Source organism: Oncorhynchus keta, chromosome 10, assembly GCF_023373465.1.
Source record: "Oncorhynchus keta strain PuntledgeMale-10-30-2019 chromosome 10, Oket_V2, whole genome shotgun sequence".
Classification (NCBI taxonomy): domain Eukaryota; kingdom Metazoa; phylum Chordata; class Actinopteri; order Salmoniformes; family Salmonidae; genus Oncorhynchus; species Oncorhynchus keta.
The window spans coordinates 4,225,118-4,369,296 of record NC_068430.1 but is presented as its reverse complement, the minus strand read 5'-3'; the positions used below and the strand labels follow the sequence as shown (position 1 = coordinate 4,369,296).

The following is a 144,179-nucleotide window of genomic DNA, read 5'->3' as shown; positions in this document are numbered from 1 at the left end:
CTTACTGACTTCCTGCGATGCTGCTCTACTTGAGCATCTGCCTCTTAATGACTTCCTGCGATGCTCTACTTGAGCATCTGCCTCTGAATGACTTCCTGCGATGCTGCTCTACATGAGCATCTGCCTCTTACTGACTTCCTGTGATGCTGCTCTACTTGAGCATCTGCCACTGAATGACTTCCTGCGATGCTCTACTTGAGCATCTGCCTCTTACTGACTCCCTGCGATGCTGCTCTACATGAGCATCTGCCTCTTACTGACTTCCTGTGATGCTGCTCTACTTGAGCATCTGCCTCTGAATGACTTCCTGCAAAGCTCTACTTGACCATCTGCCTCTTACTGACTTCCTGCGATGCTGCTCTTACTTGAGCATCTGCCTCTTACTGACTTCCTGCGATGCTGCTCTTACTTGAGCATCTGCCTCTGAATGACTTCCTGTGATGCTGCTCTACTTTAGAAGGGTGTGTAAAGACTAGAGAGTAGGCAGAAAGAAACAGATGTTTCTGATGACCCCCTATAGGATGACAACAAAGCCAGCATCTGAAAAAATCACCACATAAAACTCACGCAATGGCTTTAAATCTAGCCTGGGGTATTGTCTATTGGGCTAAAGGGAGCTCTCAACATTATACTGTCTTCTTGACACTCTCGTTGAATTAATTGTCGTCAACGGATCTAAACCAGAACCACTGTTTTCAGAGGAGAAGAAGTCAGACTCTCGCAGTGCATGTGATGTTACCAATAATTGAATGGTACTGTATGTAGCTCAAGTGCTTTAACCGGGGAGGACATTGAATGACCTCTCTCTAGTTCGCTGAATGACCTCTCTCTAGTTCGCTGAATGACCTCTCTCTAGTTCGCTGAATGACCTCTCTCTAGTTCGCTGAATGACCTCTCTCTAGTTCGCTGAATGACCTCTCTCAGAGAGGTTACATGGTGGCTTAAAATGACCCCCTATTCCCTATATAGTGCACTGCCTTTGACCAAAGTTGTATGGACCCTAATCGATAGTTAAGCACTATACAGAGAACAGAATGCAATTGAGGATGCAGGCAGATAGATATCAGATAGATATCAGATAGATATCATATAGATATCATATAGACATCAGATAGATATCAGACAGACATCAGACAGATATCAGATAGATATCAGACAGATATCAGATAGATATCAGACAGATATCAGATAGATATCAGACAGATATCAGATATCAGATAGATATCAGATACAGATATCAGATAGATATCATATAGACATAGATAGATATCAGACAGATATCAGATAGATAGATATCAGACAGATATCAGACAGATATCAGATAGATATCAGACAGATATCAAGATATCAGCGGCTTGAAAGTGGCGTGTCTGTTTGTGGTGACAGATATGATCCTTGACAGGGATCAACCTATTGGACGGAATGGATCTCATGATCACCCACACCTACGCACACAGTGGACACACACATCACACAACCACACACACACACACACACATGATCACACACACACACACACACACACACACACATCACACAACACACACACACACCGTGGTTCTCAATCACTCTAACAGTAACTAGTGGTAGAGATGTCACCAACCTTATTGAACACAGTGCTGATTCCTCTAACAGTAATGGGGTGGTTCTCAGATGATCACTCAACCTTATTGAACACAGTGCTGATTCTCTGATCAGTCAACCTAGTTGAGATGTAACCAGGCCTTATTGAACACAGTGCTGATTCCTCAACCAGTAACTAGTGGTAGAGATGTCACCAGACCTTATTGAACACAGTGCTGATTCCTCTAACAGTAACTAGTGGTAGAGATGTAACCAGACCTTATTGAACACAGTGCTGATTCCTCTAACAGTAACTAGTGGTAGAGATGATAACCAGGCCTTATTGAACACAGTGCTGATCCCTCTGAACAGTAACTAGTGGTAGAGATGGATCTCAGGCCTTATTGAACACAGTGCTGATTCCTCTAACAGTAACTAGTGGTAGAGATGTGGATCTCAAGGCCTTATTGAACACAGTGCTGATTCCTCTAACAGTAACAAGTGGTAGAGATGTAACCAGGCCTTATTGAACACAGTGCTGATTCTCTGATCACTCAACTAGTGGTAGAGCTGATCACCAGGCCTTATTGAACACAGTGCTGATTCCTCTAACAGTAACTAGTGGTTAGAGATGTAACCAGACCTATTGAACACAGTGATCTGATTCCTCTAACAGTAATGTAGTGGTAGAGATGTAACCAGGCCTTATTGAACACAGTGGTGGTTCCTCTAACAGTAACTAGTGGTAGAGATGTAACCAGACCTTATTGAACACAGTGCTGATTCCTCTAACAGCAACTAGTGGTAGAGATGTAACCAGACCTTATTGAACACAGTGCTGATTCCTCTAACAGTAACAAGTGGTAGAGACACAACACAGACCTTATTGAACACAGTGCTGATTCCTCTAACAGTATCTAGTGGTAGAGCTGTATCGAAGCCTTATTGAACACAGTGCTGATTCCTCTAACAGTAACTAGTGGTAGAGCTGTAACCAGGCCTTATTGAACACAGTGCTGATTCCTCTAACAGTAACTAGTGGTAGAGCTGTAACCAGACCTTATTGAACACAGTGCTGATTCCTCTAACAGTAACTAGTGGTAGAGATGTAACCAGACCTTATTGAACACAGTGCTGATTCCTCTAACAGTAACTAGTGGTAGAGCTGTAACCAGACCTTATTGAACACAGTGCTGATTCCTCTAACAGTAACTAGTGGTAGAGATGTAACCAGACCTTATTGAACACAGTGCTGATTCCTCTAACAGTAACTAGTGGTAGAGATGTAACCAGACCTTATTGAACACAGTGCTGATTCCTCTAACAGTAACTAGTGGTAGAGCTGTGAGCGTTACAGGACACTGCATTAGCCCAAGTCATTATAGAGTGGCACCATTTATAAACATGAGGATATTGTTTGTGGAAATGGACCCCCCCCCCCTGTCGGTTTTGATATCTGTTCATTGTGATCAATGCACAACAGACAACAAACAGTTTAACGCAATTTTCTAAATATTCATTTTTGTTTTCTTCATGAGTGCATACAACGTTGTGTAAAACTCTCATTATGTCTGAAAATGCTGAATTACCCACAATCCTCTAAAAACAGAGCCATGTGGCACTAATAAGTATTCATAACATGCATAAAAGTAATAATGCTTCATCAGCACAACAGATAAATCAACTGTTTTTTTTACTCAATATCAATGCGTCTGTCTACTACTTTATAATTTTAAGTAAAGACCTCAAATGTAATATAATAGAGCAAGAACAACTTATTTAGTAAATGTTAGATTGACTTTAAAAAAAATATATAAAATAATCACAACTTGTAAAAACTCAATATCTTTCGAATGAGCAGAACAACAACTGAATAAAGTAATATGTTCTCAATAACCTAGTCTTTGTTAGCAGTACTCAAAAACATTAAGTGACAAGAAATCCAAGTGATGTCTAAGTTACTACCAATTTCTCCGATGTATCTACTGACCATTGCAGATGTTTGAGACATTACTCAATTAGTTACGCAGTTACTTTTCCCCCAGTGATCGTTGCTATAAAAGATAATGTGTTGTCTGTCAACTTATCTGGTAAAAGAAGGGTTTAATCAATAGATATAAGTAGTATTAGCAGTCTTAGTTTTGGTAGTAGTTTGGCACTACCTTTACCATTTTTCAAGTGAATATTATCGGCAGAGTTCATCATCTTGGCCATGTGAATGATCTTTGACTCTACGGATGGAAGTCCTGCTGTTAAGAAGGGATTGACTGGGCAGAGCTAGACCAAAAGGATTTACTGTAAATTACCTGTTGTTAAGAAGAGATTGACTGGGGAGAGCTAGACCAATAGGATTTATTGTAAATTACCTGTTGTTAAGAAGAGATTGACTGGGGAGAGCTAGACCAATAGGATTTATTGTAAATTACCTGTTGTTAAGCTCTCTGACAGGGATAGCGGTTTGTCAGGCAGGACCACCGGCTTGTATGTCATCAGAATCATGAACATAATCTGTCTGTCTGTCTGTCTGTCTGTCTGTCTGTCTGTCTGTCTGTCTGTCTGTCTGTCTGTCTGTCTGTCTGTCTGTCTGTCTGTCTGTCTGTGCCCTGTGGCATCCATACAGCCCATGCAGCCAGCCCATCTCTCCTAACTTTGCAATTACAAATAGCAGAGGGCTGCAGGTAATCAGCATTGATCCATCTAGTCACCAAGTCAGCCTCAATAACATGGATCCATCTTAGTCACCAAGTCAGCCTCAACAACATGGATCCATCTAGTCACCAAGTCAGCCTCAACAACATGGATCCATCTAGTCACCAAGTCAGCCTCAATAACATGGATCCATCTAGTCACCAAGTCAGCCTCAATAACAATCCATCTAGTCACCAAGATCCATCTAGTCACCAAGTCAGCCTCAATAACAAGTCAGGATCCATCTAGTCACCAAGTCAGCCTCAATAACATGGATCCATCTAGTCACCAAGTCACCAAGTCAGCCTCAATAACATGGATCCATCTTAGTCACCAAGTCAGCCTCAACAACATGGATCCATCTTAGTCACCAAGTCAGCCTCAATAACATGGATCCATCTAGTCACCAAGTCAGCCTCAACAACATGGATCCATCTAGTCACCAAGTCAGCCTCAACAACATGGATCCATCTAGTCACCAAGTCAGCCTCAATAACATGGATCCATCTAGTCACCAAGTCAGCCTCAACAACATGGATCCATCTTAGTCACCAAGTCAGCCTCAACAACATGGATCCATCTAGTCACCAAGTCAGCCTCAACAACATGGATCCATCTAGTCACCAAGTCAGCCTCAATAACATGGATCCATCTAGTCACCAAGTCAGCCTCAACAACATGGATCCATCTTAGTCACCAAGTCAGCCTCAACAACATGGATCCATCTAGTCACCAAGTCAGCCTCAACAACATGGATCCATCTAGTCACCAAGTCAGCCTCAATAACATGGATCCATCTTAGTCACCAAGTCAGCCTCAACAACATTGATCCATCTAGTCACCAAGTCAGCCTCAACAACATTGATCCATCTAGTCACCAAGTCAGCCTCAATAACAGTGATCCATCTAGTCACCAAGTCAGCCTCAACAACATGGATCCATCTAGTCACCAAGTCAGATCCATCTCAACAACATGGATCCATCTAGTCACCAAGTCAGCCTCAACAACATGGATCCATCTTAGTCACCAAGTCAGCCTCAATAACAGTGATCCATCTAGTCACCAAGTCAGCCTCAATAACATGGATCCATCTTAGTCACCAAGTCAGCCTCAACAACATTGATCCATCTAGTCACCAAGTCAGCCTCAACAACAGTGATCCATCTAGTCACCAAGTCAGCCTCAACAACATGGATCCATCTTAGTCACCAAGTCAGCCTCAACAACATTGATCCATCTAGTCACCAAGTCAGCCTCAACAACATGGATCCATCTAGTCACCAAGTCAGCCTCAACAACATGGATCCATCTAGTCACCAAGTCAGCCTCAACAACATGGATCCATCTAGTCACCAAGTCAGCCTCAACAACATTGATCCATCCATCTAGTCACCAAGTCAGCCTCAACAACATGGATCCATCTAGTCACCAAGTCAGCCTCAACAACATTGATCCATCTAGTCACCAAGTCAGCCTCAACAACATGGATCCATCTAGTCACCAAGTCAGCCTCAATAACATGGATCCATCTAGTCACCAAGTCAGCCTCAACAACATGGATCCATCTAGTCACCAAGTCAGATCCATCAACAACATGGATCCATCTAGTCACCAAGTCAGCCTCAACAACATGGATCCATCTAGTCACCAAGTCAGCCTCAACAACATGGATCCATCTAGTCCCCAAGTCAGCCTCAACAACATGGATCCATCTAGTCACCAAGTCAGCCTCAACAACATGGATCCATCTAGTCCCCAAGTCAGCCTCAACAACAGTGATCCATCTAGTCACCAAGTCAGCCTCAACAACATGGATCCATCTTAGTCACCAAGTCAGCCTCAACAACATGGATCCATCTAGTCACCAAGTCAGCCTCAACAACAGTGATCCATCTAGTCACCAAGTCAGCCTCAACAACATGGATCCATCTAGTCACCAAGTCAGCCTCAACAACATGGATCCATCTAGTCACCAAGTCAGCCTCAACAACATGGATCCATCTAGTCACCAAGTCAGCCTCAACAACATGGATCCATCTAGTCACCAAGTCAGCCTCAACAACATGGATCCATCTAGTCACCAAGTCAGCCTCAACAACATGGATCCATCTTAGTCACCAAGTCAGCCTCAATAACATGGATCCATCTAGTCACCAAGTCAGCCTCAACAACATGGATCCATCTAGTCACCAAGTCAGCCTCAACAACATGGATCCATCTAGTCACCAAGTCAGCCTCAACAACATGGATCCATCTAGTCACCAAGTCAGCCTCAATAACATGGATCCATCTAGTCACCAAGTCAGCCTCAACAACATGGATCCATCTAGTCACCAAGTCAGCCTCAATAACATGGATCCATCTAGTCACCAAGTCAGCCTCAACAACATGGATCCATCTAGTCACCAAGTCAGCCTCAATAACATGGATCCATCTTGTCACCAAGTCAGCCTCAACAACATGGATCCATCTAGTCACCAAGTCAGCCTCAATAACATGGATCCATCTAGTCACCAAGTCAGCCTCAACAACATGGATCCATCTAGTCACCAAGTCAGCCTCAACAACAGTGATCCATCTTAGTCACCAAGTCAGCCTCAACAACATGGATCCATCTAGTCACCAAGTCAGCCTCAACAACATGGATCCATCTAGTCACCAAGTCAGCCTCAATAACATGGATCCATCTAGTCACCAAGTCAGCCTCAATAACATGGATCCATCTAGTCACCAAGTCAGCCTCAATAACATGGATCCATCTAGTCCCCAAGTCAGTCAGCCTCAACAACATGGATCCATCTTAGTCACCAAGTCAGCCTCAACAACATGGATCCATCTAGTCACCAAGTCAGCCTCAACAACATGGATCCATCTAGTCACCAAGTCAGCCTCAACAACATGGATCCATCTTAGTCACCAAGTCAGCCTCAACAACATGGATCCATCTAGTCACCAAGTCAGCCTCAATAACATGGATCCATCTAGTCACCAAGTCAGCCTCAACAACATGGATCCATCTTAGTCACCAAGTCAGCCTCAACAACATGGATCCACTGGGGAGGGAGGCTGGTTCCAGGGTGAAATGCTGAAGGAGAGGGATAAAATAATTATTCTTACCTTAGTCAGCAGTCCCTGTCTGTCTCTTTACTCCCCTAGCTGTTCTCCGTTGCCACAATAATCCATCTGTGGTTTAACAAGATTAAAAATCCCTTTAAAATCTTGCTCCTTTCACAATGTGTCTATTATCGACGGGGACAGACAGGCTGAGACGTAATGGAAGTGTATTGTCATAATAATAACATAAAACCTTTTTTTTTTATCATATCAGTCTGTACTGTAGAGAGACGAGTCTCCAGGGGACATGGTGGTATTCAGTAGGACCCGCTAGGGGAACTACTGCAGACATGGGATCATCGAAGCACGAAAACCTTGCTATTTATACATCTCCCCATGAGATGATTAGACCCATGCCTTATTTCATAGTACATAATATAGGCGAGTGGTAAAGCAAGAATACATTATTTACACCGGGGCTCACAGTTCTCCAACGGTAGGCCATTTGTCACAGGAAGCACTTTGGCTTGTCAGGTTTGAATGTTGAGAAACTTTGAGTCGTACTTTACCTACCGTCTTATTTACCAGGAGAAGACCTTTCAGTTCTGGGTGCCTGCCTGTTTATTGGTCTCTCTATAATATAAAAGTGTGTTACCGTCTCTATAATATAACAGGCTGTGTGTTAGTCTCTCTATAATATAACAGACTGTGTGTTACCGTCTCTATAATATAACAGGCTGTGTGTTAGTCTCCATAATATAACATAATGTGTGTTACCGTCTCTATAATATAACAGTGTGTTACCGTCTCTATAATATAACAGGCTGTGTGTTAGTCTCTCTATAATATAACAGACTGTGTGTTACCGTCTCTATAATATAACAGGCTGTGTGTTAGTCTCCATAATATAACATAATGTGTGTTAGTCTCTCTATAATATAACAGACTGTGTGTTACCGTCTCTATAATATAACAGACTGTGTGTTAGTCTCTATAATATAACAGACTGTGTGTTAGTCTCTCTATAATATAACAGACTGTGTGTTACCGTCTCTATAATATAACAGGCTGTGTGTTAGTCTCCATAATATAACATAATGTGTGTTAGTCTCTCTATAATATAACAGACTGTGTGTTACCGTCTCTATAATATAACAGACTGTGTGTTAGTCTCTATAATATAACAGACTGTGTGTTAGTCTCTATAATATAACAGACTGTGTGTTAGTGTTGGGCATTAATGACAGTATATTGGGTGTTATATAAAGTCCACACAGTAGCTTTAATAGCTGATATGATAGCATGTGTCTTATTTCAGGTTTTTATAAGGGTACTTATAAATCAGACACCACTACCTTGAAATGAAATTGCAATTTGTGTTTGTATTTATTATGGATCCCCATTTAGCAATGACCTAGACACATTTGATGGAGATTATATTGGCCGTCTGCATTCATCCTTAAATTATTACTTAAGGTTATAATGGAAAGCTTTCTGCAAATAATACAGATTATAAAGGAAATTCAAAGTAACAATTATGCTTTGGTCTAAACTACTGTTATGATTAAATTCTGCTCGATTGTCATAATAACATTAAAAACATCCAAGCGGTCCTGCCATTCGGATTGACTCCCAGAATGATGTTTATCACCAAATCAAAGTTTACTGGTCGCGTACATGGATTTGCAGATGTTATGGCAGGTGCAGCGAAATGATTGGTGTTATCGAGCTCCAACAATGCAGTAATATCTAACAATACATAACAATACACAATACAGGAAGGTGAAAATAAAATAAAAAAAGGAAATCAAATCACAACGAGAATATGTTGCCATTTTTGGCAACATATTTCTGAAGACTTTTAATTATATTTTGTCACGTTTTTTTTTTTACATTTATTTTGAATTCATTAGCAACCGAAGATGCTAACCAAAGTGGACGTTCGTTATTTTCACGTTTTGACCCAGTCGGGTTAATTCTATTCATTTGACGTTGCTATGCTAAGTAAATCATTGGCATGTACAGTAAGTAGCTAGTTAGCAGAGATCCAATGATGATGCGAGACAAGAATAACTATTTAATAAATATCATAGGCTTCACTGTGCTGGTTAATGAATTAATGGAATTTACGGTGTCCACTGTGAATTATTAGTTTCACATTCATTCTTGATTGGACAACAGGAGACAGCAGAGACAGCAGAGACAGCACGCCCCCTTATCAACTTAGACAGGGGTCGCAGTGGAGAGGGTCAAAAGCTTCAGGTTTCTCTGCGTGCACATCACTGAGGACCTGAAACTGTCCATCCACACAGACAGCGTGGTGAAAAAGGCACAATTGAAAAATGGTACATTATTGCTTAGGTTATAGAGGTTTATACAACCAACCAACTGTTGCAAACCAAATAGTAGCATTGGCAATTAACGTGTATTTGCTTTATTCCCAAGGGAGATTACATTTCTGAATTTCCTGCCCCGGCTGTGGGACAGTGTAATTATGAGATTGTGCCTTTTTCACCGCGCTGTCTGTGTGGATGGACCATTTCAGGTCCTCAGTGATGTGCACGCAGAGAAACTTGAAGCTTTTGACCCTCTCCACTGCGATCCCTGTCCAAGTGGATAAGGGGGCGTGCTGTCTCTGCTGTCTCCTGTTGTCCACGATCAGATCCTTCATTTTGTTGACATTGAGTGAGAGGTTATTTTCCTGTCTTGTCGTTGTTAGTAATCAGGCCTACCACTGTTGTGTCATCATCAAACTTGAGTGGGAGATGTGTGTGGGTGAACAGGGAATACAGAAGGGGGCTTCGCACGCACCCCTGTGGGGCCCCCATGTTGAGGATCAGTGTGGCGGAGGTGTTGTTGCCTACCTTCACCACTTGATGTGAAAGTGGGGTGACCCGTCAAGAAGTCGCGGACCCAGTTTCACTGGGCAGGGTTTAGATTCATGTGTCTTGAGCTTATTGATGCGTTTTGAGAGCACTATGGTGCTGAAGGCTGTAGTCGATCAATTGCATCGTCTGTGGATCTGTTGGGGCGGTATGCATGTTATTTTGGGTCTAGGGTGTCGGGTAAGGCGGAGGTGATATGATCCATAACTAGCCTCTCAAAGCACTTCATGATGACAGAAGTGAGTGCTACGGAGCGATAATAATTTAATTCAGTTACCTTCCCTTTCTTGGGTACAAGAACATTGGACATCTTGAAGCAAGTGGAGACAACAGACTGGGATAGGGAGAGATTGAATATGTACTTAAACACTCCAGCCAGCTGGTCTGCACATGCTCTGAGGACGTGGCTTGGGATGCCGTCTGGGCCTGCAGACTTGTGAAAAGTTTTCCTCAGATTGGTTTCCAGTTTTCCCAAAGTCCAGTTTAGTTCCTTGAGAGCTGTCACTGTGTAAGGCTGGCGGGGGGGTATACACGGAAGGGACGATGACCGAAAGAAATGCGGTTGACAATTGATGGTGATGTTTTCCAGATCGGGAGATCTGTGTGTGTGTGTGTGTGTGTGTGTGTGTGTGTGTGTGTGTGTGTGTGTGTGTGTGTGCGTGCGTGCGTGCGTGCGTGCGTGTGTGCGTGCGTGCGTGCGTGTGTGTGCATGCGTGCGTTTCATCAGAAGGCAGGGGGGGCCAGCAGTGATCACAACAGTGATTCAAATTAGTGATGAATCCAAACCCCCTTAACTTATTATTGTATTAGATAAGCAGCCCGGGCTTGTAAGATCAAGTTGAGATAATGACAGTATTTCTTTCCCTCAAAGTCTCTTGATGTTACATCAACACCATAGCGGTGAAAATGAATGTGCCTTAGGCAATGTTTTCAAACCTGTCTTGGTTTATTCATCTGTACTATGTGTTATCCCATCACATATTCCAGCCAGGTCATACCGGATCGACTTCAGTATTCAACGTTTGTTCACGTATACAGGACTTTGGGAGATACCTTCAATTACCGTCCACTAAGGGCTATATGAGTTCCTATTACCCTCTTGTAGACTGTCGGCTTGATAGAGAGTTGTGAATGGGGGTAGAGGAAAGGTCTTGAACAGCTCCGGCTTTAAGAATCACAGGTGCATTCCCAGTGCTAGGCTACCGTTTTAATTTGATCTGTTCAACTCTATCCCAAACCTTAACCTTTACCTTAACCTTTACCTTTACCTTAACCTTTACTTTAACCTTTACTTTAAAAACCAGTTGGATTTAGGGGGCGCTATTTACATTTTTGGATGAAAAACGTTCCCGTTTTAAACAAGATATTTTGTCATGAAAAGATGCTCGACTATGCATATAATTGACAGCTTTGGAAAGAAGACACTCTGACGTTTCCAAAACTGCAAAGATATTGTCTGTGAGTGCCACAGAACTGATGTTACAGGCGAAACCCAGATAAAAATCCAACCAGGAAGTGCTGCATTGTTTGAAACCGCCTCATGCCAATGACTCCTTATATGGCTGTGAATGAGCTACGAATGAGCTTACGTTTTCCACGTTTTCCCCAAGGTGTCTACAGCATTGTGACTTCCTTTTAGGCATTTCCCTTGACGAATGGCTGTAAGGGACCATATATGGCATGTGGACACATGGTGTCTCCCGCAGAAAACCTTAGTAAAATACTGAGATAGCCATTATTCCAATCGCTTCTTATGAGAAACCAACTGCCTCGACGGATATATTATGGAATATATTTGTTAAAAACACCTTGAGGATGGATCCTAAACAACGTCTGCCGTGTTTCTGTCGATATTATGTAGCTGATTTTGAAAAAAGTTTGCCGTTATAGTTGTAGCATTTTTCGGTCGATTTCTCAGCCAAGCATGGTGAGGAAACGGGAGCTTTTTCGCCTACAAAAATAATATTTTTGGAAAAAAGGAACATTTGCTATCTAACTGGGATTCTCCTGAGTGAAAGCATCTGAAGTTCTTCAAAGGTAAATTATTTAATTTGGTTGCTTTTCTTATTTTCGTGAAAATGTTGCCTGCTGCCAGCAGAGCCTAGCATAGCATTATGCCATGATAAACTTACACAAATGCTTGTCTAGCGTTGGTTGTAACGCATATTTTGAAAATCTGAGATGACAGTGTTGTTAACAAAAGGCTAAGCTTGTGTTTGAATATATTTATTTAATTTCATTTGTGATTTTCATGAATAGGAAAAGTTTCTAGGGGTATTTATGTCCGCTGCGTTATGCTAATGCATTTGAGGCTATGATGACGCTCCCGGATACGGGTTTGCTCGTCGCAACTGGTTAACCTTTACTTTAACCTTTACCTTGACCTTGACCCTTACCTTGACCTTTATCTTAACCCTTACCTTAACCCTTACCTTAACCTTTACCTTAACCTTTACCTAAACCTTAACCCTTACCTTAACCTTAACCTTAACATTAACCTTTACCTTAACCCTTACCTTAACCCTTACCTTAACCTTTACCTTAACCTTAACCCTTACCTTAACCCTTACCTTAACCCTTACCTTAACCTTAACCTTTACCGTAACCCTTACCTTAACCCTTACAGTACCTTGACCCTTACCTTAACCTTTACCTTAACCATTTACCTTAACCCTTACTTTAACCTTTACCTTAACCCTTACATTAACCCTTAAAGTACCTTGACCCTTACCTTAACCCTTACCTTAACCTTTACCTTAACCTTAACCCTTACCTTAACCCTTACCTTAACCCTTACCTTAACCTTAACCTTTACCTCAATCCTTACCTTAACCCTTACAGTACCTTGACCCTTACCTTAACCTTTACCTTAACCCTTTACCTTAACCCTTACTTTAACCTTTACCTTAACCCTTACATTAACCCTTAAAGTACCTTGACCCTTACCTTAACCTTTACCTTAACCGTTACCTTAACCCTTAACCTTAACCTTAACCCTTACCTTAACCCTTACCTTAACCCTTACAGTACCTTGACCCTTACCTTAACCTTAACCCTTACAGTACCTTGACCTTGACCCTTACCTTAACCGTAAACCTTAACCCTTACCTTAACCTTTACCTTAACCCTTACCTTGACCTTTACCTTAACCCTAACCTTAACCTTTACCTTAACCCTTACCTTAACCCTTACCTTAACCTTTACCTTAACCCTTACCTTAACCTTGACCCTTACCTTAACCCTTACCTTAACCATTACCTTAACCCTAACCTTAACCTGTACCTTAACCCTTACCTTAACCCTTAACCTTAACCCTTACCTTAACCCTTACCTTAACCTTTACCTTAACCCTAACCTTAACCGTTACCTTAACCCTTACCTTGACCCTAACCTTAACCTTTACCTTAACCCTTACCTTAACCCTTACCTTAACCTTTACCTTAACCCTTACCTTAACCGTAACTCTTACATTAACCCTTACCTTAACCTTAACCCTTACCTTAACGGTTACCTTAACCCTTACCTTAACCCTTAACCTTAACCCTTACCTTAACCCTTAACCTTAACCCTTACCTTAACCCTTACCTTAACCTTAACCTTAACCCTTACCTTAACCCTTACCTTAACCTTAAACCTAACATTAACTCTTACCTTAACCTTTACCTTAACCCTTACCTTAACCTTAACCCTTACCTTAACCCTTACCGTAACCCTTAACCTTAACCCTTACCTTAACCCTTACCTTAACCCTTAACCTTAACCCTTACCTTAACCCTTAACCTTAACCCTTACCTTAACCCTTGCCTTAACCATTCTGAATTAACGCCTAAAATGAATCATAATTTGTTTCTGTTTTAACTCTGTCCAAAACCTTAACCAATACCTCATCCAGTTGGAATGAATATCTATGTTTAACAGTCTACTTTTGATGTTTATCCTGCCCCCGGACAAACGTTGAACGCTGAAGTGAGCCTGTGAGATCTTGTTGCAAATTCAGAGCATCAAAGGCATTTTCATTAAGAAATACATTTGCCATTAAAGCAAATACCTCACAGTAAACACTCTTATCCAGGACGACCTACAGGAGTCATTAGGGTTAAGTGCCTTGTTCAAGGACACAGCTTTGGGGATTTTGAACCAGTAACCCTTTCACTTACTGGCCCAATAGTCTTAACTGCTAGGTTACCTGCCACCTTCAAACTACACTGTTAGAACCATTTTGGAACCCTTTTTTTCTATGTGAAGGGAAAGGGTTCTAAACAAGAACAATTTTGATCTGAAGAATTAGTTTTGGAAGAAATGGTTCTTTGATGATTGTTTTGGAAGGCAAGAATGGTTCTACATAGAAGCCATGTATCGTATTTCTCAGCACGCTCTATTGAAGAATGATTTTTCAGAATTCTTCATTTTAAAATCTGTATTTTTTTTGCATGTACATTGATTGTTTGAATAATTTTGTGCTACACAACGATAAATAATGTACATTATTTCTAAACGAATACGTTAGTAGTTGGACTTATTGCTTCCGTTCCCGGGATGGATGTCTAGTTTATGTGATTGAGGTAGAGTCTCAGAATTCATTCTTCCCCACCATGGCAGTCATTCTGAATGCAGGTTGCGGGTGATAAAATATATATATATATATATTTTTTTAAATTACACTAATATCCTAACTCTCTAGATTCCGATAGGAATTACACGTCATAATGTGACTTGCAGGCCTGATGTGGCCTGTAAACCAGGAGTTTCCTAACACCCCTGTGTCAGGATATAACTAGGTCCTCAAAGATAGGCCTTATGATATATGGTATGTCATTATTGTTATAATTTTAAAGGCTAAAAAGGCTGGTGGAACCGTTCATGGTTCTCGGGTTCCTCTACGGGTTTTACTAAGCATTTGTTTTTCTTCTAACAATGTACCTGAACCTCTCCACCTGTTTTGGAGAAAAACAGATCACTTCATGAAAGAATGTGAGATCAATAAGATGAGATCCCTTTGTGTGTGTGTGTGTGTGTGTGTGTGTGTGTGTGTGCGTGTGTGTGTGTGTGTGTGTGCGCGTGTGTGTGTGTGTGTGTGTGTGTGTGTGTGTGTGTGTGTGTGTGTGTGTGTGTGTGTGTGTGTGTGTGTGTGTGTGCGTGCGTCTTCATGTTCCTTGGGTCTGTACCTTGCCAATGTCAACCTTTCCCTCTCCCTGGTCGTGGTCAGTAGACAGCCCCAGGTAGCTGGGTCAGACACCTGTGTTGTGAGATTACAAACTAATACGGCCTAAAGCACTGACTCTGGAGATAGATAGGAGTCCTTTGTAAAAAAAAATAAAAAAATTACAAGACAAAGTATCAATGACATGACTTTGCACGTTTTCTCCCCACAAAGAGATACTTTAGTGACCTGTCCTGATTCCCAGAGACCTATGGGGGGGGGGGCAGGGAAAGAGGTGGGGAGGTGGAGATAGAGAGGCACCTACTGTGACAGTAATGGGGTTTTCCCCTAACTTTCCTAAAGCCCCTAGGCCCTAAGGGACTGTTATTAAGGTAGGGTGGGGCTTGTGGCCGCCTGGCTTTAGACACCTCATCTGAAATTCTTCGACAGGGAGGTACACTCCCTTGGGGACTTTATTGGCTGTGGAATTACATCAAAGTTCACAGTCTGCATGGTGCCTCCTGCGCTACACATCACCTCTGCCTGCCTCAGTCTCTATCTAGTGCTACAAGTCTTGTTCCTGGTAAGTCTCTACTGTGCTGAGGAACTGAAAGGTATTTCACACCAGCAGATTATTCCTGGAAAATCTCCACTGTGCTGTTTCAAACTAGCAGATTGGGTTACTGAAGCGGCATATGATTAAACCTGAAGGTGAGACGGATTAAATGAAGGTGAGACTGATTTAACATGAAGGTGAGACTGATTAAACATGAAGGTGAGACTGATTAAACATGAAGGTGAGACTGATTTAACATGAAGGTGAGACTGATTAAACATGAAGGTGAGACTGATTAAACATGAAGGTGAGACTGATTTAACATGAAGGTGAGACTGATTAAACATGAAGGTGAGACTGATTTAACATGAAGGTGAGACTGATTTAACATGAAGGTGAGACTGATTAAACATGAAGGTGAGACTGATTAAATGAAGGTGAGACTGATTAAATGAAGGTGAGACTGATTAAATGAAGGTGAGACTGATTAAATGAAGGTGAGACTGATTTAACATGAAGGTGAGACTGATTAAACATGAAGGTGAGACTGATTAAATGAAGGTGAGACTGATTAAATGAAGGTGAGACTGATTAAACATGAAGGTGAGACTGATTTAACATGAAGGTGAGACTGATTTAACATGAAGGTGAGACTGATTAAATGAAGGTGAGACTGATTAAATGAAGGTGAGACTGATTTAACATGAAGGTGAGACTGATTTAACATGAAGGTGAGACTGATTTAACATGAAGGTGAGACTGATTAAACATGAAGGTGAGACTGATTTAACATGAAGGTGAGACTGATTTAACATGAAGGTGAGACTGATTTAACATGAAGGTGAGACTGATTAAACATGAAGGTGAGACTGATTTAACATGAAGGTGAGACTGATTTAACATGAAGGTGAGACTGATTTAACATGAAGGTGAGACTGATTAAACATGAAGGTGAGACTGATTAAATGAAGGTGAGACTGATTAAATGAAGGTGAGACTGATTAAATGAAGGTGAGACTGATTAAATGAAGGTGAGACTGATTAAACATGAAGGTGAGACTGATTTAACATGAAGGTGAGACTGATTTAACATGAAGGTGAGACTGATTAAACATGAAGGTGAGACTGATTAAACATGAAGGTGAGACTGATTTAACATGAAGGTGAGACTGATTAAACATGAAGGTGAGACTGATTAAATGAAGGTGAGACTGATTAAATGAAGGTGAGACTGATTAAATGAAGGTGAGACTGATTTAACATGAAGGTGAGACTGATTAAATGAAGGTGAGACTGATTAAATGAAGGTGAGACTGATTAAATGAAGGTGAGACTGATTAAATGAAGGTGAGACTGATTTAACATGAAGGTGAGACTGATTAAACATGAAGGTGAGACTGATTAAATGAAGGTGAGACTGATTAAATGAAGGTGAGACTGATTAAACATGAAGGTGAGACTGATTTAACATGAAGGTGAGACTGATTTAACATGAAGGTGAGACTGATTAAATGAAGGTGAGACTGATTAAACATGAAGGTGAGACTGATTTAACATGAAGGTGAGACTGATTTAACATGAAGGTGAGACTGATTAAACATGAAGGTGAGACTGATTAAACATGAAGGTGAGACTGATTAAACATGAAGGTGAGACTGATTTAACATGAAGGTGAGACTGATTAAACATGAAGGTGAGACTGATTTAACATGAAGATGAGACTGATTTAACATGAAGGTGAGACTGATTTAACATGAAGGTGAGACTGATTTAACATGAAGGTGAGACTGATTAAACATGAAGGTGAGACTGATTTAACATGAAGGTGAGACTGATTAAACATGAAGATGAGACTGATTAAACATGAAGGTGAGACTGATTAAATGAAGGTGAGACTGATTAAATGAAGGTGAGACTGATTTAACATGAAGGTGAGACTGATTAAACATGAAGATGAGACTGATTAAATGAAGGTGAGACTGATTAAATGAAGGTGAGACTGATTTAACATGAAGGTGAGACTGATTAAACATGAAGGTGAGACTGATTTAACATGAAGGTGAGACTGATTAAACATGAAGATGAGACTGATTAAATGAAGGTGAGACTGATTAAATGAAGGTGAGACTGATTTAACATGAAGGTGAGACTGATTAAACATGAAGATGAGACTGATTAAATGAAGGTGAGACTGATTAAATGAAGGTGAGACTGATTTAACATGAAGGTGAGACTGATTAAACATGAAGGTGAGACTGATTAAACATGAAGGTGAGACTGATTTAACATGAAGGTGAGACTGATTAAACATGAAGGTGAGACTGATTTAACATGAAGGTGAGACTGATTAAACATGAAGGTGAGACTGATTAAACATGAAGGTGAGACTGATTTAACATGAAGGTGAGACTGATTAAACATGAAGGTGAGACTGATTAAATGAAGGTGAGACTGATTAAATGAAGGTGAGACTGATTTAACATGAAGGTGAGACTGATTAAATGAAGGTGAGACTGATTAAATGAAGGTGAGACTGATTTAACATGAAGGTGAGACTGATTAAATGAAGGTGAGACTGATTAAATGAAGGTGAGACTGATTTAACATGAAGGTGAGACTGATTAAACATGAAGGTGAGACTGATTAAATGAAGGTGAGACTGATTAAATGAAGGTGAGACTGATTAAACATGAAGGTGAGACTGATTTAACATGAAGGTGAGACTGATTTAACATGAAGGTGAGACTGATTAAATGAAGGTGAGACTGATTAAATGAAGGTGAGACTGATTTAACATGAAGGTGAGACTGATTAAACATGAAGGTGAGACTGATTTAACATGAAGGTGAGACTGATTTAACATGAAGGTGAGACTGATTAAATGAAGGTGAGACTGATTAAACATGAAGGTGAGACTGATTTAACATGAAGGTGAGACTGATTTAACATGAAGGTGAGACTGATTTAACATGAAGGTGAGACTGATTAAACATGAAGGTGAGACTGATTTAACATGAAGGTGAGACTGATTAAACATGAAGGTGAGACTGATTAAATGAAGGTGAGACTGATTAAATGAAGGTGAGACTGATTAAATGAAGGTGAGACTGATTAAATGAAGGTGAGACTGATTAAACATGAAGGTGAGACTGATTTAACATGAAGGTGAGACTGATTTAACATGAAGGTGAGACTGATTAAACATGAAGGTGAGACTGATTAAACATGAAGATGAGACTGATTAAACATGAAGGTGAGACTGATTAAACATGAAGGTGAGACTGATTTAACATGAAGATGAGACTGATTTAACATGAAGGTGAGACTGATTTAACATGAAGGTGAGACTGATTTAACATGAAGGTGAGACTGATTAAACATGAAGGTGAGACTGATTTAACATGAAGGTGAGACTGATTAAACATGAAGAAACTGATTAAACATGAAGGTGAGACTGATTAAATGAAGGTGAGACTGATTAAATGAAGGTGAGACTGATTTAACATGAAGGTGAGACTGATTAAACATGAAGATGAGACTGATTAAATGAAGGTGAGACTGATTAAATGAAGGTGAGACTGATTTAACATGAAGGTGAGACTGATTAAACATGAAGGTGAGACTGATTTAACATGAAGGTGAGACTGATTAAACATGAAGATGAGACTGATTAAATGAAGGTGAGACTGATTAAATGAAGGTGAGACTGATTTAACATGAAGGTGAGACTGATTAAACATGAAGATGAGACTGATTAAATGAAGGTGAGACTGATTAAATGAAGGTGAGACTGATTTAACATGAAGGTGAGACTGATTAAACATGAAGGTGAGACTGATTAAACATGAAGGTGAGACTGATTTAACATGAAGGTGAGACTGATTAAACATGAAGGTGAGACTGATTAAACATGAAGGTGAGACTGATTAAACATGAAGGTGAGACTGATTAAACATGAAGGTGAGACTGATTAAACATGAAGGTGAGACTGATTAAACATGAAGGTGAGACTGATTAAATGAAGGTGAGACTGATTAAATGAAGGTGAGACTGATTTAACATGAAGGTGAGACTGATTAACCATGAAGGTGAGACTGATTTAACATGAAGGTGAGACTGATTTAACATGAAGGTGAGACTGATTTAACATGAAGGTGAGACTGATTTAACATGAAGGTGAGACTGATTAACCATGAAGGTGAGACTGATTTAACATGAAGGTGAGACTGATTTAACATGAAGGTGTAATCATTTGGAAAATACCGTGGCTGTTAGGTCAAGCCAGGTATCCCTTTTGAAAAGTGAGTATTTTGACCTCATTGGGATGACCTGGTGACATAAAGATTGAATAAAAAACAAACAGAGCCCTTTGACCATTCACCGAGTCCTTCACAAGTAGAGCCTGTAACTCTGCCAATCAATCAATCAATCAAATGTATTTATGAAGCCCTTTTTTTTTTACATTGGCCGATGTCACAAAGTGCTGTACAGAAACCCAGCCATAAAAACCCCAAACAGCAAGCAATGCAGATGTAGAAGCACTCTAGAACTCTAGAACATGTTACAAATCTCAAAGCACGTGTTAAATACTGTGTAATGTCATTTTACACCATGAGAATCACACTTAGATAGGCAGAGTCTCTTCCTGTAAAGTTGATCTGTAGAGAATGAAGGGTTCGGGTAATTATTGAAAGGTAATCCTGGCGTTAATGCCCGTGGTAATCTAAGAAAGCTCAGCACCTCTGCGGAGAGGTGTGGATACAAGTTCACGGTAATTATTACTGTGGAACTAAAAGCTGTGATCTAGCTGAAATGTGTCAGAAAAGGGAAAGTAAGACCATATACATAGAATACATGGAAAGGGCTTGGAACCTCTAATCCTGGATTCTATTCTAATAGAATACATAGAAAGGGCTTGGAACCTCTAGTCCTGGATTCTATTCTAATAGAATACATAGAAAGGGCTTGGAACCTCTAGTCCTGGATTCTATTCTAATAGAATACATGGAAAGGGCTTGGAACCTCTAGTCCTGGATTATATTCTAATAGAATACATGGAAAGGGCTTGGAACCTCTAATCCTGGATTCTATTCTAATAGAATACATAGAAAGGGCTTGGAACCTCTAGTCCTGGATTCTATTCTAATAGAATACATGGAAAGGGCTTGGAACCTCTAGTCCTGGATTATATTCTAATAGAATACATGGAAAGGGCTTGGAACCTCTAATCCTGGATTCTATTCTAATAGAATACATAGAAAGGGCTTGGAACCTCTAATCCTGGATTCTATTCTAATAGAATACATGGAAAGGGCTTGGAACCTCTAGTCCTGGATTCTATTCTAATAGAATACATAGAAAGGGCCTGGAACCTCTAATCGTGGATTATATTCTAATAGAATACATAGAAAGGGCTTGGAACCTCTAATCCTGGATTCTATTCTAATAGAATACATGGAAAGGGCTTGGAACCTCTAGTCCTGGATTCTATTATAATAGAATACATAGAAAGGGCTTGGAACCTCTAATCGTGGATTCTATTCTAATAGAATACATAGAAAGGGCTTGGAACCTCTAATCCTGGATTCTCTTCTAATAGAATACATAGAAAGGGCTTGGAACCTCTAGTCCTGGATTCTATTCTAATAGAATACATAGAAAGGGCTTGGAACCTCTAATCCTGGATTATATTCTAATAGAATACATAGAAAGGGTTTAGAACCTCTAATCCTGGATTCTATTCTAATAGAATACATGGAAAGGGCTTGGAACCTCTAATCCTGGATTATATTCTAATAGAATACATAGAAAGGGCTTGGAACCTCTAATCCTGGATTCTATTCTAATAGAATACATAGAAAGGGGTTGGAACCTCTAATCCTGGATTCTATTCTAATAGAATACATAGAAAGGGCTTGGAACCTCTAATCCTGGATTCTATTCTAATGGAATACATAGAAAGGGCTTGGAAACTCTAATCCTGGATTCTATTCTAATAGAATACATAGAAAGGGCGTGGAACCTCTAATCCTGGATTCTATTCTAATAGAATACATGGAAAGGGCTTGGAACCTCTAGTCCTGGATTCTATTCTAATAGAATACATAGAAAGGGCTTGGAACCTCTAATCCTGGATTCTATTCTAATAGAATACATAGAAAGGGCTTGGAACCTCTAATCCTGGATTATATTCTAATAGAATACATGGAAAGGGTTTGGAACCTCTAGTCCTGGATTATATTCTAATAGAATACATGGAAATGGCTTGGAACCTCTAATCCTGGATTCTATTCTAATAGAATACATGGAAAGGGCTTGGAACCTCTAGTCCTGGATTCTATTCTAATAGAATACATGGAAAGGGCTTGGAACCTCTAATCGTGGATTCTATTCTAATAGAATACATAGAAAGGGCTTGGAACCTCTAATCCTGGATTCTATTCTAATAGAAAACATAGAAAGGGCTTGGAACCTCTAATCCTGGATTCTATTCTAATAGAATACATAGAATGGGCTTGGAACCTCTAATCCTGGATTTTATTCTAATAGAATACATAGAAAGGGCTTGGAACCTCTAATCCTGGATTATATTCTAATAGAATACATGGAAAGGGCTTGGAACCTCTAGTCCTGGATTCTATTCTAATAGAATACATGGAAAGGGCTTGGAACCTCTAGTCCTGGATTCTATTCTAATAGAATACATGGAAAGGGTTTGGAACCTCTAATCCTGGATTCTATTCTAATAGAATACATGGAAAGGGCTTGGAACCTCTAGTCCTGGATTCTATTCTAATAGAATACATGGAAAGGGCTTGGAACCTCTAATCCTTGATTCTATTCTAATAGAATACATAGAAAGGGCTTGGAACCTCTAATCCTGGATTCTATTCTAATAGAAAACATAGAAAGGGCTTGGAACCTCTAATCCTGGATTCTATTCTAATAGAATACATAGAAAGGGCTTGGAACCTCTAATCCTGGATTCGATTCTAATAGAATACATAGAAAGGGCTTGGAACCTCTAATCCTGGATTATATTCTAATAGAATACATAGAAAGGGCTTGGAACCTCTAATCGTGGATTCTATTCTAATAGAGTACATAGAAAGGGCTTGGAACCTCTAATCCTGGATTATATTCTAATAGAATACATAGAAAGGGCTTGGAACCTCTAATCCTGGATTATATTCTAATAGAATACATAGAAAGGGCTTGGAACCTCTAATCCTGGATTCTATTCTAATAGAATACATAGAAAGGGCGTGGAACCTCTAATCCTGGATTCTATTCTAATAGAATACATAGAAAGGGCTTGGAACCTCTAATCCTGGATTCTATTCTAATAGAATACATAGAAAGGGCTTGGAACCTCTAATCCTGGATTCTATGCTAATAGAATACATAGAAAGGGCTTGGAACCTCTAATCCTGGATTCTATTCTAATAGAATACATAGAAAGGGCTTGGAACCTCTAATCGTGGATTCTATTCTAATAGAATACATAGAAAAGGCTTGGAACCTCTAATCCTGGATTCTATGCTAATAGAGTACATAGAAAGGGCTTGGAACCTCTAATCCTGGATTCTATTCTAATAGAATACATAGAAAGGGCTTGGAACCTCTAATCGTGGATTCTATTCTAATAGAATACATAGAAAAGGCTTGGAACCTCTAATCCTGGATTCTATTCTAATAGAATACATAGAAAGGGCTTGGAACCTCTAATCCTGGATTCTATTCTAATAGAATACATAGAAAGGGCTTGGAACCTCTAATCGTGGATTCTATTCTAATAGAATACATTGAAAGGGCTTGGAACCTCTAATCCTGGATTCTATTCTAATAGAATACATAGAAAGGGCTTGGAACCTCTAATCCTGGATTCTATTCTAATAGAATACATAGAAAGGGCTTGGAACCTCTAGTCCTGGATTATATTCTAATAGAATACATAGAAAGGGCTTGGAACCTCTAATCCTGGATTCTATTCTAATAGAATACATAGAAAGGGCTTGGAACCTCTAATCCTGGATTCTATTCTAATAGAATACATAGAAAGGGCTTGGAACCTCTAATCCTGGATTCTATTCTAATAGAATACATAGAAAGGGCTTGGAACCTCTAATCCTGGATTATATTCTAATAGAATACATAGAAAGGGCTTGGAACCTCTAATCCTGGATTCTATTCTAATAGAATACATAGAAAGGGCTTGGAACCTTTAATCCTGGATTCTATTCTAATAGAATACATAGAAAGGGCTTGGAACCTCTAATCCTGGATTATATTCTAATAGAATACATAGAAAGGGCTTGGAACCTCTAATCCTGGATTCTATTCTAATAGAATACATAGAAAGGGCTTGGAACCTTTAATCCTGGATTCTATTCTAATAGAATACATAGAAAGGGCTTGGAACCTCTAATCCTGGATTCTATTCTAATAGAATACATAGAAAGGGCTTGGAACCTCTAATCCTGGATTCTATTCTAATAGAATACATAGAAAGGGCTTGGAACCTCTAATCCTGGATTCTATTCTAATAGAATACATAGAAAGGGCTTGGAACCTCTAATCCTGGATTCTATTCTAATAGAATACATAGAAAGGGCTTGGAACCTCTAATCCTGGATTCTATTCTAATAGAATACATAGAAAGGGCTTGGAACCTCTAATCCTGGATTCTATTCTAATAGAATACATAGAAAGGGCTTGGAACCTCTAATCCTGGATTCTATTCTAATAGAATACATAGAAAGGGCTTGGAACCTCTAATCCTGGATTCTATTCTAATAGAATACATAGAAAGGGCTTGGAACCTCTAATCCTGGATTCTATTCTAATAGAATACATAGAAAGGGCTTGAAACCTCCAATCCTGGATTCTATTCTAATGAGCAAGACAAGATGTAGTGGTGTCATCATGACAAACATGCCATGTGCATATTGCTTAAACAATCTATGTAAAATACACCTGCAAGGAGGACACATTTTCAACAAAGATTTGATTTGTATGTATGAATATTTAGGTTGTCTATAACCAAGCTTGATCAGATACAGAATAAGGGTGATGAGAATTAAATTTGCTGAACAAAACACTGAACATTCAACTGAACATTTACTCAGGTTGCCCTATTGAATTGCCCTTGAGGAATCAATATGAATCAGTCTGTAATGTGAATCATATAGTATACCCCGTCTGTGACCGCTAAGACAAGCCTGTATGCCGACTGGAAAAGATTAGAAATTAGGCTTCCACATCACAACCCCGCAGGACTGAGAGATCAGGGCTAATATGTAGTATACAGTGTATGGTTGTGGGTCATGTCAGGTGAAGTTAAAATGCCAAACACCAAGTTGGTGGAAACGCTGTGATCTTATCACTCAGGCTGTATTTAAAAGACCATGTGTAGAAGCCGCAAAATAATTCCTCTGTCTTCCTCAAACAGACACCGCTGAAGTCCTTTTCCAATGGATATTGATGATCCATGAACAACAAAAAAAAAAGGTTGATATTCAACATTTACAGTATACATCCTTTGAACCCGCAAGAATAATCTGGCACGTCAACAGGAAGTGACGACGATGAGAGGGCTTCTACATTATCTCCCATAACCTGCTGACGCTGTCATCCGTCAGCTCCATGCATATTGATGATCCATTAGCCACTGTGACCACCATAGACCATGTGACCACCATAGACCATGTGACCACCATAGACCATGTGACCACCAGAGACCATTCTGCTCTCTCTATGTTCTTCCCCTTTCTCTTTCCCCCTCTCTCCTCTCCATCTATCTCAGCCATCTCTCTGTGCTCTCCACCCCCTCACCCTCCCCCCCAGTCTCTTTGCTCTCCCTCTCTTCCTGCTCCTGCTCTCTCTCCCTGATTCCCCAGCTCTCTCCCTGCTCCCCCTTCTCCCTGCTCATGCTGCCAGTCCCTTTCTCTCGTCTCTTATCCCCTCCAACCTCTCTCTCTCCAACCCCCTCTCTCTCCACCCCCCCTCTCTTTCTCTCTCTCTCTCTCTCTCCACCCCCCCTCTCTTCTCTCTCCACCCCCCCTTTCTCTCTCCACCCCCCCCTCTCTCTCTCTCTCTCCACACCCCTCTCTCTCTCCACCCCCTCTCTCTCCCTCTCTCTCTCTCTCTCCACCCCCCTCTCTCTCTCTCTCTCTCTCCTCTCTATATCTCTCTCTCCACCCCCCTCTCTCTCTCTCCACCCCCCCTCTCTCTCTCTCCACCCCTCCCTCCCTCTCTCTCTCTCTCTCCCCCCCCCGCTCTCTCTCTCTCTCTCTCTGCTCCCAGTTCCCCTCCTCCTTTCAGTGTTTTGTGTCCCATTTTATGAGGTTGAGATGCAATATTAATAAGGGAGGCAGCATATTTACTGAGATGTCCTGGGGAGGCTATTTAACTGACTGGGTCAATGGTGCTTCGAAGTAGAAAACACACACCCTCACTCAGATTTTGACCATGTAAATATCTGTCTGATACATTATAATTAGCACCAGAACACTCTCAAACACATTAAGCAATGTCTGGGGTGATAATGTGGCTATAATATGCTACTGCAAGACAAATTATCCTATGAGGTTCATGTTCATTTATACAAGTACCTATAGCTGTTGGTCAATGTATGTACCTCGGTTTGGCTTTGAGTATACAATGATGTTCTCCATCAAAATTGCCAATTCATAACTTGACATACTACGAAAAGCTTTCATCCAGGAAGTCCTCATTATATTATCTCTTCCAATACAGCGCTATTAACCATATTTTCCTATAATGAGAATGACAGAATCATCACTTTATGTGTGACAATACATTCTCTTGAGGCGAAACAGATTTCATGTATCCCAAACACCACCATACACCCTCTATAGTTTGACCAGAGCCCTATGGGTCCCAGGTCCCTATGGGCCTTATAAACCCTATGTCACGCCTTGGTCATTGTATTTTGTGTTTTCGTTATATTTTTGGTCAGGCCAGGGTGTGACATGGGTTTATGTTGTTGTATTTTGTATTGGGTTTTTTGTATTATTGGGATTGCGGCTGAGTAGGGGTGTTGTATGGGCTTGGCTGCCTGAGGCGGTTCTCAATCAGAGTCAGGTGATTCTCGTTGTCTCTGATTGGGAACCGTATTTAGGTAGCCTGGTTTCGCTTTGTATTTCGTGGGTGATTGTTCCTGTCTCTGTGTAGTTTCACCAGATAGGCTGTAATAGGTTTCACGTTCCGTTTGTTGTTTTCGTATTTCTATAGTTATTTCATGTATCGCTTTTTTCCTTCATTAAAGACATGAGTAACCACCACGCTGCATTTCGGGTCCGACTCTCTTTCTACAAACGAAGAACGACGTTACACCCTATGGGTCCCTATGGGTCCCAGTCCCCTATGGGCCTTATAAACCCTGGTTCTGGTCCAAAGTAAAGAACCATATAGAGATCAGGGTGTCGTTTGGGACTCAGTCATTGTTCACTAATACCTGCATCTTAAAAAGACAAAAAAAACCTAAATAATAGGATTTGAAGCCTGGCAAACTGTAATGTTCTCTGGAATAATAATATGTTGTGGTGAATAAGAAATGTGATTGGATCAGAGTCATGGTGAATAAGAAATGTGATTGGATCAGAGTCATGGTGAATAAGAAATGTGATTGGATCAGAGTCATGGTGAATAAGAAATGTGATTGGATCAGAGTCATGGTTAATAAGAAATGTGATTGGATCAGAGTCATGGTGAATAAGAAATGTGATTGGATCAGAGTCATGGTGAATAAGAAATGTGATTGGATCAGAGTCATGGTGAATAAGAAATATGATTGGATCAGAGTCATGGTGAATAAGAAATATGATTGGATTAGAGTCATGGTGAATAAGAAATGTGATTGGATCAGAGTCATGGTGAATAAGAAATGTGATTGGATCAGAGTCATGGTGAATAAGAAATGTGATTGGATCAGAGTCATGGTGAGTAAGAAATGTGATTGGGTCAGAGTCATGGTGAATAAGAAATGTGATTGGGTCAGAGTCATGGTGAATAAGAAATGTGATTGGATCAGAGTCATGGTGAATAAGAAATGTGATTGGATCAGAGTCATGGTGAATAAGAAATATGATTGGATCAGAGTCATGGTGAATAAGAAATGTGATTGGATCAGAGTCATGGTGAATAAGAAATGTGATTGGATCAGTGTCATGGTGAATAAGAAATGTGATTGGGTCAGAATTATGGTGAATAAAAACTTTTATTAGGTTCGAAATATGGTGAAAAATAACTGTTATTGGGTCAGAATTATGGCAGCTAGTGGTGAATAAATCCTACTTTAGGCCTAGTCCTTTGTCATATTTGTTATATGCCATCTGGGGGCGGTTAAGAGCATTGAGTATTGAAGCGTCACTGGTTCAAATCCCTGAGCTGACTAGGTGACCAATCGGTTGATTTCCTGGTCACTTGTTATTAGACACTTTCAGATGGATCGTTCACAGTGTCACAGTGAGACCTGCATTCTTTACATGTTGCTTTCTCTTTCAGGTTATCTTATTATCTGTCATTATTACATTCTGTACGTACATGACTCTCTCCGAGACAGTGCCTTTGATGTGAATTAACATTGAGCATAACCTCAGAAACGATCCAGCCTACACCTGAGATAATATACAGACAATTGTCCCTGATGGTATATGACAAATGCGGTGGCCTTTGTTAAAACTAAACAGGAAGTGCTCTGCAGTCTACACACATGACATTATAATGTGATCTAGCTCACGTTGTGATTGAGTACATTAGTATAATATAGCAGAAACAGTGGCCTATGTTAAACTACAGGCGGGCAATCCCCTGTACTGTAGGATATGATTTACATTATCAGGCAGTCTAGTACAGAGAAAATGACAAATTATTCCTTACAGGGCCTGAATAATGCGGCGGTTTAATAGAAGCCCCCGGGGCCCAAGACCGTAGGGGGCCCAAGACCGTAGGGGCCCCAAGCCCGTAGAGGGCCCAGGCAGAGAAACATTGAAATGTATATATAGATATAAAAATTATTTTACAGCAACCACCAATCACACGAGCCCAATCTCAATGCTGCCCGATCTGCTAATCATCAGATGGGGGGAGGAGAGGAGGTAGGTGGCCCACATGGGTAACTGGGGGGCCCTTTCTTGGTTGGGTAACTGATTCAGGGCCGGCCCTAACTTTTTGGGGGGGCCCTTAAACACTTTAGTCTCTCCCCTCTTGACTGCAGAGACAAAGTTAATTTCCTGCAAGTCTATACGTTTTGCCATGTGGCGGAGAGTAATATTTGCAGTTTTAAAGCTAATTACTTGCGGTTAATCCGGCACAGATTCCAGAGTGCATTGCATAATTTTGAATCACATACCATGTTCTTAGCTCCAGACACTCTTTCAAGAATTCCCATCAAACACCAGAGACGATTCAGGGCACGTTCATCTGCTCAGGCATTGCTGACACCTGCCAAATCTAACAATGCCAGGACTTGTATTTTACATATCCGTTAACCACATCATATGTTATGGCAATCTGTCAATCGATAACACAGTCGATGGCATTGCACGCAATCATTGGTTGAGCAGGGGAACGCGACCTCAATCAAATTATTTTTGATTGTCTTGTCCTCACATGAGCCAATCAATTTCCACAGACTGACTGCACAGTAACAACACAGACTAGCTAGCGAGAAATAAATTACATCACTAAAACAAATAGCCAGCAGATCACACTCCTAAAATAAGTATTTTTTACTTCTTAAACCAAAATATGTCTCATCTCAACAACATGGGCTGTCAGCTGTATGGTGAATAAGAAATGTGATTGGATCAGAGTCATGGTGAATAAGAAATGTGATTGGATCAGAGTCATGGTGAATAAGAAATGTGATTGGATCAGAGTCATGGTGAATAAGAAATGTGATTGGATCAGAGTCATGGTGAATAAGAAATGTGATTGGATCAGAGTCATGGTGAATAAGAAATGTGATTGGATCAGAGTCATGGTGAATAAGAAATGTCATTGGGTCAGAGTCATGGTGAATAAAAAGTTTTATTACGTTCGAATTATGGTGAAAAATAACTGTTATTGGGTCAGAATTATGGCTGCTAGTGGTCAATAAATCCTACTTTAGGCCTACTCCTTTGTCATATTTGTTATATGCCATCTGGGGGCGGTTAAGAGCATTGAGTATTGAAGCGTCACTGGTTCAAATCCCTGAGCTGACTAGGTGACCAATCTGTTGATGTGCCTTTGAGCAAGGCACTTAACCCTAATTGCTCCTGTAAATTGCTCTGTACAAGAGTGTCCGTAAAATGTAAATCTGTATTTACATGAAAAGTTTTTGCTCATATATCTGTGGACTGTACAATAATATGTACTGTACAACAAACATTTTACATTAAAAAACGTATTCAGGATTCGTGAACTGTCCCTGCGCATTAGCTAACATAGGCTAATGCAATTAGCATGAGGTTGTAAGTAACAAGAACATTTCCCAGGACATAGACATATCTGATATGGGCAGAAAGCTTAAATTCTTGTTAATCTAACTGCACTTTCCAATTTACAGTAGCTACTACAGTGAAATAATACCATGCTGTTGTTTGAGGAGAGTGCAGTTTTTAACATGAAAAGTTATTAATAAACAAATTAGGCACATTTGGGCAGCCTTGATACACATTTTTTTAACAGAAATGCAATGGTTCATTGGATCAGATAAACTTTGCACATACACTGCTGCCATCTAGTGGCCAATGTGTAAATTGCACCTGGGCTGGAATAATACATTATGGACTTTCTCTTGCATTGCAAAGATGATGGTACAAAACAAATAACAAAAAATGGTTGGTTTTCTCTTTCTATTATCTTTTACCAGATCTAATGCATTATTTTCTCCTACAAGCCTTTCAAATTTCCGTAAACTTCAAAGTGTTTCCTTTCAAATGGTACCAAGCAAATGCATATCCTTGCTTCAGGGCCTGAACTACAGGCATTTAGATTTGGGTATGTCATTTTCGGCGAAAATTGAAAAAAAGGGGGCTGATCCTGAAGAGGTTTTTTTTTTAACAACTTAACAATAGTCATTTCGCAGTTCATTTGGGTTCTTAATAGTGCCAACTGTTGTCAAAAGGGTTTGGTAAATACATTTGATTGATTCAATGGTTGACTGATCGATTTGATTATTAATTATTAATAATCACATGTAATTGAATGGAATCTTTGGTTTCCATTCTATTATATTCTACTGTATTCTATTCTATTCAATCCTGCTCTAGGCTAATCATGTTCATGTGTTTGAGTCACTGTGGTAACGGTCTGAAATACTATGCATATTTCTCAATGATTATTTTCCACTAGGCTGCTGCTTAAATGTCAGACTATTTTAGAGAACGGTGGAAATAAAGGTGGAGAGACAATTTGAGGCGGAGTAAATCTAGACGCTACCTCCCTCCCACACAGGCCAGTGGAGTGGAGGAGAATTCATTCCTAAAGGGCTGGCTCTGGCTCCTCGGACACAGCTCAAAGACGTAGCTAGGAGACATTTGTGTGCGTCTCAGGGAAAGAGAGAGAGTGAGAGAGAGAGAGAGAGAGAGAGAGAGAGAGAGAGAGAGAGAGAGAGAGAGAGAGAGAGAGAGAGAGACGGAGAGAGAGAGAGAGAGAGAGAGAGAGAGATAGAACTCGAGGGAGGGATAGAGCTGGCTAAATGACTGTAGACCTCTCTAGCTGATCCGGGAGGTGGTTTTGCTACTTAGCCCGTCATGTGATTGGCTTGTAATCCTTCGGTTTTTCTTATTATTTTTTGTTGTTGTTTAACTTGATTTTCAGAAGCAGTCTACCTACCAGCGCAGAGAAGGCAAGTAAGAATAGGACTTGTAATCAAATACCGGTGCGTTTTTTTAGTAGGGTAGGCTGGGCGCTTCTGCAGGGTGGTGGACCCGAACACAAGCTTCCTGTGGAGACTCACTACCATCTAGCAGAGACGACAGCGGGAACACCTTTAATACTTGTTTGGAAACGTCCAGAGAAGGAGTTCTCTCTCTTCACCTGGGTCGTTGCCGCTGGTTCTTCTTTTCAGTCCTTCTACAAAGAAGAGGATTTCAAGGAATATAATATATGCCACAGATTAAAAGGTCAGTTTCCGATATATAATAAAGGCTTCATATTTAAAAAAAAAAAAAAAAACATAAAAAATCAATCTCTGCTCCTGTCTTCTTCTATGTGGCGTTGATGTTTCTTGGCTCTACTGATCTAGTCTGCCGGCTCTGTCAGTGAAAGTGTTTGAGAATTAGGGAGAACACGCGAGGAGAAGGAGAGAGAGAGAGAGATCATTCTTATTCTCCCTTCTGTGGATACAAACAGGAGAGGAACGGGCAAGTCAACATGCCATTCCGTTTGAGCATTTACACACTTAGCCAGGCAAACTAACGTGAATTCGGTGAATGCAAATCGGGTAAGTGTACATACGGATAGCTAATTGGTGCATTGTTATTAAGCTACAGAACGGCACAAAACTTGCCCAAGCCAAAGCCAGATATCTGTCTGTAGCTATCTAGCATTGGCCGAGGTGGGTCCTCCGCGGTAGATCGCTATTAAAACCTTGTCTTCTTGCCTGCTGCTATTTCAGACCTCACTGTGTTGCCCTTCGCAGCTGCCGGTGTTAGTCACGTCGCTGCTGGCCCGTTTCATGGCTCTCAAACTGGCCTAAAAACAGGTGCATATGTGCAAGGATATATGTGGTGCCTGTACGAGATGGTATGCGCTAACGTACTGTATGTAGTTAGCTAATAACACTTGCTTTTTTTGGGACTATTTATTTAACCTGATTATCGTGGGTTTCTATGCTGTTACTATAGTTATATCGGTATCCCGCTGAATTACTAGGACTGTACGGTGAGATTTGCAAAGGTGAAGTTATGGCTAGCGATTTAACTTTTTGTTATTTCAGCATTATTGCAATTCTACTTTTCATGGCCTGCCTTGGAAATGTTGGTTACCCTTAGCCTACTATACAGTCTAATAGTTTACTAGATCTCATTACATTAACCATACGTTATATCATGTTAGGTTAGATTAGCTGAGTAGACTCATTAATACTTTTCCCACCTTCTTCATTGAAAATATAGATGTAGTTTATATGAATAAATCCTACTAGTTGATCTTATTCTGCCCAATGTTATTGCACTATAGCCACCGATTTGCTCAAAACATTTATTTGGTGTCTAGATCCACTTCCACATTAAGGCAGGCTAGTGGAGCCAGTAGCTATTTATTTAATGTAGGTTACAGCTATTTGTTTGCACACATGGGCTTTTCTTGCGTTGTGAGAGAACAGTTTGGGGTAACGTTGAATCAAAATATGAGTCCGGATGCGTTAGATTCTGTGCATCACCGCACTGTAACATTTTTTTTACTGCAATCTTACAATGTAACGCAGTTATCTCGATACAGCTACTGTTTGATTCACATCAAAATGCCACACGGTTTGGTTCAATAATAAAAGTGTGTTATAATTGTTTTTACCGGGGGACGTGTTTTTAATATTTGACTCACGTCTCCCTTCTCCATGGAGACGTTTGAAACCTTCCAGCTGGGGGGGGGGGTGGTATCTCTAATCTCTGTATGGCCCGAACGCGGAAAAAGCTTTCTCTCTGTGTGAGGACAGACCACCATATGGCAGGGAAACATTTATGAAGGCTACTTTCATTCTTTAGAAAACCCTTTTGGTTTTTCAATATGTTTGTGTGGTTCTTTAAAAACAAACATGTTTTCTTGATAACATCACACTTGTTTTTTTTTTTTTAATCTTTCGAGGTATTTGTGTGTGAGTCTCTCTGGTATTTTTACGTGACCTATCTGAGTGTTTTTTTCCCTGAGGTACACTAAAACACTTAGGAATATAAATAGATTTTTTTTTTTTAAATTACCCAAATAGACCATTGCATGTTTGTTTATTGTTCTGATTCACTGGGAGGTGTTGGTCCAAAATGATTCATAACGTATTTAGTCATAGATACTTGAAACCTTGGCGGTTTGCCTGTTAGGAGTGGCACTGCATTCTGAAGCATAAGCTGTTTCTAATGAAGCATTTAGAACCTGGGTGGTTCCAGTTCCGAATGCTGATTTGACTGACAGCTGTGGTATACGAGACCATATACCATGGGTATGACAAAACATGTTGTTTTTATTGCTCCAATTACTTTAGTAACCAGTTTATAATAGCATTAAGGCACCTCAGGGGTTTAAAATAAGGCCTGAGGGGGTGTGGCCAATATACCACAGCTAAGGGCTGTTCTTACCCACAGCGCATTGTGGAGTACCTGGATACAGCCCTTAGCTGTTGTATACTTGTTCATATACCACAAACCCCCAAGGTGCCTTATTGCTAATGGTTACCAATGCAATTAGTGCAGTAAAAAAGTGATTCCAATTGTATACGGTCTGATATTTTTACCTTTATTTAACTATGCAAGTCAGTTAAGAACAAACTTGTATTTTCAATGACGGCCTAGGAACAGTGGGTTAAATGCCTTGTTAAAGGTCAGAATGACAGATTTGTACTTTGTCATCTCAGGGATTTGAACTTGCAACCTTTCGGTTACTAGTCCAACGCTCTAACCACTAGGCTACCCTGCCTCCCCAATATACTGTGTCTCCGGCTGTCAGCCAATCAGCATTCAGGGCTTGAAACCCCCCCCAGTTTATAATAATGAACAACAGCAGTTACATATTGACTAGCCTTTGCCGAATCCCCAACAACCGGAAGTTCCGTGTTTTTAGGGGAAATGGAGAGAGCTTGTGACTTCTTTTGGACATTAACAACGTGACACCATAGATTATCCATTATATTAATTCAAGTAAATATCTTTTAAAAAATGGAACCCAGCTGGGAAGAGGCAAGATCAGGTGGGACCATTCTAGCCAATGAGAGGGCAAATACATGTGTGAACAACAGGTACAATGGCTTCCATTAGTTACTACAGTCACAAAGTCAAAATTGGCTATGTATTGTAAAAAAATCATGAAAACAAAACATTTTACTTTTTGTTTTTAATGGTTAGGGGTTAGGCGTAAGGTTAGCGTTGTGGTTAAGATTAGGGTTAGTTAAAAAATGTTTCCTTTTTCTTCTCCTTATCGTCAAGATAAAATAAGAATATGTTCTTAACTGACTTGCCTGGTTAAATAAAGGTAAAAAAAAAAAAGACCAGTATGTAGGGGATCTATTTTCAGGTGTTTATTTTACGTTTACTACGCTATAGATTATATAATGAGAGACGAGACGTTTATACAATTATGTCCTCTTGTCCTATTTTCAGATGTTTAAATGGTTTTATTTATTTATTGGTTTGTGGCTCTCCACTTTCTGTGTTTTTTTTTTTTTTTTTACATCTGGAAACAAGATAAGGTATTTAGTGTGATTTGGTTTGGCCATTCATTTATATACCTTCACTATTTGATGAAACAACATTGATGTAGTGCCTCAGACCTGCTCTGTAATTAAATAATCAATGGGAAGTGCTTTTAGTAGTGACTTGCAATGCATTCTGGACACTGAAAACAGTGCACATGTCCCAAACGACACCCCTATTCTCTTTACAACACATAGGGGGCTCTGGTCAAACGTAGTGCTTTATGTAGGAGGGAATAGACTGCCGTTCGGACCACAATACATGTCTCACTTGCAAACAGCACACAGATTAGTAGTATCACCTCTCCATGACCCTAATACATCCTGTATAGTAGTATCACCTCTCCATGACCCTAGTACATCCTGTATAGTAGTATCACCTCTCCATGACCCTAGTACATCCTGTATAGTAGTATCACCTCTCCATGGTGATACATCCTGTAATATAGTAGTACCACCTCTCCATGACCCTAATACATCCTGTATAGTAGTATCACCTCTCCAGGTGATACATCATCTAGTAATATAGTAGTACCACCTCTCCATGACCCTAATACATCCTGTATAGTAGTATCACCTCTCCATGACCCTAATACATCCTGTATAGTAGTATCACCTCTCCATGACCCTAGTACATCATGTAGTAATATAGTAGTACTACCTCTCCATGACCCTAATACATCATGTAGTAATATAGTAGTACTACCTCTCCATGACCCTAATACATCATGTAGTAATATAGTAGTACTACCTCTCCATGACCCTAATACATCATGTAGTAATATAGTAGTACCACCTCTCCATGACCCTAGTACATCATGTAGGATGTCAGCCTGGACCTTCCTGTGAGCGGTAGCAGCTGTCGTCTTGTTTGTCTTCAAGTGAGAAGTAGCAGCTGTTGTCTTGTTTTATCTTTCTGTGAGCGATAGCAGCTGTTGTCTTGTTTATATGTCTGTGAGCGGTAGCAGCTGTTGTCTTGTTTATATTTCTGTGAGCGGTAGTAGCTGTTGTCTTGTTTATATTTCTGTGAGCGGTAGCAGCTGTTGTCTTGTTTTATCTTTCTGTGAGCGGTAGCAGCTGTTGTGCTTGTTTATATTTCTGTGAGATGTAGCAGCTGTTTGCTTGTTTATATGTCTTGTTTTATCTTGTTTATTTCTGTGAGCGGTAGCAGCTGTTTCTTGTTTATATTTCTGTGAGCGGTAGCAGCTGTTGTCTTGTTTATATTTCTGTGAGCGGTAGCAGCTGTTTGCTTGTTTATATTTCTGTGAGATGTAGCAGCTGTTGTCTTGTTTTATCTTTCTGTGAGAGGTAGCAGCTGTTGTCTTGTTTTATCTTTCTGTGAGTTGTCTTGGTAGCAGCTGTTGTCTTGTTTTATCTTTCTGTGAGAGGTAGCAGCTGTTGTCTTGTTTTATCTTTCTGTGAGAGATGTAGCAGCTGTTGTCTTGTTTTATCATTCTGTGAGAGGTAGCAGCTGTTGTCTTGTTTTATCTTTCTGGTCTTGAGAGGTAGCAGCTGTTGTCTTGTTTTATCTTTCTGTGAGATGTAGCAGCTGTTGTCTTGTCTTGTTTTATCTTGTTTTTCTGTGAGAGGTAGCAGCTGTTGTCTTGTTTATATTTCTGTGAGCGGTAGCAGCTGTTGTCTTGTTTTATCTTTCTGTGAGCGGTAGCAGCTGTTGTCTTGTTTATATTTCTGTGAGATGTAGCAGCTGTTGTCTTGTTTTATCATTCTGTGAGCGGTAGCAGCTGTTGTCTTGTTTTATCTTTCTGTGAGCGGTAGCAGCGGTCTTCTTAGGCAGCACCACTTTCTCCATGCGTCCCAAATATCACCCTATTCCCTATATAGTGCACTACTTTTGACCAGGGTCCCAGTCTAAAGTAGTGCACTATATACGATATAGGGTGCTATTTGGTTCACTGCCTTCGTCTGCTGAAGTACACACAGGGCTGTGTAATAGTCCACACTTCAGCTGCAGCAGCCGTCTGGAGCCTAACCTACATGTTCCTGCTCTGTTGCCTGTAAATAACCTGCGGTGGGTTGTCTTAAATGGTATGGGGAAAGGTTTAGGAGCGAGTCATGCATGCCCCTTTAATGATCAGTCTGCAGTGTTTCAGTGAAGCAATAGAAAACAACAAAGCTACTGGATCCAGAAGGAAAAGAAGGGAGATTCGGACATTTCAGTAGGAAAGTGAAGCAAGTAGCAACAAATGTAGCTCCACCTGTAATAATGTGGAAGTACTTGCATCCCCTTTCCCTCACTCTTTTCAGAACATAAAGTTGTACAACTTTCGTAATAGTTTGAAAAGGTACCGTAGCTGTATTCTTCCAACTAAAGGGGTTGCTTGAGGGTCATTTTGTTGGGTGAAAAAAATATATATATTCTGCCCGAACCCTTTTATATAATTACATAATAGTGGGTTCTTATATTTGTCTGATTTCGCACATGCACACGTGTGTATTAATACGTGTGAATTGGACATGTTTTGTTTGGTTGGTTGGTTGTTTCATGCACTACCTCTCCCTGAGACACCCTCGGAGAGAGGGGTGACTGCCAAGGGCTGCCATTATCAATGACAACCCTTGGGCAATTAGGGTTAGGTCTAAGTGCCTTTCTCTAGTGCATATCGACAGATTCTCGGTTACTGGTCTAACGCTCTAACCGCTAGGCTACCTGCCGCCTTGATGCTTCTAGGTAAAACATGTTGTATTGATTTAAAAGGAGGATTCATACTGGAGTTCTGTAGGTAATAGGACTCGTTCTGTAGGTTAGGATAGGACTCATTCTGTAGGTAATAGGACTCGTTCTGTAGGTTAGGATAGGACTCATTCTGTAGGTAATAGGACTCGTTCTGTAGGTTAGGATAGGACTAGTTCTGTAGGTAATAGGACTCGTTCTGTAGGTTATGATAGGACTAGTTCTGTAGATAATAGGACTCGTTCTGTAGGTAATAGGACTCGTTCTGTAGGTAATAGGACTCGTTCTGTAGGTTAGGATAGGACTCGTTCTGTAGGTAATAGGACTCGTTCTGTAGGTAATAGGACTCGTTCTGTAGATAATAGGACTCGTTCTGTAGGTAATATGACTCATTCTGTAGGTAATAGGACTCGTTCTGTAGGTAATAGGACTCATTCTGTAGGTAATAGGACTCGTTCTGTAGGTTATGATAGGACACGTTCTGTAGGTAATAGGACTCGTTCTGTAGGTTAGGATAGGACTCGTTCTGTAGGTTAGGATAGGACTAGTTCTGTAGGTAATAGGACTCATTCTGTAGGTTAGGATAGGACTCGTTCTGTAGGTAATAGGACTCATTCTGTAGGTAATAGGACTCATTCTGTAGGTAATAGGACTCGTTCTGTAGGTTAGGATAGGACTAGTTCTGTAGGTAATAGGACTCGTTCTGTAGGTAATAGGACTCGTTCTGTAGGTAATAGAACTCGTTCTGTAGGTAATAGGACTCGTTCTGTAGGTTAGGATAGGACTCGTTCTGTAGGTAATAGGTCTCATTCTGTAGGTAATAGGACTCGTTCTGTAGGTTAGGATAGGACTAGTTCTGTAGGTAATAGGACTCGTTCTGTAGGTTATGATAGGACTAGTTCTATAGATAATAGGACTCGTTCTGTAGGTAATAGGACTCGTTCTGTAGGTTAGGATAGGACTCGTTCTGTAGGTAATAGGACTCGTTCTGTAGGTAATAGGACTCGTTCTGTAGATAATAGGACTCGTTCTGTAGGTAATAGGACTCGGTCTGTAAGTAATAGGACTCGTTCTGTAGGTTAGGATAGGACTAGTTCTGTAGGTAATAGGACTCATTCTGTAGGTAATAGGACTCGTTCTGTAGGTTATGATAGGACACGTTCTGTAGGTAATAGGACTCGTTCTGTAGGTTAGGATAGGACTCGTTCTGTAGGTTAGGATAGGACTAGTTCTGTAGGTAATAGGACTCATTCTGTAGGTTAGGATAGGACTCGTTCTGTAGGTAATAGGACTCATTCTGTAGGTAATAGGACTCATTCTGTAGGTAATAGGACTCGTTCTGTAGGTTAGGATAGGACTCGTTCTGTAGGTAATAGGATTCGTTCTGTAGGTTATGATAGGACTAGTTCTGTAGATAATAGGACTCGTTCTGTAGGTAATAGGACTCGTTCTGTAGGTAATAGGACTCGTTCTGTAGGTAATAGGACTTTTCAAATGGTGCACAGACAGACTTGTTTGTAGGGCCGGGACGATACCAGTATTGGGAAACTCGTTAGTATCGTAGCAAGGAAACAAAACACGCAGCGAACGTGACTTCTTTAGGACAACAGTCGGGTGGGATTTGCCAGGGACCTCACGATTCTATATGTATTGCGATTCGATACTGTGATTTCATTGCGATTCGATGTTCCGAACATACACGTATTGCTAAGCATATGTCTGCTGCAGAGGGACGAGAGAGAGAGAGAGAGAGAGACATGAGAAAATGATCAATCGTGGAAATAAAATGGCTGTAAACGAATTATCTCCCTATTTTAAAAAGGAAAACGGAGAACAAGCTATGAAGGAAAAACGCTGGAGTTTTGTTTCAGACACATCCATCCAACTATCACAAAAATAATATTGCGATATTGTCAAAACGATACGATACGATATATCGTCAAAAATATCCTGATATGTAACCATATACACCCCCGAGTCAAAGAAAAACAGCCCTAATGTTGGAAACAGACATCATTATTTTGTCAGCCAGAGTCGCGTGTGTTTCTTTTCCAATTTACAGACAATATTTGACATCATACAGCAGGTTTCTAAAGGAAGAAGTAGCTTCATATTTTTCATTTTAGGGAAACAATAATGTGATGCTTCTATTGTCCCTACTGGTTTGTTTTCCAAGGCCTGATGTAAACATGTTGTTGTTTACTTTGTACTGTAGGCTAAACAGTTTATGACCAAGGCATTTTATAGATTTAAAAAAAATTTAATCTGTCTCTGCTAATCAATATTCCTTCAAAACATTTTTACATTTTTTTTAAAAATACCTTATTAACTTAGGTTTATTCAATACCTTTTTCAAAATGATTAGTGGACAGTGTGCTTTTTTTTTATAGGCAGACTAGGCACAAAGGCGGGACCGATATTGGCTGAAACAGCAATAGTTTGCATTTGCTCTGGTATTCCAAACAGTGTGTTCATTGTAGCCGTAAAAGTAGGCTGAGGCCTACTCAACCATAGTTGAGACATCAATCTGACAGAAGGCTTTTTCTTTGTCTCCCACTTAACAAAAATGTGGATAAAGCATTTTCAGACATCTACAATTGTTCTCTTTTAAAAAAAATGATTCATCCTTCTTCTTTTATAGAATAACAAAAGCTACACAACTCTGAAAGGTCTATTGAAGCATGCAGTCAACACTCAAAGCCAACATTTTGACGTTAACAATTAGCCTAGCTAACTAGCTAACTAGGCTAAACTTCCATACGGTATCTATAAGAAGTGGCTAGTTGTTAAAGCAGACATGTGCTCGATCTGTGTTATTCTCGTCTATCGTCTATTGTCGTTGTGTCTATGTGTAACGTCCTGATTGTGTGTTTAGGAGTCATTACAACCATATTATCCTATATTATCTGATCTCATAATTCTCTCTATGGATAATCCGCCATAACTGATATTCTTTAACTGAGAGCAGCTTTTAGCATGAGCCTCTGTCAACGGTGACAAGCTCAACAGGAGTCGTGTAGTGAGATGTTTAATTCCACAGCACTGCACACAGTCAATGCATAGAGGTGCTTTTTGATGTCTCTGAATGGCCCTGTTTGTTGAAGTGGAGGAGTGTGTGTGTGTGTGTGTGTGTGTGGTGAACTAGGTGTCAGGAGGGGGTGTTAGGAGGAGGGGTGTCACGAGGGGGGGTCAGGTGGAGGGGGTGTCAGGAGGGGGGTGTCAGGAGGAGGGGGTGTTAGGAGGAGGGGGTGTCACGAGGGGGAGGGTCAGGTGGAGGGGGTGTCAGGAGGGGGGTGTCAGGAGGAGGGGGTGTTAGGAGGAGGGAGTGTCACGAGGGGGTGTCAGGTGGAGGGGGTGTCAGGAGGAGGGGCGTGTCAGGAGGAAGAGGTTTGTCAGGAGGGGGGTGTCAGGAGTGGGTATCATGTGGGGTGTCAGGAGTGGGTATCATGTGGGGTGTCAGGAGTGGGTATCATGTGGGGTGTCAGGAGTGGGTATCATGTGGGGTGTCAGGAGTGGGTATCATGTGGGGTGTCAGGAGTGGGTATCATGTGGGGTGTCAGGAGTGGGTATCATGTGGGGTGTCAGGAATGGGTATCATGTGGGGTGTCAGGAGTGGATATCATGTGGGGTGTCAGGAGTGGGTATCATGTGGGGTGTCAGGAGTGGATATCATGTGGGGTGTCAGGAGTGGGTATCATGTGGGGTGTCAGGAGTGGATATCATGTGGGGTGTCAGGAGTGGGTATCATGTGGGGTGTCAGGAGTGGATATCATGTGGGGTGTCAGGGTGGGTAGTTGTGTGATTCTGGGCCTCATCTTATCCAAATATATCCTTATTCCAAGATATCCTTATCCCAATATATCCTTATTCCAAGATATCCTTATCCCAAGATATCCTTATCACAAGATATCCTTATCACAAGATATCCTTATCACAAGATATCCTTTTCCCAATATATCCTTATCGCAAGATATCCTTATCACAAGATATCCTTATCCCAAGATATCCTTATCCCAAGATATCATTATCCCAAGATATCCTTATGCCAAGATATCATTATCCCACGATATCCTTATCCCAAGATATCCTTATCCCAATATATCATTATCCCAAGATATCATTATGCCAAGATATCATTATCCCAAGATATCCTTATCCCAAGATATCCTTATCCCAAGATATCATTATCCCACAATATCCTTATCCCAAGATATCATTATCCCAAGATATCCTTATCCCAAGATATCATTATCCCAAGATATCCTTATGCCAAGATATCATTATCCCAAGATATCCTTATGCCAAGATATCATTATCCCACAATATCCTTATCCCAAGATATCATTATCCCAAGATATCCTTATCCCAAGATATCATTATCCCAAGATATCCTTATGCCAAGATATCATTATCCCAAGATATCCTTATCCCAAGATATCATTATCCCACGATATCCTTATGCCAAGATATCCTTATCCCAAGATATCCTTATCCCAAGATATCCTTATCCCAAGATATCCTTATGCCAAGATATCATTATCCCAAGATATCATTATCCCAAGATATCCTTATGCCAAGATATCCTTATCCCAATATATCCTTATGCCAAGATATCATTATCCCAAGATATCCTTATCCCAAGATATCCTTATGCCAAGATATCATTATGCCAAGATATCATTATCCCAAGATATCCGTATCCCAAGATATCCTTATGCCAAGATATCATTATCCCACGATATCATTATCCCAAGATATCCTTATCCCAAGATATCCTTATCCCAAGATATCATTATCCCAAGATATCCTTATCACATTCAACATGTTCTAACGTCACTCAGCTGTGCGTAAAGTACATTTTTATTAGTTGACTATTTTTTTTCTTCTCTTGCGGCTACTTCCCCGAAACACACCAAGCCCCGCCCCCCTGTCACTCAAACAGATCAGCCCCTCCTCTTTTCTCTTAGTCACTTTTAGTTTGCATGCTGTTCTGTTAGGTCATGCAGTCAAACCCCGATTTTGGTCCAAACAAGGAACAAAGCTGCTTTCATCTTTTTGCTTTTTAATAGGCACGTTCCGCACTGCACCTTAGCCCAGGGCTTAAGCGAGTGTGATCACACTTGTACATTGTAAAGTGGGATAGCACCAACCGGTGCTAGCAGGCCGTGCCCTGGAGCAGGGTTAGCCCTAAAAAAACCACGGTGCCAAAATAGCCGGTGTGAAATGGAGGTCGAAAACAACACCGAGAATGTGTTCAATCACAAAAGCAGCACTTTCACTGAATTGACATATGCTAGTGATGGCTATAATACGTTTTGTGCATTATGCTAGTGATGGCTATAATACGTTTTGTGCATTATGCTGGTGATGGCTATAATACGTTTTGTGCATTATGCTAGTGATGGCTATAATACGTTTTGTGCATTATGCTGGTGATGGCTATAATACGTTTTGTGCATTATGCTGGTGATGGCTATAATACGTTTTGTGCATTATGCTAGTGATGGCTATAATACGTTTTGTGCATTATGCTGGTGATGGCTATAATACGTTTTGTGCATTATGCTAGTGATGGCTATAATACGTTTTGTGCATTATGCTGGTGATGGCTATAATACGTTTTGTGCATTATGCTAGTGATGGCTATAATACGTTTTGTGCATTATGCTGGTGATGGCTATAATACGTTTTGTGCATTATGCTGGTGATGGCTATAATACGTTTTGTGCATTATGCTAGTGATGGCTATAATACGTTTTGTGCATTATGCTAGTGATGGCTATAATACGTTTTGTGCATTATGCTGGTGATGGCTATAATACGTTTTGTGCATTATGCTGGTGATGGCTATAATACGTTTTGTGCATTATGCTAGTGATGGCTATAATACGTTTTGTGCATTATGCTGGTGATGGCTATAATACGTTTTGTGCATTATGCTGGTGATGGCTATAATACGTTTTGTGCATTATGCTAGTGATGGCTATAATACGTTTTGTGCATTATGCTAGTGATGGCTATAATACGTTTTGTGCATTATGCTGGTGATGGCTATAATACGTTTTGTGCATTATGCTGGTGATGGCTATAATACGTTTTGTGCATTATGCTAGTGATGGCTATAATACGTTTTGTGCATTATGCTGGTGATGGCTATAATACGTTTTGTGCATTATGCTGGTGATGGCTATAATACGTTTTGTGCATTATGCTAGTGATGGCTATAATACGTTTTGTGCATTATGCTGGTGATGGCTATAATACGTTTTGTGCATTATGCTGGTGATGGCTATAATACGTTTTGTGCATTATGCTAGTGATGGCTATAATACGTTTTGTGCATTATGCTGGTGATGGCTATAATACGTTTTGTGCATTATGCTAGTGATGGCTATAATACGTTTTGTGCATTATGCTGGTGATGGCTATAATACGTTTTGTGCATTATGCTGGTGATGGCTATAATACGTTTTGTGCATTACGTTTGATAAGTCAATTTATATCATCTAATCCTTCCATTTTGAGGACAGAAACCAAAATATTTTAATTTGTGCGAAAACATTGGTTGCTATGACTTACAAAAGTGGTTGCTATGCAGGCTGGCTAAGGTCTTCTCACTTTAAAAAACTGAAGCTTCAAACTCTACAGCTGGAAGGGCAGAAAACGCTCCATTTCCCTCTGTTTTCATAGCTTTTCTATTGACATTTAATTTGATATATCCATGATAATAATACCGTTGACAGCATTCTCTGTACAGGGACTTTCTGATGTCGGACAGGTAGACAGCAAGGTTTATACAAACCGTCACTGTTGGAAATAGATTGGCCAGAAACAGAGGACGTCACGTCTTAATAAATACCTCATTGTTTAGAACATTGGTCATGTATGTGTATGTGAGATAACATGTCGGGTGTTTTGTTTGTCCGTTTATTCTAGGGCTTCGGAATACCAGTGTGAATACTTAGCCCAGGGCTCAAGCTTAGCCCAGGGTTAACAAATGCTTGTGTGAACACATGCTAAGCTAGCCCAGGGCCAGTCTAGCCTGGGGGATGAGATAGCCTGGGGACAGCTTAGCCCAGGGCCAGTCTAGCCTGGGGGATGAGATAGCCTGGGGACAGCTCAGCCCAGGGTTAACAAATGCTTGTGTGAACACATGCTAAGCTAGCCCAGGGCCAGTCTAGCCTGGGGGAGAAGATAGCCTGGGGACAGCTTAGCCCAGGGCCAGTCTAGCCTGGGGGAGAAGATAGCCTGGGGACAGCTTAGCCCAGGGCCAGTCTAGCCTGGGGGAGAAGATAGCCTGGGGACAGCTTTGCCCAGGGCCAGTCTAGCCTGGGGAGAAGATAGCCTGGGGACAGCTTTGCCCAGGGCCAGTCTAGCCTGGGGGAGAAGATAGCCTGGGGACAGCTTTGCCCAGGGCCAGTCTAGCCTGGGGGAGAAGATAGCCTGGGGACAGCTTTGCCCAGGGCCAGTCTAGCCTGGGGGAGAAGATAGCCTGGGGACAGCTTTGCCCAGGGCCAGTCTAGCCTGGGGGAGAAGATAGCCTGGGGACAGCTTTGCCCAGGGCCAGTCTTGCCTGGGGACAGCTTAGCCCAGGGCCAGTCTAGCCTGGGGGAGAAGATAGCCTGGGGACAAAGCTTTTCCCAGGGCCTGTCTAGCCTGGGGAGAAGATAGCCTGGGGACAGCTTAGCCCAGGGCCAGTCTAGCCTGGGGGAGAAGATAGCCTGGGGACAGCTTAGCCCAGGGCCAGTCTAGCCTGGGGGAGAAGATAGCCTGGGGACAGCTTAGCCCAGGGCCAGTCTAGCCTGGGGGAGAAGATAGCCTGGGGACAGCTTAGCCCAGGGCCAGTCTAGCCTGGGGGAGAAGATAGCCTGGGGACAGCTTAGCCCAGGGCCAGTCTAGCCTGGGGGAGAAGATAGCCTGGGGACAGCTTTGCCCAGGGCCAGTCTAGCCTGGGGGAGAAGATAGCCTGGGGACAGCTTAGCCCAGGGCCAGTCTAGCCTGGGGGAGAAGATAGCCTGGGGACAGCTTACCCCGGGGCCAGTCTAGCCTGGGGGAGAAGATAGCCTGGGGACAGCTTACCCCAGGGCCAGTCTAGCCTGGGGGAGAAGATAGCCTGGGGACAGCTTTGCCCAGGGCCAGTCTAGCCTGGGGGAGAAGATAGCCTGGGGACAGCTTTGCCCAGGGCCAGTCTAGCCTGGGGGAGAAGATAGCCTGGGGACAGCTTAGCCCAGGGCCAGTCTAGCCTGGGGGAGAAGATAGCCTGGGGACAGCTTACCCCAGGGCCAGTCTAGCCTGGGGGAGAAGATAGCCTGGGGACAGCTTAGCCCAGGGCCAGTCTAGCCTGGTGCTAAGCACAATGCTCTGTGAAAAGGCCTAATGTCTTCGATTTCAACAGTTCACCCTGGTGTTTTGATGTGTTGCAAATCAAATGCAATATTTTATAAAAAAGAAAAAAAAGAATGGCCCATATCATGTAACCTTATTCTGGATGGACAATAAAGTTATATTCTTATTGTGTAACCTTATTCCGGATGGACAATAAAGTTATATTCTTATCGTGTAACCTTATTCCGGATGGACAATAAAGTTATATTCTTATCGTGTAACCTTATTCCGGATGGACAATAAAGTTATATTCTTATCGTGTAACCCTATCCTGGATGGACAATAAAGTTATATTCTTATCGTGTAACTCTATCCTGGATGGACAATAAAGTTATATTCTATTATTGGGACCCTTGGTAGGTTGAGTAGTATAGACCAGCCATGCTTATTCTCTGTTCTCTGATAGGGGCTAAGCAATATCCTCCTCCACCTGGCAGACATGAGCCTCTGCTTCTATCCCAAATGGCTCTGTAGAGTGAAATAGAGTCCGGTTTGGTAAGTTGCCTCGTCAATAGAGATGGAGCAGCAGAGGACAGGGCTATGTGCTACTTCTCACAGTTAAACAGCTCTGCTTTCACACTGACCTGTGTCTCTTTACACTTAAAACGAGGAACAATGTCCTCTATTTGAGAGTTTTACTTTACTCAGTCATTCGTTGTCCCCCCCAACATACACATAGGTTACGCACGCGTGGACAGACACACACATACACACAGTCCTCTATTGGTTCAAACAAACTCACACATTGACACAGCTTAAGTGAAGGCTTTCGTCCAGACACACCAGACACAGAGAAAGACCCAGCATGCATCAGTTTAAAAGAGCTAGTGATGATTCGGGTGTTAAAGAGAGTCTGTGGTGCGACGTTAACAAGGCGACATTCCACCTTAACTCCACATTTAGTGGATTGGAGACCCTAACAGTTTTTTATTTTGTCTCTTCAGGACCAGAAAGAAAGTTTTTTTTTTTTGTGTGTCTCAGTTATGTTGTTACGTTAGGTTAGTGAAGGTCAGATAGAACCGGGCCCTGTGTTTACTGTGAAAGCCTCCTCACAGAACACAGATGACAACACGCATTCCTTCAATCAAAACATCAGTAGTCACAATGCTGCCTGAGATGACTCACCGAACTGCACCGCGGCAGCATTAGGTTGAGGCCTTTCTTGCTTACGTTGGAGAGACAGAGTGACGTTCAAAGGATTGAAATGTCTAGATTGATTTTCACCTGGAAGGAAGGTGGTGTAATGTTTAAATCTTAGAAAGAGACTATCCCTGTATTGCTGACTCACAACCATTTACTGGGGAGGGGGGGGGGGGTGGTCTTCCTACTGATTTGACTAGCCTGTGTTGGTGGGCATTGCCAGGGCTGGGTGTGTAAACCAGGACTGGGGGTGGGTGTTTAAACCAGGGCTGGGGGTGGGTGTGTAAACCAGGGCTGGGTGTGTAAACCAGGGCTGGGGGTGGGTGTGTAAACCAGGGCTGGGTGTGGGTGTGTTTAAACCAGGACTGGGGGTGGGTGTGTAAACCAGGACTGGGGGTGGGTGTGTAAACCAGGGCTGGGGGTGTAAACCAGGGCTGGGGGTGTAAACCAGGGCTGGGGGTGGGTGTGTAAACCAGGGCTGGGGGTGTGAACCAAGGCTGGGTGTGTAAACCAGGGCTGGGGGTGTAAACCAGGGCTGGGGTTTTGTGTGTAAACCAGGGCTGGGGGTGGGTGTGTAAACCAGGGCTGGGTGTGTAAACCAGGGCTGGAGGTGTAAACCAGGGCTGGGTGTGTAAACCAGGGCTGGGGGTGGGTGTGTAAACCAGGGCTGGGGGCTGGGGGTGTGTAAACCAGGGCTGGGGGTGTAAACCAGGGCTGGGGTGGGTGTGTAAACCAGGGTTTGGGGTGTAAACCAGGGCTGGGGGTGTAAACCAGGGCTGGGGTGGGTGTGTAAACCAGGGCTGGGGGGGTGTGGGTGGGGTGTAAACCAGGGCTGGGTGGTGTAAACCAGGGCTGGAGGTGTAAACCATGGCTGGGGGTGGGTGTGTAAACCAGGGCTGGGGGTGGGTGTGTAAACCAGGGCTGGGGGTGTAAACCAGGGCTGGGGTGGGTGTGTAAACCAGGGTTTGGGGTGTAAACCAGGGCTGGGTGTGTAAACCAGGGCTGGGTGTGGGTGTGTAAACCAGGGCTGGGTGTGGGTGTGTAAACCAGGGCTGGGGGTGGAAACCAGGGCTGGGGGTGGGTGTGTAAACCAGGGCTGGGTGTGGGTGTGTAAACCAGGGCTGGCTGTGTAAACCAGGGCTGGCTGCCAGGCAGAGTTGACCCTGACTCTGGCAACTGAAGCAGCACATCCGATGTGCGACGACAGAGACCTTGTTTGATTAGTGGCGATAGGACATCAGCACCTCAGCTATTATGATGGCTAAGACCGTGGCCACTCTAGTGACACATCACACATCATGTCTGCTTCCCAGATGTACCACATCTACAGACACAGAGGTTCTCTCTTCAACCCTGCCCTTACAAGAAGCATTGTTACAGTAGGCCTAATAGCAGTGTAGTCTAAAGCAGCTAAAAGCTATGGTGCTTAGTCTAGCTACATTAGATTTAGTTTTTAGAATGGATTGTTTTCTCTCGTAGTGTTTGTGTCTGTTACTGAACATACATTATTGTTTCAAATGATCTAACTACTAGGTTACACAGAGAGAGATCTAACTACTAGGTTACACAGAGATCTAAGCTACTCGGTTACACAGAGATCTAACTATTAGGTTACACAGAGATCTAAGCTACTAGGTTACACAGAGATCTAACTACTAGGTTACACAGAGATCTAAGCTACTAGGTTACACAGAGATCTAACTACTAGGTTACACAGAGATCTAAGCTACTAGGTTACACAGAGATCTAAGCTACTAGATTACACAGAGATCTAAGATACTAGATTACACAGAGATCTAAGCTACTAGATTACACAGAGATCTAAGCTACTAGGTTACACAGAGATCTAAATACTATGTTACACAGATATCTAACTACCAGGTTACACAGAGATCTAACTACTAGGTTACACAGAAATCGACCTACTAGGCTACACAGAGATCTAACTACTAAGTTACACAGAGATCTAACTACAAGGTTACACAGAGATCTAACCTATTAGGTTACACAGAGATCTAACTACTAGGTTACACAGAGATCTAACTACTGGGCTACACAGAGATCTAACTACTGGGCTACACAGAGATCTAACTACTAGGCTACACAGAGATCGACCTACTAGGTTACACAGAGATCGACCTACTAGGTTACACAGAGATCTAGGCTACTAGGTTACACAGATATCTAACTACCGGGTTACACAGAGATCTAACTACTAGGTTACACAGAGATCGACCTACTAGGCTACACAGAGATCTAACTACTAAGTTACACAGAGATCTAACTACAAGGTTACACAGAGATCTAACCTATTAGGTTACACAGAGATCTAACTACTGGGCTACACAGAGATCTAACTACTGGGCTACACAGAGATCTAACTACTAGGCTACACAGAGATCGACCTTCTAGGTTACACAGAGATCTAACTAATAGGTTACACAGAGATCTAACTACTAGGTTACACAGAGATCTAAGCTACTAGGTTACACAGAGATCTAACCTATTAGGTTACACAGAGATCTAACTACTAGGTTACACAGAGATCTAAGCTACTAGGTTACACAGGGATCTAACTACTAGGTTACACAGAGATCTAACTACTAGGCTACACAGAGATCGACCTACGAGGTTACACAGAGATCTAACTACTAGGTTACACAGAGATCTAACTACTAGGTTACACAGAGATCTAACTACTAGGTTACACAGAGATCTAAGCTACTAGGTTACACAGAGATCTAACTACTAGGCTACACAGAGATTGACCTACTAGGTTACACAGAGATCTAACTACTAGGTTACACAGATATCTAACTACTAGGTTACACAGAGATCTAACGTATTAGGTTACACAGAGATCTAACTACTAGGTTACACAGAGATCTAACTACTGGGCTACACAGAGATCTAACTACTAGGCTACACAGAGATCGACCTACTAGGTTACACAGAGATCTAACTACTAGGCTACACAGAGATCTAACTACTAGGTTACACAGAGATCTAAATACTAGGCTACACAGAGATCTAACTACTAGGTTACACATAGATCGACCTACTAGGTTACACAGAGATCTAACCTGCTAGGTTACACAGATATCTAACTACTAGGCTACACATAGATCTAACTACAAGGTTACACATATATCTAACTACAAGGTTACACAGAGATCTAACTACTAGGTTGCAAAGAGATCTAACTACTAGGCTACACAGAGATCTAACTACTAGGTTACACATAGATCGACCTACTAGGTTACACAGAGATCTAACCTGCTAGGTTACACAGAGATCTAACTACTAGGCTACACATAGATCTAACTACAAGGTTACACAGAGATCTAACTACTAGGTTGCAAAGAGATCTAACTACTAGGTTACACAGAGATCTAACTACTAGGTTACACAGAGATCTCACTACTAAGTTACACAGAGATCAACCTACTAGGTTGCACAGAGATCTAACTACTAAGTTACACAGAGATCTAACTACTAGGTTACACAGATATCTACTAGGTTACACAGAGATTTAACCTACTAGGTTACACAGAGATCTAACTACTAGGTTACACAGAGATCTAACCTACTAGGTTACACATAGATCTAACTTCAAGGTTACACAGAGATCTAACTACTAGGTTGCAAAGAGATCTAACTACTAGGTTACACAGAGATCTAACTACTAGGTTACACAGAGATCTCACTACTAAGTTACACAGAGATCTAACTACTAGGTTACACAGATATCTACTAGGTTACACAGAGATTTAACCTACTAGGTTACACAGAGATCTAACTACTAGGTTACACAGAGATCGAACTACTAAGTTACACAGAGATCAACCTACTAGGTTACACAGAGATCGACCTACTAGGTTGCACAGAGATCTAACTACTAAGTTACACAGAGATCAACCTACTAGGTTACACAGAGATCAACCTACTAGGTTGCAAAGAGATCTCACTACTAAGTTAAACAGAGATCAACCTACTAGGTTGCACAGAGATCTAACTACTAAGTTACACAGAGATCAACCTACTAGGTTACACAGAGATCGACCTACTAGGTTGCAAAGAGATCTCACTACTAAGTTACACAGAGATCAACCTACTAAGTTACACAGAGATCAACCTACTAGGTTACACAGAGATCGACCTACTAGGTTGCAAAGAGATCTCACTACTAAGTTACACAGAGATCAACCTACTAGGTTACACAGAGATCGACCTACTAGGTTACACAGAGATCTAACTACTAGGTTCATATCAGTATAATAGTTTCAGATATCACGTAACACTTTGATGCCTAACATCAAGGACACAGTTCACCACCCAGCCTATAATGTGTATCCTACACCTTCTATACCATGTTTCTGTGTTCTCAGAGGGGTACCAGATAGCATTCCAGGTGGACTCTTTGGCAGTTTAGAAATGTTAAGTTTGTTCTCTTCAGCTCGCCCCAAAGCATTCCATTTCACACACACACACACACACACACACACACACACACACACACACACACACACACACACACACACACACACACACACACACACACACACACACACACACACACACACACACACACACACACACACACACACACACACACACACACACACACACACACACACACATTTCCTGCTAGCTAGGGCAGGTTGTGGCCTCTCTCCCAGTTCAAACATACCAGGTGTGTTTTCTACATTAAAAGGCCTTCTGCTGTAGTTCCTCTTGTGATGTTTTCTGAGGTGAAGCCTAACGTATTTTCTGAAGTGAAAGCCTAACGTATTTTCTGAAGTGAAAGCCTAACGTATTTTCTGAAGTGAAAGCCTAACGTATTTTCTGAAGTGAAAGCCTAACGTATTTTCTGAAGTGAAAGCCTAACGTATTTTCTGAAGTGAAAGCCTAACGTATTTTCTGAAGTGAAAGCCTAACGTATTTTCTGAAGAAGCCTAACGTGTTTTTGTCATAGCTACTTTTGGAAGCACTAGCAGACAGCACTCACAGAAATGTGTGTTCTCCTTCTCCAAAACCTTGGGCAATTTTACAGCCTTTTAGAGAACAAAAATACAACAAGTAAAATGTTAAAATAAATATGATTGTGTTTTTTTCAAAGGGAATAGTTTGTTTGCAAAAACACAGTTTAGAGAGTAGAGAGAGAGAGAGAGAGAGAGAGAGAGAGAGAGAGAGAAAGGCAATTTTACAGAGTTAAAATAAATATGATTGTGTTTTTTTCAAAGGGAATAGACAGTTTTAGAGAGAGAGAGAGAGAGAGAGAGAGAGAGAGAGAGAGAGAGAGAGTTTGAGAGAGAGAGAGAGAGAGAGAGAGAGAGAGAGAGAGAGAGAGAGAGAGAGAGAGACTTTTAAAGTTGCAGTAATCCACCCATCCATCTGTAGTCTCTGTTGCGTTGCCCCCGGGCCTCTTCACTCCTCCATGGCATGTCTAAAACCTCCCCACTGTATCTGTCTGTAGGCCAGTACACACTAAACAAAGCAGCTGTTTCAATGGAGTTAGTCTTGTAGACCGCCTCCCACCACAACTCAATGAGAGAGGGGGGAAGACTATCTTTCCCTGGTTATTTTAAAGCTCAATTCTATTGTCATCCCATTGCTTTAAAGGGGACATGGCAAACTGTTTTCTCTGCTCCTGCAGATTAGCACACATAAACACACACTCATACATCACACACACACTCATACATCACACACACACTCATACATCTCACACACACTCATACATCTCACACACACTCATACATCTCACACACACACAGAGATTTCCATCATTGTCTTGAATGCAACAACTGCAGTCCTACTGCAATATTCTGTAACTCCCCCGCTCCTAACTCCCTCGCTCCTATCTCCCTCGCTCCTATCTCCCTCGCTCCAATCTTCCTCGCTCCTATCTCCCTCGCTCCTAACTCCCCTGCTCCTATCTCCCTCGCTCCTAACTCCCCTGCTCCTATCTCCCTCGCTCCTATCTCCCTCGCTCCTATCTTCCTCGCTCCTAACTCCCCCGCTCCTATCTCCCTCGCTCCTAACTCCCCTGCTCCTATCTCCCTCGCTCCTAACTCCCCCGCTCCTATCTCCCTCACTCCTATCTCCCCCATTCCTATCTCCCAACTCCCCTGCTCCTAACTCCTCGCTCTTAACTCCCTCGCTCTTAACTCCCTCGCTCCTAACTCCCTCGCTTCTAACTCCCTCGCTCCTATCTCCCTCGCTCCTAACTCCTCGCTCCTATCTCCCCTGCTCCTAAGTCCTCGCTCCTCGATGATCCTAACTCCTCGATGATCCTAACTCCTCGCTCCTAACTCCCTCGCTCCTAACTCCCCCGTTCCTAACTCCCCCGCTCCTAACTCCCCCGCTCCTAACTCCCCCGTTCCTAACTCCCCCGTTCCTAACTCCCCCGTTCCTATCTCCCTCGCTCCTATCTCCCTCGCTCCTAACTCCCCGCTCCTAACTCCCCCGCTCCTAACTCCCCCGCTCCTAACTCCCCCGCTCCTATCTCCCTCGCTCCTAACTCCCCCGCTCCTAACTCCCCCGCTCCTATCTCCCTCGCTCCTATCTCCCTCGCTCCTATCTCCCTCGCTCCTAACTCCCCCGCTCCTAACTCCCCCGCTCCTAACTCCCTCGCTCCTATCTCCCTCGCTCCTATCTCCCTCGCTCCTAGCTCCCTCGCTCCTAACTCCTCGCTCCTATCTCCCTCGCTCCTAGCTCCCTCGCTCCTAACTCCCTCGCTCCTATCTCCCTCGCTCCTAACTCCTAACTCCTCGCTCCTAACTGGTCAGATAACACCGCTATTGCATCTTGCTTTAAAAAAGTCATAAACATTAACCTTAATTTAGATTTGTGGATCTTAAATTATCTTAAAGATGGAAACCCATTAGCGAGTTGCTCCAGATTTGAGGTGATCAGGGTTTAGCAGGGTTTGTCAGTGTTCTAGATGTGAGGTTAACTTGGGTTTAGCAGGGTTTAGCAGGGTGTATCAGTGTTCTAGTGAGGTTAACTAGGGTTTATCAGGGTGTATCAGTGTTCTAGTGAGATTAACTGGGGTTTAGCAGGGTGTATCAGTGTTCTAGTGAGGCTAACTAGGGTTTAGCAGGGTGTATCAGTGGTCTAGTGAGGTTAACTAGGGTTTAGCAGGGTGTCAGTGTTCTAGATGTGAGGTTAACTAGGGTTTAGCAGGGTGTATCAGTGTTCTAGTGAGGTTAACTAGGGTTTAGCAGGGTGTATCAGTGTTCTAATGAGGTTAACTAGGGTTTAGCAGGGTGTATCAGTGTTCTAATGAGGTTAACTAGGGTTTAGTAGGGTGTGTCAGTGTTCTAGTGAGGTTAACTAGGGTTTAGCAGGGTGTATCAGTGGTCTAGTGAGGTTAACTAGGGTTTAGCAGGGTGTATCAGTGTTCTAGATGTGAGGTTATCTAGGGTTTAGCAGGGTGTATCAGTGTTCTAATGAGGTTAACTGGGGTTTAGCAGGGTGTATCAGTGTTCTAATGAGGTTAACTAGGGTTTAGTAGGGTGTGTCAGTGGTCTCGTGAGGTTAACTAGGGTTTATCAGGGTGTATCAGTGTTCTAATGAGATTAACTGGGGTTTAGCAGGGTGTATCAGTGTTCTAATGAGGTTAACTAGGGTTTAGCAGGGTGTATCAGTGTTCTAGTGAGGTTAACTAGGGTTTAGCAGGGTGTATCAGTGTTCTAATGAGGTTAACTAGGGTTTAGCATGGTGTATCAGTGTTCTAGATGTGAGGTTATCTAGGGTTTAGCAGGGTGTATCAGTGTTCTAGTGAGGTTAACTAGGGTTTAGCAGGGTGTATCGGTGTTCTAGATGTGAGGTTAACTAGTGTTTAGCAGGGTTTAGCAGGGTGTATCAGTGTTCTAGTGAGGTTAACTAGGGTTTAGCAGGGTGTATCAGTGTTCTAGATGTGAGGTTATCTAGGGTTTAGCAGGGTTTAGCAGGGTGTATCAGTGTTCTAGTGAGGTTAACTAGGGTTTAGCAGGGTGTATCAGTGTTCTAGATGTGAGGTTAACTGGGGTTTAGCAGGGTTTAGCAGGGTGTATCAGTGTTCTAGATGTAAGGTTAACTATGGTTTAGCAGGGTGTATCAGTGTTCTAGTGAGGTTAACTAGGGTTTAGCAGGGTGTATCAGTGTTCTAGATGTGAGGTTAACTGGGGTTTAGCAGGGTTTAGCAGGGTGTATCAGTGTTCTAGTGAGGTTAATTAGGGTTTAGCAGGGTGTATCAGTGTTCTAGTGAGGTTAACTAGGGTTTAGCAGGGTGTTTCAGTGTTCTAGGTGCAATTCTTGGTGGGAGGCTGTGTCTACTGTGACTGAAGAGGGGTACGAAGATGCCAGTTGTCGAACAACTGTCCCCTACAAACCGTGTGTGTGTGTGTCCATTCCTTCACCAACTGCCCTGTCTGCCAAGCTGTCTGTCTGTCTCAGCTGCCTTCCTGCCTGCCTGCCTGCCTGTCTGCCTGTCTGTCTGTCTGTCTGTCTGTCTGTCTGTCTGTCTGTCTGTCTGACTTTCTATGAAATCTGTTTGATTTTTTTTACCTGATTCAGTTTTTTTTCTCTTCAGGATTCTGTTTTGTCAGGTTTTCACTGATAAAATCACAAGTTTATAACATGAAAAAAACACACAATAGGATTAAATCACATCAGGAGACCACGTCAGGGAAAAATAGAGAAATGTTACATTTTTGGGGTTTCGTTACCCTTTTCATTCCACTGTGCACCACAAGTCTTTTCTGTGTCCTGAGGTGGAAAAGGTTTTTTGTCATGCCCTCCTCACAACTTTCTGGGTGACTTTGGTCCAGGGGCATGAAACTCTACTACAGCCCCGTCGAGGTTAATGGGGTCCTGTTCGGACCAGCCTTTTTAGTCTACGATCAGCTCCTTTTGTCTTGCTCACGTTGAGGTTAATGGGGTCCTGTTCGGACCAGCCTTTTTCCTGTAGTCTACGATCAGCTCCTTTTGTTTTGCTCACGTTGAGGTTAATTGCAGTCCTGTTCGGGCCAGCCTTTTTCCTGTAGTCTACGATCAGCTCCTTTTGTTTTGCTCACGTTGAGGTTAATGGGGTCCTGTTCGGGCCAGCCTTTTTCCTGTAGTCTACGATCAGCTCCTTTTGTCTTGTTCACGTTGAGGTTAATGGGGTCCTGTTCGGGCCAGCCTTTTTAGTCTACGATCAGCTCCTTTTGTCTTGCTCACGTTGAGGTTAATGGGGTCCTGTTCGGGCCAGCCTTTTTCCTGTAGTCTACGATCAGCTCCTTTTGTTTTGCTCACGTTGAGGTTAATGGGGTCCTGTTCGGGCCAGCCTTTTTCCTGTAGTCTACGATCAGCTCCTTTTGTTTTGCTCACGTTGAGGTTAATGGGGTCCTGTTCGGGCCAGCCTTTTTCCTGTAGTCTACGATCAGCTCCTTTTGTCTTGTTCACGTTGAGGTTAATGGGGTCCTGTTCGGGCCAGCCTTTTCCTGTAGTCTACGATCAGCTCCTTTTGTTTTGCTCACGTTGAGGTTAATGGGGTCCTGTTCGGGCCAGCCTTTTTCCTGTAGTCTACGATCAGCTCCTTTTGTCTTGCTCACGTTGAGGTTAATGGGGTCCTGTTCGGGCCAGCCTTTTTCCTGTAGTCTACGATCAGCTCCTTTTGTCTTGCTCACGTTGAGGTTAGAGGTTGTTGGCCTGGCACCGCACCGCCCGGCCAGGTCTCTGACCTCCTCCCTGTAGGCTGTCTCATCGTTGTCTGTGATCAGGCCTAACGCTGTTGTGTCATCAGCAAACTTGGAGGGGCACCCCTGAGGGGTCACCCTTGTGGAGGATCAGCATGGCATTTTGTGTTGTTGCTTTGTTCATTCTTCACTCTATCTCCGAGATGTGTGTTTTCCGATATCATCGTTTCATTAGGGCTGATTACCACATCATTTGCACTGCCATCGCAGCCTAGCTCTAGATCGTCTGAACAAAGTTGAGGAAGGTAGATCCTCTTTCTTTGTAGTGTAAGGAGCTGGATTTTGTTTTGGCTAACACATTCACACACGCACATCTCCGTGCTTGTGTTTGTGTGTGTTTGTGTCATCGTCATGGCAGCAGCAGCAGTCGAGGTTGACTAATTTGTTGGAACAGGACCTGTATTCACAAAGCGTCTCGGACTAGGAGTAGGATTTCTGATGTAGGATCAGTTTTACCCTGTTAGCGTAATCCTTTTAAATCATAATGAATAAGGAGACCTGATCCTGTATCAGTTCTCCTACTCTGAGACACTTCTTTGTGAATTTGGCGTGTGTGTGTGTGTGTGTGTGTGTGTGTGTGTGTGTGTGTGTGTGTGTGTGTGTGTGTGTGTGTGTGTGTGTGTGTGTGTGTGTGTGTGTGTGTGTGTGTGTGTGTGTGTGTGTGTGTGTGAGCAATGGCAGCAGCAAATAAGGTTTCCTTCCAGAAACTAGGGTACCGGTGAGGATTTCCAACACTGGACAACTTGTTACCTCTGTTGAATCATTTATAATAATCTGCATTAAGTTATAAGTGGGGGGGTCATAGCTATATTCAATCAAATTCACAAGTTGATTTAAAACGTGTGTTTAAAGAAACATAGTGGCCCACGGTCAGTTTGCTGAAGATTACTGGGGTAGATTACTGGACTAGGAGCACTGGACTAGGAACACTGGGGTAGATTACTAGACTAGGAGCACTGGGGGTGGATTACTGGACTAGGAGCACTGGACTAGGAACACTGGGGTAGATTACTGGACTAGGAGCACTGGGGTAGATTACTGGACTAGGAGCACTGGGGTAGATTACTGGACTAGGAACACTGGACTAGGAGCACTGGGATAGATTACTGGACTAGGAGCACTGGGGTAGATTACTGGACTAGGAGCACTGGGGTAGATTACTGGACTAGGAGCACTGGGGTAGATTACTGGACTAGGAGCACTGGGGTAGATTACTGGACGAGGAGCACTGGGGTAGATTTACTGGACTAGGAGCACTGGGGTAGATTACTGGACCAGGAGCACTGGGGTAGAATACTGGACTAGGAGCACTAGGGGCACTGGGGTAGATTACTAGACTAGGAGCACTGGGGTAGATTACTGGACTAGGAGCACTGGGGTAGATTACTGGACTAGGAACACTGTGGTAGATTACTGGACTAGGAGCACTGGACTAGGAACACTGGGGTAGATTACTGGACTAGGAACGCTGGGGTAGATTACTGGACTAGGAACACTGTGGTAGATTACTGGACTAGGAACACTGGACTAGGAGCACTGGGGTAGATTACTGGACTAGGAGCACTGGGGTAGATTACTGGACTAGGAGCACTGGACTACTGTAGATTACTGGACTAGGAACACTGGGGTAGATTACTGGACTAGGAGCACTGGGGTAGATTACTGGACTAGGAGAACTGGGGATATTCACTAAACTGTTTAGCTAAAACTAAATCTGTGATACAATTTCGAACAGGAAGGTAGGCCAGTTTCTTGAATAATACAGACAGCAATAAAGTAGACTAGGATATTATCTCATAAAAGATGATACTCCAGCAAGTAACAGACATGAAAACCTTTATTCCACTCACTCCTCATGACTGCTGCTATGACTACAGACTGAGATACATGTGTCCTGTGTTTCATCAGTGTGATATTCTACCAAGGCATTATTACACTCCATTCTCCTCTCTGATCTCCGTTTCTCCATTGAGGCTATATGAGTTGTGGTGTGTGTGGGGTGTGTGTGGGGTGTGTGTGTGGGGTGTGTGTGTGTGTGTGTGTGGTGTGTGTGTGTGGTGGTGTGTGTGTGTGTGGGTGTGTGTGTGGTGTGTGTGGGTGTGTGTGTGTGTGTGTGGTGTGTGTGTGCGTGTGTGTGTGTGTGTGTGTTGTGTGTGTGTGTGTGTGTGTGTGGGGTGTGTGTGTGTGTGTGTGTGTGTGTGTGTGTGTGTGTGTGTGTGTGCGTGTGTGTGTGTGTGTGTGTGTGTGTGTGTGTGTGTGTGTGTGTGTGCGTGTGTCTAAAGAGGCTGTATGGTTACCCAGAAGGCTGAGAACATGGTGATTACACACAATGACTGCCACTGATGCTGCACTGCTTATGGGCCGTTTATAAATAATGAGGCCAGTGTGTGACATTGGTATAACCATATATGGTTATGTGGGTCTTTCTATACATAATGCGATGAACAGTTCCACATGTGTACTTAGGAGACTATATGTAAATTGGCCCATACACCACCATAAGCCTGGGACTATACACTGAGTGGACAAAACATTAGGAACACCTGCTCTTTCCATGACCTAGACTGACCAGGTGAATCCAGGAGATCAGTTATGATCCCTTAGTGATGATGTCATCTGTTAAATTCACCTCAATCCGTTTGGATAAAAGGGTAAGGAGACAGATTAAAGAAGGATTTTTAGGCCTTGAGATAATTAAGAAACGGTTTGTGTATGTACTAATACTGCTCTCAGATTTTTCTTCACCTCCTTCGTGTTTAAATTAAGGCTTGCGTACAGAACATTCGGAAAGTATTCAGACCCCTCGTCTTTGTCCACATTTTTGTTATGTTACAGCCTTATTCTAAAATTGATTACATAGTCCCCCCCCTCATCAATCTACACACAATCCCCATAACGACAAAGTAAAAAACAGGTTTTTAGAAATGTTTGCAAATGTATTTAAAAAAACACAAAAAAAACACTGAAATATCACATTTAACATAAGTATTCAGACCCTTTACTCAGTGCTTGTAAGTCGCTCTGGATAAGAGTGTCTGCTAAATGACTTAAATGTAAGTGTTTTGTTGAGGCAGTTTCGGCAGCGAATACTGCCTCGTGTCCTATGCTCTGCTCCTAGATGTTTGTTTGTTATTGTTTCACTCTCTGAAAGTATCCGTGTTTAAGATCTGCATAGCCTGTGTCTTCCTATGTCTCTGCTCCTCTGCCTTCATCATACTGTATATCAATGGCCAAAACCACCAGGCTTAATGTATAAGAAATCAGACATGTACCTGGGCCTACTAGGACTTTGGCCGATGCTAGATTCCATGCAAAAATGTTTTAGGCAAGTCAGTTAAGAAGAAATTCTTATTTTCAATGACGGCCTAGGAACAGTGGGTTAACTGGCCTAGGAACAGTGGGTTAACTGGTCTAGGAACAGTGGGTTAACTGGCCTAGGAACAGTGGGTTAACTGGTCTAGGAACAGTGGGTTAACTGGTCTAGGAACAGTGGGTTAACTGGCCTAGGAACAGTGGGTTAACTGGCCTAGGAACAGTGGGTTAACTGGTCTAGGAACAGTGGGTTAACTGGTCTAGGAACAGTGGGTTAACTGGTCTAGGAACAGTGGGTTAACTGGTCTAGGAACAGTGGGTTAACTGGTCTAGGAACAGTCAGTTAACTGCCTTGTTCAGGGGAACAGTGGGTTAACTGGTTAGGAACAGTGGGTTAACTGGTCTAGGAACAGTGGGTTAACTGGTCTAGGAACAGTGGGTTAACTGGTCTAGGAACAGTCAGTTAACTGGTCTAGGAACAGTGGGTTAACTGGTCTAGGAACAGTCAGTTAACTGCCTTGTTCAGGAGCAGAACGACAGCTTGGGGATTTGATTTTGCAACCTTCCGGCTGCTAGTCCAACGCTCTAACCACTAGGCTACCCTGCTGCCCCTCCACTCTAACCACTAGGCTACCCTGCTGCCCCTCCACTCTAACCACTAGGCTACCCTGCTGCCCCTTCACTCTAACCACTAGGCTACCCTGCTGCCCCTCCACTCTAACCACTAGGCTACCCTGCTGCCCCTCCACTCTAACCACTAGGCTACCCTGCTGCCCCTCCACTCTAACCACTAGGCTACCCTGCTGCCCCTCCACTCTAACCACTAGGCTAGCCCCTCCACTCTAACCACTAGGCTACCCTGCCCCTCCACTCTAACCACTAGGCTACCCTGCTGCCCCTCCACTCTAACCACTAGGCTACCCTGCTGCCCCTCCACTCTAACCACTAGGCTACCCTGCCGCCCCTCCACTCTAACCACTAGGCTACCTTGCTGCCCCTCCACTCTAACCACTAGGCTACCCTGCTGCCCCTCCACTCTAACCACTAGGCTACCCTGCCGCCCGTCCACTCTAACCACTAGGCTACCCTGTCACCTCTACACTCTAACCACTAGGCTACCCTACCACCTCTACACTCTAACCACTAGGCTACCCTGCTGCCCCTCCACTCTAACCACTAGGCTACCCTGCTGCCCCTCCACTCTAACCACTAGGCTACCCTGCTGCCCCTCCACTCTAACCACTAGGCTACCCTGCTGCCCCTCCACTCTAACCACTAGGCTACCCTGCTGCCCCTCCACTCTAACCACTAGGCTACCCTGCCACCTCTACACTCTAACCACTAGGCTACCCTGCTGCCCCTCCACTCTAACCACTAGGCTACCCTGCTGCCCCTCCACTCTAACCACTAGGCTACCCTGCTGCCCCTCCACTCTAACCACTAGGCTACCCTGCTGCCCCTCCACTCTAACCACTAGGCTACCCTGCTGCCCCTCCACTCTAACCACTAGGCTACCCTGCTGCCCCTCCACTCTAACCACTAGGCTACCCTACCACCTCTACACTCTAACCACTAGGCTACCCTGCTGCCCCTCCACTCTAACCACTAGGCTACCCTGCTGCCCCTCCACTCTAACCACTAGGCTACCCTGCTGCCCCTCCACTCTAACCACTAGGCTACCCTGCTGCCCCTCCACTCTAACCACTAGGCTACCCTGCTGCCCCTCCACTCTAACCACTAGGCTACCCTGCTGCCCCTCCACTCTAACCACTAGGCTACCCTGCTGCCCCTCCACTCTAACCACTAGGCTACCCTGCTGCCCCTCCACTCTAACCACTAGGCTACCCTGCCGCCCCTCCACTCTAACCACTAGGCTACCCTGCTGCCCCTCCACTCTAACCACTAGGCTACCCTGCTGCCCCTCCACTCTAACCACTAGGCTACCCTGCTGCCCCTCCACTCTAACCACTAGGCTACCCTGCTGCCCCTCCACTCTAACCACTAGGCTACCCTGCTGCCCCTCCACTCTAACCACTAGGCTACCCTGCTGCCCCAGGAAACCTTTGATCTAAGCCAAATTAGAACATATGTTTTGATTGTTGACAACTGCTTCCCATACGGAGGAAAGATACAGTTATAGTCGGAAGTTTATATAAACCTTTAGCCAAATACATTACAACTCAGTTTTTCCCAATTCCTGATTAATCCTCGTACAAATTCCCTGTTTTAGGTCAGTTAGGACCACCACTTTATTTTAAGAATGTGAAAGGTCAGAATAATGGTAGAGAGAATGATTTATTTCAGCTTTTATTTCTTTCATCACATTCTCAGTGGGTCTAGTTTACATACACTCAATTAGTATTTGGTAGAATTGCCTTTAAACTGTTTAACTTGGGTCAAATGTTTCGGGTAGCCTTCCACAAGCTTCCCACAATGAGTTGGGTGAATTTTGGCCCAAAAATTAGTTTTAATGACTCCAACATAAGTGTATGTAAACTTCCGACCTCATGTTTATATTTTAAATAGTTTTTTAAATGGGTTTTCTAAGATACATGATACTGTATATGTTAAATGCTTCTAAAAATGTATTTAATATCTTTCAAAATACTTTCTAGAATCTATTTATCGATATATTTGGTAAATATATATAAACATGTATTTGGAAATATTTTGTAAGATATATTTCAACATGCATGTAATGTATTTGTTTGAAATATATTTTTTAATTCAAATTTGTGATGCTACTTTTGATACTGGAGCTGGACGCCGTACTTACAATTCTAGTTATGAATATGTGGTTTCACCTGACCAGTAGTTTAGCAGGTAGAATAAGGGACTATGGGACATTTAGGGACATGAGGGTATGAAGTTCCAGCCTGTTGCAGACACACTTTTTTGAAAATGGTTTAATGTGAAACAACACTATCTGCACTACTGTTCTAATAATTATTTTAATTTAGTTTCGTAATAGCTTCTGTCTTAAAGGGATCGATTTACCGTACAGTCTACGGAAACATTGTCTTTAGCTTTTGTATCCCAACCCCTCATCACACGAGCACCATATAGAGGGATGACCAGCAGTTTCAAGAAGATTCTCTTGTTCCTATAGTTTTGTTGGCTCTATAGTTCCGTGTTTTCTACAATTCCATAGTTCTACAGTTCCGTAGTTCCATAGTTCTACAGTTCCACCACCAACCGTGGTTATTTATTGTCTTTGTGTTCTATAGTTCTACAGTTCCACCACCTACCGTGGTTATTTATTGTCTTTGTGTTCTATAGTTCTACAGTTCCACCACCTACCGTGGTTATTTATTGTCTTTGTGTTCTATAGTTCTACAGTTCCACCACCTACCGTGGTTATTTATTGTCTTTGTGTTCTATAGTTCTACAGTTCCACCACCAACCGTGGTTATTTATTGTCTTTGTGTTCTATAGTTCTACAGTTCCACCACCTACCGTGGTTATTTATTGTCTTTGTGTTCTATAGTTCTACAGTTCCACCACCTACCGTGGTTATTTATTGTCTTTGTGTTCTATAGTTCTACAGTTCCACCACCTACCGTGGTTATTTATTGTCTTTGTGTTCTATAGTTCTACAGTTCCACCACCTACCTTGGTTATTTATTGTCTTTGTGTTCTATAGTTCTACAGTTCCACCACCTACCTTGGTTATTTATTGTCTTTGTGTTCTATAGTTCTACAGTTCCACCACCAACCTTGGTTATTTATTGTCTTTGTGTTCTATAGTTCTACAGTTCCACCACCAACCTTGGTTATTTATTGTCTTTGTGTTCTATAGTTCTACAGTTCCACCACCTACCGTGGTTATTTATTGTCTTTGTGTTCTATAGTTCTACAGTTCCACCACCTACCTTGGTTATTTATTGTCTTTGTGTTCTATAGTTCTACAGTTCCGCCACCAACCGTGGTTATTTATTGTCTTTGCGTTCTATAGTTCTACAGTTCCGCCACCAACCGTGGTTATTTATTGTCTTTGTGTTCTATAGTTCTACAGTTCCACCACCTACCGTGGTTATTTATTGTCTTTGTGTTCTATAGTTCTACAGTTCCACCACCTACCTTGGTTATTTATTGTCTTTGTGTTCTATAGTTCTACAGTTCCACCACCTACCTTGGTTATTTATTGTCTTTGTGTTCTATAGTTCTACAGTTCCACCACCTACCTTGGTTATTTATTGTCTTTGTGTTCTATAGTTCTACAGTTCCACCACCAACCTTGGTTATTTATTGTCTTTGTGTTCTATAGTTCTACAGTTCCACCACCTACCGTGGTTATTTATTGTCTTTGTGTTCTATAGTTCTACAGTTCCACCACCTACCGTGGTTATTTATTGTCTTTGTGTTCTATAGTTCTACAGTTCCACCACCTACCGTGGTTATTTATTGTCTTTGTGTTCTATAGTTCTACAGTTCCACCACCTACCGTGGTTATTTATTGTCTTTGTGTTCTATAGTTCTACAGTTCCACCACCTACCTTGGTTATTTATTGTCTTTGTGTTCTATAGTTCTACAGTTCCACCACCTACCGTGGTTATTTATTGTCTTTGTGTTCTATAGTTCTACAGTTCCACCACCTACCGTGGTTATTTATTGTCTTTGTGTTCTATAGTTCTACAGTTCCACCACCTACCTTGGTTATTTATTGTCTTTGTGTTCTATAGTTCTACAGTTCCACCACCTACCGTGGTTATTTATTGTCTTTGTGTTCTATAGTTCTACAGTTCCACCACCTACCGTGGTTATTTATTGTCTTTGTGTTCTATAGTTCTACAGTTCCACCACCTACCGTGGTTATTTATTGTCTTTGTGTTCTATAGTTCTACAGTTCCACCACCTATCTTGGTTATTTATTGTCTTTGTGTTCTATAGTTTACAGTTCCACCACCTACCGTGGTTATTTATTGTCTTTGGTTCTATAGTTCTACAGTTCCACCACCTACCTTGGTTATTTATTGTCTTTGTGTTCTATAGTTCTACAGTTCCACCACCAACCTTGGTTATTTATTGTCTTTGTGTTCTATAGTTCTACAGTTCCACCACCTACCGTGGTTATTTATTGTCTTTGTGTTCTATAGTTCTACAGTTCCACCACCTACCGTGGTTATTTATTGTCTTTGTGTTCTATAGTTCTACAGTTCCACCACCTACCGTGGTTATTTATTGTCTTTGTGTTCTATAGTTCTACAGTTCCACCACCAACCGTGGTTATTTATTGTCTTTGTGTTCTATAGTTCTACAGTTCCGCCACCAACCGTGGTTATTTATTGTCTTTGTGTTCTATAGTTCTACAGTTCCACCACCTACCGTGGTTATTTATTGTCTTTGTGTTCTATAGTTCTACAGTTCCACCACCTACCTTGGTTATTTATTGTCTTTGTGTTCTATAGTTCTACAGTTCCACCACCTACCGTGGTTATTTATTGTCTTTGTGTTCTATAGTTCTACAGTTCCACCACCTACCTTGGTTATTTATTGTCTTTGTGTTCTATAGTTCTACAGTTCCACCACCTACCGTGGTTATTTATTGTCTTTGTGTTCTATAGTTCTACAGTTCCACCACCTACCGTGGTTATTTATTGTCTTTGTGTTCTATAGTTCTACAGTTCCACCACCTACCTTGGTTATTTATTGTCTTTGTGTTCTATAGTTCTACAGTTCCACCACCAACCGTGGTTATTTATTGTCTTTGTGTTCTATAGTTCTACAGTTCCACCACCTACCGTGGTTATTTATTGTCTTTGTGTTCTATAGTTCTACAGTTCCACCACCAACCGTGGTTATTTATTGTCTTTGTGTTCTATAGTTCTACAGTTCCACCACCTACCGTGGTTATTTATTATCTTTGTGTTCTATAGTTCTACAGCTCCACCACCTACCTTGGTTATTTATTGTCTTTGTGTTCTATAGTTCTACAGTTCCACCACCTACCGTGGTTATTTATTGTCTTTGTGTTCTATAGTTCTACAGTTCCACCACCTACCTTGGTTATTTATTGTCTTTGTGTTCTATAGTTCTACAGTTCCACCAACAACCTTGGTTATTTATTGTCTTTGTGTTCTATAGTTCTACAGTTCCACCACCTACCTTGGTTATGTATTGTCTTTGTGTTCTATAGTTCTACAGTTCCACCACCAACCGTGGTTATTTATTGTCTTTGTGTTCTACAGTTCCACCACCAACCTTGGTTATTTATTGTCTTTGTGTTCTATAGTTCTACAGTTCCACCACCTACCTTGGTTATTTATTGTCTTTGTGTTCTATAGTTCTACAGTTCCACCACCTACCTTGGTTATTTATTGTCTTTGTGTTCTATAGTTCTACAGTTCCGCCACCAACCGTGGTTATTTATTGTCTTTGTGTTCTATAGTTCTACAGTTCCACCACCTACCGTGGTTATTTATTGTCTTTGTGTTCTATAGTTCTACAGTTCCACCACCTACCTTGGTTATTTATTGTCTTTGTGTTCTATAGTTCTACAGTTCCACCACCAACCGTGGTTATTTATTGTCTTTGTGTTCTATAGTTCTACAGTTCCACCACCTACCGTGGTTATTTATTGTCTTTGTGTTCTACAGTTCCACCACCTACCTTGGTTATTTATTGTCTTTGTGTTCTACAGTTCCACCACCTACCTTGGTTATTTATTGTCTTTGTGTTCTATAGTTCTACAGTTCCACCACCTACCGTGGTTATTTATTGTCTTTGTGTTCTACAGTTCCACCACCAACCGTGGTTATTTATTGTCTTTGTGTTCTACAGTTCCACCACCTACCGTGGTTATTTATTGTCTTTGTGTTCTATAGTTCTACAGTTCCACCACCTACCTTGGTTATTTATTGTCTTTGTGTTCTATAGTTCTACAGTTCCACCACCTACCTTGGTTATTTATTGTCTTTGTGTTCTATAGTTCTACAGTTCCACCACCTACCGTGGTTATTTATTGTCTTTGTGTTCTATAGTTCTACAGTTCCACCACCTACCTTGGTTATTTATTGTCTTTGTGTTCCAAGAAACGCCGCCTGGTCCATCCTCTCCCATTTCTTCCTTCATAATTCACAGACTCATTGGAGTGTTGCTAAGAATAGCTTGTTATTACGTTTCTTGGCATGGAGATACACACAACATTATGGTGCACACATATGGTGGAAGAACGCTCTCCTCCTACACCCTCCTACAGTATGTTCAATTGAACTAGGAGGATGCTCTCCTCCTACTGCCTCCTACAGTAGGTTCAGTTGAACTAAGAGGATGCTCTCCTCCTACAGCCTCCTACAGTATGTTCAATTGAACTAGGAGGATGCTCTCCTCCTACTGCCTCCTACAGTAGGTTCAATTGAACTAGGAGGATGCTCTCCTCCTACTGCCTCCTACAGTAGGTTCAGTTGAACTAAGAGGATGCTCTCCTCCTACAGCCTCCTACAGTATGTTCAATTGAACTAGGAGGATGCTCTCCTCCTACTGCCTCCTACAGTAGGTTCAGTTGAACTAAGAGGATGCTCTCCTCCTACACCCTCCTACAGTATGTTCAATTGAACTAGGAGGATGCTCTCCTCCTACTGCCTCCTACAGTAGGTTCAGTTGAACTAAGAGGATGCTCTCCTCCTACAGCCTCCTACAGTATGTTCAATTGAACTAGGAGGATGCTCTCCTCCTACACCCTCCTACAGTATGTTCAGTTGAACTAGGAGGATGCTCTCCTCCTACAGCCTCCTACAGTATGTTCAGTTGAACTAAGAGGATGCTCTCCTCCTACTGCCTCCTACAGTAGGTTCAGTTGAACTAGGAGGATGCTCTCCTCCTACTGCCTCCTACAGTATGTTCAGTTGAACTAAGAGGATGCTCTCCTCCTACAGTATGTTCAGTTGAACTAAGAGGATGCTCTCCTACTGCCTCCTACAGTATGTTCAGTTGAACTAAGAGGATGCTCTCCTCCTACTGCCTCCTACAGTAGGTTCAGTTGAACTAAGAGGATGCTCTCCTCCTACAGTATGTTCAGTTGAACTAGGAGGATGCTCTCCTCCTACAGCCTCCTACAGTATGTTCAGTTGAACTAGGAGGATGCTCTCCTCCTACAGCCTCCTACAGTATGTTCAGTTGAACTAGGAGGATGCTCTCCTCCTACAGCCTCCTACAGTATGTTCAGTTGAACTAGGAGGATGCTCTCCTCCTACTGCCTCCTACAGTAGGTTCAGTTGAACTAAGAGGATGCTCTCCTCCTACTGCCTCCTACAGTAGGTTCAGTTGAACTAGGAGGATGCTCTCCTCCTACTGCCTCCTACAGTATGTTCAGTTGAACTAAGAGGATGCTCTCCTCCTACAGTATGTTCAGTTGAACTAAGAGGATGCTCTCCTCCTACAGTAGGTTCAGTTGAACTAGGAGGATGCTCTCCTCCTACAGCCTCCTACAGTAGGTTCAGTTGAACTAAGAGGATGCTCTCCTCCTACAGTATGTTCAGTTGAACTAGGAGGATGCTCTCCTCCTACTGCCTCCTATAGTAGGTTCAGTTGAACTAGGAGGATGCTCTCCTCCTACTGCCTCCTACAGTAGGTTCAGTTGAACTAAGAGGATGCTCTCCTCCTACAGCCTCCTACAGTATGTTCAGTTGAACTAAGAGGATGCTCTCCTCCTACAGTAGGTTCAATTGAACTAGGAGGATGCTCTCCTCCTACAGCCTCCTACAGTATGTTCAGTTGAACTAAGAGGATGCTCTCCTCCTACAGTATGTTCAGTTGAACTAGGAGGATGCTCTCCTCCTACAGCCTCCTACAGTATGTTCAGTTGAACTAAGAGGATGCTCTCCTCCTACAGTATGTTCAGTTGAACTAAGAGGATGCTCTCCTCCTACTGCCTCCTACAGTATGTTCAGTTGAACTAAGAGGATGCTCTCCTCCTACAGTATGTTCAGTTGAACTAGGAGGATGCTCTCCTCCTACAGCCTCCTACAGTATGTTCAGTTGAACTAAGAGGATGCTCTCCTCCTACAGCCTCCTACAGTATGTTCAGTTGAACTAAGAGGATGCTCTCCTCCTACTGCCTCCTACAGTAGGTTCAGTTGAACTAAGAGGATGCTCTCCTCCTACTGCCTCCTACAGTAGGTTCAGTTGAACTAGGAGGATGCTCTCCTCCTACTGCCTCCTACAGTATGTTCAGTTGAACTAAGAGGATGCTCTCCTCCTACAGTATGTTCAGTTGAACTAGGAGGATGCTCTCCTCCTACAGCCTCCTACAGTAGGTTCAGTTGAACTAAGAGGATGCTCTCCTCCTACAGTATGTTCAGTTGAACTAGGAGGATGCTCTCCTCCTACAGCCTCCTATAGTAGGTTCAATTTTATTGTTTAAATATTTGTTTAATACTTCTTTATTTTACGTTTATTTAACTAGGCAAATTCTTATTTACAATGACTGCCTACCCCGGCCAGACCCGGACGAAGGTGGGCCAATTCCATGCCGCACTGTGGTACTCCCAATCACAGCCTGGATTCGAACCAGAGACGGCAGTGCCATAGACCGCTGCGCCACTCGGGAGCCCAATTTTGAACCAGAAGGTTGATTTGGCCCGTCTTCTTCTTCCTAGAACTATTCCGTTGACCTGTAGAGTTAAACGACTTATTTAATCTGGAACCAGATGAAATGTAGTCCTTGTTCTGGACTAAATAGAGATTCTCTACGAAACAGGATATTTAGGCCAGTAATCAGAACCTAAATGTAAGCTAATCTTCCTTTTTGAAGAGATGTTCTGAGTGTCTGTGTGGCACCATTCCTCCCTGGCCTTGTCGCCTGTCTGCTTAGCTCTCCCTCTTCTCAACGTTCTCTCTATGTTGTCCTGTTATAGGAATGCCTCCCTCTCTTCTCACCCTGCCTGCCTACTGCCATTAATAGAACAGGTATCAGCTGTGTCTCTGGTTCTATTGGGAGACGTTGAAAGGGCATGTGGTGTGTTGATTGGGTGCGGCTCTGACAGGTCAGGAAGACCTCATCCCATTGGCTAGTGTAGGAATTCCACCAGTCAGTGAGTCTAGTCGGATATACTTCAGTCGGCTGACGGGTTAGCCTAATTACACTGGGTATGCAGTCTCCTAGCGGACGGGGCTTGCCAAAATAGGCCTGTGTTGTCATCTCCTCTCATCTGTCTGACCGTCTACAGCCGTGTTTCCCAAACTTTTTTTGTCCCGTACCCCCTTCAAACATTCAACCTCCAGCTGTACCCCCTCTAGCACCAGGGTCAGCTGTCCCCCCTCTGGCACCAGGGTCAGCTGTACCCCCTCTAGCACCAGGGTCAGCTGTCCCCCCTCTAGCACCAGGGTCAGCTGTACCCCCTCTAGCACCAGGGTCAGCTGTCCCCCTCTGGCACCAGGGTCAGCTGTCCCCCTCTGGCACCAGGGTCAGCTGTACCCCCTAGCACCAGGGTCAGCTGTACCCCTCTAGCACCAGGGTCAGCTGTCCCCCTCTAGCACCAGGGTCAGCTGTCCCCCTCTAGCACCAGGGTCAGCTGTCCCCCTCTAGCACCAGGGTCAGCTGTCCCCCTCTGGCACCAGGGTCAGCTGTCCCCCCTCTAGCACCAGGGTCAGCTGTACCCCCTCTAGCACCAGGGTCAGTACCCCCTCTCACCAGGGTCAGCTGTCCCCCTCTGGCACCAGGGTCAGCTGTCCCCCTCTAGCACCAGGGTCAGCTGTCCCCCCTCTGGCACCAGGGTCAGCTGTCCCCCCCTCTAGCACCAGGGTCAGCTGTCCCCCTCTAGCACCAGGGTCAGCTGTCCCCCTCTAGCACCAGGGTCAGCTGTACCCCCTCTGGCACCAGGGTCAGCTGTCCCCCTCTGGCACCAGGGTCAGCTGTCCCCCTCTGGCACCAGGGTCAGCTGTCCCCCTCTAGCACCAGGGTCAGCTGTCCCCTCTAGCACCAGGGTCAGCTGTACCCCTCTGGCACCAGGGTCAGCTGTCCCCCTCTGGCACCAGGGTCAGCTGTCCCCCTCTAGCACCAGGGTCAGCTGTCCCCCTCTGGCACCAGGGTCAGCTGTCCCCCTCTAGCACCAGGGTCAGCTGTACCCCCTCTAGCACCAGGGTCAGCTGTACCCCTCTAGCACCAGGGTCAGCTGTACCCCCTCTGGCACCAGGGTCAGCTGTCCCCCTCTGGCACCAGGGTCAGCTGTCCCCCTCTGGCACCAGGGTCAGCTGTCCCCCTCTAGCACCAGGGTCAGCTGTACCCCCTCTAGCACCAGGGTCAGCTGTCCCCCTCTGGCACCAGGGTCAGCTGTCCCCCCCTCTGGCACCAGGGTCAGCTGTCCCCCTCTAGCACCAGGGTCAGCTGTCCCCCTCTGGCACCAGGGTCAGCTGTCCCCCTCTGGCACCAGGGTCAGCTGTACCCCCTCTAGCACCAGGGTCAGCTGTCCCCCTCTGGCACCAGGGTCAGCTGTCCCCCTCTAGCACCAGGGTCAGCTGTCCCCCCTCTAGCACCAGGGTCAGCTGTCCCCCCTCTAGCACCAGGGTCAGCTGTCCCCCCTCTGGCACCAGGGTCAGCTGTCCCCCCTCTGGCACCAGGGTCAGCTGTCCCCCCTCTGGCACCAGGGTCAGCTGTCCCCCCTCTAGCACCAGGGTCAGCTGTCCCCCCTCTAGCACCAGGGTCAGCTGTACCCCCTCTGGCACCAGGGTCAGCTGTCCCCCCTCTGGCACCAGGGTCAGCTGTCCCCCCTCTAGCACCAGGGTCAGCTGTCCCCCCTCTGGCACCAGGGTCAGCTGTCCCCCCTCTAGCACCAGGGTCAGCTGTACCCCCTCTAGCACCAGGGTCAGCTGTACCCCCTCTAGCACCAGGGTCAGCTGTACCCCCTCTGGCACCAGGGTCAGCTGTCCCCCCTCTGGCACCAGGGTCAGCTGTCCCCCCTCTGGCACCAGGGTCAGCTGTCCCCCCTCTAGCACCAGGGTCAGCTGTCCCCCCTCTAGCACCAGGGTCAGCTGTACCCCCTCTAGCACCAGGGTCAGCTGTCCCCCCTCTAGCACCAGGGTCAGCTGTCCCCCCTCTAGCACCAGGGTCAGCTGTACCCCCTCTAGCACCAGGGTCAGCTGTACCCCCTCTAGCACCAGGGTCAGCTGTACCCCTCTAGCACCAGGGTCAGCTGTCCCCCCTCTAGCACCAGGGTCAGCTGTCCCCCCTCTAGCACCAGGGTCAGCTGTCCCCCCTCTAGCACCAGGGTCAGCTGTACCCCCTCTAGCACCAGGGTCAGCTGTACCCCTCTAGCACCAGGGTCAGCTGTACCCCCTCTAGCACCAGGGTCAGCTGTACCCCTCTGGCACCAGGGTCAGCTGTCCCCTCTGGCACCAGGGTCAGCTGTCCCCTCTGGCACCAGGGTCAGCTGTCCCCCTCTAGCACCAGGGTCAGCTGTACCCCTCTAGCACCAGGGTCAGCTGTACCCCCTCTGGCACCAGGGTCAGCTGTCCCCCTCTGGCACCAGGGTCAGCTGTCCCCCTCTAGCACCAGGGTCAGCTGTCCCCCTCTGGCACCAGGGTCAGCTGTCCCCCTCTGGCACCAGGGTCAGCTGTACCCCCTCTAGCACCAGGGTCAGCTGTCCCCCTCTGGCACCAGGGTCAGCTGTCCCCCTCTAGCACCAGGGTCAGCTGTCCCCCTCTAGCACCAGGGTCATCTGTACCCCTCTAGCACCAGGGTCAGCTGTACCCCCTCTGGCACCAGGGTCAGCTGTCCCCCTCTGGCACCAGGGTCAGCTGTCCCCCTCTGGCACAGGGTCAGCTGTCCCCCTCTAGCACCAGGGTCAGCTGTCCCCCTCTAGCACCAGGGTCAGCTGTACCCCCTCTGGCACCAGGGTCAGCTGTCCCCCTCTGGCACCAGGGTCAGCTGTCCCCCCTCAGGGTCAGCTGTCCCCCTCTGGCACCAGGGTCAGCTGTCCCCCTCTAGCACCAGGGTCAGCTGTCCCCCTCTAGCACCAGGGTCAGCTGTACCCCCTCTAGCACCAGGGTCAGCTGTACCCCTCTGGCACCAGGGTCAGCTGTCCCCTCTGGCACCAGGGTCAGCTGTCCCCCTCTGGCACCAGGGTCAGCTGTCCCCTCTAGCACCAGGGTCAGCTGTCCCCCTCTAGCACCAGGGTCAGCTGTACCCCCTCTAGCACCAGGGTCAGCTGTCCCCCTCTGGCACCAGGGTCAGCTGTACCCCCTCTAGCACCAGGGTCAGCTGTCCCCCTCTAGCACCAGGGTCAGCTGTACCCCTCTAGCACCAGGGTCAGCTGTACCCCCCTCTAGCACCAGGGTCAGCTGTACCCCCTTAGCACCAGGGTCAGCTGTACCCCTCTAGCACCAGGGTCAGCTGTACCCCTCTAGCACCAGGGTCAGCTGTACCCCCTCTAGCACCAGGGTCAGCTGTCCCCCCTCTAGCACCAGGGTCAGCTGTCCCCCCTCTAGCACCAGGGTCAGCTGTCCCCCCTCTAGCACCAGGGTCAGCTGTCCCCCCTCTAGCACCAGGGTCAGCTGTCCCCCCTCTAGCACCAGGGTCAGCTGTCCCCCCTCTAGCACCAGGGTCAGCTGTACCCCCTCTAGCACCAGGGTCAGCTGTCCCCCCTCTAGCACCAGGGTCAGCTGTACCCCTCTAGCACCAGGGTCAGCTGTACCCCCTCTGGCACCAGGGTCAGCTGTCCCCCCCTCTAGCACCAGGGTCAGCTGTCCCCCCTCAAGCACCAGGGTCAGCTGTACCCCCTCTAGCACCAGGGTCAGCTGTCCCCCCTCTAGCACCAGGGTCAGCTGTCCCCCCTCTAGCACCAGGGTCAGCTGTACCCCCTCTAGCACCAGGGTCAGCTGTACCCCCTCTAGCACCAGGGTCAGCTGTCCCCCCTCTAGCACCAGGGTCAGCTGTCCCCCCTCTAGCACCAGGGTCAGCTGTACCCCCTCTAGCACCAGGGTCAGCTGTCCCCCCTCTAGCACCAGGGTCAGCTGTCCCCCCTCTAGCACCAGGGTCAGCTGTCCCCCCTCTAGCACCAGGGTCAGCTGTCCCCCCTCTAGCACCAGGGTCAGCTGTCCCCCCTCTGGCACCAGGGTCAGCTGTACCCCCTCTAGCACCAGGGTCAGCTGTACCCCCTCTAGCACCAGGGTCAGCTGTCCCCCCTCTAGCACCAGGGTCAGCTGTCCCCCCTCTAGCACCAGGGTCAGCTGTCCCCCCTCTGGCACCAGGGTCAGCTGTACCCCCTCTAGCACCAGGGTCAGCTGTCCCCCCTCTAGCACCAGGGTCAGCTGTACCCCCTCTAGCACCAGGGTCAGCTGTCCCCCCTCTGGCACCAGGGTCAGCTGTACCCCCTCTAGCACCAGGGTCAGCTGTCCCCCCTCTAGCACCAGGGTCAGCTGTCCCCCCTCTGGCACCAGGGTCAGCTGTCCCCCCTCTAGCACCAGGGTCAGCTGTACCCCCTCTAGCACCAGGGTCAGCTGTACCCCCTCTAGCACCAGGGTCAGCTGTCCCCCCTCTAGCACCAGGGTCAGCTGTCCCCCCTCTAGCACCAGGGTCAGCTGTCCCCCCTCTAGCACCAGGGTCAGCTGTCCCCCCTCTAGCACCAGGGTCAGCTGTCCCCCCTCTAGCACCAGGGTCAGCTGTCCCCCCTCTAGCACCAGGGTCAGCTGTACCCACTCTAGCACCAGGGTCAGCTGTCCCCCTCTAGCACCAGGGTCAGCTGTCCCCCTCTAGCACCAGGGTCAGCTGTACCCCCTCTAGCACCAGGGTCAGCTGTCCCCCTCTAGCACCAGGGTCAGCTGTCCCCCTCTAGCACCAGGGTCAGCTGTCCCCCTCTAGCACCAGGGTCAGCTTAATGCACCAGGGTCAGCTGTCCCCCTCTAGCACCAGGGTCAGCTGTACCCCCTCTAGCACCAGGGTCAGCTGTACCCCCTCTAGCACCAGGGTCAGCTGTCCCCCCTCTAGCACCAGGGTCAGCGTACTCTCATATGTTGTTTTTTTCCATCATTGTAAGGCTGCTACTGACTTGCCGAGTTGAATAAAGGTTTTTAAAAAATGACTAAGATACTATAGACCAGGTATTTGTACCTTGTCAGAGTTGTACCTTGTCAGCTTTAGGATTTGACCTTGCAACCTCTCGGTTACTAGTCCAACGCTCTAACCACTAGGCTACCCTGCCGCCCCAACATCCTGGGTCTACTACCAGCCTGATATCCATAGAAACAGACTCTAGGCTATTTAGACAGTCTTGTTCAGTTTAATGATAGAGATGGCTGGAGGTGGAGTCTGATGATGTCATGTTAGGTTTAATGATAGAGATGGCTGGAGGTGGAGTCTGATGATGTCTTGTTCAGTTTAATGATAGAGATGGCTGGAGGTGGAGTCTGATGATGTCATGTTAGGTTTAATGATAGAGATGGCTGGAGGTGGAGTCTGATGATGTCATGTTAGGTTTAATGATAGAGATGGCTGGAGGTGGAGTCTGATGATGTCATGTTAGGTTTAATGATAGAGATGGCTGGAGGTGGAGTCTGATGATGTCATGTTAGGTTTAATGATAGAGATGGCTGGAGGTGGAGTCTGATGATGTCATGTTAGGTTTAATGATAGAGATGGCTGGAGGTGGAGTCTGATGATGTCATGTTAGGTTTAATGATAGAGATGGCTGGAGGTGGAGTCTGATGATGTCATGTTAGGTTTAATGATAGAGATGGCTGGAGGTGGAGTCTGATGATGTCATGTTAGGTTTAATGATAGAGATGGCTGGAGGTGGAGTCTGATGATGTCATGTTAGGTTTAATGATAGAGATGGCTGGAGGTGGAGTCTGATGATGTCATGTTAGGTTTAATGATAGAGATGGCTGGAGGTGGAGTCTGATGATGTCATGTTAGGTTTAATGATAGAGATGGCTGGAGGTGGAGTCTGATGATGTCATGTTAGGTTTAATGATAGAGATGGCTGGAGGTGGAGTCTGATGATGTCATGTTAGGTTTAATGATAGAGATGGCTGGAGGTGGAGTCTGATGATGTCATGTTTCTAATGTATTATCTCAAGTGGCTTCAAGCTTCCCCCAGATATCACACTATCCACAGTGACAGTTAGCCTCGTGTTGTGGTTAAGTAGCCTAGACAACAACAAAAAACAGGAATAAGCTGAATTATGTCTGGACATAGCTGGGTGGACTGCTCCACAGAATGGGACGTGGATTTAATCTAAAATATAAGACCGCTTTTGACGCCCGAAAACATCAGACAAACTTTGTTTTTAGGGTGACCTGTCCCTTTTTTTAAGGGTTCTGTTTTTCACTACTCTGCGTTCCATCTTTCGGGCAGCAACAGCTTGGCTGTCCTTTTTCACTGGTTTTACACTCATTCATTCAAGCAGTAAAGTTAGGCGTTTAATCTAGGGATAGATGAGACGTGGTTTGAAGTAGCCTGAGAAAATGAATTACTGTACAGTCTCTATCATCGACTCCACCAAAGTGTTTTTTTTTTTAAAGCAGGATAGTTATTCTAAAGCATTAGGGCTAAAAGCAGGCCGAGGCCTAAATTAGTTTGTCACATTTTGCCTCAGTCGTCCCCGTTCCATGTCCCCCGTGTGAATGGGTTGTTTTTTTAATTCAGAGACGTTCATCTCCGCCTGCTTACAAGCACCATTAGGCTACCGTCCAAAAAAACACAAATTATGGCATCATCATTAGATGACACTGAGTTCAGCGGGTAATTATGTTTATTTATACTGATGGAACAGGATAAAACACCGGGGGGGGGATTGTCACCTATACAGTATGTGTACCTCCAGTAAGAACATGTTGTCTGTCAGACAGGACAGGAATGCTTTGTTTATAAAGCTAAGCTACATCCTGGGATTTGAAAAACAGATAAAACAAAACAAAATGGGGACCACTTGTTTTCTTGAGCAGCTGAAGGATGAGCCTCTGGGAACAGCGGTGTAGTGTGTTACTGATGATAGGCTTTGTTACTTCGGTCCCAGCTCTCTGCAGGTCATTCACCAGGTCCCCCCGTGTGGTTCTGGGATTTTTTTTGCTCACCGTTCTTGTGATCATTTTGACCCCACGGGGTGAGATCTTGCGTGGAGCCCCAGATCGAGGGAGATTATCAGTGGTCTTGTATGTCTTCCATTTCCTAATAATTGCTCCCACAGTTGATTTCTTCAAACCAAGCTGCTTACCTATTGCAGATTCAGTCTTCCCAGTCTGGTGCAGGTCTACAATTTTGTTTCTGGTGTCCTTTGACAGCTCTTTGTTCTTGGCCATAGTGGTGTTTGGAGTGTGACTGTTTGAGGTTGTGGACAGGTGTCTTTTATACTGATAACAAGTTCAAACAGGTGCCATTAATACAGGTAACAAGTGGAGGACAGAGGAGCCTCTTAAAGAAGAAGTTACAGGTCTGTGAGAGCCAGAAATCTTGCTTGTTTGTAGGTGACCAAATACTTATTTTCCACCATAATTTGCAAATTAATTCATTAAAAATCCTACAATGTGATTTTGGGATTTTTTTCCCTCATTTTGTCTGTCATAGTTGAAGTGTATCTATGATGAAAATTACAGGCCTCTCTCATCTTTTCAAGTGGGAGAACTTGCACAATTGGTGGCTGACTAAATACTTTTTTGCCCTACTGTATATATTTATTCAGTATCAAATCTAATTTTATTGGTCTCAGCATACACATATTTTGCAGATGTTATCGCAGGTGTAGCAAAATGCTTATGTTCTTATGGTGCTCAGTAATACGTACAATTACAAAATAATACACACAGATCAAACACATTCTAGTCACAGTACACAGGGAGAACACATTACAATAACATAACATTATGATGCTGTGTTTCCATTTTTCAAAGTAGAATACATTTCTCCCAGTGTATAAATACCTTGAGCATGACATGAGTTATTCTGGAAGTGTTGATGGTCTAGTCTGGAAATTAGAATCTAGAATCTAGAATCTAGAAATAAGAATTATCTGTGGAATCTCTGTATAGAGCAGGAACCCAGGAATAGGAACCCAGGAATAGGAACCCAGGAATAGGAACCCAGGAATAGGAACCCAGGAATAGGAACCCAGGAATAGGAACCCAGGAATAGGAACCCAGGAAGTTCCCTGATGGACTAATGGGTATCTAAATAAACGAAACTCAAGCAGGATGACCTTTCAGTCACGGGTCATAGGCATGATGACAATGCATTACAATCCAGGCCAGGCAAACCAAATGCCCCTGCATAGACCTGCACTAGAACAGATCAACAGAACTCTGTATGTACAGCGCCTTCAGAAAGTATTCACACCCCTTGACTTTTTATACATTTTGTTGTGTTACAAAGTGGGAATATAATGGATTTAATTGTAATTTTCTGTTAACAATCTACACAAAATAATCTGTCAGTGGAAGAAAGATGTTACGTATTTTTGGAATTAAATCTTGATTAGATAAGTATTCAACGCTCTGAGTCAAAACATGTTAGAATCACCTTGGGCAATGATTACAACACTGAGACTTTCTGGGTAAGTCTCTAAGGACATGTCCCACACTTAAAAACTTCAAATCAAATGTATTTATAAAGCCCTTCTTACATCAGCTGATATCTCAAAGTGCTGTACAGAAACCCAGCCTAAAACCCCAAACAGCAAGCAATGCAGGTGTAGAAGCGAATTTTTCCTCATTCTGGACCAATCAGGCACAGGGATGTGCGGATTTCTCCTCATTCTGGACCAATCAGGCACAGGGATGTGCAGATTTCTCCTCATTCTGGACCAATCAGGCACAGGGATGTGCAGATTTCTCCTCATTCTGGACCAATCAGGCACAGGGATGTGCAGATTTCTCCTCATTCTGGACCAATCAGGCACAGGGATGTGCAGATTTCTCCTCATTCTGGACCAATCAGGCACAGGGATGTGCAGATTTCTCCTCATTCTGGAACAATCAGGCACAGGGATGTGCAGATTTCTCCTCATTCTGGACCAATCAGGCACAGGGATGTGCAGATTTCTCCTCATTCTGGACCAATCAGGCACAGGGATGTGCAGATTTCTCCTCATTCTGGACCAATCAGGCACAGGGATGTGCAGATTTCTCCTCATTCTGGACCAATCAGGCACAGGGATGTGCAGATTTCTCCTCATTCTGGACCAATCAGGCACAGGGATGTGCAGATTTCTCCTCATTCTGGACCAATCAGGCACAGGGATGTGCAGATTTCTCCTCATTCTGGACCAATCAGGCACAGGGATGTGCAGATTTCTCCTCATTCTGGAACAATCAGGCACAGGGATGTGCAGATTTCTCCTCATTCTGGACCAATCAGGCACAGGGATGTGCAGATTTCTCCTCATTCTGGACCAATCAGGCACAGGGATGTGCAGATTTCTCCTCATTCTGGACCAATCAGGCACAGGGATGTGCAGATTTCTCCTCATTCTGGACCAATCAGGCACAGGGATGTGCAGATTTCTCCTCATTCTGGACCAATCAGGCACAGGGATGTGCAGATTTCTCCTCATTCTGGACCAATCAGGCACAGGGATGTGCAGATTTCTCCTCATTCTGGACCAATCAGGCACAGGGATGTGCAGATTTCTCCTCATTCTGGACCAATCAGGCACAGGGATGTGCAGATTTCTCCTCATTCTGGACCAATCAGGCACAGGGATGTGCAGATTTCTCCTCATTCTGGAACAATCAGGCACAGGGATGTGCAGATTTCTCCTCATTCTGGACCAATCAGGCACAGGGATGTGCAGATTTCTCCTCATTCTGGACCAATCAGGCACAGGGATGTGCAGATTTCTCCTCATTCTGGACCAATCAGGCACAGGGATGTGCAGATTTCTCCTCATTCTGGACCAATCAGGCACAGGGATGTGCAGATTTCTCCTCATTCTGGACCAATCAGGCACAGGGATGTGCAGATTTCTCCTCATTCTGGAACAATCAGGCACAGGGATGTGCAGATTTCTCCTCATTCTGGACCAATCAGGCACAGGGATGTGCAGATTTCTCCTCATTCTGGACCAATCAGGCACAGGGATGTGCAGATTTCTCCTCATTCTGGACCAATCAGGCACAGGGATGTGCAGATTTCTCCTCATTCTGGACCAATCAGGCACAGAGAAAGAGCATACAGTGGGAAACGCCATCAGCACACTTGTTTTGGGCCCTGTGAGAGGTACTTTTTTCATTGTCACGTTGGAGGAAATACATTCTTAGCGTGTGAAGAATATGTTTGCTGGCATCATAAATTCTAATATTTTAGAAGAAGAAAACAAATGCACGAAACAGGCAGCAGCTACTCTTCCTGGGGTTTATTATGGATCCCCATTAGTTCCTGTCAAGGCAGCAGCTACTATTCCTGGGGTTTATTATGGATCTCCATTAGTTCCTGTCAAGGCAGCAGCTACTATTCTTGGGGTTTATTATGGATCCCCATTAGTTCCTGCCAAGGCAGCAGCTACTCTTCATCGGGTTTATTATGGATCCCCATTAGTTCCTGTCAAGGCAGCAGCTACTCTTCCTGGGGTTTATTATGGATCCCCATTAGTTCCTGCCAAGGCAGCAGCTACTCTTCCTGGGGTCCAGCAAAATTAAGGCAATTATACAGTTTTAAAACTTTACAATACTTTCATTACAGAATTCACAACTTCTATGTGTGCAGGCCACTCCTCCACATCTACAATACAAAACCCATGTGAACGTGTGTGTATGTATGTGTGTGTGTGTGTGTGTGTGTGTGTGTGTGTGTGTGTGTGTGTGTGTGTGTGTGTGTGTGTGTGTGTGTGTGTGTGTGTGTGTGTGTGTGTGTGTGTGTGTGTGTGTGTGTGTGTGTGTCTTCACAGTCCACGCTGTTCCATAAGGTGTATTTTTATCTGTTTTTTAAAATCTGATTCTACTGCTGCATCAGTTGCCTGATGTGGAATAGAGTTCCATGTAGTCATGGCTCTATGCAGTACTGTGCACCTCCCATAGTTCTGTTCTGGACTTGGGGATTGTGAAGAGACCTCTGCTGGCATGTCTTGTTGGGTATGTATGGGTGTCTGAGCTGTGTGCTAGTAGTTTAAACAGACCTCTGCTGGCATGTCTTGTGGGGTATACATGGGTGTCCAAGCTGTGTGCTAGTAGTTTAAACAGACCTCTGGTGGCATGTCTTGTGGGGTATACATGGGTGTCCAAGCTGTGTGCTAGTAGTTTAAGAATAGAATGTGTCGTTAGAACATTCAGAGTGGCTAGAATGTGCCGTTAGAACATTCAGAGTGGCTTGAATGTGTCGTTAGAACATTCAGAGTGGCTAGAATGTGTCGTTAGAACATTCAGAGTGGCTAGAATGTGTCGTCCAAGCTAGAACATTCAGAGTGGCTAGAATGTGTCGTTAGAACATTCAGAGTGGCTAGAATGTGTCGTTAGAACATTCAGTGTGGCTAGAATGTGTCGTTAGAATATTCAGAGTGGCTAGAATGTGTCGTTAGAACATTCAGAGTGGCTAGAATGTGTCGTTAGAACATTCAGAGTGGCTAGAATGTGTCGTTAGAACATTCAGAGTGGCTAGAATGTGTCGTTAGAACATTCAGAGTGGCTAGAATGTGTCGTTAGAACATTCAGAGTGGCTAGAATGTGTCGTTAGAACATTCAGTGTGGCTAGAATGTGTCGTTAGAATATTCAGAGTGGCTAGAATGTGTCGTTAGAACATTCAGAGTGGCTAGAATGTGTCGTTAGAACATTCAGAGTGGCTAGAATGTGTCGTTAGAACATTCAGAGTGGCTAGAATGTGTCGTTAGAACATTCAGAGTGGCTAGAATGTGTCGTTAGAACATTCAGAGTGGCTAGAATGTGTCGTTAGAACATTCAGAGTGGCTAGAATGTGTCGTTAGAACATTCAGAGTGGCTAGAATGTGTCGTTAGAACATTCAGTGTGGCTAGAATGTGTCGTTAGAATATTCAGAGTGGCTAGAATGTGTCGTTAGAACATTCAGAGTGGCTAGAATGTGTCGTTAGAACATTCAGAGTGGCTAGAATGTGTCGTTAGAACATTCAGAGTGGCTAGAATGTGTTGTTAGAACATTCAGAGTGGCTAGAATGTGTTGTTAGAACATTCAGAGTGGCTAGAATGTGTCGTTAGAACATTCAGAGTGGCTAGAATGTGTTGTTAGAACATTCAGAGTGGCTAGAATGTGTTGTTAGAACATTCAGAGTGGCTAGAATGTGTCGTTGGAACATTCTGGAGTGGACATGAGTCATTTTAGTCATTCTAAAGCCTGTCTGTCCCTTCTATTCTAAAGCCACAGTTAGTCCCCCGGCCTCATTCCACGCTGGACAAAGGTGTTACCATGGCGCCTCCAGGAACTGCCTGCCACCCCTCCATGTTATGTTCAGACTGGGAACTACCTGTCACCCCTCCATGTTGTGACTTGGTTCAGACTGGGAACTGTCTGTCACCCCTCCATGTTGTGACTTGGTTCAGACTGGGAACTGTCTGTCACCCCTCCATGTTGTGACTTGGTTCAGACTGGGAACTGTCTGTCACCCCTCCATGTTGTGACTTGGTTCAGACTGGGAACTGTCTGTCACCCCTCCATGTTGTGACTTGGTTCAGACTGGGAACTGTCTGTCACCCCTCCATGTTGTGACTTGGTTCAGACTGGGAACTGTCTGTCACCTCTCCATGTTGTGTCCAGTCCACTCCTCACCTCTCCATATTGTGACCAGTCCACTCCTCACCTCTCCATGTTGTGTCCAGTCCACTCCTCACCTCTCCATATTGTGACCAGTCCACTCCTCACCTCTCCATGTTGTGTCCAGTCCACTCCTCACCTCTCCATGTTGTGACCAGTCCACTCCTCCCCTCTCCATGTTGTGACCAGTCCACTCCTCACCTCTCCATGTTGTGTCCAGTCCACTCCTCACCTCTCCATGTTGTGTCCAGTCCACTCCTCACCTCTCCATGTTGTGTCCAGTCCACTCCTCACCTCTCCATGTTGTGTCCAGTCCACTCCTCACCTCTCCATGTTGTGACCAGTCCACTCCTCACCTCTCCATGTTGTGACCAGTCCACTCCTCACCTCTCCATGTTGTGACCAGTCCACTCCTCACCTCTCCATGTTGTGTCCAGTCCACTCCTCACCTCTCCATGTTGTGTCCAGTCCACTCCTCACCTCTCCATGTTGTGTCCAGTCCACTCCTCACCTCTCCATGTTGTGACCAGTCCACTCCTCACCTCTCCATGTTGTGTCCAGTCCACTCCTCACCTCTCCATGTTGTGACCAGTCCACTCCTCACCTCTCCATGTTGTGTCCAGTCCACTCCTCACCTCTCCATGTTGTGACCAGTCCACTCCTCACCTCTCCATGTTGTGACCAGTCCACTCCTCACCTCTCCATGTTGTGACCAGTCCACTCCTCACCTCTCCATGTTGTGTCCAGTCCACTCCTCACCTCTCCATGTTGTGTCCAGTCCACTCCTCACCTCTCCATGTTGTGACCAGTCCACTCCTCACCTCTCCATGTTGTGACCAGTCCACTCCTCACCTCTCCATGTTGTGTCCAGTCCACTCCTCACCTCTCCATGTTGTGTCCAGTCCACTCCTCACCTCTCCATGTTGTGACCAGTCCACTCCTCACCTCTCCATGTTGTGTCCAGTCCACTCCTCACCTCTCCATGTTGTGACCAGTCCACTCCTCACCCCTCCATGCTGTGACCAGTCCACTCCTCACCCCTCCATGTTGTGTCCAGTCCACTCCTCACCTCTCCATGTTGTGACCAGTCCACTCCTCACCTCTCCATGTTGTGTCCAGTCCACTCCTCACCTCTCCATGTTGTGTCCAGTCCACTCCTCACCTCTCCATGTTGTGTCCAGTCCACTCCTCACCTCTCCATGTTGTGACCAGTCCACTCCTCACCCTCCATGCTGTGACCAGTCCACTCCTCACCTCTCCATGTTGTGACCAGTCCACTCCTCACCTCTCCATGTTGTGTCCAGTCCACTCCTCACCTCTCCATGTTGTGACCAGTCCACTCCTCACCTCTCCATGTTGTGACCAGTCCACTCCTCACCTCTCCATGTTGTGTCCAGTCCACTCCTCACCTCTCCATGTTGTGACCAGTCCACTCCTCACCTCTCCATGTTGTGTCCAGTCCACTCCTCACCTCTCCATGTTGTGTCCAGTCCACTCCTCACCTCTCCATGTTGTGTCCAGTCCACTCCTCACCTCTCCATGTTGTGTCCAGTCCACTCCTCACCCCTCCATGTTGTGACCAGTCCACTCCTCACCTCTCCATGCTGTGACCAGTCCACTCCTCACCTCTCCATGTTGTGACTTGGTTCAGACCAGTCCACTCCTCACCTCTCCATGCTGTGACCAGTCCACTCCTCACCTCTCCATGTTGTGACCAGTCCACTCCTCACCTCTCCATGTTGTGTCCAGTCCACTCCTCACCTCTCCATGTTGTGACCAGTCCACTCCTCACCTCTCCATGTTGTGACCAGTCCACTCCTCACCTCTCCATGTTGTGTCCAGTCCACTCCTCACCTCTCCATGTTGTGACCAGTCCACTCCTCACCTCTCCATGTTGTGTCCAGTCCACTCCTCACCTCTCCATGTTGTGTCCAGTCCACTCCTCACCCCTCCATGTTGTGACCAGTCCACTCCTCACCTCTCCATGTTGTGTCCAGTCCACTCCTCACCTCTCCATGTTGTGTCCAGTCCACTCCTCACCTCTCCATGTTGTGTCCAGTCCACTCCTCACCTCTCCATGTTGTGTCCAGTCCACTCCTCACCTCTCCATATTGTGACTTGGTTCAGACCAGTCCACTCCTCACCTCTCCATATTGTGACTTGGTTCAGACCAGTCCATTCCTCACCTCTCCATGTTGTGTCCAGTCCACTCCTCACCTCTCCATGTTGTGTGGTTCAGACCAGTCCACTCCTCACCTCTCCATTTTGTGTCCAGTCCACCCTCACCTCTCCATATTGTGACTTGGTTCAGACCAGTCCACTCCTCACCTCTCCATGTTGTGTCCAGTCCACTCCTCACCTCTCCATATTGTGACTTGGTTCAGACCAGTCCACTCCTCACCTCTCCATGTTGTGTCCAGTCCACTCCTCACCTCTCCATGTTGTGTCCAGTCCTCCTCACCTCTCCATGCTGTGTCCAGTCCACTCCTCACCTCTCCATGTTGTGACTTGGTTCAGACCAGTCCACTCCTCACCTCTCCATGTTGTGTCCAGTCTCCTACCCCTCTCCATATTGTGACTTGGTTCAGACCAGTCCACTCCTCAGGCCACTCTCCATGTTGTGTCCAGTCCACTCCTCACCTCTCCATGTTGTGTCCAGTCCACTCCTCACCTCTCCATGTTGTGTCCAGTCCACTCCTCACCTCTCCATATTGTGACTTGGTTCAGACCAGTCCACTCCTCACCTCTCCATATTGTGACTTGGTTCAGACCAGTCCACTCCTCACCTCTCCCACTCACCTTTCATTCCCCCTCCCAGGCATCTACATACACACACCAGTCCTAGCCACCCACCTCTATTTAAATCTTAATCTCTGAGCTTTGGGCAGTGGACTGTATCAGCCATCAGAACTGGCCTCTCTCTCTGTCAGTCTGTCTCTGTGTCTCTGGGTCTCGGTCTGTCTCGGTGTCTGGCTGTCTCGGTGTCTGGCTGTCTCGGTGTCTGGCTGTCTCGGTGTCTGGCTGTCTCGGTGTCTGGCTGTCTCGGTGTCTGGCTGTCTCGGTGTCTGGCTGTCTCGGTGTCTGTCTGTCTCGGTGTCTGTCTGTCTCTGTGTCTGTCTGTCTCGGTGTCTGTCTGTCTGTCTGTCTGTCTGTCTGTCAGGCCACTCTGTCTGTCTGTCTGTCTGTCTGTCTGTCTGTCTGTCTCAGTGTCTGTCTGTCTCGGTGTCTGTCTGTCTGTCGGTCTCGGTGTCTGTCTGTCTCGGCCACTCTGCCAGGGGTCTGTCTGTCTGTCTGGGTCTCTGTCTGTCTGTCTGTCTCAGTGTCTGTCTGTCTCAGTGTCTGTCTGCCAGTCCGGTGTCTGTCTGTCTGTCTGTCTGTCTGTCTGTCTGTCTGTCTGTCTGTCTGTCTGTCTGTCTGTCTGTCTGTCTGTCTATCTGTCTCTCTCTGTCTCTCGGTCTCTCTCTGTCTCTCTCTCTGTCTCTCGGTCTCTCTCTGTCTCTCTCTCGGTCTCTCGTCTCGGTCTGTCTCTCGGTCTCTCTCCTTCACAAAGGCCCAGTGAGTCAGTGTGGATGGTACTGCCAGAGCCCAGGTCTGTGTGCCTGTAGACCCCCTCTGATCTTACCTCCCTTTTGATGAGACATCTCTCAGGAAGCCAAAGTCCATTCCATTCCACGGCCCAGAGCTCACTGCCAGCTCAGGTTCAGGCTCCGGCTCTGTGTGCGTACCAATCGGCACCCTATTTTTATATCACATCCAAAGCCCTTTGGACCCTGATCAAAACTAGTGCACTACATAGAGAATAGGGTTGCATTTGGGACGCACTGCGGACTCCGAATCAGTTTTGGGGGGGGGGGGTTATCGTCGATGCCTGTCTGACGGTCTGCCGGTTTACACTACCCGGTCTCAGGTCTCTCCTTGTACCGAGGTGACAGGTGAAGGGTTGGTTGATCAAGAGTGGAATGCAGCTATGTGAAAACGGACGTTTTACCCTCTGAATAGCCCCCTTCACTTCTCAGAGTGCTGAAAGGAGCTCTTTATCAATCTGCTAGACTACCAGAGAGGAGACTTGAATCCCTAAATGGCACCCTACGTAGTGCACTATATAGGGACTAGGGTGCCATTTGGGAAGCAGATGTGAAATTCTTTAATACTGCCAGGCCACTCTGCCAGGCCAGTCCATCAAGCCACTCTGCCAGGCCACTCTGCCAGGCCAGTCCATCAAGCCACTCTGCCAGGCCAGTCCACCAGGCCACTCTGCCAGGCCACTCTGCCAGGCCACTATGCCAGGCCACTCTGCCAGGCCACTCTGCCAGGCCACTCCGCCAGGCCAGTCCATCAGGCCACTCTGCCAGGCCAGTCCATCAGGCCACTCTGCCAGGCCAGTCCATCAGGCCACTCTGCCAGGCCAGTCCATCAGGGCACTCTGCCAGGCCAGTCCATCAGGCCACTCTGCCAGGCCAGTCCATCAGGCCACTCTGCCAGGCCAGTCCATCAGGCCACTCTGCCAGGCCACTCTGCCAGGCCACTCCTGCCAGGCCACTCTGCCAGGCCACTCTGCCAGGCCACTCTGCCAGGCCACTCCGCCAGGCCACTCTGCCAGGCCACTCTGCCAGGCCAGTCCATCAGGCCACTCTGCCAGGCCAGTCCATCAGGCCACTCTGCCAGGCCAGTCCATCAGGGCCAGGCTCTGCCAGGCCAGTCCATCAGGGGCACTCTGCCAGGCCAGTCCATCAGGCCACTCTGCCAGGCCAGTCCATCAGGCCACTCTGCCAGGCCAGTCCATCAGGCCACTCTGCCAGGCCAGTCTGCCAGGCCAGTCCATCAGGCCACTCTGCCAGGCCACTCTGCCAGGCCACTCTGCCAGGCCACTCCGCCAGGCCACTCCGCCAGGCCACTCTGCCAGGCCACTGCCAGGCCACTCCGCCAGGCCACTCCGCCAGGCCACTCTGCCAGGCCACTCTGCCAGGCCACTCAGGCCGCCAGGCCAGTCCTGCCAGGCCACTCTGCCAGGCCAGTCCATCAGGCCACTCTGCCAGGCCAGTCCATGCCAGGCCACTCTGCCAGGCCAGTCCATCAGGCCACTCTGCCAGGCCAGTCCATCAGGCCACTCTGCCAGGCCAGTCCATCAGGCCACTCTGCCAGGCCAGTCCATCAAGCCACTCTGCCAGGCCAGTCCATCAGGCCACTCTGCCAGGCCAGTCCATCAGGCCACTCTGCCAGGCCACTCTGCCAGGCCAGTCCATCAGGCCACTCTGCCAGGCCAGTCCATCAGGCCACTCTGCCAGGCCAGTCCATCAGGCCACTCTGCCAGGCCAGTCCATCAAGCCACTCTGCCAGGCCAGTCCATCAGGCCACTCTGCCAGGCCACTCTGCCAGGCCAGTCCATCAGGCCACTCTGCCAGGCCAGTCCATCAGGCCACTCTGCCAGGCCACTCTGCCAGGCCAGTCCATCAGGCCACTCTGCCAGGCCAGTCCATCAGGCCACTCTGCCAGGCCAGTCCATCAGGCCACTCTGCCAGGCCAGTCCATCAGGCCACTCTGCCAGGCCAGTCCATCAGGCCACTCTCTACTCCATCAGGCCACTCTCTACTCCATCAGGCCACTCTCTGGTGCATCAGGCCACTCCCTAGGCCTCCATCAGGCCACTCTACTCCATCAGGCCACTCTGCTACTCCATCAGGCCACTCTGCCTAGGCCAGTCCATCAGGCCACTCTGCCCCTACTCCATCAGGCCACTCTCTACTCCATCAGGCCACTCCCTACTCCATCAGGCCACTCCCTAGGCCAGTCCATCAGGCCACCCCACTCCATCAAGCCACTCTGCCAGGCCCATCAGGCCACTCTCTGTTCCATCAGGCCACTCTCTACTCCATCAGGCCACTCTCTACTCCATCAGGCCACTCTCTACTCCATCAGGCCACTCTCTACTCCATCAGGCCACTCCCTACTCCATCAGGCCACTCTCTACTCCATCAGGCCACTCTGCCAGGCCAGTCCATCAGGCCACTCTCTACTCCATCAGGCCACTCTCTACTCCATCAGGCCACTCCCTACTCCATCAGGCCACTCCCTGGTGCATCAGGCCACTCCCTGGTGCATCAGGCCACTCCCTACTCCATCAGGCCACTCCCTACTCCATCAGGCCACTCCCTACTCCATCAGGCCACTCTCTACTCCATCAGGCCACTCTCTACTCCATCAGGCCACTCTCTACTCCATCAGGCCACTCCCTACTCCATTAGGCCACTCCCTGGTGCATCAGGCCACTCCCTACTCCATCAGGCCACTCCCTGGTGCATCAGGCCACTCCCTACTCCATCAGGCCACTCCCTGGTGCATCAGGCCACTCCCTGGTGCATCAGGCCACTCTCCCTGGTGCATCATTTTCAGCGAGGGTCCCTTTTTGCATTCTGTTGATTTAATTCAGAACTTGGCTATGTGCAGTAAATGACAGGACCAAGCAGAGCTTAGGAAAGAAACAACATGGTGTTCTGGTGGATTTAGGAACCCTTGACTTGTTGTTTAGGCTGAGTTACATTCTCCTCTCTTCTGGGGAATAATCAACACAGAGCGTTGGACTAGTAACCGGAAGGTTGCAAGTTCAAACCCCCGAGCTGTTCTGCCCCTGAACAGGCAGTTAACCCACTGTTCCTAGGCCGTCATTGAAAATAAGAATTTGTTCTTAACTGACTTGCCTGGTTAAATAAAGGTCAAAAAATATGACTAGGTGTCTCTCGCTCACCTTTCTCCTCTTCTCTTGTTTCTCCCACTTCTGCCTTGCCCTTTCCCAATGCTCGTTTGTGTTCCCAATGCTCTCTCTCCTTTCTTCTCCTTCTCACCTCTCTCGCATTCCAAATCTCTCCCACCTCTCTCTCTCTCACCTTCCAAATCTCTCCCACCTCTCTCTCTCCTTCCAAATCTCTCCCACCTCTCTCTCTCCTTCCAAATCTCTCCTAACCTCTCGCTCTCCTTCCAAATCTCTCAGAACCTCTCGCTCTCCTTCCAAATCTCTCCCACCTCTCTCTCTCGCTCGCCTTCCAAATCTCTCCCACCTCTCTCTCTCTCGCCTTCCAAATCTCTCCTAACTTCTCTCTCTCTCACATTCCAAATCTCTCCTAACCTCTCTCGCTCTCCTTCCAATTCTCCCACCTCTCTCTCCCTTTCCTTCCAATTCTCCCACCTCTCTCTCGCTCTCCTTCCAATTCTCCCACCTCTCTCTCCCTCTCCTTCCAACTCTCTCACACGTGTTCTTCACTCTCCCACCTCTCTGGTTGGTTCAGTTGTTTCCCTGAGTTCCCAGTAGAGAGGGGCTGAGCCCTCCAGGGAAATGAGCTGTGTGTTGTATAGATATGTGGAGCTGCCCCACCTACTCTAGACACACACACACACACACACACACACCCACACACACACACACACACACACACACACACACACACACACACACCATTTTAGGCAGCTTCTCCTCTCTGTTGCTCCATCCCTTTCTCTTTCTCTCCCCCCTCCCCCTCATGAAAGACATGTATGAATAACAGCCCTGAGTTGAGCTCACCAGCCAGGCCGATACAATGGAAAAGTCATGCATTCATCTCAGCACTTCCAAGAAAAGCTTCAGTTGAGCTGGCCTGGTATTGTAAGGTGACCCCTGTTTCACCATGTTTCACTAGTCAATGGGAGGGAGGCAGGGTCTTTCTGCCTTTAGAGGGGAAGACAAGGCTGTTCTGGCTGTAATGACTTGGGGAATTCACAGAGCGAGACACAGAGGCAAGGGGGAACAATGGGAACAATAGAGAGAGACAGAAAGGGGGAAGATGGAGAGACACAGAAAGGGGGAAGATGGAGAGACAGAGACACAGAGGCAAAGAGGGGGAACGATGGAGAGACAGAGACACAGAGGAGAGGGGGGAGATGGAGAGACAGAGACACAGAGGCAAAGAAAGGGGGAAGATGGAGAGACAGAGAGGCAAAGAGGGGGGAGATGGAGAGACAGAGACACAGAGGCAAAGAAGAGAGAGAGAGAGAGAGAGAGAGACAGAGAGAGAGAGACACAGAGGCAAAGAGGGGGAAACGATGGAGAGACAGAGACACAGAAGGGGGAGATGGAGAGCGTGGGAGAGAGGAAGAGACAGACAGCGAATGAGAGACAGAGGGAGACAGAAGCTCTGTTTATATCTTCCGTTAACATGCACCCCCCCTCCTATCCTCCTTGAGTTGAAAGTTGTTTCTTTCAGTTTGAATGTTAGTCTGATTATGTTGCCATAGCTACACACCTGGGTTTATGTTGCTATAGCTACACACCTGGGTTTATGTTGCTATAGCTACACGCCTGGGATTATGTTGCTATAGCTACACACCTGGGATTATGTTGCTATAGCTACACTCCGGAGATTATGTTGCTATAGCTACACACCTGGGATTATGTTGCTATAGCTACACACATTGGATTATGTTGCTATAGCTACATAACGATAGGAAGCATGCACATTGTTGCCTGGAATGTAATTGACAATGGGATTTGTGTAGACTACAGATAATTAACTCTTAAGGTGATAGAGAGAGAATGAACTCCCGAGGTGTTTAAAGTTGAGGTTAAATATTGAGCCTGTCTAGCAGTTTTAAAACTCCTCCTGGTATTTAAAGAATGTCTTAATGAATCCCTGTTTCTACTCTTTCTACAGGTCTCAAATGCTCGGTTAACAATGGGATCTACGAACCACTGAAGAGCCTCTGACAAAGGAACAAGGGAAACAAGAGGAGAGGAGAGGAGAAAAGGAGAGAGAGAAATCAAAGGAGAGGGGACTCTGAGAGAGAGAGAGAGAGAGAGAGAGAGAGAGAGAGAGAGAGAGAGAGAGAGAGAGAGAGAGAGAGAGAGAGAGAGAGAGAGAGAGAGAGAGAGAGAGAGAGAGAGAGAGAGAGAGAGAGAGAGAGAGAGAGAGAGAGAGAGAGAGAGAGAGAGAGAGAGAGAGAGAGAGAGAGAGAAGGAGCTCCTTTAGCTCCTATTGAAAAGAAAAGCGGAGGTTGGGTAGGATCAGCTTTGTGTCTGTCGGTGTGTGGTTGGGTTGCATGCTGTCCTCTCCAGGGGACATCCTCCTTTGTGTGAGAGATAGTTAACAAAAGACAAAGAATGCCCAATAAACAGAGAGGAGAGTGTCGAGCGGCGGAGGAGGCTAGAGCGTGGATGCCTGGTCTGGGGAGCTTAGCTGTGGGTTGCAGGTCTAGTGTGTTGCTGCTACTGGCTCTCATGGTATCTCTGGCTCAAGGGGCCTGGCCACTGGATCAATCCCAGGGACAGGTGGAGGTGCTGGGGGACATGATGGTGGACGGACCCGGGGAGCTGGAGGCCTCCATGCACTCCTCCATACTGTCAGACTTCCAGGCGGTGGAGGCTTTGAATCCGGTGGCGGATGCAGTTCAGCATTCTGCAGTAGGAGCAAGGGGAGTGTCAGGATTCCCTGACTCGTCTGCTGTGGTTGGCCGGGTGTTTCAGATGAAGGTTCCGGTGAAGACGGACCATACCAGGAACATGGTGAAGGTGAGAACCCAAATCAATCATTACTGAGGCCCCGAGGTGTGTGTGTGTGTGTGTGTGTGTGTGTGTGTGTGTGTGTGTGTGTGTGTGTGTGTGTGTGTGTGTGTGTGTGTGTGTGTGTGTGTGTTTCAGGGTTTCCAGACAATGTGACTGATTTTCATTTAACGTCCATTTAAGAAATGTACCGGTCCCATATGTCCACCACGTTACACAGAATGACACAAATCACATTTACATTATGGTGGTGCATCATCATAGAACAAGTGTTAATGAACCAGCCAATAAAACATCATATTCAAATATTTGCCAAAATGCAATTAGCAGGAAAACACCATTCTACACAGCACACCTGGGGAAAAACACCATTCTAAACAGCACACCTGGGGAAAACACCATTCTAAACAGCACACCTGGGGAAAAACACCATTCTAAACAGCACACCTGGGGAAAACACCATTCTAAACAGCACACCTGGGGAAAACACCATTCTAAACAGCACACCTGGGGAAAACACCATTCTAAACAGCACACCTGGGGAAAACACCATTCTAAACAGCACACCTGGGAAACACCATTCTAAACACCTGGGGAAAAACACCATTCTAAACAGCACACCTGGGGAAACACCATTCCAAACAGCACCACCTGGGGAAAACACCATTCTAAACAGCACACCTGGGGAAAACACCATTCTAAACAGCACACCTGGGGAAAACACCATTCTACACAGCACACCTGGGGAAAAACACCATTCTAAACAGCACACCTGGGGAAACACCATTCTAAACAGCACACCTGGGGAAAACACCATTCTAAACAGCACACCTGGGGAAAACACCATTCTAAACAGCACACCTGGGGAAAACACCATTCTAAACAGCACACCTGGGGAAAACACCATTCTAAACAGCACACCTGGGGAAAACACCATTCTAAACAGCACACCTGGGGAAAACACCATTCTACACAGCACACCTGGGGAAAACACCATTCTAAACAGCACACCTGGGGAAACACCATTCTAAACAGCACACCTGGGGAAAACACCATTCTAAACAGCACACCTGGGGAAAAACACCATTCTACACACCATTCTAAACAGCACACCTGGGGGAAAACACCATTCTAAACAGGAAACACCATTCTAAACAGCACACCTGGGGAAAACACCATTCTAAACAGGGGAAAACACCATTCTAAACAGCACACCTGGGGGAAAACACCATTCTACACAGCACACCTGGGGAAAACACCATTCTAAACAGCACACCTGGGGGAAACACAATTCTACACAGCACACCTGGGGGAAACACCATTCTAAACAGCACACCTGATAGCAGTTTGATATACAGTATGTGGCAGAGATGAACATCTCTGTTCGATGCTTAGAAAGAGGAGGAAACTAAAGATGCAATAACTAGGATAGGTTTTTAATGTTACTGGGATTGTCACTTTGGCTTCAGGACAACGAAAGACCGTTGATATGAAAACCAATAGAATAGGAGAGAGATGACATAGTGGTGGATCCAATAGAACAGGAGACAGAAGAACAGAAGTGGCATAGTGGTGGGTCTAATAGAACAGGAGAGAGATGACATAGTGGTGGATCCAATAGAACAGGAGAGAGATGACATAGTGGTGGGTCTAATAGAACAGGAGAGAGATGACATAGTGGTGGGTCTAATAGAACAGGAGAGAGATGACATAGTGGTGGATCCAATAGAACAGGAGAGAGATGACATAGTGGTGGGTCTAATAGAACAGGAGAGAGATGACATAGTGGTGGGTCTAATAGAACAGGAGAGAGATGACATAGTGGTGGATCCAATAGAACAGGAGAGAGATGACATAGTGGTGGGTCTAATAGAACAGGAGAGAGATGACATAGTGGTGGGTCTAATAGAACAGGAGAGAGATGACATAGTGGTGGGTCTAATAGAACAGGAGAGAGATGACATAGTGGTGGATCCAATAGAACAGGAGAGAGATGACATAGTGGTGGGTCTAATAGAACAGGAGAGAGATGACATAGTGGTGGGTCTAATAGAACAGGAGAGAGATGACATAGTGGTGGGTCCTATAGAACAGGAGAGAGATGACATAGTGGTGGGTCTAATAGAACAGGAGAGAGATGACATAGTGGTGGGTCCTATAGAACAGGAGAGAGATGACATAGTGGTGGGTCTAATAGAACAGGAGAGAGATGACATAGTGGTGGGTCTAATAGAACAGGAGAGAGATGACATAGTGGTGGGTCTAATAGAACAGGAGAGAGATGACATAGTGGTGGGTCTAATAGAACAGGAGAGAGATGACATAGTGGTGGGTCTAATAGAACAGGAGAGAGATGACATAGTGGTGGGTCTAATAGAACAGGAGAGAGATGACATAGTGGTGGGTCTAATAGAACAGGAGAGAGATGACATAGTGGTGGATCCAATAGAACAGGAGAGAGATGACATAGTGGTGGGTCTAATAGAACAGGAGAGAGATGACATAGTGGTGGGTCTAATAGAACAGGAGAGAGATGACATAGTGGTGGGTCTAATAGAACAGGAGAGAGATGACATAGTGGTGGATCCAACAGAACAGGAAAGAGATGACATAGTGGTGGGTCTAATAGAATAGGAGAGAGATGACATAGTGGTGGGTCTAATAGAACAGGAGAGAGATGACATAGTGGTGGGTCTAATAGAACAGGAGAGAGATGACATAGTGGTGGATCCAATAGAACAGGAGAGAGATGACATAGTGGTGGATCTAATAGAACAGGAGAGAGATGACATAGTGGTGGATCCAATAGAACAGGAGAGAGATGACATAGTGGTGGATCTAATAGAACAGGAGAGAGATGACATAGTGGTGGATCCAATAGAACAGGAGAGAGATGACATAGTGGTGGATCCAATAGAACAGGAGAGAGATGACATAGTGGTGGATCCAGTAGAACAGGAGAGAGATGACATAGTGGTGGATCCAATAGAACAGGAGAGAGATGACATAGTGGTGGGTCTAATAGAACAGGAGAGAGATGACATAGTGGTGGATCCAATAGAACAGGAGAGAGATGACATAGTGGTGGATCTAATAGAACAGGAGAGAGATGACATAGTGGTGGATCCAATAGAACAGGAGAGAGATGACATAGTGGTGGATCCAATAGAACAGGAGAGAGATGACATAGTGGTGGATCCAATAGAACAGGAGAGAGATGACATAGTGGTGGATCCAATAGAACAGGAGACAGAAGAACAGAAGTGGCATAGTGGTGGGTCTAATAGAACAGGAGAGAGATGACATAGTGGTGGATCCAATAGAACAGGAGAGAGATGACATAGTGGTGGGTCTAATAGAACAGGAGAGAGATGACATAGTGGTGGGTCTAATAGAACAGGAGAGAGATGACATAGTGGTGGGTCTAATAGAACAGGAGAGAGATGACATAGTGGTGGGTCCAATAGAACAGGAGAGAGATGACATAGTGGTGGGTCTAATAGAACAGGAGAGAGATGACATAGTGGTGGGTCTAATAGAACAGGAGACAGATGACATAGTGGTGGTCTAATAGAACAGGAGACAGATGACATAGTGGTGGGTCCATTCGGGAAGTAAATGGAAATTATAACTCCCGTCTATACAGACATATATCATCTCATTCCAAATCCTTCACCAGAAAGCATGACTTAGCCACAGAGGAATCAAGGATCATTAGCTTCTTAAAAAAAATCAAAAAAATGTGATTGTTTAAAATCACAAGCTTTTAGGCCTATGCCTATTTGGGAAGCCCACAGTTATCGGCCTAGTTGATTATTAAGTCACGCTGTCAGAGAAAAGCATCTAAAATGCTGTTTGTGTGAAAAATAATTTATCTGTAATACAATTTAAAAGTGTTGAGACAAGAAAAAGGGGAGGAGGTGTGTGTGGTGAAGATGTGTGCAAGTCTCTCTCCAGGATGTCTCCGCTGTCTCTGCTTCGCCTTCTTCACAACGCTGTCTGTGTGGGTGGACCAATTCAGTTTGTCCGGGATGTGTACGCCGAAGAACTTAACTTACTACCCTCACCACTACTGTCCCTTTGATGTGGATAGGGGGGTGTTCCCTCTGCTGTTTCCTGAAGTCTACAATCACCTCCTTTGTTTTGTTGACGTTGAGTGTGAGGTTATTTTCCTGACACCACCCTCCGAGGGCCGTCACCTCCTCCCTGTAGGCTGTCTCGTCGTTGTTGGTAATCAGGCCTACCACTGTAGTGTCTAACAGTACACCTACCACTGTAGTGTCTAACAGTACACCTACCACTGTAGTGTCTAACAGTACACCTACCGCTGTACTGTCTAACAGTACACCTACCACTGTAGTGTCTAACAGTACACCTACCGCTGTACTGTCTAACAGTACACCTACCACTGTAGTGTCTAACAGTACACCTACCGCTGTACTGTCTAACAGTACACCTACCACACCAGTACACCACCACTGTAGTGTCTAACAGTACACCTACCACTGTAGTGTCTAACAGTACACCTACCACTGTAGTGTCTAACAGTACACCTACCGCTGTACTGTCTAACAGTACACCTACCACTGTAGTGTCTAACAGTACACCTACCGCTGTACTGTCTAACAGTACACCTACCACTGTAGTGTCTAACAGTACACCTACCACTGTAGTGTCTAACAGTACACCTACCACTGTACTGTCTAACAGTACACCTACCACTGTAGTGTCTAACAGTACACCTACCACTGTAGTGTCTAACAGTACACCTACCACTGTAGTGTCTAACAGTACACTTCAAGTGACCCTCGTTCAAGATGGCCGTGCTTCTTCATTACACAAAGGAAAAACCTCAACCAGTTTCTAAAGACTGGTGACATCCAGTGGAAGAGATAGGAACTGCAAGAAGGTCCCTTAGAAATCTGGATTCCCAATGAAAGCCCATTGAAAAGAGAGTGAAAAAACAAGTCAGAATGGTTTGTCCTCTGGGTTTCGCCTGCTAATAAGTTCTGTTATACTCACAGACATTATTCAAACAGTTTTAGTTACGTCAGAGTGTTTTCTATCCAAATCGACTAATACTATACATATTTTATCTTCTGGGGATGAGTAGCAGGCAGTTGAATTTGGGCACGCTTTTCATCCGGACCGGAAAATACTGCCCCCCCCCCCCGTCACCAAGAAGTTAAACAAATCAAAAATGTATTTTATATTTGAGACTCTTCAAAGTCGCCTTGTTGACAGCTTTTGACTGGTACTGTAATTCTACAGCATATTGACAATGTCACATGTGAAAAACATTCCTGTACTATGACTAGCTTAGAGACCGTGGCTAGATTGTAGTTAGTTATCTGTCCATGTCTTTTCACGAGGGCCCCAGACTCCCCACAGACGCTGGTCTGTGATTGATTGTGAAACATGCTAAATGTTTCAGCACTTATTCCCATGATAACAATCTGTCTTCCAGTCTTCGGGTGTAGTCATATATTCACGGGATCTTTTCTGCCCTGTCAAACACATGTTAAAAAGTCCCTGGTACAATACACCAAACCATGAGTACTTTTGCATATTGGGAATATGGACCCTGACAGCTGGGTTAAAGAATGCTAACGCCAAGCCCTATCGCCAAGCCCCATTGCCAAGCCCCATCACCAAGCCCTATCGCCAAGCCCTATTGCCAAGCCCTATCGCCAAGCCCTATCGCCAAGCCCTATCGCCAAGCCCCATCGCCAAGCCCCATCGCCAAGCCCCATCGCCAAGCCCCATCGCCAAGCCCCATCGCCAAGCCCTATCGCCAAGCCCTATCGCCAAGCCCTATCGCCAAGCCCTATCGCCAAGCCCCATCGCCAAGCCCTATCGCCAAGCCCTATCGCCATGCCCCATCGCCAAGCCCCATCGCCAAGCCCCATCGCCAAGCCCCATCGCCAAGCCCTATCGCCAAGCCCTATCGCCAAGCCCCATCGCCAAGCCCCATCGCCAAGCCCTATCGCCATGCCCCATCGCCAAGCCCTATCGCCAAGCCCTATCGCCAAGCCCCATCGCCAAGCCCTATCGCCATGCCCCATCGCCATGCCCCATCGCCAAGCCCTATCGCCATGCCCCATCGCCACGCCCTATCGCCATGCCCCATCGCCAAGCCCCATCGCCAAACCCTATCGCCATGTTCTAAAGAGTAGAGCCTGCTTTTTTTACACACACGTACACAATAAAGGACAAGCACACACACACTCGCGCACGCACACACACATACACACACACTAAATCTGATGGGCACGCACCCATATACACACACACACACACACACACTCGCGCACGCACACACACATACACACACACTAAATCTGATGGGCACGCACCCATATACACACACACACACACACACACAGACACTAAATCTGATGGGCACACACCCATATACACAGGTAGCCAAAGCTCAAGGCTGTAGAGCAAAGCGATCGTCAATGTTCGACTACCATGAGACCAATAATAACATCTTAAGGTTTTATGGTGTAAAATCAGAGATGCATGAGAGAGAGAGAGAGTTGTATTATGCATTATGGTATGCATTATGTATTATGAATGTGGTATTCGTATGTATAATGGATAACAATTCACACAGTTGCTGTAATGGCCTTGGACACACAAGGGATAAGCTCACAGCCATCTGGTGGGGCCTAGTTATTCACAATTATTGGTGTAATTACTTTGGCTTCACACTCCCACTCGCCTCTCTTTCATTCTCTGACAATTAACGGGGCCAGACTTGCGAACATGTTTCAAGGTTAAGTTTAAGCATCAGCCAATTAAAATTGTTAAGTACTGTCACACGGTAGTAAGCTACATTGTGTCCCATCAGATAACCTGGCACACGTTAGCCCTATGCTCGCCTCACCAGGTGGCAGTGATTTATTTCCTGTAACAAATTCCTCATCAGCCTATCAAAGATCTTAAACATTTTCCTCCACGAACCAATGGCATTTCTTAAAATAGGTCAACTCGGCCACCAAAGGGATACATGTGAACCTTGAATTCTCAAGCTAGGAAACACAGGCTGGAAGAAGAAGAAGAAGCCTCTATATGATTCCAAGACCATGCAGGCGTGGCTACTCGCAGGCGTGGCTACTCGCAGGAAAAACTGTGTTTCTAAAATCTCTTTTTAACTCCTTTTAATACCGAAAGATGCAGAAGGAAAATTAAATGTCCAGATACTTGTCAATATGTTACAGTGAAATCAGCTCGTCAAAAATTGAGACATACATACCGTTCAAACGTTTGGGGTCACTTCAAAAATTGTTACTTAGATATTTTTTAAAGAAAAGCAAAAAAAAAAAAAAAAAAGGTCCATTAAAATAACATGAAATTGATCAGAAATACAGTGTAGAGATTGTTAATGTTGTAAATGACTATTGGAGCTGGAAACAGCTGATTATTCATGGAATATCTACATAGACGTACGGAGGTCCATTATCAGCAACCATCACTCCTGTGTTCCAATGGCACGTTGTGTTAGCTACTCCAAGTTTATAATTTTAAAAGGCCAACTGATCATTAGAAAACCCTTTTGCTATTATGTTAGCACATCTGAAAACTGTTGTTCTGATTAAAGAAGCAATAAAACTGTCTTTCTTTAGACCAGTAGAGTATCTGGAGCGGCATTGTTTGTGGGTTCGATTAAAGGCTCAAAATGGCCAGAAACAAAGACCTTTCTTCTGAAACTCATCAGTCTATTCTTGTTCTGAGAAATGAAGGCTATTCCATGCGAGAAATTGCCAAGAAACTGAAGATCTCGTACACTGCTGTGTACTACTCCATGAGGGCAGCTTCATTAAAAACACCAGTCTCAACGTCAACAGTGAAGAGGCGACTCCAGGATGCTGGCCTTCTAGGCAGAGTTCCTCTGTCCAGTCTCAACGTCAACAGTGAAGAGGTGACTCCAGGATGCTGGCCTTCTAGACAGAGTTCCTCTGTCCAGTCTCAACGTCAACAGTGAAGAGGTGACTCCAGGATGCTGGCCTTCTAGGCAGAGTTCCTCTGTCCATTCTCAACGTCAACAGTGAAGAGGTGACTCCAGGATGCTGGCCTTCTAGGCAGAGTTCCTCTGTCCATTCTCAACGTCAACAGTGAAGAGGTGACTCCAGGATGCTGGCCTTCTAGGCAGAGTTCCTCTGTCCATTCTCAACGTCAACAGTGAAGAGGTGACTCCAGGATGCTGGCCTTCTAGGCAGAGTTCCTCTGTCCAGTCTCAACGTCAACAGTGAAGAGGCGACTCCAGGATGCTGGCCTTCTAGGCAGAGTTCCTCTGTCCATTCTCAACGTCAACAGTGAAGAGGCAACTCCAGGATGCTGGCCTTCTAGGCAGAGTTCCTCTGTCCATTCTCAACGTCAACAGTGAAGAGGTGACTCCAGGATGCTGGCCTTCTAGGCAGAGTTCCTCTGTCCATTCTCAACGTCAACAGTGAAGAGGTGACTCCAGGATGCTGGCCTTCTAGGTAGAGTTCCTCTGTCCATTCTCAACGTCAACAGCGAAGTGGAGACTCCTGGATGCTGGCCTTCTAGGCAGAGTTCCTCTGTCCATTCTCAACGTCAACAGTGAAGAGGAGACTCCTGGATGCTGGCCTTCTAGGCAGAGTTCCTCTGTCCAGTCTCAACGTCAACAGTGAAGAGGTGACTCCAGGATGCTGGCCTTCTAGACAGAGTTCCTCTGTCCAGTCTCAACGTCAACAGTGAAGAGGTGACTCCAGGATGCTGGCCTTCTAGGCAGAGTTCCTCTGTCCAGTCTCAACGTCAACAGTGAAGAGGTGACTCTGGGATGCTGGCCTTCTAGACAGAGTTCCTCTGTCCAGTCTCAACGTCAACAGTGAAGAGGTGACTCCAGGATGCTGGCCTTCTAGGCAGAGTTCCTCTGTCCATTCTCAACGTCAACAGTGAAGAGGTGACTCCAGGATGCTGGCCTTCTAGGCAGAGTTCCTCTGTCCAGTCTCAACGTCAACAGTGAAGAGGTGACTCCAGGATAGTGGCTTTCTAGGCAGAGTTCCTCTGTCCAGTCTCAACGTCAACAGTGAAGAGGTGACTCCAGGATGCTGGCCTTCTAGACAGAGTTCCTCTGTCCAGTCTCAACGTCAACAGTGAAGAGGTGACTCCAGGATGCTGGCCTTCTAGGCAGAGTTCCTCTGTCCATTCTCAACGTCAACAGTGAAGAGGTGACTCCAGGATGCTGGCCTTCTAGGCAGAGTTCCTCTGTCCAGTCTCAACGTCAACAGTGAAGAGGTGACTCCAGGATGCTGGCCTTCTAGGCAGAGTTCCTCTGTCCATTCTCAACGTCAACAGTGAAGAGGCAACTCCAGGATGCTGGCCTTCTAGGCAGAGTTCCTCTGTCCATTCTCAACGTCAACAGTGAAGAGGTGACTCCAGGATGCTGGCCTTCTAGGCAGAGTTCCTCTGTCCATTCTCAACGTCAACAGTGAAGAGGTGACTCAGGATAGTGGCTTTCTAGGCAGTTCCTCTGTCCATTCTCAACGTCAACAGTGAAGAGGTGACTCCAGGATGCTGGCCTTCTAGGCAGAGTTCCTCTGTCCATTCTCAACGTCAACAGTGAAGAGGCAACTCCAGGATGCTGGCCTTCTAGGCAGAGTTCCTCTGTCCATTCTCAATGTCAACAGTGAAGAGGTGACTCCAGGATGCTGGCCTTCTAGGCAGAGTTCCTCTGTCAAGTCTCAACGTCAACAGCGAAGAGGTGACTCCAGGATGCTGGCCTTCTAGGCAGAGATGCAAAGAAAAAGCCAAAATCTCAAACTGGCCAATAAACAGAAAAGATAAAGATGGGCAAAAGAACACAGACAGGGGACAGAGGAACTCTGCCTAGAAGGCCAGCATCCTGGAGTCACCTCTTCACTGTTGACGTTGAGACTGGTGTTCTGGTACTTTTTAATGAAGCTGCCAGTTGAGGACTTATGAGGTGTCTGTTTCTCAAACTAGACACACTAATGTACTTGTCCTCTTGCTCAGTTGTGCACCGGGGCCTCCTACTCCTCTTTCTATTCTGGTTAGAACCAGTTTGCGCTGTTCTGTGAAGGGAGAAGTACACAGCGTTGTACGAGATCTTCAGTTCCTTGGCAATTTCTGACATGGAATAGCCTTAATTTCTCGGAACAAGAATAGACTCACAAGTTTCAGAAGAAAGGTATTTGTTTCTGTCCATTTTGAGCCTGTAATCGAACCCACAAATGATGATGCTTCAGATACTCAACTAGTCTAAAGGAGGCCAGTTTTATTGCTTCTTTAATCAGTACAACCATTTTCAGCTGTGCTAACATAATTGCAAAAAGGTTTTCTAATGATCAATTAGCCTTTTAAAATTATAAACTTGGATTAGCTAACAAAATGTGCCATTGCAACACAGGAGTGATGGTTGCTGATAATGGGCCTCTATACGCCTATGTAGATATTCCATAAAGAAATCAGCCGTTTCCTGCTACAATAGTCATGTACAACATTAACCATGTCTACACTGTGTTTCTAATAAATTTTATGTTATTTTATTGGCAAAAGAATTTTGCTTTTCTTTCAAAAACACAGACATTTCTAAATGACCCAAAACTTTTGAACAGTAGTGTATATTCCTGTCGCCTAGACTTCCCTGTCGCCTGGACTTCCCTGTCGCCCGGACTTCCCTGTCGACCGAGACTTCCCTGTCGGCCTAGACCCCCCTGTCGCCTAGACCTCCCTGTCGCCTAGACTTCCCTGTCGCCTAGACTTCCCTGTCGCCTAGACTTCCCTGGGGAAACTGCTTTGTGAGACTGCTTTTCTTTCCAGTGTATATTCTCTCTCCTCTCCACCCGTCACCAGACAGGACTCACTTTTTCTCCTCTTTCCCTCTTTCCCTCTCTTTCCCTGAAACTCCTCCCTTTCTGACACACAGAGGCTTGCGCTGAACCCAGTTAGGCTTGGCGGCGTGGCAGGAAAACTTGTATTAGTAGGATGGATGACCAGATAAATATGGGTGAAATATGTGACTCTTTATGTGTTTCTGGTCAGATATATCCAGTTCATTCAATCCAGATGTGTATCCCTCCCTGCCTGCCTGCCTGCCTCCCTCCCTCCCTCCCTGCCTCTCTGCCTCCCTCCCTGCCTCCCTCTCTATTTGTTATGTTATAATTGCGTAGCAACCAACCAGGGTTTGGAGTCCCTTCTATCTACTGCTGGTGTTATGTAGCTCATGTCCAGGTCCGGCTCCAAGCATAACAACATAAGCAGAGAGGGGGGAGTCATTTGGGGTCTCAGTTGTTGTCTCAGTCGGGGTCTCAGTTGTTGTCTCAGTCGGGGTCTCAGTTGTTGTCTCAGTCGGGGTCTGTCGTTGTCGGGGTCTCAGTCAGGGTCTCAGTTGGGGTCTCAGTCGTTGTCGGGGTCTCAGTCGGGGTCTGTCGTTGTCTCAGTTGGGGTCTCAGTCGGGTTTCAGTTGGGGTCTCAGTCGTTTTCGGGGTCTCAGTCAGGGTCTCAGTCGTTGTCGGGGTCTCAGTCGTTGTCGCGGTCTCAGTCGGGGTCTCAGTCGTTGTCTCAGTCGGGGTCTCAGTTAGGGTCTCAGTCGGGGTCTCAGTCGGGGTCTCAGTTGTTGTCTCAGTCGGGGTCTCAGTCGTTGTCTCAGTCGGGGTCTGTTGTTGTCGGGGTCTCAGTCAGGGTCTCAGTTGGGGTCTCAGTCGTTGTCGGGGTCTGTCGTTGTCTCAGTTGGGGTCTCAGTCGGGTTTCAGTTGGGGTCTCAGTCGTTTTCGGGGTCTCAGTCAGGGTCTCAGTCGTTGTCGGGGTCTCAGTCGTTGTCGCGGTCTCAGTCGGGGTCTCACTCGTTGTCTCAGTTGGGGTCTCAGTCGGGGTCTCAGTCGGGGTCTCAGTTGTTGTCTCAGTCGGGGTCTCAGTTGTTGTCTCAGTCGGGGTCTGTCGTTTTCGGGGTCTCAGTCAGGGTCTCAGTTGGGGTCTCAGTCGTTGTCGGGGTCTCAGTCAGGGTCTGTCGTTGTCTCAGTTGGGGTCTCAGTCGGGTTTCAGTTGGGGTCTCAGTCGTTTTCGGGGTCTCAGTCAGGGTCTCAGTCGTTGTCGGGGTCTCAGTCGTTGTCGCGGTCTCAGTCGGGGTCTCACTCGTTGTCTCAGTTGGGGTCTCAGTCGGGGTCTCAGTCGGGGTCTCAGTTGTTGTCTCAGTCGGGGTCTGTCGTTGTCGGGGTCTCAGTCAGGGTCTCAGTTGGGGTCTCAGTCGTTGTCGGGGTCTCAGTCGGGGTCTGTCGTTGTCTCAGTTGGGGTCTCAGTCGGGTTTCAGTTGGGGTCTCAGTCGTTTTCGGGGTCTCAGTCAGGGTCTCAGTCGTTGTCGGGGTCTCAGTCGTTGTCGCGGTCTCAGTCGGGGTCTCAGTTGGGGTCTCAGTCGGGGTCTCAGTTGTTGTCTCAGTCGGGGTCTCAGTCGTTGTCGCGGTCTCAGTCGGGGTCTCAGTCGTTGTCTCAGTTGGGGTCTCAGTCGGGGTCTCAGTCATGGAGTCAGTCGGGGTCTCAGTCGGGGTCTCAAGTGTTAGCTCAGATGTTGTCTCAGTCGGGTCTCAGTCGGGGTCTCAGGTGTTAGCTCAGCTGTTGTCTCAGTCGGGGTCTCAGTCGTTGTCGGAGTCAGTTGGGGTCTCAGTCGGGGTCTCAGTCGGGGAGTCAGTCGGGGTCTCAGGTGTTAGCTCAGCTGTTGTCTCAGTCGGGGTCTCAGTCGTTGTCTCAGTTGGGGTCTCAGTCGTTGTCGCGGTCTCAGTCGTTGTCGCGGTCTCAGTCGGGGTCTCAGTCGTTGTCTCAGTTGGGGTCTCAGTCGAGGTCTCAGTCTCAGTTGGGGTCTCAGTCGTTGTCGCAGTCTTAGTCTCAGTTGGGGTCTCAGTCAGGGTCTCAGTCGTTGTCGGGGTCTCAGTCGTTGTCGCGGTCTCAGTCGGGGTCTCAGTCGTTGTCTCAGTTGGGGTCTCAGTCGGGGTCTCAGTCGGGGTCTCAGTCGTTGTCGGGGTCTCAGTCGTTGTCGGGGTCTCAGTCGGGGTCTCAGTCGTTGTCGGGGTCTCAGTCGGGGTCTCAGTCGTTGTCTCAGTCGTTGTCTCAGTCAGGGTCTCAGTCGTTGTCTCAGTTGTTGTCTCAGTCGTTGTCGGGGTCTCAGTCGGGGTCTCAGTCGGGGTCTCAGGTGTTGTCTCAGTCGGGGTCTCAGTCGGGGTCTCAGTCGTTGTTGCGGTCTCAGTCGTTGTCGCGGTCTCAGTCGGGGTCTCAGTCGTTGTCTCAGTTGGGGTCTCAGTCGAGGTCTCAGTCTCAGTTGGGGTCTCAGTCGTTGTCGCAGTCTTAGTCTCAGTTGGGGTCAGGGTCTCAGTCGTTGTCGGGGTCTCAGTCGTTGTCGCGGTCTCAGTCGGGGCCTCAGTCGTTGTCTCAGTTGGGGTCTCAGTCGGGGTCTCAGTCGGTGAGTCAGTCGAGGTCTCAGTCGTTGTCTCAGTTGGGGTCTCAGTCTCAGTCTCAGTCTCAGTTGGGGTCTCAGTCGTTGTCGCAGTCTTAGTCTCAGTTGGGGTCAGGGTCTCAGTCGTTGTCGGGGTCTCAGTCGTTGTCGCGGTCTCAGTCGGGGTCTCAGTCGTTGTCTCAGTTGGGGTCTCAGTCGAGGTCTCAGTCTCAGTTGGGGTCTCAGTCGTTGTCGCAGTCTTAGTCTCAGTTGGGGTCTCAGTCGGGGTCTCAGTCGGGGAGTCAGTTGGGGTCTCAGTCGTTTTCGGGGACTCAGTCAGGGTCTCAGTCGTTGTCGGGGTCTCAGTCGTTGTCGCGGTCTTAGTCTAATTTGCGGTCTCAGTCGTCGCAGTCTCAGTCGGGGTCTCAGTCGTTGTCTCAGTCGGGGTCTCAGTCGTTGTCGCGGTCTCAGTCGGGGTCTCAGTCGTTGTCGCGGTCTCAGTCGGGGTCTCAGTCGTTGTCGGGGTCTCAGTCGGGGTCTCAGTCGGGGTCTCAGCTGTTGTCTCAGTCGGGGTCTCAGTCGTTATCTCAGTCGGGGTCTCAGTCGTTGTCGGGGTCTCAGTTGGGGTCTCAGTCGGGGTCTCAGTCATTGTCTCAGTCGGGGTCTCAGTCGTTGTCGCAGTAGTTGTCGGGGTCTCAGTCGGGGTCTCACTCGTTGTCTCAGTAGTTGTCGGGGTCTCAGTCTGGGTCTCAGTCGGGGTCTCAGTCAGGGTCTCAGGTGTTGTCTCAGTCAGGGTCTCAGTAGTTGTCTCAGTCGTTGTCGGGGTCTCAGTCGGGGTCTCAGTTGTTGTCTCAGTCGGGGTCTCAGTCGGGGTCTCAGTCGGGGTCTCAGTCGGGGTCTCAGGTGTTGTCTCAGTCGGGGTCTCAGTCGGGGTCTCAGTCGGGGTCTCAGGTGTTGTCTCAGGTGTTGTCTCAACTGTTGTCTCAGTCGGGGTCTCAGTCGTTGTCTCAGTCGGGGTCTCAGTCGTTGTCGGGGTCTCAGTCTGGGTCTCAGGTGTTGTCTCAGTCTGGGTCTCAGTCGTTGTCGGGGTCTCTGTAGGGGTCTCAGTCATTGTCTCAGGTATTGTCGGGGTCTCAGTCGGGGTCTCAAGTGTTGTCTGGGTCTCAGGTGTTGTCTCAGTCGGGGTCTCAGGTGTTGTTTCAGTCGTGGTCTCAGGTGTTGTCTCAGTTGGGGTCTCAGTCGAGGTCTCAGTCGTTGTCTCAGTCGAGGTCTCAGTCGTTGTCTCAGTCGAGGTCTCAGTCGTTGTCTCAGTCGGGGTCTCAGGTGTTGTCGGGGTCTCAGATGTTGTCTCAGGTGTTGTCTATGTCGGGGTCTCAGGTGTTGTCTATGGCGGTGGGGTCTCAGTTGGTGTCTCAGGTGTTGTCTCAGTCTGGGTCTCAGTCGTTGTCTCAGTTGTTGTCTCAGTCGGGGTCTCAGGTGTTATCCGGGTCTCAGGTGTTGTCTCAGGTGTTGTCTCAGTTGTTGTCTCAGTCTGGGTCTCAGTTGTTGTCTCAGTTGTTGTCTCAGTCGGGGTCTCAGTTGTTGTCTTAGTCCGCCTCTCAGTCACGTTCTCAGTTGTTGTCTCAGTCGTTGTCGGGGTCTCAGTTGTTGTCTCAGTCGTTGTCGGGGTCTCAGTCGTTGTCTCAGTCGGGGTCTCAGTTGTTGTCTCAGTCGTTGTCGGGGTCTCAGTAGTTGTCTCAGTCGTTGTCTCAGTCGTTGTCTCAGTCGGGGTCTCAGTCGGGGTCTCAGTTGTTGTCTCAGTCGGGGTCTCAGTTGTTGTCTCAGTCGTTGTCGGGGTCTCAGTAGTTGTCTCAGTCGTTGTCTCAGTCGGGGTCTCAGTTGTTGTCTCAGTCGGGGTCTCAGTTGTTGTCTCAGTCGGGGTCTCAGTTGTTGTCTCAGTCGGGGTCTCAGGTGTTGTCTCAGGTGTTGTCTCAGTTGGGGTCTCAGTCGAGGTCTCAGTCGTTGTCTCAGTCGTTGTCGGGGTCTCAGTTGTTGTCTCATTCGGGGTCTCAGTTGTTGTCTCAGTCGGGGTCTCAGTCAGGGTCTCAGTTGTTGTCTCAGTCGTTGTCGGGGTCTCAGTCGTTGTCTCAGTCGGGGTCTCAGGTGTTGTCTCAGTCGGGGTCTCAGTCATTGTCTCAGTCGGGGTCTCAGGTGTTGTCTCAGTCGGGGTCTCAGGTGTTGTCTCAGTCGGGGTCTCAGGTGTTGTCTCAGTCGTGGTCTCAGGTGTTGTCTCAGTTGGGGTCTCAGTCGAGGTCTCAGTCGTTGTCTCAGTCGGGGTCTCAGTTGTTGTCTCAGTCAGGGTCTCTATCGGGGTCTCTATCGGGGTCTCAGTCGGGGTCTCAGTCGGGGTCTCAGTTGGGGTCTCAAGTGTTGTCTCAGTCGTTGTCGGGGTCTCAGTCGGGGTCTCAGTCGGGGTCTCAGTCGTTGTCGGGGTCTCAGTCGGGGTCTCAGTCTGGGTCTCAGGTGTTGTCTCAGTCTGGGTCTCAGGTGTTGTCGGGGTCTCAGTCGTTGTCTCAGGTGTTGTCAGGGTCTCAGTCGGGGTCTCATGTGTTGTCTGGGTCTCAGATGTTGTCTCATTCGGGGTCTCAGGTGTTGTCTCAGTCGTGGTCTCAGGTGTTGTCTCAGTTGGGGTCTCAGTCGAGGTCTCAGTCGTTGTCTCAGTCGAGGTCTCAGTCGTTGTCTCAGTAGGGGTCTCGGGTGTTGTCTAAGTCGGGGTCTCAGGTGTTGTCGGGGTCTCAGATGTTGTCTCAGGTGTTGTCTCAGTCGGGGTCTCAGGTGTTGTCTAAGTCGGTGGGGTCTCAGTTGGTGTCTCAGGTGTTGTCAGGGTCTCAGTCGGGGTCTCATGTGTTGTCGGGGTCTCAGTCGGTGTCTCAGTCGGGGAGTCAGTTGGGGTCTCAGTCGTTTTCGGGGACTCAGTCAGGGTCTCAGTCGTTGTCGGGGTCTCAGTCGTTGTCGCAGTCTTAGTCTCAGTTGGGGTCTCAGTCGGGGTCTCAGTCGGGGAGTCAGTTGGGGTCTCAGTCGTTTTCGGGGACTCAGTCAGGGTCTCAGTCGTTGTCGGGGTCTCAGTCGTTGTCGCGGTCTTAGTCTAATTTGCGGTCTCAGTCGTCGCAGTCTCAGTCGGGGTCTCAGTCGTTGTCTCAGTTGGGGTCTCAGTTGGGGTCTCAGTTGTTGTCTCAGTCGGGGTCTCAGTCGTTGTCGCGGTCTCAGTCGGGGTCTCAGTCGTTGTCGCGGTCTCAGTCGGTGTCTCAGTCGTTGTCGGGGTCTCAGTCGGGGTCTCAGTCGGGGTCTCAGCTGTTGTCTCAGTCGGGGTCTCAGTCGTTATCTCAGTCGGGGTCTCAGTCGTTGTCGGGGTCTCAGTTGGGGTCTCAGTCGGGTCTCAGTCATTGTCTCAGTCGGGGTCTCAGTCGTTGTCGCAGTAGTTGTCGGGGTCTCAGTCGGGGTCTCACTCGTTGTCTCAGTAGTTGTCGGGGTCTCAGTCGGGGTCTCAGTCGGGGTCTCAGTCAGGGTCTCAGGTGTTGTCCCAGTCAGGGTCTCAGTAGTTGTCTCAGTCGTTGTCGGGGTCTCAGTCGGGGTCTCAGTTGTTGTCTCAGTCGGGGTCTCAGTCGGGGTCTCAGTCGGGGTCTCAGTCGGGGTCTCAGGTGTTGTCTCAGTCGGGGTCTCAGTCGGGGTCTCAGTCGGGGTCTCAGGTGTTGTCTCAGGTGTTGTCTCAACTGTTGTCTCAGTCGGGGTCTCAGTCGTTGTCTCAGTCGGGGTCTCAGTCGTTGTCGGGGTCTCAGTCTGGGTCTCAGGTGTTGTCTCAGTCTGGGTCTCAGTCGTTGTCGGGGTCTCTGTAGGGGTCTCAGTCATTGTCTCAGGTTTTGTCGGGGTCTCAGTCGTTGTCTCAGGTATTGTCGGGGTCTCAGTCGGGGTCTCAAGTGTTGTCTGGGTCTCAGGTGTTGTCTCAGTCGGGGTCTCAGGTGTTGTTTCAGTCGTGGTCTCAGGTGTTGTCTCAGTTGGGGTCTCAGTCGAGGTCTCAGTCGTTGTCTCAGTCGAGGTCTCAGTTGTTGTCTCAGTCGGGGTCTCAGGTGTTGTCGGGGTCTCAGATGTTGTCTCAGGTGTTGTCTATGTCGGGGTCTCAGGTGTTGTCTATGTCGGTGGGGTCTCAGTTGGTGTCTCAGGTGTTGTCGGGGTCTCAGTCGGGTCTCAGTCGGGGTCTCATGTGTTGTCAGGGTCTCAGTCGGTGTCTCAGTCGGGGTCTCAGGTGTTATCCGGGTCTCAGGTGTTGTCTCAGTTGTTGTCTCAGTCTGGGTCTCAGTCGTTGTCTCAGTTGTTGTCTCAGTCGGGGTCTCAGGTGTTATCCGGGTCTCAGGTGTTGTCTCAGGTGTTGTCTCAGTTGTTGTCTCAGTCTGGGTCTCAGTTGTTGTCTCAGTTGTTGTCTCAGTCGGGGTCTCAGTTGTTGTCTTAGTCCGCCTCTCAGTCGCGTTCTCAGTTGTTGTCTCAGTCGTTGTCGGGGTCTCAGTTGTTGTCTCAGTCGTTGTCGGGGTCTCAGTCGTTGTCTCAGTCGGGGTCTCAGTTGTTGTCTCAGTCGTTGTCGGGGTCTCAGTAGTTGTCTCAGTCGTTGTCTCAGTCGTTGTCTCAGTCGGGGTCTCAGTCGGGGTCTCAGTTGTTGTCTCAGTCGGGGTCTCAGTTGTTGTCTCAGTCGTTGTCGGGGTCTCAGTAGTTGTCTCAGTCGTTGTCTTAGTCGGGGTCTCAGTTGTTGTCTCAGTCGGGGTCTCAGTTGTTGTCTCAGTCGGGGTCTCAGTTGTTGTCTCAGTCGGGGTCTCAGGTGTTGTCTCAGGTGTTGTCTCAGTTGGGGTCTCAGTCGAGGTCTCAGTCGTTGTCTCAGTCGTTGTCGGGGTCTCAGTTGTTGTCTCATTCGGGGTCTCAGTTGTTGTCTCAGTCGGGGTCTCAGTCAGGGTCTCAGTTGTTGTCTCAGTCGTTGTCGGGGTCTCAGTCGTTGTCTCAGTCGGGGTCTCAGGTGTTGTCTCAGTCGGGGTCTCAGTCATTGTCTCAGTCGGGGTCTCAGGTGTTGTCTCAGTCGGGGTCTCAGTCGTTGTCTCAGTCGGGGTCTCAGGTGTTGTCTCAGTCGTGGTCTCAGGTGTTGTCTCAGTTGGGGTCTCAGTCGAGGTCTCAGTCGTTGTCTCAGTCGGGGTCTCAGTTGTTGTCTCAGTCAGGGTCTCTATCGGGGTCTCTATCGGGGTCTCAGTCGGGGTCTCAGTTGGGGTCTCAAGTGTTGTCTCAGTCGTTGTCGGGGTCTCAGTCGGGGTCTCAGTTGGGGTCTCAGTCGTTGTCGGGGTCTCAGTCGGGGTCTCAGTCTGGGTCTCAGGTGTTGTCTCAGTCTGGGTCTCAGGTGTTGTCGGGGTCTCAGTCGTTGTCTCAGGTGTTGTCAGGGTCTCAGTCGGGGTCTCATGTGTTGTCTGGGTCTCAGATGTTGTCTCATTCGGGGTCTCAGGTGTTGTCTCAGTCGTGGTCTCAGGTGTTGTCTCAGTTGGGGTCTCAGTCGAGGTCTCAGTCGTTGTCTCAGTCGAGGTCTCAGTCGTTGTCTCAGTAGGGGTCTCGGGTGTTGTCTAAGTCGGGGTCTCAGGTGTTGTCGGGGTCTCAGATGTTGTCTCAGGTGTTGTCTCAGTCGGGGTCTCAGGTGTTGTCTAAGTCGGTGGGGTCTCAGTTGGTGTCTCAGGTGTTGTCAGGGTCTCAGTCGGGGTCTCATGTGTTGTCGGGGTCTCAGTCGGTGTCTCAGTCAGGGTCTCAGGTGTTATCCGGGTCTCAGGTGTTGTCTCAGGTGTTGTCTCACTTGTTGTCTCAGTCGGGCTCTCAGTCGGGGTCTCAGTTGTTGTCTCAATCGTTGTCGTTGTCTCAGTCAGGGTCTCAGTCGGGGTCTCAGTTGTTGTCTCAGTCGGGGTCTCAGTTGTTGTCTCAGTCGGGGTCTCAGTTGTTGTCTCAGTCGTTGTCGGGGTCTCAGTCGTTGTCTCAGTCGGGGTCTCAGTTGTTGTCTCAGTCGGGGTCTCAGTTTTTGTCTCAGTCGTTGTCGGGGTCTCAGTCGTTGTCTCAGTCGGGGTCTCAGTCGGGGTCTCAGTTGTTGTGTCAGTCGTTGTCGGGGTCTCAGTCGTTGTCTCAGTCGGGGTCTTAGGTGTTGTCTCAGTCGTGGTCTCAGTCGTGGTCTCAGGTGTTGTCTCAGTTGGGGTCTCAGTCGAGGTCTCAGTCGTTGTCTCAGTCGGGGTCTCAGGTGTTGTCTCAGTCGGGGTCTCAGGTGTTGTCGGGGTCTCAGATGTTGTCTCAGGTGTTGTCGGGGTCTCAGTCGGGGTCTCAAGTGTTGTCTGGGTCGGGGTCTCAGTTGTTGTCTCAGTCGGGGTCTCAGTTGTTGTCTCAGTCGTTGTCGGGGTTCTTAGTTGTTGTCTCAGTCGGGGTCTCAGGTGTTGTCTCAGTCGTGGTCTCAGGTGTTGTCTCAGTTGTTGTCTCAGTCATTGTCGCGGTCTCAGTCGTCTCAGTCGGGGTCTCAGGTGTTGTCTCAGTTGGGGTCTCAGTCGAGGTCTCAGTCATTGTCTCAGTCGGGGTCTCAGTTGTTGTCTCAGTCGGGGTCTCAGTCGGGGTCTCAGTTGTTGTCTCAGTCAGGGTCTCAGTCGGGGTCTCTATCGGGGTCTCAGTTTAGGGTCTCAGTTGTTGTCTCAGTCAGGGTCTCAGTCGGGGTCTCTATCGGGGTCTCAGTTTAGGGTCTCAGTTGGGGTCTCAGTCGGGGTCTCAGTCGTTGTCGGGGTCTCAGCCGGGGTCTCAGTTGTTGTCTCAGTCGTTGTCGGGGTCTCAGTCGGGGTCTCAGTCGTTGTCTCAGGTGTTGTCTCAGTCGAGGTCTCAGTCGTTGTCTCAGTCGGGGTCTCGGGTGTTGTCTCAGTCGGGGTCTCAGTCGGGGTCTCAGGTGTTGTCTCAGTCGGGGTCTCATGTGTTGTCGGGGTCTCAGTCTCAGGTGTTGTCTCAGTCGGGGTCTCAGGTGTTGTCTCAGTTGTGGTCTCAGTCGAGGTCTCAGTCGTTGTCTCAGTCGGGGTCTCGGGTGTTGTCTCAGTCGGGGTCTCAGTCGGGGTCTCAGTCGGGGTCTCAGGTGTTGTCTCAGTCGGGGTCTCATGTGTTGTCGGGGTCTCAGATGTTGTCTCAGGTGTTGTCTCAGTCGGGGTCTCAGGTGTTGTCTAAGTCGGTGGGGTCTCAGTTGGTGTCTCAGGTGTTGTCTCAGTCGTGGGGTCTCAGTTGGTGTCTCAGGTGTTGTAGGGGTCTCAATCGGTGTCTCAGTCGGGGTCTCAGGTGTTATCCCAGTCTCAGGTGTTGTCTCAGGTGTTGTCTCAGTCGGGGTCTCAGGTGTTGTCTAAGTCGGAGGGTCTCAGTTGGTGTCTCAGGTGTTGTCTCAGTCGTGGGGTCTCAGTTGGTGTCTCAGGTGTTGTCGGGTCTCAGTCGGGGTCTCATGTGTTGCGGAGTCTCAGTCGGTGTCTTAGTCGGGGTCTCAGGTTTTATCCAGTTGTTGTCTCAGTCGGGGTCTCAGTCGGGGTCTCAGTTGTTGTCTCAGTCAGGGTCTCAGTCGGGGTCTCTATCGGGGTCTCAGTCAGGGTCTCAGTTGAGGTCTCAGGTGTTGTCTCAGTCGGGGTCTCAGGTGTTGTCTCAGTCGGGGTCTCAGTCGTTGTCGGGGTCTCAGTCGGGTCTCAGTCGGGGTCTCAGTTGGGGTCTCAGGTGTTGTCTCAGTCTGGGTCTCAGGTGTTGTCTCAGTCGTTGTCGGTGTCTCTGTCGGGGTCTCAGTCTGGGTCTCAAGTGTTGTCGGGGTCTCAGTCTCAGGTGTTGTCTCAGTCGGGGTCTCGGGTGTTGTCTCAGTCGGGGTCTCAGGTGTTGTCTCAGTCGGGGTCTCAGATGTTGTCTCAGGTGTTGTCTCAGTCGGGGTCTCAGGTGTTGTCTAAGTCGGAGGGGTCTCAGTTGGTGTCTCAGGTGTTGTCGGGGTCTCAGTCGGGTCTCAGTCGGGGTCTCATGTGTTGCGGAGTCTCAGTCGGTGTCTTAGTCGGGGTCTCAGGTTTTATCCGGATCTCAGGTGTTGTCTCAGTTGTTGTCTCAGTCGGGGTCTCAGTCGTTGTCTCAGTTGTTGTCTGTCGTTGTCTCAGTCGAGGTCTCAGTCGAGGTCTCAGTCGGGGTGTCAGTCGTTGTCGGGGTCTCAGTCATTGTCTCAGTCAGGGTCTCAGTCGGGGTCGTTGTCTCAGTCGTTGTCGCGGTCTCAGTCGTTGGGGTCTCAGTCGTTGTCGGGGTCTCAGTCGGGGTCTCAGTCTGGGTCTCAGGGTTGTCTCAGTCTGGGTCTCAGGTGTTGTCGGGGTCTCAGTCGTTGTCTCAGGTGTTGTCAGGGTCTCAGTCGGGGTCTCATGTGTTGTCTGGGTCTCAGATGTTGTCTCGGGGTCTCAGGTGTTGTCTCAGTCGTGGTCTCAGGTGTTGTCTCAGTTGGGGTCTCAGTCAGGTCTCAGTGTTGTCTCAGTCGAGGTCTCAGTCGTTGTCTCAGTAGGGGTCTCGGGTGTTGTCTAAGTCGGGGTCTCAGGTGTTGTCGGGGTCTCAGATGTTGTCTCAGGTGTTGTCTCAGTCGGGGTCTCAGGTGTTGTCTAAGTCGGTGGGGTCTCAGTTGGTGTCTCAGGTGTTGTCAGGGTCTCAGTCGGGGTCTCATGTGTTGTCGGGGTCTCAGTCGGTGTCTCAGTCAGGGTCTCAGGTGTTATCCGGGTCTCAGGTGTTGTCTCAGGTGTTGTCTCACTTGTTGTCTCAGTCGGGCTCTCAGTCGGGGTCTCAGTTGTTGTCTCAATCGTTGTCGTTGTCTCAGTCCAGACCTCAGTCGGGGAGTCAGTGGTTGGCTCGGTCGGGGTCTCAGTTGTTGTCTCAGTCGTGGTCTCAGTTGTTGTCTCAGTCGTTGTCGGGGTCTCAGTCGCTGTCTCAGTCGGGGTCTCAGTTTTTGTCTCAGTCGTTGTCGGGGTCTCAGTCGTTGTCTCAGTCGGGGTCTCAGTCGGGGTCTCAGTTGTTGTGTCAGTCGTTGTCGGGGTCTCAGTCGTTGTCTCAGTCGGGGTCTTAGGTGTTGTCTCAGTCGTGGTCTCAGTCGTGGTCTCAGGTGTTGTCTCAGTTGGGGTCTCAGTCGAGGTCTCAGTCGTTGTCTCAGTCGGGGTCTCAGGTGTTGTCTCAGTCGGGGTCTCAGGTGTTGTCGGGGTCTCAGATGTTGTCTCAGGTGTTGTCGGGGTCTCAGTCGGGGTCTCAAGTGTTGTCTGGGTCGGGATCTCAGTTGTTGTCTCAGTCGGGGTCTCAGTTGTTGTCTCAGTCGTTGTCGGGGTTCTTAGTTGTTGTCTCAGTCGGGGTCTCAGGTGTTGTCTCAGTCGTGGTCTCAGGTGTTGTCTCAGTTGTTGTCTCAGTCATTGTCGCGGTCTCAGTCGTCTCAGTCGGGGTCTCAGGTGTTGTCTCAGTTGGGGTCTCAGTCGAGGTCTCAGTCATTGTCTCAGTCGGGGTCTCAGTTGTTGTCTCAGTCGGGGTCTCAGTCGGGGTCTCAGTTGTTGTCTCAGTCAGGGTCTCAGTCGGGGTCTCTCGGGGTCTCAGTTTAGGGTCTCAGTTGTTGTCTCAGTCAGGGTCTCAGTCGGGGTCTCTATCGGGGTCTCAGTTTAGGGTCTCAGTTGGGGTCTCAGTCGGGGTCTCAGTCGTTGTCGGGGTCTCAGCCGGGGTCTCAGTTGTTGTCTCAGTCGTTGTCGGGGTCTCAGTCGGGGTCTCAGTCGTTGTCTCAGGTGTTGTCTCAGTCGAGGTCTCAGTCGTTGTCTCAGTCGGGGTCTCGGGTGTTGTCTCAGTCGGGGTCTCAGTCGGGGTCTCAGTCGGGGTCTCAGGTGTTGTCTCAGTCGGGGTCTCATGTGTTGTCGGGGTCTCAGTCTCAGGTGTTGTCTCAGTCGGGGTCTCAGGTGTTGTCTCAGTTGTGGTCTCAGTCGAGGTCTCAGTCGTTGTCTCAGTCGGGGTCTCGGGTGTTGTCTCAGTCGGGGTCTCAGTCGGGGTCTCAGTCGGGGTCTCAGGTGTTGTCTAAGTCGGGGTCTCATGTGTTGTCGGGGTCTCAGATGTTGTCTCAGGTGTTGTCTCAGTCGGGGTCTCAGGTGTTGTCTAAGTCGGTGGGGTCTCAGTTGGTGTCTCAGGTGTTGTCTCAGTCGTGGGGTCTCAGTTGGTGTCTCAGGTGTTGTAGGGGTCTCAATCGGTGTCTCAGTCGGGGTCTCAGGTGTTATCCCAGTCTCAGGTGTTGTCTCAGGTGTTGTCTCAGTCGGGGTCTCAGGTGTTGTCTAAGTCGGAGGGGTCTCAGTTGGTGTCTCAGGTGTTGTCTCAGTCGTGGGGTCTCAGTTGGTGTCTCAGGTGTTGTCGGGTCTCAGTCGGGGTCTCATGTGTTGCGGAGTCTCAGTCGGTGTCTTAGTCGGGGTCTCAGGTTTTATCCAGTTGTTGTCTCAGTCGGGGTCTCAGTCGGGGTCTCAGTTGTTGTCTCAGTCAGGGTCTCAGTCGGGGTCTCTATCGGGGTCTCAGTCAGGGTCTCAGTTGGGGTCTCAGGTGTTGTCTCAGTCGGGGTCTCAGGTGTTGTCTCAGTCGGGGTCTCAGTCGTTGTCGGGGTCTCAGTCGGGTCTCAGTCGGGGTCTCAGTTGGGGTCTCAGGTGTTGTCTCAGTCTGGGTCTCAGGTGTTGTCTCAGTCGTTGTCGGTGTCTCTGTCGGGGTCTCAGTCTGGGTCTCAAGTGTTGTCGGGGTCTCAGTCTCAGGTGTTGTCTCAGTCGGGGTCTCGGGTGTTGTCTCAGTCGGGGTCTCAGGTGTTGTCTCAGTCGGGGTCTCAGATGTTGTCTCAGGTGTTGTCTCAGTCGGGGTCTCAGGTGTTGTCTAAGTCGGAGGGGTCTCAGTTGGTGTCTCAGGTGTTGTCGGGGTCTCAGTCGGGTCTCAGTCGGGGTCTCATGTGTTGCGGAGTCTCAGTCGGTGTCTTAGTCGGGGTCTCAGGTTTTATCCGGATCTCAGGTGTTGTCTCAGTTGTTGTCTCAGTCGGGGTCTCAGTCGTTGTCTCAGTTGTTGTCTGTCGTTGTCTCAGTCGAGGTCTCAGTCGAGGTCTCAGTCGAGGTCTCAGTCGGGGTGTCAGTCGTTGTCGGGGTCTCAGTCATTGTCTCAGTCAGTTGTCTCAGTCGGGGTCTCAGTCGTTGTCGTTGTCTCAGTCGTTGTCTCAGTCGTTGTCGCGGTCTCAGTCGTTGTCTCAGTCAGCGTCTCACTAGGGGTCTCAGTCAGAATACTGACCGGGCATGCAGGGCACGTGCCCAAGGGCCCTGACCTCCATAGACTAACAAAATCAATCATATTAGCATAAATCATGGCAGAAGTGTAGAATTGCAGGAAATTAGCTTTAAAACTGCAAATATCTCTCTCCACCTCATGGCAAAATAAATAGATTTGCAGTTAATAAGCTGTATAACTGCGAAACACATTTTTTTATTTTTGTAGAATTGAATTAAATTCGTTATAAAATTGCAAGATTCTCTAGAATATCATAAAAGCTTTAAAACTGCTAAATGTTCTCAACACCACATGGTAAAATCTATTTGTCTCTCCTCCGTCAAAAAGGGGGCGACTAAAACACACGCTGAGGGAAGATAAGTATTTCATTTAGTGAACACAACACAACAGCCCCCAACTGAAATATGTATGTGTTGACTAAGTCATTCCTAAAACTGCGTTAGTCTGTGAACCCTGGCAGAAGTGGAGTACTCAGTCGGGGTCTACTTTAGACCAGAGCCCTATGAGCCATGAGCAAAAGTAGTAGCACTAAACATGGGATAGAGTGCATTTGGGACATACCCAGTGATACGGCCAAAAACAGAGACCACTAACAACCCACTAATACTCTCTCTCTCTGTGTGTGTGTGTGTGTGTGTGTGTGTGTGTGTGTGTGTGTGTGTGTGTGTGTGTGTGTGTGTGTGTGTGTGTGTGTGTGTGTGTGTGTGTGTGTGTTATTCTACAACATCAAAGCCTCTGTAGCTTTTCTCCCTTGTCCATCTCCTCCTTTCTCTCTCCTCTTCCTCCTCTTCCTTCTCCTCATCCTCCTCCCTCTCCTCCATCTCCTCCTCCTCCTTTCTCTCTCATCTTCGTTCGCCTTCTCAATAACTATTCATTATGGTAACTGCAAGCAAATGTTGTTGTGGCTTGTTCCTTTTAGAAAAGGCTTCATGACTACACTGTTCAGAACAGCTTGGTGCCTCCTGGGTTGAGGGTCACCTCAGGTCTTCTCCATCCCAAATGCTACCCTATCCCCTACATAATGCGCTACATTTGACCAGGGCCCTATAGGGAATAGGGTGCCATGTGCCTATAGGAAGTTTGTGATTCATTCTTAGAGGTTACCTGAGTGAGAGGAAACTAGGGAACTGAAGTCTCTCTCTCTCTCTCTCTCTCTCTCTCTCTCTCTCTCTCTCTCTCTCTCTCTCTCTCTCTCTCTCTCTCTCTCTCTCTCTCTCTCTCTCTCTCTCTCTCTCTCTCTCTCTCTCTCTCTCTCTCTCAATTTAATTCAATTTAATTCAATTCAGAGTGCTTTATTGGCATGGGAAACATATGCTAACATTGCCAAAACAAGTGAAATAGATAATAAACAAAAGTGAAATAAACAATAAAAATGAACAGTAAATATTACACTCACAGAAGTTCCAAAAGAATAAGACATTTCTAATGTCATATTATGTCTATATACAGTTTTATAATGATGGGCAAATAGTTAAAGTACAAAAGGGAAAATAAATAAACATTAATATAGGTTGTATTTACAATGGTGTTTGTTCTTCACTTGTTGACCTTTTCTGTCATAGCACCCTGTGGTATTTCACCCAGTAGCTACAGGAATTTATCAAAATTGGATTTGTTTTCAAATTCTGAATATGTGTCTCTAACTTGGTCATAAATTTGGCAGGAGGTTAAGAAGTGCAGCTCAGTTTCCACCTCATTTTGTGGGCAGTGTTCACATAGCCTATCTTCTCCCGAGAGCCAGGTCTGCCTACGGCGGTCTATCTCAAAAGCAAGGCTAGGCTAACTGAGTCTTTACATAGTCAAAGCTTTCCTTAAGTTTTGGTCAGTCACAGTGGTCAGGTATTCTGCCACTGTGTACTCTCTGTTTAGGGCCAAATAGCATTCTAGTTTGCTCTGCTTTTTTGTTCATACTTTCCAATGTGTCAAGTAATTATCTTTTTGTTTTCTCATGATTTGGTTGGGGCTAATTGTGTTGCTGTCCTGGGGCTCTGTGGGGTGTGTTTGTGTTTGTGAACAGAGCCCCAGGACCAGCTTGCTTAGGGGACTCTTCTCCAGGTTCATCTCTCTTTAGGTGATGGCTTTTGTTATGGAAGGTTTGGGAATCGCTTCCTTTTAGGTGGTTGTAGAATTTATCGTCTCTTTTCTAGATTTTGATAATTAGTGAATATCGGCCTCATTCTGCTCTGCATACATTATTTGGTGTTTTACAATGTACACTGCATGCAGAGTCTCAATTTGTTGTTTGTCCCATTTTGTGAATTATTGTTGGTGAGCGGACCCCAGAGCTCATGACCGTAAATGGCAATGAGATTTATAACTTTTTAATGTATTTTTTAGACAGATCCTAATTGGTTTTGTCGAATTTCATGTTCCTACAAAATGATATATCACACACTGCAGTTGAGGAAACAATGGTAAAGTAATTATGCTTTGAAAGTTGATCAACCGACTCACACCCTCTTAAGCCTTAGCCCCACCCATCTCTTTAAGGGTTGATACAACCATTCCGTACTAACTAGCCAGATACTTTGAGAGAGAACAGCTCACTGATCATTACTCAGCCTACCTGTGGTTTCGCGTTCAGAGCAGCACAGTGGACGCTCTGGCCAATCAGTAGAGTCGTTCTGAAAGCTCTGACCTCACAACTATCTGACCTCCCTATCAGAAGCTTCTAAAGCCATGACAGCATTTTCTGGAACTACAGTCAAGCACCCAAGCTAACTGGCTATCAATGGCCAGCTACTTCCAGACACATAATGAGCGAACAGCCTAATTCTGACCGTTTAACTTTCCCTAGCAGAGCTTGTTAGGCTGTTTTGCGTGTTATCCAGAGCGTTGGTGACTGACTGTAACTGTGCTGCTGGCAACAACTGATTTACGCTGACGTTGCCAACGTTTTACTGACACCGGACATATTCAACGAGCTTTCAAAAATGCATCAGTTCATTCTGTGCTCTGGCAGACTAAGACAGGCTTTTTTTTTTGTTAAGAAATGTAGCTAGCTAGCTAGGTAAAACAATGAATCCCAAGCTAACAGTACACTTGAAATGAAAATACTTTGTCCAAAATTAGAGTGGAGTCTTTTGTTAAGACATGTAGCTAAACAATGGACAATAATCACAACTCATAACTTTACTACCCTTGCATGAATCTGCAGGTAGATAAACCACCAGGTTCTATGGCTATAACTAGTCAAGCAAATGTGTCGGAGATACGAAGAATAAGATCATACATATAACGTTAGCCAGCTAACATTAGGTACCTAACAGTACACTTTAGAAGAAAAAAGAAACGCGCACCTAGGTTCAGAACTTTTGTGAAACATCACAGCACAGTTGAAAAAATATATGGCAAAATAGAAATCCCAAAAGTGGATTGTGTTCAGAGATAGAAGCGAGGGGTTTCGTTGGAGCTGAAAGGTGGGACTAATAACGAGCAAAATATAACTCATGTAAAATATACTGTGTCTGTAAAATGTATATAGTATTAATAAGCTGGAAGTGGAAGCCTAAGTGTTGTTGTCCATTAGTTTACTGCAATTAGGGGAGGGGTGGTAGGGTTAGGGGAGGGGTGGTAGGGTTAGGAGAACATAATAAAGACAATTATATAAATGTAAAAAAATATATATATATATATATTTATTTTTTTTCATAAAAAATATGGGGGATTGGAAATTATTAATTGATGGAAGCCACAATCTATCTGCAATATTAAAGCTGATCTTCCCCCTAAAAATAGTAAGAAGTAGCTGATTTGACATTTGCCTGAAATATTGTTTTCACTGAGGAAATGTACGAGTCTACTGTTAAATGCTCTCTCTCCCTCCCTCACATGTGCTGCCATAGAATTGCATTCTATCAGTCTTTTCCCAGACACACAGCATAGATATCATCATTTTCCGTTATCCACAGTGTGTTTGACAGTGGAAGCTAAAATAAGGAAGGGTGTATTCTAGGACTGTGCTCTGGGGTATAATACTATTGCTCTAATGCTGAACAGCAATAGAATAGAGTGATATATATAAATGTTTTAACAGTTTGAAAATGGGCTGGATTTGGAGACCAGACTCTCATAAACATCTGACGGTCTGCCTAGCTACCAACCCTAACGGTTCCTAGCTACCAACCCTAACGGTTCCTAGCTACCCACCCTAACGGTTCCTAGCTACCAACCCTAACGGTCTGCCTAGCTACCAACCCTAACGGTCTGCCTAGCTACCAACCCTAACGGTCTGTCTAGCTACCCACCCTAACGGTCTGCCTAGCTACCAACCCTAACGGTCTGCCTAGCTACCAACCCTAACGGTCTGCCTAGCTACCAACCCTAACGGTCTGTCAAGCTACCCACCCTAACGGTCTGCCTAGCTACCAACCCTAACGGTCTGCTGAGCTACCCACCCTAACGGTTTCCTAGCTACCAACCCTAACTGTCTGCCGAGCTACCCACCCTAACAGTCTCTCCTCCCCCTCCTCTCCTCCACCTCTCCTCATCCTCCTCTCTTCCTCCTCATCCTCCCCTCCTTCTCTCCTCTACCTCTCATCTACCTCTCCTCCTCTTCCTCCTCCTCATCCATGTCTCCTCCCCCTTTCCCTCCTGATCTCCTCCTCCTTTCCCTCCTCCACCTCCTCTCCTCCTCCTCTCCTCCAACTCTAGGCTGATACTGCATGTCAAAATGAGGACATGGTTAGTTTAACGGTGGTGTACATAGGCCTAGATCTAGGGCAGAGCATGTCATTAATGTAAACAGTACAGAATGTCTTCGATGCTTTAGTTGTTGATTCTACACCACTCACTCATCTTGTAATTTTTCATCCCTTCGTTCCTCCCTCTACTTCTCCATCACATCATAGATCTCTTTTCTCCTCATGCAGTGTGTAGACACTGATTGTGAGAGACGCTGATAGTCAGCGATGCTGATAGTCAGAGACGCTGATAGCCAGAGATGCTGATAGCCAGAGACGCTGATAGACAGGGACGCTGATAGTCAGGGGCGCTGATAGTCAGAGACGCTGATAGTCAGAGACGCTGATAGCCAGGGACGCTGATAGTCAGGGACGCTGATAGTCAGGGACGCTGATAGTCAGAGACGCTGATAGACAGGGACGCTGATAGTCAGAGACGCTGATAGACAGGGACGCTGATAGTCAGAGACGCTGATAGACAGGGACGCTGATAGTCAGGGACGCTGATAGTAAGGGACGCTGATAGTCAGAGACGCTGATAGTGCTAATAGTCAGAGACACTGATAGTGCTAATAGTCAGAGACACTGATAGTGCTAATAGTCAGAGACACTGATAGTGCTAATAGTCAGAGACACTGATAGTGCTAATAGTCAGAGACACTGATAGTGCTAATAGTCAGAGACACTGATAGTGCTGATAGCCAGAGACGGCAGATAGTCTGAGACGCTGATAGTCAGAGACGCTGATAGTGCTGATAGCCAGAGACGCTGATAGTCAGGGACGCTGATAGTCAGGGATGCTGATAGTGCTGATAGCCAGAGACACTGATAGCCAGAGACACTGATAGCCAGAGACGCTGATAGTGCTGATAGCCAGAGACGCTGATAGTGCTGATAGCCAGAGACGCTGATAGTGCTGATAGCCAGAGACGCTGATAGCCAGAGACACTGATAGCCAGAGACACTGATAGTCAGGGACGCTGATAGTCAGAGACGCTGATAGTGCTGATAGTCAGAGACACTGATAGTGCTAATAGTCAGAGACATTGATAGTGCTAATAGTCAGAGACACTGATAGTGCTAATAGTCAGAGACACTGATAGTGCTAATAGTCAGAGACACTGATAGTGCTAATAGTCAGAGACACTGATAGTACTAATAGTCAGAGACACTGATAGTGCTAATAGTCAGAGACACTGATAGTGCTGATAGCCAGAGACGGCAGATAGTCTGAGACGCTGATAGTCAGAGACGCTGATAGTGCTGATAGCCAGAGACGCTGATAGTCAGGGACGCTGATAGCCAGAGACACTGATAGTCAGAGACACTGATAGTCAGGGACGCTGATAGTCAGGGACGCTGATAGTGCTGATAGCCAGAGACACTGATAGCCAGAGACACTGATAGTGCTGATAGCCAGAGACACTGATAGCCAGAGACACTGATAGTGCTGATAGCCAGAGACACTGATAGCCAGAGACACTGATAGTGCTGATAGCCAGAGACGCTGATAGTGCCGATAGCCAGAGACGCTGATAGTGCTGATAGCCAGAGACGCTGATAGTGCTGATAGCCAGAGACGCTGATAGCCAGAGACACTGATAGCCAGAGACACTGATAGCCAGAGACGCTGATAGTGCTGATAGCCAGAGACACTGATAGTGCTGATAGCCAGAGACACTGATAGCCAGAGACACTGATAGTGCTGATAGCCAGAGATACTGATAGTGCTGATAGCCAGAGACACTGATAGCCAGAGATGCTGATAGCCAGAGACGCTGATAGTGCTGATAGCCAGAGACACTGATAGCCAGAGACACTGATAGCCAGAGACACTGATAGTCAGAGACGCTGATAGTGCTGATAGCCAGAGACACTGATAGCCAGAGACGCTGATAGTGCTGATAGCCAGAGACACTGATAGCCAGAGACACTGATAGCCAGAGACGCTGATAGTCAGAGACGCTGATAGTGCTGATAGCCAGAGACACTGATAGCCAGAGACGCTGATAGTGCTGATAGCCAGAGACACTGATAGCCAGAGACGCTGATAGTGCTGATAGCCAGAGACACTGATAGCCAGAGACGCTGATAGTCAGGGACGCTGATAGCCAGAGACACTGATAGCCAGAGACGCTGATAGTGCTAATAGTCAGAGACGCTGATAGCCAGAGACGCTGATAGTCAGAGACGCTGATAGCCAGAGACGGCTGATAGCCAGAGACGCTGATAATCAGAGACGCTGATAGCCAGAGACACTGATAGCCAGAGACGCTGATAGCCAGAGACACTGATAGTCAGAGACGCTGATAGTCAGAGACGCTGATAGCCAGAGACGCTGATAGACAGAGACGCTGATAATCAGAGACTCTGATAGCCAGAGACGCTGATAGACAGAGACGCTGATAGCCAGAGACGCTGATAGCCAGAGACACTGATAGTCAGAGACGCTGATAGCCAGAGACGGCTGACAGTCAGAGACGCTGATAGCCAGAGATGCTGATAGCCAGAGACACTGATAGTCAGAGACGCTCATAGCCAGAGACGCTGATAGCCAGAGACACTGATAGTCAGAGACGCTGATAGCCAGAGACGGCTGACAGCCAGAGACGGCTGACAGTCAGAGACGCTGATAGACAGAGACGCTGATAGCCAGAGACGCTGATAGCCAGAGACGCTGATAGCCAGAGACACTGATAGCCAGAGACGCTGATAGTGATGATAGCCAGAGACACTGATAGTGCTGATAGCCAGAGACACTGATAGTGCTGATAGCCAGAGACACTGATAGTCAGAGACACCGATAGTCAGAGACACTGATTGTGCTGATAGCCAGAGACACTGATAGTGCTGATAGCCAGAGACACTGATAGTGCTGATAGCCAGAGACACTGATAGTCAGAGACGCTGATAGACAGAGACGCTGATTGTGCTTATAGTCAGAGACGCTGATAGACAGAGACGCTGATTGTGCTTATAGTCAGGGACGCTGATAGTCAGAGACGCTGATAGTCAGAGACGCTGATTGTGCTTATAGTCAGAGACGCTGATAGACAGAGACGCTGATTGTGCTTATAGTCAGAGACGCTGATAGTCAGAGACGCTGATAGACAGGGACGCTGATAGTCAGGGACGCTGATAGTCAGAGACGCTGATAGTCAGAGACGCTGACAGTCAGAGACGCTGATAGTCAGAGACGCTGACAGTCAGAGACGCTGATAGTGCTGATAGTCAGGGACGCTGATAGTCAGGGACGCTGATAGTCAGAGACGCTGATAGTCAGAGACGCTGATAGTCAGAGACGCTGATAGACAGAGACGCTGATTGTCAGAGACGCTGATAGCCAGGGACGCTGATAGCCAGAGACGCTGATAGACAGAGACGCTGATAGTCAGAGACGCTGATAGCCAGAGACGCTGATAGTCAGAGACGCTGATAGACAGAGACGCTGATAGCCAGAGACGCTGATAGACAGAGACGCTGATAGTCAGAGACGCTGATAGACAGAGACGCTGATAGTCAGAGACGCTGATAGCCAGAGACGCTGATAGTCAGAGACGCTGATAGCCAGAGACGCTGATAGCCAGAGACGCTGATAGTCAGAGACGCTGATAGCCAGAGACGCTGATAGTCAGAGACGCTGAAAGCCAGAGACGCTGATAGCCAGAGACGCTGATAGTCAGAGACGCTGATAGTCAGAGACGCTGATAGCCAGAGACGCTGATAGTCAGAGACGCTGATAGTCAGAGACGCTGATAGCCAGAGACGCTGATAGTCAGAGACGCTGATAGTCAGAGACGCTGAAAGCCAGAGACGCTGATAGCCAGAGACGCTGATAGCCAGAGACGCTGATAGTCAGAGACGCTGATAGTCAGAGACGCTGATAGCCAGAGACGCTGATAGTCAGAGACGCTGATAGTCAGAGACGCTGATAGCCAGAGACGCTGATAGTCAGAGACGCTGATAGTCAGAGACGCTGAAAGCCAGAGACGCTGATAGCCAGAGACGCTGATAGCCAGAGATGCTGAATGTCACGGTGGGTTTGGGGGCTATGAGCAAAAATCAGAACAGTGTACATCACACCGGAAGTGAACGCATCACAAATGGCAGCCTATCTTCTATTTCTCTGGTCAAAAGTAGTGCACTACATAGGGAATAAGGTGCCATTTGGGAAAGGAGAGTTAGTGTCTTTTGATGAGATTAACAACCCCCTGGTTTAATTAACTTCACTACTAAAGTGGGGAGAAAGGGGGCAGAGCAGCTACCTACTGCTGTGTACTCATCACACACACACGCACACATGCCCACACGCGGACACACACACACACACACACTCTCATCATCTTCGGGTGATGGCACCCAGAAGCTTTTTTGATACATCACCACATTACCCATCATCATAGTTATTAAAGTTTCTCTCCAAAATAGCCACATCTGCTCTGATGCAGCGGTAGGAGGTGTTGGAGCATTAATGAGAAGGTGTGTGTGTGTGTGTGTGTGTGTGTGTGTGTGTGTGTGTGTGTGTGTGTGTGTGTGTGTGTGTGTGTGTGTGTGTGTGTGTGTGTGTGTGTGTGTGTGTGTGTGTGTGTGTGTGTGTGTGTCCACCTCCTGCGCGTGTGGCTACGTACTTACGTACATGTCTGTCTGAGTGTCCCAACGTACTGGCCTACATGCAAGTGTGTGTGTTTGTGTGTGTGTGTGTGTCTGTGTCTGTGTGTGTGTGTGTGTGATTCGAAAAGCCCATATGCTGTTTCCTGTCTTCCCCTGAAGCTGGCTGTGTATTGGTTAGACCATTAATGATCCATCTAGGGAACGCCGGTATCTACATCATTTATCAACTGTACGATTTATCAGCCGCAACATTAACTGGTTGAGAAGCAGAGGACGCGTTAGTGGTTGTTTTATGGGATGTATTTGAATGTCAATCCCCTTGTGATGTATTTCTCCGTCATCCACTTGGAATGTTTTATGTTATTATGTTAACTGTGTTAGACCATGCTAAAAGAAGATGTAAGAAACCCCATGTTGAAGAAACCCCATGTTGAAGAAATCCCATATTGAAGAAACCCCATGTTGAAGAAACCCCATGTTGAAGAAACCCCATGTTGAAGAAACCCCATGTTGAAGAAATCCCATGTTGAAGAAACCCCATGTTGAAGAAACCCCATGTTGAAGAAATCCCATGTTGAAGAAATCCCATGTTGAAGAAACCCCATGTTGAAGAAACCCCATGTTGAAGAAACCCCATGTTGAAGAAACCCCATGTTGAAGAAACCCCATGTTGAAGAAACCCCATGTTGAAGAAACCCCATGTTGAAGAAACCCCATGTTGAAGAAACCCCATGTTGAAGAAACCCCATGTTGAAGAAACCCCATGTTGAAGAAACCCCATGTTGAAGAAACCCCATGTTGAAGAAACCCCATGTTGAAGAAACCCCATGTTGAAGAAACCCCATGTTGAAGAAACCCCATGTTGAAGAAATCAATCAATCAAATGTTTTTATAAAGCCCTTCTTACAACAGCTGATGTCACAAAGTGCTGTACAGAAACCCAACCTAAAACCCAAAACAGCAAGCAATACAGGTGTAGAAGCACGGTGGCTAGGAAAAACTCCCTAGAAGGGCCTGAACCTAGGAAGAAACCTAGAGGGGAACCAGGCTATAAGGGGTGGCCAGTCCTCTTCTGGCTGTGCCGGGTGGCGATTATAACAGAACGTGGCCAAGATGTTCAAATGTTCATAGATGACCAGCAGGGTCAAATAATAATCATCACAGTGGTTGTAGAGGGTGCAACAGGTCAGCACCTCAGGAGTAAATGTAAAACCCCTTGCAGATGGCCACCCGCATCTTTCAGCATGTTTTTACAAAAATATAGATTCAATGTTCTCCGCAAGGACATATACAGGATACTACCCTCCACAACACTATGTCACCAGGACATATACAGGATACTATCCTCTACAACACTATGTCACCAGGACATATACAGGATACTACCCTCTACAACACTATGTCACCAGGACATATACAGGATACTACCCTCTACAACACTATGTCACCAGGACATATACAAGATACTAGCCTCTACAACACTATGTCACCAGGACATATACAGGATACTAGCCTCTACAACATAACCTTCACTATGTCACCAGGACATATACAGGATACTACCCTCTACAACACTATGTCACCAGGACATATACAGGATACTACCCTCTACAACACTATGTCACCAGGACATATACAGGATACTACCCTCCACAACACTATGTCACCAGGACATATACAGGATACTACCCTCTACAACACTATGTCACCAGGACATATACAGGATACTACCCTCTACAACACTATGTCACCAGGACATATACAGGATACTACCCTCCAAAACACTATGTCACCAGGACATATACAGGATACTACCCTCTACAACACTATGTCACCAGGACATATACAGGATACTACCCTCTACAACACTATGTCACCAGGACATATACAGGATACTACCCTCTACAACACTATGTCACCAGGACATATACAGGATATTACCCTCTACAACACTATGTCACCAGGACATATACAAGATACTAGCCTTCACAACACTATGTCACCAGGACATATACAGGATACTACCCTCCACAACACAATGTCACCAGGACATATACAGGATACTACCCTCCACAACACTATGTCACCAGGACATATACAGGATACTACCCTCCACAACACTATGTCACCAGGACATATACAGGATACTACCCTCCACAACACAATGTCACCAGGACATATACAGGATACTACCCTCTACAACACTATGTCACCAGGACATATACAGGACACTACCCTCTACAACACTATGTCACCAGGACATATACAGGACACTACCCTCTACAACACTATGTCACCAGGACATATACAGGATACTAGCCTCTACAACACTATGTCACCAGGACATATACAGGATACTACCCTCCACAACACTATGTCACCAGGACATATACAGGATACTACCCTCTACAACACTATGTCACCAGGACATATACAGGATACTACCCTCCACAACATAACCTTCACTATGTCACCAGGACGTACAGTTGAAGTCGGAAATTTACATACACTTAGGTTGGAGTCATTAAAACTTGTTTTTCACACAGTCAAGGTATTGGAGTGGCCATCACAAAGCCCTAACCTCAATCCTATAGAAAGTTTGTGGGCAGAACTGATAAAGTGTGTGCGAGCAAGGAGGCCTACAAACCTGACTCAGTTACACCAGCTCTGTCAGGAGGAATGAGCCAAAGTTCAATCAACTTATAGTGGGAAGCTTGTGGAAGGCTACCTGAAACGTTTGACCCAAGTTAAACCATTTAAAGGCAATGCTACCAAATACTAATTGAGTGTATGGAAACTGACCCACTGGGAATGTGATGAAAGAAATTCAAACTGAAATAAATTACTTTCCCTACTATTATTCTGACATTTCACATTCTTTAAATAAAGTGGTGATCATAACTGACCTAAAACACTGAATATTTAATGGGATTAAATGTCAGGAATTGTGAAAAACTTGAGTTTAAATGTATTTGGCTACGGTGTATGTAAACTTCAGACTTAAACTGTATACACAGGATGCTACCCTCCACAACATAACCTTCACTCCAAATCAAAACTCCAACCTACAAACCCGATTTGGGACAAAATTACCTGGAAGGATTCCTACTACCAAGATTCTTATTTCCAAGGTCTATACAGCAAATGCTCTGGGCAAACCAACGACCAGCAAAAGAAGAACAAGAAGCGTGAAAACATCATCCAACCTGGAACTGAGAGATGTTTAGTCTGAAGCTACTTTTAATGCCAAGAAGAAAAATAAATTACATATTGTACTTTATTAGCACGGAATGCTAAGTTAAGGCTACCAAGTTTGCTAGGACTGAACAGATCCAGCTGCAACTTCAATTAGCACTGAAGTGTGAAGTGAGAGGTGTCAAAGCCCTTGAGCCCAACAATGGCAGAAGAGTTTTCCAGCCTCCCCCAACCAAATTCATAGGCCTTTGAAGCCCCCTCCCTCTGTGTAGAGTTCATTACAACATAGTAGCCCCTGGATTCATCTCTATTTTGAAATCAGATATACAGCCAGGATACTCCAACTGTAAATGACCTCAATAAGAAACGATATTGTTGCTTTGATCGCATCAGAAGATATCCTCCTCGCCATCTCCAAATTACAACAGCCACAGGACAACTTTGTTTGAATGTCGTAAAGGACCATCCGCCGAAACTAGAGATATAGCTAGCTAACGACCCTGCTTTTCCACGTTGAAAGACAGGGTGGACAGAGATATAGCTAGCTAACGACCTCCTGTTGGTGCGAGTTACTCTGAACTTACAATGGCTGACCCCAAGTCGTTATATATTTTTTCTTGTGCTTAATGCTATTTATCCCACGACTCCTATGTGCTTTGTTGACTATGAACGTTCTTGTTTACCCAACCGTGGGACAGACTATGTTTGTTCCCACACTCGGGACTCTGACTCTCTATTAGTTACACGGGCTGTTGGCCTCCCATTCTATTCTACCGGTTTTATATTCATGTTACCTGATTAAATTGCTCTATAATAGGATATTGTTGTCATCTATTGCACATTGCTTGCTGTTTGGGGTTTTAGGCTGGGTTTCTGTACAGCACTTTGAGATATCAGCTGATGTAAGAACGGCTATATAAATACCTTCGATTTGATTCAAATGTCATAAGTAAGCATTTCACTGTAATGGCGCTTGTGACCAATAAAATTTGATTTGATTTGAAATCAGGACTGCGGAGCTCTCCCTGTCCTCCCCCGTGCCTTGATTATATTACTGTTGATGGTATGTGGAAATGTGCATGCACACCCTGGCCCACCTACTGTTGCTAGCCCCAATTCTGACTTGTGCTCTGATATCTGCTTCACTGATTTCTGCTCTCATAAAAGCCGGTGTTTTCTGCACGTTAACACTAGAAGCTTATTACCTAATTGAAAGTGTGGGTTCACAGCGCCAATCCAGATGTGTTGGTCATTACTGAGACTGGTTAAGGAAGATTGTTTTGAACACTGTTAAACCTTTCTGGTTATAACCTTTTTCGGCAGGACAGATCTTCCAAAGGTGGTGGAGTGGCAATCTTTACCAAGGATCACCGTCAGTGCTCAGTTGTCTCCACCAAGTCTGTCCCCAAACAATTTGATTTGCTAGTTTTAAGCATTAAACTTTCCAAATAACTATTTTTTGACTGTTGCTGGATTTTGTCATTCATCATCAGCACTGGCCTGTACCCGACCTGCCATAAACTCTCTCCTGGCCCCTTACACTATTATTATTATATTATTATTATTATTATTATTATTATTATTATTATTATTATTATTACACTCTGAATTTGTCCTGCTAGGCGACCTAAACTGGGACATGCTTAAACCACCTGACCAAGTCCTAAAACAATGGGACTCCCTAAATCTTTCTCAGATTGTTACCAATCCCACAAGATATGACTCCAAACACCCAGAAAAGGCTACTCTCCTTGATGTTATCATCATCACAAATAATCCTGATAGGTGTCAGTCTGGTGTTTTCTGTAATAATTTTAAGCTGTAAAACAGTGATCACTATGTTCGTAATGGTTGCTCAATGAAACGACCTGTCCTGATTTGTCATAGACTCTTGCTAAAAAGCTTTAATGAGCAAGCCTTCCTTCATGACCTGGCCTCTGTAAACTTGATCCCCTCTGTCAAAGACGCTTGGACCTTCTTTTTTAATCGTTACTGTGGTATTGTTAACAAACACGCCCCAATAAAGAAAATTAGAATTTCAAACAGGTTCAGCCCCTGGTTCGACCGTGATCTGGCAGAGTTTTACTCCACCTCGAATTGCATTTTTTCGAAATATCGTCACACGCACACACAGGCTGACTGGCTCTCGTTCAGGCAAATGAGAATTAAGTGCACTCAGGCTATCCGGCCAAAGTTAAGTTACTTTAAGGAGCAGTTCTCTGTCTGTACCCTGTTTATCAAGTGTTGAAAAAAGATGTAAATAATCAACTCACTGGCTTTCTTGATGTCTGTATTCTTGATGTAGTATTCTCTCTGGTATGCAGTCTGGTTTCCGGTCAGGTTATGGATGTGTCACTGCAACCTTAAAGGTCCTCAATGATGTCACCATTGCCCTTGAGTCTAAGCAATGTTGTGCTGCTATTTTTATTAACTGCCAAAGCTTTTTACACAGTAGACCATTACATTCTTGTGGGCCGGCTAAGGAGTATTGGTGTCTCTGAGCGGTCTTTGGCCTGGTTTGCTAATTACCTCTCTCAGAGTGCAGTGTATAAAGTCAGAACAGCTGCTGTCTCAGACGCTGCCTGTCACCAAGGGAGTACCCCAAGGCTCGATCCTAGGCCCCACGCTCTTCTCAATTTACAGCAACATAGCTCAGGCAGTAGGAAGCTCTCACATCCATTTATATGCAGATTATACAGTCTTATACTCAGCTGGCCCTTCCCCGGATTGTGTGTTAAATGCTCTACTACAAATCTTTCTTAGTGTCCAACAAGGTCTCTGCCCTTAACCTTGTTCTGAAAACTTCCAAAACAAAGGTTATGGTTTGGTTTGGTTTGGTAAGAGGAATGCCCCTCTTCCCACCGTTGTGATAACTAAATCCGAGGGTTTAGAGCTTGAGGTACTCACCTCATACAAGTACTTGGGAGTATGGCTAGACGGTACACTGTCCTTCTCTCACACATATCAAAGCTGCAGACTAAGGTTACATCCTGACTTGGTTTCCTCTATCATAATCGCTCATCTTTCACCCAAGCTGCCAAACTTACCCTGATTCAGATGACCATCCTACCCACTACTCGAATACGGACACGTAATTTACACATGATCAAGTAAATGTATAGATCTGCAAGTAAAGGTGCTCTCCAGCTGCTAGATGTACTTTAAAATTAATTGTATCTTGTTAATTGTTAACTATATTTCACCTTTTAACCTTATAGAGAAACTTAGTTTTGCACTAGTCTAATAGAAAAACTTGAAATTGTGTGAAGAAAATCACCAGTAGCAGCTTCTCAGTAGCAGCTTCTCACAACAATAACATCTCCTATTATTTATAAACCCAAAAGATAAAACAACAACAAGATCTCTTCTCTGTTATTAATGGCTGCAATATGTAACTTTTGGGAGCAATTGACCAAATTTGCATAGAAATGTGAGTTATAGATCTGTCATTCTCTGTAACGGTTCTCTTGTGGTGAAGGAGAGTCGGACCAAAATGCAGCGTGATGATGATTCATGATATTTTAATGAAGGAAAAAACTATACATGCAGAAACTACAAAATAATGAAATGTGAAAACCGAAACAGCCCTATCTGGTGCAAACACAAAGACAGGAACAATCACCCACAAAACACTCAAAGAATAGGGCTGCCTAAATATGGTTCCCAATCAGAAACAACGATACACACCTGCCTCTGATTGAGAACCACTCCAGACAGCCATAGACTTAACTAGATAACCCCACTAAGCCACACACCCAATACCTAACAAAACCCCAAGACAAAACACAATACAATAAACCCATGTCAAACCCTGGCCTGACCAAATAAATGAAGACAAACACAATATATTACGACCAGGGCGTGACATTCTCATTGAAAGCAAGTCTAAGAAGAGGTTGATCTGTTCTATGTGTTACTTCTATGCTTCCTAAGTTAAATGTTTTGTCTTTTACTTTTTTTTTTTTTTACACCAGCTCCAAACAACTGAAAATACAATATTTATAATATGTATTATATTTATTAATATGGAAAATAGATTTCAGTGTTTTTTAGATGATACAATGGTCCTCTACACTATACTTGCTTGTTTTGTCACATAAACGGAAAATAAGGCAAATGATTAGAATTTTTGCAACCAGGATATGGCAGAGTGATTTATGCATAGTTCATCTTGAATGATTTATAAACTAGTTACACAGTCAAGAAAACAGTCAATTCTGTGAGTAGAACAGAAGTTATGAGCGTAAACATATTATTTTTCATGTTGTTTTCTTGTATTTTATCTTAAATTATTAATTGAATCAAAAAATACTTATCAACTCTTTATCTTTTGTTTTTTTCCCCCAGATAACTGAGTCAGGCAAGGAGACGTTACCAACATGGCTGCACTGGGACTGGGAGAGAAACGTCCTACAGGGTCTACCACTGGGTGAGGACAAGGGTGTCCACTATATCTCCGTCTCCGCATCCAATGGCAGCCAGGATATCTTCTCCATCGAGGTGCACCCAGAGGAACACGCTGACACTGACCCGATCCAGGTAGCCATCCAGTCGGCGTCCAACAACTCCAACAACGAGGTAGAGCCATTCGTCTGTGGCAACGAGGAGCCGGTGACGGTGCTCACAGTGATTCTGGATGCCGACCTGACCAAGATGAGCTCCAGACAGAGGGTGGAGCTGCTGGGCAAGATGAAGAAGTTCTCTGGCGTGGCGCTGCAGCACATGAAGATACTTCCCGTGGTCAACAACAGATTGTTCGATATGTCCGCCTTCATGGCCGGACCAGGAAATGCCAAAAAGGTGGTTGAGAACGGAGCCCTGTTATCCTGGAAGCTGGGCTGTTCCCTGGACCAGAGTAACGTCCCTAATATTGGTAGCGTCCAGGCGCCGGCTAAAGCAGGCACTATGTCGGCTCAGTTGGGATATCCGGTCGTCGGTTGGCACATCGCCAACAAGAAGCCTCATATCCCCAAACGGGTGAGGCGCCAGCTCAACAATACCCCTACTCCTGTTCTAGCTCTGCTTCCCCCAACATCTGTCGTCGAGCCCCCCGTTCGCATTGTTCCCACCCTATCGTCACCTGCCATTGCTGCCCCCACAGACAGCTCTGCCCCACCCATGAGAGGGCCTGTGCCCTTGCCCATGAAGCCCACGATCCGTGTCAGAGACTCTTATTCCCACACTCCCACTCAGGGTGCACCCCTGCCAACCAGAGTGATGGAGTCCACTAGTACCATCTCCATTGAACCCACCATGACCAGGCATACTGTTGTGGAATCCACGCCGACACTCCCTCCACCCACCACAGTCGCCACCAGAAAGCCAACCAAGAAACCAAAGAGACCGAAGACCACTCCGATGCCAAGGGAGCCCAAGACCACCACAGCCAAACCAGCCAGGCGCACTACCCCGTCGTCCATCGTGCCTGACCCAAGAAACGAGAAACCAGATCTCCGCAACCCCATCGATCAGGTCAATGCCTTCGTGGGCACATATTTTGAAGTGAAAATCCCATCCGATACTTTCTTTGACAAGGAGGACGGTACGACAGACAAGTTGAGGTTGACATTGAGGATGAACCACAACGAAGTGGTCGGAGATGATTCCTGGATACAGTTTAATAGCACAAGTCAGCTGCTGTATGGTCTACCTGACTCGAACCACATCGGGAAGCACGAGTACTTCATGCAGGCCACCGATAAGGGCGGTCTGAATGCAATCGATGCCTTTGAGGTCCGTGTGAACCGCTGGGCTCCCAACGATAAGTCTCCGGTCTTGTTCCAGGCTCGCTTCCACGGGGAACCTCACCAGGTGACCAACGACATCCACAAGAAGATTTTGCTCATCAAGAAACTGGCGTACTCGTTCGGGGACCGCAACAGCAGCACGGTCACCCTGAGAAACATCACCAAGGGATCCATAATGGTGGAGTGGACCAACAACAGCCTCCAGCAGAACCCCTGTCCCAAGGAGAAGATCCAGACCATGTCCAGGAGGATCTCTAACGCCCAGGGAAGGCCCTCCCAGACATTCATCTCCACCATGGAGCCTGAATTCAAACCCATCGACATCAAGGTCAAAGGGACAGCCGCCTGCCGGAACTACATGTTCGTGCCGCCGAGTGAAATCACCATTCCTTTACCCCCGGCCGTCACCCCGGCGCTCGGCGCCGGACGCCAGAGCACGGACGACGTCTACCTTCACACGGTCATCCCTGCGGTAGTGGTGGCGGCCATCTTGCTGATCGCCGGCATCATCGCCATGATCTGCTACCGTAAAAAGCGCAAAGGAAAGCTGACCATCGAGGACCAGGCTACCTTCATCAAGAAGGGGGTACCCATCATCTTCGCAGACGAGCTTGACGACTCCAAACCCCCTCCGTCCTCCTCCATGCCGCTCATCCTGCAGGAGGAGAAACCCCCACTGCCCCCGCCTGAGTACCCCAACATGACCAGTCCAGAGACCACCCCCCTGAACCAGGACCTTCTGGGGGAGTACACGGCTCTGAGGGATGAGGATCCCAATGCCCCTCCCTACCAGCCTCCACCCCCTTTCACTGTCCCCATGGAAGGTAAAGGCTCTCGTCCAAAGAACATGACCCCCTACAGATCCCCACCACCTTACGTGCCACCCTAAGGTTAGCTGGCTCCTCCAGAGGAGGAGAGGGGCAGCAGGGGGGACTTGTAACCGTCTCACACCAGTGTTGTCTGTTTGGAAATAAGGGGTGGGAGGAGGTGGGTAGAGGCTCTGCAAAGTGGCAATGAACTTCGGACATTTTGGGTTGGGAGGGTTTTGGGCTGATCTGATCAAGGCTGAGTTAAAGTTGAACGATGGGAGGGAGGGAGAACTAGGTGGTAGCCTCGGCAACAATAGCCACAACAATGACACTATTCAGTCTCTCGTCATCTCATTGGTTACAGCTGAACAGCTGAGAAGACACGCCCCTCCTGTCCCAGCAGCTTTTTTCTCCATTTGAAACTAAATGGCCTTTTGTTTTATTTTGTGTCTTTTGGTTCTGGTTTTCTTCAGTTTTTGACTTGACTGTAAGATCAAACTACTTGCCTTTTTTTTAATCTTCTTTTATCTTGAATAATACAAGAGGACAATAAACAAACACACTGCAGGCAAAAGGGTTTTTAATGATGAGATAGAGAGTTCTGTGAATGAAAACAAACACAACATAATCATGTTGATCTGGGACAGCCAACCCTGCAGACAGTTAAACACAGTGGTTGATTGATGTGGCGGCGGCTGTTTGGATTCAATAAGGTTTGCCTTTTAACACAAATTGTATGTTTTTACCCTTATTCACACAATGTCTAGTCAAGATGAGCATAACAAGGGTAGCCTAAAAGAATAATTAGAAATTAGTATAAAAACATTTTTTTTTTTTTACTTTATATTTTTAAGGTTAGATTAGATTAGATAGGATTGTTTTGGTGGTGGAGCAGATCTCCTGACTGAAATAGCCTGCAGGATCTCTTTTTCCCCCAATCAGAAAGGAACGGTACACCTAGTAGGTAGGCCTAGTCAGGGTTAGTGAACGTTAACATGGAAGGCAATGACAACCAGATGGTTACCCTGGCCTGGTTATTACCAGATGGTTACCCTGGCCTGGTTATTACCAGATGGTTACCCTGGCCTGGTTATTATCAGATGGTTACCCTGGCCTGGTTATTACCAGATGGTTACCCTGGCCTGGTTATTACCAGATGGTTACCCTGGCCTGGTTATTATCAGATGGTTACCCTGGCCTGGTTATTACCAGATGGTTACCCTGGCCTGGTTATTACCAGATGGTTACCCTGGCCTGGTTATTACCAGATGGGTACCCTGGCCTGGTTATTACCAGATGGGTACCCTGGCCTGGTTATGATCAGATTTCTTGTTTTTACTTTGCCTGAGTTTCCCAAAGCCACCCAAAATCATTCAAGAGAGAAATATAACACAATTACAATGCCCCTTTTCACTATTTTTGTTTAAAGTGGGTTAAAATGAGTATCGTGATCCGAATATGATCATAACATTGACCATTTGAATGCCATTTTGCCTTTATGGTGATGCGACAAGTGTCTTCTGTAAATAACGATGGATCGGCCTGTGTTTATTTTTTGTCCCCTAAAAAAACCAACGTTTTGTGTAAATCAGATATGGAAAAAGCCTCCTGCAGTTTATTTTAGACGAGGGGTCATTTATTTTTTTATGTAGTAATGATGCTCTTGTTTTCACAGTTTATGCGGTAAAAACAGTTTTTAGGGCCGTTGAGAATGTCCTGAATGGGACACAACATGTATTCACAACTCAAAGGTCATTGTTGAGAGTTAGAGAGAGAGAAAGAAATAAATGGGAATATCCCAATAACAAGAAAAAAATGGTTGATTTAAAATCTCTATCTAATTTTTTTACAACGTTTTTTGATACAGCATCAAATTGTAAAAACAAAAAATATAAAATACATGAATAGTGTACTGCAATTTGTAAAATCTTAGAGTAGAGAATTGATTCCTTATTATATACCTTTTCTCATTGGTCACCTATTTCAAATTATTTTTTTATTTTTTTATTTAGCCATATTGTCGAATTGAAATGTACCTCCTGTTATACAGTCGGAATGACCCATTTTATGTCATCACACATTTTATTTAATGTTCAGATTCTTCACTAACGACTTTGAAAGTGACCCTTTGCAATAATGTAAGGTGGTGGTGGTGGTGGTGAGTGGTCAATGCAGGTTAGATGAGTGATGATGTACTACACGCATAATGATGATGTGCACGCATAATGATGATGTGCACGCATAATGATGTTGATGATGTACACGCATAATGATGATGATGATGTACACGCATAATTTTGATGATGATGATGTGCACGCATAATCAGTGATGATGTACACGCATAATGATGATGATGATGATGTACACGCATAATGATGATGATGTACCTACATAGTTTGTTTTCGCCCAGATACAAAGTGTTGCATTTTTGAGTGTCCATTTATTATGGAAGCCGACCTCTGTCTCTATATCCAGATAATTCTCCCTTCTTCACACGTTTGAAATTCTAATCCAACAAGCTCCCATAGTATTGGAATGAATGAATCATCAGTATATATATATATATAACAGAGTGGACTATGGTGGTATATCTCGCTTGGTATGTTGCCATACATTATAATATAGAGATTTATTTTGTATTGATGAGCTTCGGTTATAATTGGTTTTCTAATGCTTCCCCATATAGATGAGTCAGTATGTGTACGTCCGTAGAGGTTTCATTAAGGAGTGTATCCCATCTCTCTAATCTGTCAGCCATTTTGAGACTCCCCAATTCCTGGCACAATAACCGGCTCGTAATTCTTTCTCCTTGAACTAAAACTGATGACCCATTGTGATCTGAATCTGATGTTTGTAGACGTCCTTTCAGCTCAATGCCTCCATCACACTCACCGCCATGAAATACAGACGGAGTTTATTGTTTATATGTAAAGAACTTGCCCCCCTCTGCGTCCACACATCATGTCGCCACTTCAGCTCTATTGATTTCAGGACGAGGAACAAACTGCAATAAGAGTCCTAGATGGTTTATCCCAACAGGGTTGTTAGTTAGTCAAATGAGAAATATATAGTTACTTATGACAGTTTACTGAGATTGATGAAGATTTGATCCACGTTTGAGGTGAGATTCATAGAACGATAGGGAAGTAGAAGTACAAGCACAGGTTTTTTTTTTTGTGGTTGGTTTGCGTATATTTTAAGTGGCGTAATCATTTCAGCGTTAAGCTCAATTCATTCATTAGGCGAAGAATCGAGTTACATCCTAATCTAAGATGTGTTAAAATCGTACATGACGTGAGTGAAAGTTTTAGTGACGTGCGTTTCTCAAATTCGGATTTATTACGGAGAAGAATCCAAAAACGATGCAAAAAAAATATTAAAAAATATGTAATAGCAGTCATTCATTTGTAACTGATTCAATCAAATGCCTTGTTGACAGAATATCTGATCTGTTGGGCTTCATTTCAAGTTACATTTCAGCGTTACATTTCAGATATTAGCAAAACGGTTATTGCGAAAGATATGGAATCAACAACAAAACACATTCTTCTATTCTTTTAGAACACGATAGCTGTCCTGAAGGATAAACATTCAGGTGGAGCAACCTTTACGTTTTGGACGAGTTTGCCCTCCGTCTCATTTAGCGTTTCTGTGTTGTTCATTTTATTTTATTAGATTTCCTTCTTTTTTTTTTGCCCGTTTGAAACGTAGAGATTGGTGTGTGTGTGTGTGTGTCAAATCCAAATCAGCCTTAGAAATGAATTTCTTCATATGCAGCAGGAAGGACTGACTGAAAGCCTCCTGACAGCCCCCTTCAAGGTGCATATATTTTAGTATATTATTTTGTTCGCTATAGAGAATGTTTTATTTTTTTTTTCATTTCGTTTTTTACATTCATGAGTGAATTAGTACTTACAATTGGAATATTGATGATAGTAACAATAGTGATAGTGATGATTATAATATTTACTATAATAATATGGTTATCACAATGGTTTCAGGGGGACATTATACACTGTTTGTCCTTCATTTGTGTCAGTTTTTTAATTGAAATACCTGTTTCACCCACCGCGTTCCCAATAAAAATGGGACTCCTCTGGTTCGCAAACAAAATGGTTGCCAAAGTACAGCGCAGTGAAAGTTATTTGGCTTTGTCTTAACACATTGCACGTATCAGGCAGACGTTCAGTCGACATGCTAAAACACATGACAAAGAGCTAGCCTCTCTGAAAGCTACCCCAGGGGGAAGAAGGGAGGGAGGGAGGAATTAGAGGGATGATACCCCAGGGGGAAGAAGGGAGGACTTAGAGGGATGATACCCCAGGGGGAAGAAGGGAGGAATTAGAGGGGTGATACCCCAGGGGGAAGGAGGGAGGAATTAGAGGGATGATACCCCAGGGGGAAGGAGGGAGGAATTAGAGGGATGATACCCCATGGGGAAGAAGGGGGGAATTAGAGGGATGATAACCCATGGGGAAGAAGGGGGAATTAGAGGGGATGACCCCATGGGGAAGAAGGGAGGAATTAGAGGGATGGTACCCCAGGGGGAAGAGGGAGGAATTAGGGATGGAGGGGGAAGAGGGAGGAATTAGAGGGATGATACCCCCAGGGGGAGGGGAAAGGGAGGAATTAGAGGGATGATACCCCAGGGGAAGAAGGGAGGAATTAGAGGGGGAAGGGGGAAGGAGGGAGGAATTAGAGGGATGATACCCCAGGGGAAGAAGGGGGAATTAGAGGGATGATACCCCATGGGGAAGAAGGGAGGAATTAGAGGGATGGGGGAAGGGAGGGAGGGATGATACCCCAGGGGGAAGAAGGGAGGAATTAGAGGGATGATACCCCAGGGGGAAGAAAGGGAGGAATTAGAGGGGGATGGTACCCCAGGGGGAAGAAGGGAGGAATTAGAGGAATTAGGGGATGATACCCCAGGGGGAAGAAGGGAGGAATTAGAGGGATGATACCCCAGGGGGAAGGAGAATGGGGAAAAGGGAGGGAGGAACCCCAGGGGGAAGAAGGGGGATGATACCCCAGGGGGAAGAAGGGAGGAATTAGAGGGATGATACCCCATTGGGGAAGAAGGGAGGAATTAGAGGGATACCCAGGGGGAAGAAGGGAGGAATTAGAGGGATGATACCCCAGGGGAAGAAGGGAGGAATTAGAGGGATGATACCCCAGGGGGAAGAAGGGAGGAATTAGAGGGATGATACCCCAGGGGGAAGAAGGGTGGAATTAGAGGGATGGTACCCCATGGGGAAGAAGGGAGGAATTAGAGGGATGGTACCCCAGGGGGAAGAAGGGAGGAATTAGAGGGATGATACCCCAGGGGGAAGAAGGGAGGAATTAGAGGGATGATACCCCAGGGGGAAGAAGGGAGGAATTAGAGGGATGATAAATAGACTGAGAAAATGCAGATTGAAGGAAATGGTTTTCCATCTGGAGCGGTTGGGAAAAGCCTGGCAATTGTCCTTGACCACAGGGAACTTCCAACCTAGAAAAGAGGGTTGTACACATGTATGAATGCTTGAGTAAACAATGCATGGTGAAAAAATGCATTTCTCTTCTCCTGTGTTGAAATAACATTGTTTTATTTATGCCACTAGACACTGTACGTTGAAATCGTGTATTAAAAAAACAGTGTTTTCACCCAACTATTGTTGTGACCTCTTATTGGTTGTTTGGTCATCTACCAATGGGAGTGTTTTATCCTTGACGGACATTTTATTTGTACCAGAAAGCCAAAAATAAAATAAAAAGGTTTCTCAACTGCAACTACAAGCGTGTCATCATTACTCAGCTCTATCTGTCCAGTATCCTTGTGATAGCAGAGAGCATTGCTTTTGTGTTCTCGGTAGCCTTCAATGAACTTAGACCCATATTGAACCCAAAGACACTGAGTAAGAGCAGCATTTCATATCTCTTTTCGTCACATATATCCCTCAAGCTACTTTACATGGGTCTAAGAAACATGTGTGCTTTCTCTGTAGCTGTGACATTGCAGAGAGGTTTGTGTGGGGAGGGTGACGGTGTCTTTTCAAATGAAGGAATATGAATACTGATAAAATGTTTATCAATCAAATATAAAATGTGCTGTACAGAAACCCAGCCTAAAACCCCAAAAAGCAAGCAATTACAGGTGTAGAAGCACTAAAATATTGCTGATACACGTTCACTAACGGATGGTAAACTTTGACATTGATTTTGACTGTTTGACGACATTGTCTAGCAGCATAGAATGTTTATGTTTTAACAATGTTGTTTGATCTATGACCCTTGTAGTGGTCTCCTATCAACACTTCTATACCCTTGTCGTGGTCTTCTATCAACACTATTCTATACCCTTGTAGTGGTACCCTAACAACACTATTCTATACCCTTGGAGTGGTCTCCTAACAACACTATTCTATACCCTTGTAGTGGTCTCCTATCAACACTATTCTATACCCTTGTAGTGGTCTTCTATCAACACTATTCTATACCCTTGTAGTGGTCTTCTATCAACACTATTCTATACCCTTGTAGTGATGCCCTAACAACACTATTCTATACCCTTGGAGTGGTCTCCTAACAACACGATTCTATACCCTTGTAGTGGTACCCTCACAACACTATTCTATACCCTTGGAGTGGTCTCCTATCAACACAATTCTATACCCTTGTAGTGGTCTTCTATCAACACTATTCTATATCCTTGTAGTGGTCTCCTATCAACACTATTCTATACCCTTGTAGTGGTCTCCTATCAACACTATTCTATACCCTTGTAGTGGTCTTCTATCAACACTATTCTATACCCTTGTAGTGGTCTCCTATCAACACGATTCTATACCCTTGTAGTGGTCTTCTATCAACACGATTCTATACCCTTGTAGTGGTCTTCTATCAACACTATTCTATACCTTTGTAGTGGTCTCCTATCAACACTATTCTATACGCTTGTAGTGGTCTCCTATCAACACTATTCTATACCCTTTTAGTGGTCTCCTATCAACACTATTCTATACCCTTGTAGTGGTCCCCGATCAACACTATTCTATACCCTTGTAGTGGTCTGGACCTTTTTTGGAACACCATTATTTTGGTCTTACTGAGATTTACTGTCAGGGCCCAGGTCTGACAGAATCTGTGCAGAAGATCTAGGTGCTGCTGTAGGCCCTCCATGGTTGGTGACAGAAGCACCAGATCATCAGCAAACAGTAGATGTTTGTCTTCAGATTTTAGTAGGGTGAGGCCGGGTGCTGCAGACTTTTCTAGTGCCCTCGCCAATTCGTTGATATATATGTTGAAGAGGGTGGGGCCTAAGCTGCATCCCTGTCTCACCCTACGACCCTGTGGAAAGAAACGTGTGTTTTTTGCCAATTTTAACCTTTTAACCTCTGGTCTATATATTTGTTGTTTGTGGTCTGTATATTTGATCATTTCATGTAGGATACCATCAACACTACAGGCCTTTTTGGGTTGGAGAGTTTGTATTTTGTCCTGTAGTTCATTCAAGTTCACTCACTCACACACTCTCTCTCTCAATTCAATTTCAATTTAAGGGGCTTTATTGGCATGGGAATCTCTCCTTCTCTTTCTCTCTCTCCCTCCCTCTCTCACTTACTCTCTCTCTCTCTCTCTCTAAATTCAAAGTGCTTTATTGGCATGGGAAACATATGTTTACATTTCCAAATCAAGTGACAT

The 144,179-nt window shown here is 45.9% G+C and overlaps 1 protein-coding gene and 2 long non-coding RNA genes across 6 annotated transcripts; 2 read left to right on the top strand and 1 right to left on the bottom strand.

Annotated features, from left to right (window-relative positions):
* Positions 1–31,389: 31,389 nt before the first annotated feature.
* On the top strand, positions 31,390–139,320 carry LOC118377521 (dystroglycan 1-like). Of its 2 annotated transcripts, none has more exons than XM_052526199.1 (3): positions 31,390–32,023; positions 91,874–92,727; positions 134,290–139,320. In XM_052526199.1, the coding sequence occupies exons 2-3, from the start codon at positions 92,320–92,322 to the stop codon at positions 136,576–136,578; spliced, it is 2,697 nt and encodes an 898-aa protein (XP_052382159.1). In that variant the 5' UTR covers positions 31,390–32,023; positions 91,874–92,319; the 3' UTR covers positions 136,579–139,320. The 2 variants fall into 2 exon arrangements, with proteins under 2 accessions (XP_052382159.1, XP_052382160.1); XM_052526200.1 differs by lacking the exon at positions 31,390–32,023 and adding an exon at positions 32,170–32,343.
* Positions 84,472–85,735, bottom strand: LOC127932033 (uncharacterized). Its single transcript, XR_008143675.1, has 3 exons — positions 85,688–85,735; positions 84,864–84,894; positions 84,472–84,542 (listed from the first exon to the last, which is right to left on the bottom strand). It is a non-coding gene; the product is annotated as an uncharacterized LOC127932033 (long non-coding RNA).
* On the top strand, positions 100,440–102,051 carry LOC127932031 (uncharacterized). Of its 3 annotated transcripts, XR_008143672.1 has the most exons (4): positions 100,440–100,645; positions 100,713–101,207; positions 101,342–101,650; positions 101,852–102,048. It is a non-coding gene; the product is annotated as an uncharacterized LOC127932031 (long non-coding RNA). The 3 variants fall into 3 exon arrangements; XR_008143671.1 differs by having other exon boundaries at positions 100,440–101,207; positions 101,852–102,051; XR_008143673.1 differs by having other exon boundaries at positions 100,440–101,207; positions 101,342–101,717; positions 101,919–102,051.
* Positions 139,321–144,179: the final 4,859 nt, after the last annotated feature.

Coding starts and splice junctions, on each gene's coding strand:
- LOC118377521 (XM_052526199.1), top strand. CDS start 92,320: ATGCCCAATAAACAGAGAGGAGAGTGTCGAGCGGCGGAGGAGGCTAGA. Junction 92,728..134,289: donor ATACCAGGAACATGGTGAAG/GTGAGAACCCAA, acceptor TTTTTCCCCCAG/ATAACTGAGTCAGGCAAGGA.